Genomic DNA, 127,402 nt, shown 5'->3' on the forward strand with positions numbered 1-127,402 from the left:
TTTTATTGCATTTTAGGTTTTGGGGTACATGTGAAGAACATGCAAGATTGTTGCATAGGTACACACGTGGCAGTGTGATTTGCTGTCTTCCTCCCCATCACCTACATCTGGCATCTCTCCCCATGCTGTCTCTCCCCAACTCCCCACCCCCCACTGTCCCTTCCCTGTTTCCCCCCAACTGACCCCAGTGTGTAGTGCTCCCTTCCCTGTGTCCATGTGTTCTCATTGTTCAACACCTGCCTATGAGTGAGAACATGCGGTGTTTGATCTTCTGCTCTTCTGTCAGGGAAACTGACATTTATTGAGTGCCCACATACTCTGTGTTTTTACATAAACTATTGGACCCGAGAAGCCTCCAAGATTAGAATTATCGAGCCCATTTTACAGAGGAGGAAATTAAGATTCAGGGATTTTAAGCAGCTGGTTGTCCATTCACACAGAGATTGTGAAAGCAGTGGAAGTAAGAGTCAACCCAGGACCCTGGACTCTAGACAGGGGCCCTCATGCCAATTCCACTTCCCCCTGTACAGCAACCACTCAGGGGTCTTGCCTTCCCTTGGATTTTAGCCTGTGAGTCTGGAGAAACCCTGGGCTATGTTTTCTTTATTGGCCAAAAAGAGGAGCTATTCTTAATTAACCAGTCTATATCTCTGATCAACTCCAGGGAACAGTGTCACATGGCTGGCAAAAGAAGGATGTCTCATAGCCCCTGTCCTTCCTGCCCGCATCCATACCCAGACAACTGAGCCATGACAGATAGACAAGGGTCCATTGGGCCAATAAAGGCATTTGGAAAAGAAGCTTACACGCTTTCCTTAGTAACCCGTTGCTATGTTTAATAACCCATCCTGGCTGAGAATGCTTCCCTACTTCTAGGCTAAGCCCCAGTCCATCAGGCTGAGCCCATTCCTTTTGGTTTGTTCCTCAGTGGAGTTGGTGAACAGCTGGTCCTCAGGCTCCGTAATAATCTTCCAGAGGAAGCCCATAAGCATGCATTCACCTTGGAGATTGAAGGCTTCTCTTGTTTTCTGTACAAGAGGACTTTACTGCCAGATGACCTAGAGACACAGAACAGCTCTTAGACCAGAAAAGGCCTGTAGCATCTGTGAGCTGTCGCTGATTTCTTTGCAGAATGGGCTCTGATTTTGTGGATAGCATGAGAAGGAACAATAAGACATACAGAATCATTATGTTTAGAACGGAAAGGATTTTCAAACACAGTCTGACTGAACCATATCATTTTATAGCTGAAACTCATCCTACAGTGCCCACACTTACTTAACTTGCATGGATGGGAAGGTGGAGTCTACAGTCCCTACAGAACTCTCTCCACCTGAGGATTTCCTTCTGGGTGTGCTATAGGCCATAACTATGAAGCAGAGGTGAGGATTATTTTATTTTCTTCACTGGATCTTTGCACCCAGGCTGGGAGATCCTTACGCCTATTGCAGAGTAATATTTAAAATCAGGGAAACTAAACATGTAATCTTTTTAAGAAAAGCACTGTGGATGTGTAGCTAGGGTATAAATTGACATTCCCTCAAACACCAATCACTTCCCATCTGTCATAACCAGGCAAGGTCAACCCATTTCACAGATGGAGAGACTGAAGCACCCTGGCTGTCCTAAAGGCAGCCACCATACGTGGTTTTCCTCTGGCTGTGGCTGTGGGTTATGGCAGCTATTGCAGGCTGGTCAGAAACCCGAAAACCTCCTGCCATCTCTCCACATGCTTTTCCTGCTGGGAAAGAACACCCAGATGGAGGCTGCCTTTCCTCCCACGAGGGTGCTACGGCCGGTGCTGAGCGGCCAAGGCTTTGTAAACTGAAGGACTTCCGTGTTGGCAAAACTGCTCGCGCTCAGCAGACGAGCCTATAAATCTTGCTGAAAACAAATGCTTTAACTAGAGGAGGAAAGTTTAAAAAGCCCTGTGGGCATATTCTAATCACTGCTCACTAATATCAGCTGGCTCAGATTTAGACTGTGGTTGTTCCCAGTGGAGGGGGTCTGGGTAGGCACCATGTAAAATGCCGCTAGCTGTAATTAACTCTGACCTCCACAGTCTGCCTGCTCACTCACTCTTAATATTAGCTTTGACTCCCAAAATGAGAGTTCACTGTTTGTTGTTAGGATGTGTTCTTTAAAATCCTTCTTCAGCAGTCCTTCGTCAGCTCCTACCCTAACCTCAAACACACATGGAGCCGAGGTAATCAGACAGTATCAAATGAAATCAACAATTATGTAGATTTTGCAGGCATGGAAAATTCCACCTGTCTCAATACGGTTGATAATCCATACATTTATAGCTCACGCTTTACAATGTGCCAAGTGCTTTCATATACTTGTTTCTCATGACAGCCCTGTCAGATGGGCAGGGCTGACATTATAGTCATCTCACAGATGAGAAAAAGCACAGGTCAGGTAGGAGATGTGGCCTGTTTGGCATCCCCTGTGCAATTGGTGTCCGAGCCCTGGGTTCACAATTATGTCTTTTGACCTCAACACTGTTGCTTAAATATCTGATTCAGAGTGGACCATAGAGATAGATCTCAATGATGAAGGTTAAGGTGAGGGGGAATGAGTTTGTATCTTTACCTCCTGCCAGTCCAGGCCATGAGTATTCAGTAATTTCTTTCTTCTGCCTCCTGGCAACAAAGAGATACAGTAAGCATTGGCTTGTGATATATGGTGTATTTTGGACAATGAGAATAGTGAGGACAACCCACCAAACGTGTTAAAAACTAAATGTTTGTGTTTGTGTGTATTTTATTGGTTAGAAGGTCATACATTTGAAAGATGTTTTGAGAACCTGCTGTGTGCCAGGCTCTGTTTTAGCCATTCAGACATGGTTTCTCTGCTCATGAAGTTACATTGGAATTGGAGGAAACAACCAGGAATAAACAAGCAAATGAGAAAAGCAGTGCTGTGAAGGGTATGCAGTAAAGTGAGCAGGTAGGTACGTTAAATTTTGTGGTCAAGGAAGACCCTTTTGAGCTGAGTGCTGAATATCAGGAGCCATTCATGTGGGGGATGAAGATGAGTTGGGGGAGGAAGAGGTGGAAGAGAAAAAAGAGGGGGAGGAGGAAGGGGTTCCAGGCAGGACATATGGCCAGTGAAAAGCTTTATGTTGAAAATGAGCTTGACATATAGTCATGTATTACTTAATGACTGGGATTCATTTTGAGAGATGCATTGTTAGGAGATTTTGTCATATGAACATCACAGACTGTACCTAAGCAAACCTAGATGGTATAGTCTACTACACATTTAGGCTGTATGGTAGAACCTATTGCTTCTAGGTTACAAACGTGAACAGCATGTGACTGTGCTGAATAGTGTAGGCAGTTGTAATACCATGGTAAGCATTTGTGTATCTAAGCATATCTAAACATAGACACACTGCAGTAAAAATATGGTATTATAACTTTATGGGTCCACCGCTGTCTAGGCAGTCTGTCATTGACTGAAGTCTTTATCCAGCATGTGACTGTAGTTGAGGCACAGAAAGAAATCGATGTGCTGGAGCTGAATGAAAGAGGGGAGAGTGGTGTGACTTGGGACTGGAGACGGTGGCGAGGATCAAACTAAAGTGTGTTTTGTAAGTCAGAGTAGAGGTTTGGGCCTTTCTTCTGAATCCATCAGGAGACCACTGGAAGGCTTTACACGGAGGACTGATGTCTGATTTACATTTTAAAAAGATGATTCTGCCTGCCTTTTGCCAGTTTAGGAAGGCAAGGGATGGAGGTAGCAGTGGAGCCAGTGAGAAGGGCAGGAGCTCCGTACATGATTTGGAGGCCTTACAGGACTGGTTGAAGACTTAGAAGTGGGGTGAGGGATAGACAGGAGCCAAAGGTGACTCCTAGGTAGATGGAAACCCTACTAACTGCCATGCGAACGAGTGGAAGAATGGCTGGAGGGCATAGCAAAGGGTTCTGCATGGCCACGTGAAGCCTATGTATGTGCTGTACAGTCGGTCTCTGTATCTGCGGGTTCCAGAGTCACAGGTTCTGCATCCGTAGATTCAACCACCGGGGACTGAAAATATTTTTTAAAATAACAATAAAGTAAAAATAATACAAGTTAAAAAACAATACAGTGTAACAACTATTTACATAACATTTATGTTGTGTTAGGTAACATAAGTAACCTAGAGAAGATTTAAAGTATACGGAAGGGTGTGCGTAGGTTACATGCACAAAGTACATTTCATATCAGGGACTTGAGCACCTGAGAATTTTTGGTATCCAAGGGGCTTCTGGAGCCAATTCCTTGAGCGTGCTGAGGGATGATGAATGTATATCCAGGTGGCAATGTCAAACAGGCAATACGAGAGCATGAGTTTGGAGTTTAGAAGAGTGACTAGAGGTAGAGATTTGGAATTTATCAGTCTATAGGTAGCATTGAAAATCATGAGGCTGAATGGGTGACCTGGGCAGAGTGTGTGGAGAAGGAAGAAACAGAAGCCTGGGGCCCACAGGGCAGTGCCTAGCAGAAAGCAGAGTGGCAAGACGGTGGTCTGAGGGCCGGCATGTGCCAATGTGTTTTCTTCTCCCCATTGTCTGAGGTATCTGTGCTCCTAACTGCAGTTAGCCATTTCACAACTGAGGGACATTGATCACAAGAGAGCTAGATGAGAAATTGATTTATCAGTGAAAAATCATTGCCATCTCTGGGGGAAAAAATCATATGGATAATCTAAAAGTCAGCAGAATTGCTGGTCAGTCAACAGGTAACTTGCTGAACATTTGCTACTGGTTAGCAATATGCTAAGCAATATAGCTTCATTTTGAAAGGACAGTGCATTTTGGTTTCACACACACACACACGCACATGTGCGTGCCTGCATGCACACACACACACAATATTGCCTGTGTGTACAGTTGGCTAAGTGGGCAGTCTTAAGCAAACAGTTGCTGTTTACACATAAATGTACACATTGATCTCCTGCATACAGTTGCAGCCATCATTCATAAACCCTGCTTTCCTATCTGCCTGTGGTCAGCCTGAACCCTTGCCTCCAATGCAAGTTCCCTTATCTTCACCTCTAGAAATCTTGGAGTCTCTTCAGTCTCCTGGGGTTGGACCTGGACTTGTGTGCTAAATTCCATGCTCACTGTGTTTCCTGGCCTCCATGTTTGCAGTGAGCACCACTTTAAATCTGCCAGATCTGAACTGAAGAACATTTAGGTCACAGGTCCAAGTAGACTTTGCTTCTAATCCTGATGGAAGCCCTGGTCTGTGCTTTAGGGTTCAGTATGCTTGCCCAGCTGACACTTTTCAGTGGAGACTAGGGTTTAAGGTGGCCACATGTAGGAAATTCAAGAATGAAAGAGTCCTGGAAATTTTTCAGGAAGCTTAATGTCTTGCATTTCTGCTTCTTTTTTCCCAGAGGCACGAAAAGTGCCTTCTACTCCTTTTCCTATTCACTCCTGAGTGAGAAGAATTGTTACTCTCATTTTATGGGGGTGAATGTTCATAACAGAGAAACTTGCTTGAGGTCACAGAGTTAGCAAGGAGTTTCAGTGGTACTCCAGCCACCAGCCTACTTCTCCATGTTCTGGGGTAGGGTGGTACCACCTTCTGCAGAAAATGAGTTGATCTCAATAAATTTCTAAATAGTGTATCCATCAGGATCATAATCAGGTCTCTAGACCTTAAGTTTCTGCCCCCAATGGACTGTTACAAAGGACCCATCCAATGCACAAATCCTGGGGAATTTGAGTAAGGGATCACTGGGATACCATGCGGCGGGGGTGGGGTGGTGAAAAAGAGTGACAGCTGCATTGAGTAATAAGAATATTCAGTACTATTTGTGTTTGGCCCCAGATATATAAGTCTGCTTCCACAACTTTTGCCACTTCTATCTACTCCTATACATTATGCAATAGAAAACCAGACTAAACCACAAACGCACGCCTACTAGTTTATCAAGCTGGCTTTCTGTATGGGTGCATGAATACCAATATCACTCATGATAACTATTGTTTAAAAAATAACAGTGATGGTCACAAAGCCAAAAAAGATTTCCTCAAGTTGAATTTTTGGGACTGTAGAAAAACAGCCTAATACAGCATTGAATAAGTATGAGAAGTGTCACAATGGTGAAACGTGGAAGTGAATCCCTGAAAGTTCCCCTTCATCTTTAAGAAGTTAGTCCTCAGCCCACTGAAGAGGGCTGGCTTCAGATGATGGCTCATCAGGGTGGGGTGCTTTGGGGTGGGAGACAGTTGTTTTTAAGGGTTAGGATCAAATTTAAAAGCACCACCATTTACCTTGGTTGCTAAGCCCCCCTGAGCCCGAGGTGAGGAATTCTGATTGGCAGAATCTGTAGGAATTTAGACAAGGGGAACAGCACGGAAAAACGGGAAGCTTAGGATGGGGACCCTGGCTGCAAAGCAAGTCAGTGCTTCAATAAGCCCGAATCTGCTGAGAATACATTTTACGAACATGCAGCTAAGTTGGCTGCCTTTGTTTGGGGGTTTGTTAAGCATTATCTAAAGAATGCCATGGTTCAGCCTGCTCGGTGTGAAGCCTAATTCTTCCCCTTTCTGGAGCCACGGCCTGGTGTGTTCAATTTTTCTCTCTCCATAGGGCTGCAGGCTCTCTGGTACTCCAGCCAAAAAAACACTCATATTTTAGCAAGCTTAGTCCCAGTCTGGTTGCCAGGCAGTAAAACGAGCACTTGCCCGCCCCAGGGAGAGGGGGACCATGAGATGGAAAAGGGTCATGTAAACGACTCACTCAAGCCCTCCCCACAAAATCCCCACTTGAGAATCTTTGGAGCAGTTGATATGTTTATTGATGTGGAGAGCCACTGCCACGTAAGCCCAAATGGTGGTCATTTGTTGGAACTAATAATACAAATTATTTTTATTATTATCAAGTCACTAATAGCAGGGCAAGTTTGCCCTATATGCCATTTCTGCAGCGCCAGATATACTCAAACGAATAATGTTGTTCTGGACAGGCAGCATCAGCCCCTGTTAACTGAAGGGGAAACTGAGGCATAAGGAAGCCGAGCTTCCCAGACAGAGAGGACAGAGGAGCCAAGCACCAGCACCAGCCTTCTCTCTCAAGGGCAGATGGGATTGTAGATGGAATTAATGCCTGTTTCTCTCTTGGATCTTCTCGCAAGTTCCTGTGTGGTAGAAAAGGCTGTAAGAGGGAAAATTAACACAATGAATTTCAGCCCTGGAAATACCCATGAGCGTTATTACAAAGAGGGTGCTGAGCTGGGCACTCTGGTGCTTCTTCCAAGGTCACTGGAGCAGGAAACAAACCTGGGGCCTGTGCTTGCTGACCGCAGTGGCGGTTATTGGGGACAAGGCCTCTTCCCACTGGATGAAGTCTCCACCAGCTTATTTCTCACAACCACAGGAGTCTCTGCAAAGGATAATAGATTTCAGCTTTTATTGGGCAGGTTTTGTAAGTTTGCAACCCAAAGTGAAAAGGTTCCTAATTCTGTTCTGGAACTCATTGATGAGGGAAGATGTATTGAATGCTCACAGGATATATACAGCTGGTGGTAAAAGTTCAACTTTTGGACTCCTCAAAAATTCCAGAAAATGTCCCCATGAACAGAGAGAAGCCTACCTTCTTTGATGCAGAATAGCTTTTACGTGGTGCCCTCCTGGGCTGAGGTTCCCTCCGGGTGTTGTGTAACAAGTCTCACCTTCATCCCCATCCCCTGGCCTCTCTGAGGTCCTACCCTCTACCTCCTCTCAGCCTTCCGGGACCTCAGCAGCACTGGGTGCAGGGTTAATGCCTCAATTCCACTCTGTCAACCTCTTTGAGTGGCTTCCTGGCAGATGAGTTTTCTCTAGGTGAGAACCAGGTTTTGTTGTGCTGTGCCTGAGACCTTGCAGTGCCCTGGCGGAGAGGGTGTACTGAATTTCAGTCTTGCCACCTCCTATGCAACTGCCACTCAAACTAGGAGGTAGGCCAGAAGCAGGTGGTTGTAGGCTGTCCCCAGAATTTATGGAGCAAGTGAGGTTCAGAAAGACTGCAGGTGAAGAGGTAGGATGGGACAGAGAAGAAAGAGAGAAGAGAGAATGCAGGAGGCAGGCAGGAAATAAAAAAAAAACCTGTGGCAGCAAAAATCCAGTGTTTGATTAGGAACTTGGCAGCATGTACTCAGTGCCAAGCAGTGAGAGAATGTGAGAAGGAGATACTCCAAAAGAAAGAGGAAAGCTGTCAAAAAAGGAGCTCAGATTCTGGAAACTCTTCATTTTTTCCCTGGAGTAGCCGCTGAGCTATGGGAGTACGTGCCAGGCACAGCTCTTGATTTTCAGTGTACAAAGATGAGTAAGTCATAGCCATGCGCTAGGTATTGATAGCAAGATGTCTTTGTGGCAGTTAGAGTCTGTGAGGTCATGGACCCGTCTGAATATGAAGTCAACTGGGATGGGACGTCAAGGTGGTTATGAGCAGGAGCTCTGGAGTCAAGTGGCCTGAGTTTGAATTCTGGCTCTACCACTTATTAGCTTTGTGACCTTGGGCAAGTTATTTAGTCTCTTGGTACCTCCATTTCCTCATCATTAAAACAGTTTATATCTCCTAACCAAGGATTAAATTAGCTGATATGTGTTAACCCTTTAGGGTAGCAACTAGCACACAGTATTAGCTGTTACAACTATAGTTATTCTCAGAAGTTCACATAAGAACACATAAAGCCATGCAATTTCTGGGGTTCCATAGACTCCCATGATGCTCAACCATAGACTCCCTGGATAAGAACTCCACTTTATTTTTTCATTTATGTTACCCAGAAAAATGGAAGAAGCTTGATCCTTTTTGCACCAAGTGACACCAGATCCCCACCTTCCCTTCTCTGCTGTTTTAGCAGCAGGCATTTTAGGTGCTGTGTGGAGCTGTAGGGGTTGAGGCTGGTGTACACTCAACAGAAGGATCACAGTGCTGACTGTGGCCAGCGCTGACAGAGCAGGGGATTCCAGGAATCTGAAGCCCAGAGAGGGCTGGTAGAACAAAGGCGGACTGGGGTTTCCTGGCAGTCAGGTGCTTTGCACCATTCATATGGCGCAGTGACAACCCAGGATAAATCTGTCTCTGACACTAACATACCTTTGCCCATGGAGAGAGGGAATGTGGAAGACCCAGCGAGTGACATTGGAATACTCTGTGGCCCCTGAACAGTCTCCCGGCTTCCTGCACAGTCCTGGAATGCCCCTTCCCAAGGCGAGGATTTGGCAGAGATGTCTTCTGAAAGCTGGCGCTCCTAGTAGTGAGCCCTGGCGGAGAGTGGGGAGGTGGGCCGATGCCAAGACAACTTCATTGAGTGGACGTGCCACCCACAGAGCCTTTCTGACCCTCACCTCCTGTGGCCAGAGTCTTCCTACTCCCCTCGCCCTGCATTTGCAGGTCCACCAGCCCAGTAAACTTGCTATACCCTCCTTATGTGCACCTGTCACCGACAAACCCATGCAAATCCCTTTCTCGGACACTCACCATTCCCGTGGCAAACAGTCAAATGGAAGGCCCCAGAGCTGGTGCACTCTCGCACCCTGCATGCGGCATCTACCGCGCTGTTGTTCCCTCTGTTCAAGCTGCTAATAATTATTGACATAATCGTGGCATGCCTTGCATTTGGCTGATGATGGACTTTAAACCCCAAATCTTGGGCTTAGGTGAGTTCCTCCCTTTACCTCTCTGTATCTCTTTCCTGTTCAAAGCCCCGTTTCCCCTACTGTAAGTTCGAGTTATCCGCAATAATGATAACAATATCCAGTTACAAGTATGGAGTTCCTGTGTACCTCATAAAGTATGTTCACATGCATTACCTTACTAATGTTATCCTCCTTAACTTCCTGAGTGTGTACTTTCTCCCCCCAACTACTCTCTTCAGAGCTGAGTTTGTTTCTTCCAAGAAAGAATACCATCAGCTACACTTTTTTAATTTTTATTTTTGCTTTTCTTTGCAAATGCTGCATAGTGTAGTATAGCACTGTCCAAGGTGACTTTAGTGGCCCAGTCAGGACAGGGTGATTATAACCTCAATCTTTGAGTCTTGTGGTCACCCTGGCTTGAAGCATATGGTTGTGGGGCCACTAGCTGTTCATCCTCCTGAGACTGGAAATGAGAATTGCTATCAATCGTCAGGGTTGCATGTGCTGATTCTTTCTGGGTCCTGCAGATACATGTTTGTGCCTGGGCTTTGCCAAAGACAGAAAGGGTGAGGGTGGAGAGGCTGCGGACTCAGCTGGAATCTTTTTATGTTTAAAGAGCTGTTCATCCTCAAGGGTCTGTTTTGAAAATCCCAGCAGGCTCTTGGTATCGGACAAGGAGGGGCTTGTCTCAGTGTTCAAGACCTCTCTATCAATCAATCGATTGATTGATCAGCCGGAAAGGGCAGAGAGGCTTTGCCAAAATATGCAGTGATCCAGGAGTTGAAGTTGGCAAGGAGAATCAGAAAATGTATACTCAGGACTGCAGCCAGGGATGATGCACTCTGAAGGGACACACTTGATTTTTCCTCTCTTCATAGCACCTCGGGCTTCTCCCCATCTTCCTCCTGCCAGCCTCTCTGGTGTGTGCGTCCCATCACTCACTCTCCAGCTTCCCTTTGTGAAACCTCAGCGACATTCCCAAACACAGTTGTGGCCGTCTCCTTGCCTAGCCCCAGTCTGCTCTCATTCTTCGAGTTGGCTGGTGTTCAGGCTCACAGGGAGGAAGACACACACACACACGCACGCACGCACGCACGCACGCACGCACGCACGCACGCACGCACCATAAAAGTTCTAGAAACCAGAGGCATGAGAGCACAGTCCTCCCAGTTGTCTTTCCTGTGTGCTGCACGTTTTCCTCCCTATCCTTTTTCCTGCCCTTGCATCTGCCTCCTCCCTTCCACCAGCCCCCTTCCAATCCCAAGAGTGTTTGGTGCAGCAGCTCTTCTTCCCTGGAGAAGGATTACTTCATGTTTAATAAATGGATTTGCCATAGAAAGGAAGGAAGGGGGTTTTGCCGATGAGCAGGATGTGATGAGGAGCAAAAGAGTGTAGTTGAGGGGACGTAGTAGGATTATATGGGAAGGAAAGGCGTATGAATTTTGGGAGATGACTAGAAGTTACCTGGAAGTACATAAGCCTCTGTCACCCCAGTCAGATTTAGTGTGACAATATTTGGCGTTTTTATGGAGGTGTTTCCCACAAATACTAATGAGCTGCTGCAGTGGGCTCTCTAACAAAGCCCAGACTGCTGCTTATTGGGGAGTGTTATTCGCACTTGCTAATGAGTAACTGCCATTAATGTATTAATCAGCGAAGTCAAACAAGTGACTTGAGGGACCCAGAAGCAAATTACTTGCCTGATAGAGGCTCCAGCCTAGGACTCGGGGCTGTTGGGAGCTGTGAAGTTGGGAAGAGTTGAGTTCTGTGCACTTCAGGGGCAATTTCAGATGTGTCTGGCCGTGTTTGATCAATGGGAAGCCTCATTTATTGGAAACCATAGGGTTCCTTCCATCATTAACTCCAGAGTTCCTATGATCCTGTATTTAAATTAAAAATTGAAATAAGACCAAAAAAATAAAAAAACTTCACTCTGGCAAAATGAAATCATGCTAAAACACATATTTCCTCAAACAGTTAAGAAAATAGTAATTACTGCCAGTTATTGAGCACCTACTGTGTGTTAGTCACTGGGCTTTACACATATTATTGTGTTTAATCCTCCCAAGTACCTTATGAGGTGTTATTTCCATTTTACAGATGGGGAAACTGAGGATCAGAGAGGTGAAGTAGCTCAGTGTTGCCTGTGAATGGATTCCTACCAGTGTTTCACCTCTAGGGGAATTTCATGTTTTAACTTCATGGTGCGTTACATCCGTGACCTCCATGGCAACAATGCCATAAAGTTTCAAGGGACATAGCAGCCCTGAGGCTGTGGATGGAGACTGCGTCCCACAGCTCTTTATGAGGGTGGTGACCATCCATCAGTCCTGCTGCCACTTTGGATTTCTGCAGTAAATACTCACCCCTGGAGGCCAGTGCTGGGAAGGTGGATTAGCCAAGGGCTGTTTCGTCATTCCTGAGTGCTCAGAATCAGCAATAAGTCCTGGCTTCTATGCCCAAAAACTGAAACCCCAAATTAGTTCAATTCAGTCCAATCTAAATCAATCTGACCAACATTTATTAAGTACCTACTGTATGCTAAGCACTATACTATGTTCTGGGGGTACAAAAATAAATGTGTTCCTCTAGAGACACAATGCAGTGAGGGTGGCAGATATAAACTAATATTTATAAATATTGTAACATAAATCAGAGAAGACGTGTAAAATATTCCTTGAGCACAAAGATGAAGTGCAAATACATATATGTGCAGAGGTGTTGGCAATGGGTGGCGGTGGCCAAAGAAAGCCATAATTGGACCTGAAAGATGGAGAAAGAGAAAAAGTCATTCCAGAAACCCAGGGAAGCATGCACTACCCAGGACCTACAGATACATAAGAGTCAAGCTAGGATGAGACTATATGTTCACCTAACTTCTGCGTATCCCACTAATCTGTAAAGTGGTGATGATAATTGTGTTTGACTCAAAGGATGGCTATGAGGAATGAATGATGCAGTCTGCAGCTTGAGGAACGTCTTGGGCATGTAAGGGTTGGTGAGCGTGTTGATGGCCACATTGCTTGTCTTCACTGGGCACTACTTGTGGCAGTTCACCATGGTTCTGTATGCCCTCCCAAGGGTGCCTGATTTGTAGTTGGCCTTCGTTAAATGTCCTCTTACACCTTCATCTTGAACTGTCACTTAAATCTTGTATTGTTGCTTATTTTTTTTTTCATGTAAATGCTTTGCACCACCAGCTAGATGTTAGATTTATCTTGGTAAGGACAATATATGTTTTTGTGATACCTATAGCATGGGGGAACTTGATACAGTGGATGCTTCATAAATATTTGTTTATTACAAATAAGATAGTATATAATAAAGTGCTGAAATGTGTTTGGTGGGGGGCAAGATTCATGTCTAAGTAGACAAAACAAGGTAAGTGCTCAATATACAGGAGCCCAGATGGGAAGGTGAGGTCTCAGTGGACAGGCTCCAAGGGGTTCCTAATTGGTTCACCTGACTTTTTTGACACATTGTTTTCTCCTTTGCGTTGCCTGTATGAATTGGCTGTGTGAATGGGCTTTGTATGGATGCACACTGAGTGTCTTGGGACTTGCTGTGAGGAGGTGCCTACTGATGGATATTGGGTTTCTTGAGAAGATGGCCAAGTGAGCTACCTTCTGCAGACCACACATGCTAGCCCCTTCTTCAAAGGGCTTGGGTAATGAGTCCCAAGTCATGATAGGTCATTCAGTGACTACGCTGGCATCAGATATTCCTTCTTCAAGTGGTTGCTCAGAAAGAGTTCTCTGTCAGCCAGACACACACATCTGGACTTGCCCAAAGAGCAGTTGAAGGAATGGCTCTAGAGACATCCTCAGTAGTGCTCTTACCTGAGCCAGGAGAGCACTTGGAGCTCCTCCCAGTTCATGTCTCCAGCTGGGTTGGTGCAAATTCAAACCAATAATGCTTCTGCTGGGACAGATGAGAATGTAGAGGCAATGCACAGGCTCCTACTTCCCTTTCATGCTACCAGGGATGTGCTTATTAATGCCTCTCTGTGGTCCATGGAAGAACGTTCATGGAGATCTAAGTCCTTCCTTCCTCCCAACTATCTATGTTGTTTGGGGATTTCTCCAGGCTGTGCATTCTAAGCTGAGGGCCTTGTTAGCCCCGGTTTTACCCTCACTAAACCACACCATCAATAACTATCACTCGCAGACCTCATGCTGACCCTTAGCAAACCAGCCTGTCTACTCTGGGTACCCTGGAGCTACTGGGTTTCTCTGTGCCTTTTATTTCAGTGCTTGCCAGGCAATGAAATACAGCCAACTGACTTCAGTTCATCCTCTTCCTTCCACCCTTTCCTGACAGCATCTCTCCCTGCCTCCATAGCCCTGGCCCTTTCAAATCTCCACTACGGTTGTCATTCTGTGTTGACAGAGGGGTGCACATGCTTAGGCCTAGAATATGCACTTGTTTGGACCCAGTGGAGGTGGAAACAGACTGAAGGGAAGGCAGGGAAGGGAGCAGTGAGTGTCTCTTCCACCACTTGGTTGCCACCTTTGCTTTGCCCTGCTGGTTTCAATGAGTGAATGAGGGTGGTTGATGCTTCAGCCACCAGTGTAACCAGATCTCTGTGGGCTCTTGAAAAATGGAGCTCTCTTCAGCAGCAAATGTTTGCAATTAACTTTAACATATGGTGGAATTTGTTTTTGTGTGTGTAAAGCATGATAGGCAGTGAGAATCTGGCAGGGAATGCATCCAGCTTGTCACGCCCTGGGCCTAGCTGGTAGGAGGGATCTTTCTTCTCAGTTTGGAGCACCGAGCCTCTTGGTGGGCAGTGTGATCCTAGATGAGTTAGCTGGGGCCCTGAGCCCTTCCTCTGGCTTGGCACATCCTTCTCCTGCCAGGTGTTTCTACCTACCCAGCAGCAAGGGAAGAGTGTGGCTCTTTTCCTTTTATGACAGGATCAGCAGCCTCTGGCCTTGGCGACTCTTGCTTCTCAGTCTTGGCCACTGCCCAAGACCTGTGCTCTTGATCCACTGCACCCTCTACCACAGGGATGTCCTGCAGGATCCATGTGCTTTGATTAGCTATGAGATTGGAATCACAGATCAGCTCTGCGGCCAAATCCCAGGTGAACTATATGAGTTTAGTAGGTTTGGGACTGCAACTAACACAAAACTAAATGAACAGAGGCTTAAACCAATAGGAGAACTATTTTTACTGAACCTGAAGTCTTGGGGGTATGTGATACTGTGTTGGTTTGGCAGTTCAACAATGTCATCAGGGATCCGGCCTCTCTCTAAATTCCTGCCTTCTATTTTTTGGATGTTGGTATCATTGTCCAGCTTGCCACCTAATACCTGCATGATGGCTTCTCTTCTTCATAGAACAGGGTCCAAAGTGTCAAGGAAAGGGCTAGGACCAGGGGGTTCTTCATTATATGCTTCTTACCTTCAGAGGAAAAAAGTCTTTCTTAGTAGACTTAAACTTACTTCTCTTTGGCCATAACTGGGCCGCATGTCTACCCCAAGGCTAGTACTGGCAAAGGGGAAAGAGATGGCTTGGCTTGGCTAGAATAAATAAGGACTCATCACTGGGGTGGGAAATGTTGTTGCCTAACGAGGTCAGGGTTCTCTTTGCAGACTAGAAAGTGGTGATTGGGAGGGAAATGGCTGTTGGGAAGGCAGCCAGCAGTGTCTGCTGTGGTGAGCCACCACTGTTGGAAGAGGAAATTGTCACTGGATGCTTGAAACCATCAGAAAACGAGAAGTCATTGCTGAGAAATGAAAGGCATTGAGATTTGGGATCCCAATAGTCCATACTTTTCCAGGACTCTTTCTCGTCTGTCCCGTGTGCTGGCCCTAACAGAGTATTCTTCTCAGAGTGTTCTTAAGTTATCCCTCTGCTCAAAAGTGTGTTAAGACTCCCCATTTCCTGTAAAATAGAGACTGAAGTCAGCATTCAAGGCCCTCCTCCACCACACTCAAACCAACCTCACATCCGGCAGGAAATAAGAAATTTCTAAAACATCCTGATACTCCCCTGTGCAAAAGCGGTATCAGTCAAGCTGGTCCATTTTCTAACTGACACACCTTGAGAGGCTTTTGGCCCCTACACCCTTTGCTCACTCTAGAGTTTCCACTTGATTTGTCTGAATATATAACTTGGGCCTGCTCAGGTTCTTATTATTTAAGACCCTCATTTAAGTTATCATTTCCCTGGAGAATACGTCCTTGATTGCCCCCACAGGAAGTTTCCTGAGTGTCCGAATTTCTATAGCCCTTGTTTTCAGTGTACCCACATGAGACACAGAATTGGAAAGACATAGATGATCTTATGGGGGGTATGAGTCTTGAGATGACTCTTGAGGTCTGGGAAGGATTTAGGTGGTGGAGAAGACAGAGCCATGCCAGATAGCTGGGGGATGAGACAGTCTATAAGAATGCACCTAAATCTTCACTTTCCTACTTTTGCCTCCCTTTCAGACACCTTAGTACTGTCTCTCCAGGAGCATATAAACTTGGCTCATGGCTACCATGTTGGATAGCACAGATAGAGGACATTTGTTTTCTTTTTCAAAATAATAATTATTTTTAAAAAAGTTTTCAGGTCCATGTACAGCATGTATAGGTTTGTTACATAGGTAAATGTGTGACATGGTGGTTTGCTGCGCCTATCAACCCATCACCCAGGTATTAAGCCTAGAATTCATTAGCTCTTTTCCCTAATGCTCTCCCCACTGACATTCCCCCAACAGGCCCCAGTAAGTATTGTTCCCTTCCCTGTGTCCATGTATTCTCATTGTTCAGCTCCCACATAAAAGTAAGAACATGTGGTGTTTGGTTTTCTGTTCCTGCATCAGTTTACTGAGAATAATGGCTTCCAGCTTCACCCATGTCCCTGCAAAGAACATGATCTCTTTCCTTTTTATGGCTGCATTGTATTTCATTGTGTATATGTACCACATTTTCTTTATCAAATCTATCATTGATGGGCATTTGGGTTGATTCCATGTCTTTGCTATTGTGAATAATGCTGCAGTGAACATACGCATGCATGTCTCTTCATAACAGAATGATTTATATTTTGGGGGGTATGTACCCAGTCATGGGATTGCTGGGTCAAATGGTATTTCCGGTTCTAAATCTTTGAGGAATTGCCACATTGTCTTCCACCATGGTTGAACTAAGATATTTTCATCATTACGAGAAGTTCTATTGAACAGGATTGATCTAAAGGGTTACCAGGGGAGGAGTCTAGTGTGGCTGAAATTCTGGTATCTTTTGGTGCAGGGGCAGTTCCTGAATTTATTCTATTAGTTTGCTGAACTCTGATCTGCAATGTCTATTATGAGGATGGAAATGCAGGTTCTATGCAAACAAACCTTAGGGAAGCTGATTCTTAGCAGGTTACTCTAAGCAGCCCTGCTCTCTGTACTGGGAGAGAGAACACCCTCTGGAGGCAGTCTCCAAATTGAGAGTCTAAACTTGTTATCTCACCCTCTTTTGTCCCAGAGCCTCCAAGGGACTGAAATGTGCTTGGTGAGATGACGGGAGTAAGTGATGAAACAGGAAAACCATCTCTGGGTAGCTCTTGGCAAGCATTTGGAAGCTTAGCCAGGGATGAAGTAATGAGTCTAGACTCTAGAAGAGGCCACATGCCCGGGGTGTTGGAGATTTACCTCTGTCCTGTTCCTTGGCTTTGGGTCCAGTGCATAGAAAGTATAGCTCCGCTTTTGAGGATTTTTATGTTCCCTGTCATATGGTCTTTGCAATGGTTTTCAGCAATTTTCATAACAACTTGAAGCACATCTAGACAGCTAAAACCTGATTATCTGGATAACCGTGTACTATTTTACAAACAGATTTTAGAGATATCTCCTCATTTGCTGCTGATGACTGGTGCATGGGTGTCACTAAGCCCATTTTACAGTTGAAGAAATTCAGGCTCAGAGAGATTAATTACCTTGACTAAGGTCACACAGCTAAGTGGTAAAGTGGGGCCTCAAATCCAGACCTTTCAGTGCTCTTTATGTTATACCATAGCTGTCCTCAAATACTAGAAAAAATTATGGATTTTTTTACAAAATTATCCTTATCAGCAAACATTCTGTAATTACTTCCATTAAAACAATCTTTTGGCCCTAGATCCTTCTCTGTCTATGACTCAATTTCTCTGTGTTCTTTAGTAAAACTCTTTGAAAGAGATGTTCCTCTGTGTCATTTTAAACATACCTCCACCTTACTTCCTATGTATACATATTGGAATTAGATGTGGCAATATTTGCTAGCAATCTTGGTAACAACATCTCTCAAGGCCATTTCTAAGGCCTCAACATCATGCATGTGGTTTGAGGTGCAGGGCTTAGTTTATCCAGTCAAGTTGCTCACTCCTGAGCCATCTGCTTCACCATTCATGCTCTTAGCTTTAACACTACCCCCAAAACATCATGAGAAGGGTAAATATGCGGCATAGCAAAATTATTTGGTATATTATACAGTCAAATATGAGTGCTTTGGTTTCTGCAATATTTTGGCTTAGACTTGGCTTCCCTCATTACTGGATCAAATAATCCAGAGTGGTCCAGACTTACGCTCCTTCCAATATGAGTTTCTGAGAATTCTGCCTAGAGCATCTAGGAGGCTTTACTTGCTCTAAGTTAAGGCCGACACTCACTCCACACATGCCCTAGTTCCCCTCTGATCTCTCTCATTTACTTGTGGAATATCACTCCAGTACTCATCCGCCCCTTCCCTCCTATATCCTGAAGATTTCTCTAGTACAAAATTATCCTTATCAGCAAACATTCTGTAATTAATCCCATTAAAACAATCGTTTGGCCCTAGATCCCTCTCTGTCTGTCACTCAATTTCTCTGTGTTCTTTAGTAAAACTCTTTGAAACAGATGTTCCTCTGTGTCACCATGTCCTCTCATTCCACGAGGCTTTCTCCCTAGCCACATTTCCCTCACTGACTTCCCCAGTACTGAGTTCCCTGGTCAGTTCCCAGTCATCATCTTATTTGACCTGTCAGCAGCCTTCGGTGGGTTTTGTTACTCCTGTTCCCTTGAAATACTCACTTCAATTGGTTTCCACTTTACTTTCCTGTTTTTTCTCCTGTCTCTCTGGTCACCTCTCCTCAGACTCTGTCATCTCTTACCTGGAGTATTTCAGTAGCCTTCTCACTGGCTTTCTTCCTTCTGTTCTTAATCTCCCCACAAGTATCTCTTAACACAACAGTGATAGTGATTCCATTAAAACTTTATCCCAGGTATAGGATGAAGTTTCAAAAGAATTGAAAACAGGCATTCAGATAACTACATGTGCACACATATTCATAGCAGCACTATTCACAAAAAAATGTGGAAATAGACAAATGTGCACGAATGGATGATTGGATAAACAAAATGTGGTCTATCATATAATGGAACATTATTTAGCCATAAAAAATGGAGTACTGACACATGCTACTGAACACATGTACCTCGATATAGGCTACTGAATGCAATTAACCTAGAAAACATGCTAAGTGAAAGAAGATAGACACAAAAGGCCACATATTATATGATTATATGTGTATAAAATATCCAGATCGGGTATCAGTAGAGACAGAACTCAGATTGGTTGTGGCCCACATTTGAGGACAGGGAAAATGGGGGGAACTGCTCAATCAGAAAAGGGTTTAATTTGTAAATGATGAAAATGTTTCGGGACTAGATAGAAGTGGTAGTTGCACTACACTGTGAATGTACTGAATGTCACAGAATTGTTCCCTTTGAAATATATGAATTTTACCTCAATAAAGGAAGGAAGGGAGAGAAGGGAAGGAAAGGAAGGGGGGGGAGGGAGGAAGGAGGGAGGAAGGAAGGGGAAAGAAAGAAAAAAGGGAGAAAGAAGGAAAGAAGGGAAGGAAGGAAGGAAAGAAAGAAAGAAAGGGAGGGAGAAAATTAGTTTATCCAGCATGTTGCTTCTTTGCAGAATGCCCTGCTCTGGCTTCCAGAGGAAAAGTTGAAGTCCTCCCTGTGATCCACAAGGTCCCTCTGACCTATCCAGCCTTTCCCTTGTGAATTCTCTAATCTCAGCTCTTACCTCTGTTTCCTTTGCCACATCTTCGCCCCAGCCACACTGGGCTCTATTTCTCCAAAATGCTGGTCCTGCTTCTACCTCAGGGCCTCTGCTCCTGCTGTTTTCTCTGCCTAGAATGCTCTTCCCACAGATACTGCTCATTCCTGATCAGCTCCTTCAGATCTTTGCTGTAACATCAGTTAAAATTTTCATCCAGTGAAAATTATAACTCCCCCTGACCTGACACTTCTCATCCTCCTCTACTCCTTCATTTTCATCCATTGCATTCACCTGACATTTAGTTGGTACCTATTTGTTTTCAATTAACTGTAAACTCCAAGGTCAAGGATTTTCCCCTGGTGTGTTGACTGTTATATTCCTAGAACTCGGAGTAGTGCCTCAGTATTAGCAGGTAGAATTGTAGGCACTCAATAAATGCTTGTTGTATGTATGAATACAACCCCCTCCCTAAATAATCTATTATTTAGGTTTTCTAATTACCTTTTCACTGTTTGCTAACTATAAGAATCCTTGTGTCCCTTTGTGGGAGGTGCTATGAAAGTCATATTTCTCCCAGTCATGCCTGTAAATTAGTTGGTCATGACCTTCAAGTTGTTTTCTGGTTGGTGAAGCTGTGTTGCAGGTTTTGTCTACCCCTTTTCTCTTGGCCCATGTCATGACTGCAGTTTGGGAAAAATATTTTTCTTCATGGAGGTAAGGCGCCGATCTGTTCTTGGAGGGATTCAGCCCATGACTGAAGTCTAGATAGCTGCACATTTCAATGACAAGAGCAATGATTGGTTTTCTTCTAGTGTAGCTCTTGTTGGTACAGTGCAATGGAGGTTGATGCCAGTGTGTGGCTCCCTCTTCACAGTGGAAACGTGCAGGGCTCAGAGAGGCACTTGCATTTGAGTGCCAGAGAAGTCTGTTCTTCCTGGATGACTGGGGCAGTGTCTACAAGCCTTTTGAGAGAGGACTCCACAAGAGCTCCTCTGCCCCCTCCTTTGCTCCCTGCCCTTGTGCCTGGCTGTAGGTAATCTACCAGTCGCTGAATGAGACAGGCAGTTGTTTCTCTTGGAACCAACAAAAGGAGCCTTTGGCCTTATCTTTTGACTTGGAAGAACAGGCCTGTGACTTCCTAATTGTTTTTGGAATTATAACTTGGAAGCTGAACGTCCAAGTTTGGAAAGGGTGGACTCCTGGCACTCCTTTTCCTTTTTCATTTCAAGACAGGATCTTGCTCTGTCTCCCAAGCTGAAGTGCAGTGTCTCGAACATGGCTCACTGCAGCCTCGACTTCCTGGGCTCAAGTCATCCTCCCACCTCAGCCTCTTGAGTAGCCGGGACCACAGGCACCCACGACCACACCTAGCTGATTTTCAAATTTTTTTTTATTGAGATGAGGTCTCCCCAAGTTGCCCAAGCTGGTCTCAAACTCTTGGGCTTAAGTGATCCTCCTGCTTCAGCCTCCTAAAGTGCTGGGATTATAGGTATGATCCACTGCACTAGGCTTCTTTTTCCTATATCAACACTCCCTTTGGTTTCACCTTAGTAGATCTGAGAGTGCACTGCCCCAGCAAAATGCAGACATCCCTCAAAGAGACATCCCTCTCTTCAAGACTTCCTCTGGTTGAGGACACCGTAACTTGTCATTATTTATTCCCATGGTTGGGAAGGGTTGTTATAAAAAATTCCTCTCCAAACTTCTGGCTGTAGCATGCTGTGTGGATCCCCAGTCTAAGGCAGCGTGTGTGTGTGTGTGTGTGCGCGCGCGCGTGTGCACATGTGTGCATGTGTGTGAGCATATGCATGCTTTATGCATATCTGTACACGTAACTTGCCACTGTGATTTTAAACCAAGAATCCTGTTTCACAGAGATTTTTGTGGTTCTTTATCTCCTCATGTCTGTCCCTCTTCTTTAATCTTCTGAATGGAGCTGGGTATGGGGAGAAGAGCCATATGAAAGGCATCCAAGATGAAAATTATATTGCAGACTTGCACATGAGTGCTGTGGTTGAAGTGGGGGCGGGGGCTGTGTGCTGGCTGCCATCATTCTTCCTGGTTTTTCCGTTTTCACCCAGTCCCTCCTTGCTTGTTTCAGTGTAAGTCACAAAGTTGATGCTCCCCTGGGTTAGACTCATCCTGGATTGTTGATCTCAGTCTGGGTTTTCTTTCAAGTATTGAAGGGCAAACTCTTGCCTTTCCTTTCTAGGTAAAATATTTCGGTATAATTGACAACCATCTTCATTCAGCACTACCATATCAAGAGCCTGTGTTGATGACGGTGGTAGTATTACCTTGTAGTCACATAGAGATTTTAATTTGCAAAATGCCATCTTACCATTTGATAAGGACAATCCCGAGAGCTAAGTTAGGCAGTGATATAATGGCAGACTTGATTTAAATCCTGGCATCTCCAACTACTAGCTGTGTAAAATTGAGCAAATTACTTAAACCTTCGTAAGTCTTTGTTTTCTTATCTGGAAAATGGGAGTGAGTTTTGGGCAGATGGGGGACATGATCTGATTTAGTTAGTAGGATAACCCTGAGTGCTATGCTGAAGATCAGTGTGGCAGGTGACAAGAGGAAGCAGGTGGTCCATTGAGGAGGTTGTGGTGGTAACCCAGAGAAGCTATGGTGCAGGCAGGACTGTAGTGGGAGCAGTGAGATGATGAGAAATGACTATCCTGGCTATTCTTTGAAGGTGGAGCAGAAATTGCTTACTGGAAGATTGGATATGAGATGTGGAGGATAAAGAAATCAAGAATGAGTCCATGATGTTTGTCTTGAGCAACAGGAAAGATGTAGTTGTCATCCACCAATGGAAAGGGAGAGGTTGTGGTTGGAGCAGATTGGAGCCAGGATGAGGTGGGTGGGAAAAGATCATGAATTCTATTTTGGTTTTGTGAAGTTTGAGATTGTGATTAGAAATCCAAGTGAAGATGTTGAGTAGGTAGTTGGGTATACAAGTTAGATTTTAAAAAGCAAGCTGGGGTAGAGATAGAAATGTCAAAATCATTTAGCAGATGCATGATATTTAGAGTAATGGGATTGGATAAGATCACTAAGGGGAGTGAGTATAGATAAGGAAGAGAGCTAAACATTTCATGGTCAGGGAGATGAGGAGAAACTGGTAAAGAACAAAGCAGGAGTGGCTGGTGAGGTGAGAGAAAACCAGGAGTTAGCAGTCCTGAAAGCCAAATGATTGATGATGTCCAAGGCTGCTGATGGGCTTAGTACGATGATGACTAAACACTATGGAGGTTATTAGTGACCTTCACAAGACAGTTTTGTTAGAAAGGGTAAGATAAGTACCTGATTGGATTGGTCTAAAATGAGAGGAACTGGAGGTAGTAAATAGAAGTAATTAAAATTTTTTTTTCTACAAAGGCCATCAGATAAATGAAAAGGTACCTGGTAGAGAAAATGAAATCAAGAGAGGGGTTTTTTTTTTCCAAAGTGGGAGAAGCAAGAAAAAAATTGTAAAACATATTTGTAAAGAGAGAGAGAATATATGATATAGTTTTTGAGTAAGCACGAAGTGATAAAGTTTAGCACCTAAGTAAGCATGAAGGGATAAAGTTTAGCACCTAGGTAGGAGTGTAGGACATCCAAGACATCAGATGGGAAGCGGGTATCTCTTTTGCAAGTCAGTATGAAGAGCCTTAAGTAGGATTGCATTTGGCATCATATAACTCTGTCTTGACTAATTTTAATCAAAGCTCGCTTTGATTTTTCTCACTAAGAGGGAGTCAAGAAGTAGGAAGTCCAAGGAATGTATAACTGCTCAAGAAAGTTTTCAAGAATTTAGCTACCTGTTAAGAATGCAGAGAAGGAAGAAATAATTCTCACTGAATTTGACTACTCTAGGGACCTCATAGGTACCATCATACTGTGTTTGTTTTTTGCAACTGTCTTATTTCACTTATTGTAATCTCCTTATTATGTTGCAGTGTATGTTAGAATTTTCTTCCTTTTTCAGGCTGAATGATATTCCATTGTAGGCATATATCACATTTTGTATATCTGTTTATCTGTAAATGACACCTGAGCTGCTTTCACCTCTTGACTATTTTGAATAATGCTGCTATGAACTTGGGCATACAAACATCTCCTTGAGTCCTTGTTTTAAATCATTTTGGCTATATGTGCATAAGTAGATTGCTAGATCACATGGTAATTCTATTTTTAATTTTTTTGGGGAACTACCATACAGTATTCCACAGCACTGCACCATTTTACATTTGCACTAACAATGCACGTGAGTTCCAGTTTCTCTACACCCAACACCTGCTATTTTCTTACCTCTTTGAGAGTAGCTATGGTAAGGGGTGTGGTGCCTTCCAGTTTTCAGTGCGTAGAAGGAGAGTTGAAAAGGAAGGAGGGGGAGAGAGTTGAAGAATTAAAAAGGGTTAAATAATTGAAGGATGCAAGTATTTTTAAAAATAAAAAACAAGAACTGTGTCACTTCCACTGGATCAGACTTTATCGGAACTTCCATGGCATTCTCAAGACACCCGAAGTCTAACATGGAAGGAAGGCAGCACAGCACAGTCCTATGGCAAAGAGGCTGCTTTGGGGATTCAGGGGCCTGAGCATCTGTGTACGGGCTCCATTACTGCTGGATTTTGGAGTGTGTATAATGTGCTGCATCCTGCTGTTTACCAATTTTGCCCTCTGTATAATGAGTGTTAATTGAATAAGATCATAGAATCTGAACCCCTTCTCAATTATTTCAGAGCTGAGATGTTTATACAAGAGTTCCTGTGCTTTGAGATCCTTGAACTAAAGGCATTCTGGAAATTCAAATAATCCAGAGATATTTTCCACCCATCAGTTAGAAAGGGAAAGCCCCATAGCAGCTCCCTGTAGTTTATATGCCACAGGGAGATTTTTACTCAGATTGTCAGTGGATGCTTTTCTTTTCTTGTTTGTCTGCCCTGCAAGCCTGGGTAACCCTTGAGAACAAGACTCGTGTAAGGAGGAGGAAGATCATCATAGCTGTCAGTGTTTTGAACATTGTTATATGCTAGGCAGTGCACCAGATGATTTAGGAACATAATCATTGGCTTTCAGAATACATTTAGTTCCTAATAAATTGCTGCTGGAAACAGTTGATTATATGAGGAGCTCTTCAGTTGTGACAATATAGCTTTTTTCCCCCCTTTTTTGGACATATAGCACAATGGTAATAATGAGTGAAAAGTGATGTTGACCAAAGCAAATAGGATTCATGGAAGGCTTGGTGTGGCCCCCTGCTGGGATCCCAGAATCTTTCCCATCAAAACACCGTCAATAATACCTTTGTCTTTCCTATTACACACACACACACACACACACACACACACACACACACAGCCCAGAAAACATACATTCTTTGCAAGCATATACATTGTATTGGCCACGTGCCATCCAGCCAAGCCAAAAATTGTGGAACAATAGGAATCTGTGCCCAGAATATCAGCTAAAAATACCTCATTTCTCCTGCTCTGTTGTTTGCTGGGTGTATTTAAGAGTATCCCAGGAGGCTAATAAGGATGAAGGGAAAGGAAAACTGACATTTTCAAAGGAAACCAAACCTTTAACTCCCTAAAAGGAAAACATATATTTTCCATATGTCTGTTTTATGTTTCTTGCTATTTTTGCATGTCTGTGTGACAATATGGAAAGTCTATAAGTTGTGCCACCTTGGCTTAAGTTATTGAAATCCACACTTTCACCACACAGTCTTTTGCTTTAGGGCTTGACTCATAGATACTTTTCAGCTTTCAACAAAGTAGAAGAGGGGGAGGAAAAGAAAGCTTCCAAATAGGAGAGACTCACTGTCCCACACACAGTACAGTCGTTCAGCTTGTCTGACATTGTCCACTTCTTTATTTGTTCAGAACACTGCTTAAGACCTGGAGGAGTACGTTTCATCTCTCATTGAGCCATGTTAGAATCTCTTTAGTTTCTTGATCATTGACGAAGTCCCAAGCTCTGTCTGGCCTTCTCGGCAGTCATAGCTTTCTTTGTGGTCTGGGGTAGACCATAGCTCCTTTATTGGTCTTGGTTTCTTTCCATATGTAATAAGAGGAAAGAGGTTGATCTCTTGGTTGATAGGAGGTCAGACAGCTAGGAAAGTAAGGCAAGAATAGGTATGTCTCAATACATGTCCACACAGTAGTCAGCAGCCTCCATAAGAAGTGGTTAACTGAGAACCGAAATGATGTGGGGAAAGAGTCTGTTCCAAATATTTGCCAGATAATGTCAGCATTAACCAAATAGCAACTGTTGGCTCTGGTTGGCTAAACACGGAGCTGACAATTTCCTGAACATATGCTGGGTGTTAGGCAATGAATTTGTGTGTGGGTCAACATTCATGGCTGATGTCAATATTGACCTTGGGTTAGGGTAGACCATAGCCATAGCTGCTTGAATGAGATGTGCCCTCAGTTTCCTCTTAAGTGTTTAGCCTTTCATATTTGTTTGTTCGTGCCTTCTCCCATAATACATGAAAGGCTGGTTGAAATTTGATTTGATTTGTTATAATAATGAAAGAGCTTTAAGATACATATAAAGTTCTATTTTTGACTCAGTTGGCTGTCTTGAAATAAATTATCTTATATAAATATTTACATGGGCAGATATGGTAAACTGATTTTATAAAAGGGAGTTAATAGCTACTACTTATTGAGAGCCGCTAGTATGTGTCAGATACTTAAAATACACTACCTTACTTAATCTCCAAAATATCTCATAAGGTAGTTATGATCTCATTGTTAAAGAGAAAGAAGCCGAGGCTCCAAGAGAATCTGTAACTTGCTCAAGTTCTTAAAGATAGAACCAAGGTTTGAATCCGGGTTTTACCAGATTTCAAAAGCTGTGCTCTTCCCACAATGTCTTGCTGATTCTGGAATGGACACTTTGTGAGAATAAGAAAAGCACTTAAAAAAAAAATAGCGTACCATTTCAAGGTAGAAGCCACCCATTGCCAGCAACATTTGTGATAGATGAAGAACCATGTGCATTACCCTGCCCTTCTTGGTGAGGCCGGTGCCTCCTGGAGCCATGCAGACATCATACTTAGCAGTTCTCGCTCCCACTTGTTCATCCCATTGTATGGTCCTCCTTACAGCTCCCCAGGAACTGCAGGCAGACAGAGACCCTGATTGGCTCTGCCAGCCACTTATTGTTTCCCATTTTCTCACCACTGCAGAGTCTTGGGACTGTCTCCTATAGAAGATCCTGCCACTCTATTGTCCCTGCAGACTTTCCCACCGCCCCAGGACCACGTGCTCAGTTGCTTATTGTGGTGTTGTTGGCTCAGCCTCAAGGACAGAGACCTTGAGCCAGCTGACAAGGTTGCTTGTGTCACTACTTCTAAGGCCACAAGCCATGCTTTTGGTTCTCAATACTTTGAATACTCTTCTCTCACCATCTCTCCTTCAGTTTAGCCACATGGTCTCCCAGACTCCCAGCAGCAGATTTTCCGGCAGACAGTTTTGGCTTATGGCCAATCCCTGTCTCTGCCTGGATGACCTCAGTTACCAAGTCAACATGGCCCTGAATGAATGCTGCTATGCTGCCCCCTGGTGGAGAGGTGGAAACTGAATGAGACACAGATTCCTGCCTTGTTAAAGCGCTGCCCCAAACCCTCTCTTACTTCTAAACCAGGGGGTTCACGTATCTCATCAAAAGATGTTTCAGTGGGGCCCGTAGAAAAGACAGCTGATCTGTAGTAGCCTACTGCCCAAAGCTACAGATGGCTGTGATTTCTTATTTTGGTGGGGCAAACACAGTACACTACAGTTGGCTCAAACTGGAATCGGGGTTTTTCATGGATTTGCTTTGCCCTACATTCTTCTACTCGTTTCTCTGTGGTGTGGAGGCTTTGAGAAGCTCTTTTTGGGGTCTGCAGGACTTTGGGATGAAGTTAATGAAGATCTTAACCTCTCTCTGGGTGGACTTCCTCAGATCTTTCTGGGTCCAACTCTGTCCCCATTAGGCTACATTTCTGCCTATACTTTGAAAAGAATGACCTGACTTACTAGGCTCCCCAGTGAATGGGGTTCCAGCAAGAATTGTCTTGTTTCCCAGTATCTTTGGATTCACAGTAGACTCTTGGCTGGTGGTGTTGGGTCAGTGTCCCCACACACTATTTGCCTTAACTTGAACCCATAGAGGGTAGGCCTGTTTCAGAAATCCCTTCAGGTATTTTGAGCTGAGTAGCCTAAAGGAATCAACTTGGTTTTTAACTCCTGCCTTTCACCTACCTGCATGTCTGCAGTGTAGTCTCAGCACCTTCTACAAAACCATGGGCCTGTCTCAAGACCCTCTCATGAGTTGAGGCTGCCATATTAGATGCTTGATCTTTCTAGGTGTTTCTCCTATGAAGACAGTGCTAGAGAGCATGTGGGAGAGAGATACAAAACAGGACCCATGAGTCTGCCAACTCAGAGTGACTCTCTCCTACGGGGGTGAAGCATCACGAGCCAAGCAGAGCCGAAATATGGTCAGATTCTCTTTGAGTCATAAAATAGTTCTGTTTGCCCCTATCCCACAAATTTAGTTACATAATGGGTAAAAACGATATCACACTTCCTAGCACTGAGTGGGTATTCAATAAAGATTAATTCTCTTTTTCCTGCCCTCCATAAGCCTCCTTCCTTTGCAGAAATATGATTTTTGGAGCTGAAACTCTAACAATGAAGACCCCAATGTTCAGAATGGTGGGGTGACTCTCCTAAGATTGCACAACAGGCATTGAAATCCAGGAGTCCCTAGGGTATCTCTTTGTGTTGTCATCTTGCTACCGTAATGCCTGCAGTACAGGGGTAGGCTGTTGCATCCCAAAGTTCTGTGCCTCTTTGTTGATTGCCATAGGCTTGCCTCCTAGTAGTTTCTCAGGCATCAAGCCTTCATATCTGCATTAGAAACATTCTTGTCTCCTTGGTTACAGAGGAGGCTTCTCAACCCCTGTAATAAAAGCTTGAAATATAAAAATGGGAGGAAGAAATTACCCAGCCTGTTTGGTTTCCAACCTGCCTTAGGAGCAAAATGTTTTCTTCTGATGCTACTCTTCTATTCATAGAATAGAGATCATGTCTTTTGGCTTTAGCTGTTTTATATTTATATATATTTGAATGAAATGATTCTGGAAAAGAGTTTGTTCAGGAATTACCATAGCAAGGCAGTGTCATATTAAAACACTATCTGTAGACCTGAATTTAGGTGTGAACAGAGTGGGTTTCTCTAGTTGTAAGTGTATGGAGACCTTGGAAACAGTGACATCCTTCTGCCTTTAAGTTCTTGACAACACTGATCTAGGGCAATACTTTTCCATTAACAAATGGAAGATGAGATAACCAAGGCTCAGGGAAATGTGGTGGCTTTTCTGAGGCCCCTTGAAAAAGGCAGAAATATGGAGCCCAGGTTTCTCATTCTAAGCCTGGTGTTCTTTCCCCAGCACCTCATCTAGGGCGGGATGGCTGAGTTTTGTTGCAAGAAATACTGCTTCAGTTCGATGATCTTGGCCCATGGTGGAAAGAAGGCGAGAGGCCCATGGCTTGGTGTAATGAGCATGCTCTGCCTGCACCGCCAGCAGTGCGTCTCCATGGTCCATCTCCTGGCTCAGCACTATGCTCTGGGGTGCGGTTGTGCCATGTCAAAGCAGGGAGGAGGCAGTGGAAGGGCTCATGCTGCAGAGAAAGTGTTCTCTTAGAATGGAGCTCACAAAATTCTTCTTTTCTTTTTTTTTTCAAGATGAAGTTTTGCTCTTGTTGCCCAGGCTGGAGTGCAATGGCACTATCTCAGCTCACTGCACCCTCCGCTCCTGGATTCAAGTGATTCTCCTGCCTCAGACTCCCGAGTAGCTGGAATTATAGGCACGTACCACCATACCCGGCTGATTTTGTATTTTTAGTAGAGTCGGAGTTTCTCCATGTTGGTCAGGCTGGTCTCAAACTTTTGACCTCAGGTGATCTGCCTGCCTCAGCCTCCCAAAGTGCTGGGATTACAGGCATGAGCCGTTGTACCCTGTCAGCATTTACAAAATTCTTAAGTACCAAGAACCATGTTTGGGACAAAAAAGAAAAATCCACAAGGGTCAAAAGATAAAGGCACAAAACATTGTGCTACACCTTATAGGTCACAAGGCACTCCACATACATTTAATCCTCACCAGTCCAGAAAGGCACACAGCATTATTAACTTTTACATCAAAGCACATGATGAAGCGGTGTGCTCCCAGTCATACTGTCTGGAGGTGGCAGAGCCTGAGAACGCAGGCACTTTCACCAAAACTGAAAGTTATGCATCTTACAGCTTGCAGCTGTACAAGAAGAGATGTAAGCAAGGCAGTGAATAGCATTTCAGCCAACCTCTACTTTCCTGCTTGGCAGAGTGAGTGGAAAAGGGAAAGTGAGAAGAGGTGCAGGGAGAGAGAGGAAAAGAAGAGAAAAGGTAAAGCAAAAGATTCTGTGACCCTTAGCCTAAGCCAAGTGCATGGGTCTCTCCTTTGTGCTATTCCCAGCTATTTCTCTTTGCATATCCCAAACACATCCTACTGAGGTCATTTGTTCAGAGCCTGCTGCCTGCCAGAGAATGTGAACTTACCTAAGGAGAGGGGCAGCCTTATTTATCACGGCATCCCCAGAGCCTTCCCTACAGCGAGTGATCAACAGAGGAAGAACAGCACTGAGTGGTTAGTCTCTGCAACAAGTGCTGCACTGGATGCTTTTGCAGGAGGTGGATACTATGATTCCCATTTTACAGGTGAGGGAATTAAATGCAAAGAGGAGATAAGGAATCATTTGAAGAGCTTTCAGGGATAGGAGAATTTATAACATCAAGGAAAGTTGGGTGGTGTTATGTATGCCTTGATGAGCTGGACATCTCTGGAAGCCTTGTCCAGCTTGCCTGGGCACAGCCAGGCTGCCAGGCTCTGAACCCAGAGTTGAGGTCTCATTAGCATTCAGAGGGGGAAGTAACCATGGGGGATGCCATCCAGAGCATTAGGAAGAGACAGGCTGTGTTTTAATTATGACCTGGACTTTCGAACAAATCCTTTTCTCTGCTTGTCTGAGCCTTAGAGAAAACAACTTGTGGGAGGTGTACAGTCGGCAGCTGGGTCCACAGTGGTACCCGTACAGCTGTGTACACATCTGGCACACAGGTGGTGGACCACATGCACCTTTTCTCCTTGAGTTGCTCTGGGGTTAGTGAAAGTAACAGGAGTCAAGGTAGTAAGGTGAAGTTGATCTGGTTTGGACCCAGAGAGGGAGAGAGAAAAGAAACAGGAGAGAAGAAAAAAGCAGGACTGCCACGCTCTTCCTGGTCTGTAATCCCCAGTGACCATGACCATTTCAGGATTTGAGCCCAGACAACTCCGGCCACTTCCTCTAGCCTCTCCTGAGTCAACATGGTGGGCTTTCTTTGTTGAGCTCACTCCAACCCTCCCTTCTCCAACTTGGGGGATATTTTTGGAGAGGGGGATGAAATTAAGAAGGCAAGAAAAAGAGGAGGAGATTAGCAGGGTGGAAGCTAGACAAGCACAGATGCTACCACCTGCTGTTGCAGTTTCTCAAGTGCTTGTTGACTCCCTGGGAGCATTTGCCTTGAGTCTGTTTAACAGTTCATTCCAGGGGAAGGGGAGGAGAAGGAGGGCTTGGGGACAAAGGGCCTTTGACGGGCTCCTGGAAAAGCATTGATTAGTTTGCTCAGGTTGGCAAACAGCAACCGGGGACTTGGGGCCCAGGGATGAACTGGGTGGATTTTCTGCCCAATGACAGCATACAGCATAGGGGGAGGGAGTCAAGGCAAATAGTCAAATGACTGGTGTGTCAGAGGTTTAGACATAGAGAGAAAAACCACACTGGGCAGCTGGAGGAAGGGAGAGGGCAGGGGAAGGGCAGTTGGAACCTGGAGTTCTGCTTTTCAGGTTCTGCCATACCTGCTAGTGATAAACGAGCCATTCCACCCTCTTGGACTTCCCCCAATTTCACTTTCTTTCTGAAGCTGAGAGGCAGAGGAGAAGCATATCGAGATAGGTTATTCTGAGGTGCTTCTGAAAGCCAAGGGCAGGGAGGACTGCTGTTGTGCTTCAAGGCCTGTGTTGAAAGTAAGACAGCACGTGCACTTCCAATCCTGCAGCCTGGGCTCTGTCCCAGGAGGCTGCTTCCTCATGGATTCATGGGAGGTGGGTTCATCATCCTTTCCAAGCCTTGCCTTCCTTCACTCAAAGAAGTCAAATGGCCCTGTTTTTCTGTGTCAACCTCCTTGGGAACTTTTCCTTAGCTTCGCCTTCATTCCACCCTCAAAACTCTTCTCTTCTTCTAGGAAGCTTCCAAGATAAAGCACAGTACACATGTATTGACTTAGACTCATAAACCAGCACAATTTTAGAGTTGGAAGGTGATTAAATATTATGATTATATATACTATAGCTTTGTGCCATTCTATTTTATATTCCTGGGACATTGCTTTGTATTGTTCTTATATTCTGTTTCCTAAAGGTAAATCCCTAATGGTAGATACAATTTATCTATTCATTTATGTATTTATTTACTATCTCTCCCACAAGCAGGTGAGCTACCTGAGGTCAAAGATTTGTCTGTCTTGTATCCCCTTATGCCTACAGCAATGCCTACCACATAACAGACACTCAGCATATACTTGTTTACGTACATGAATGCCATTGGGATGAAAGTTTCTTTTCTTCCCCTCCCTATAAAGACACAGAGTGTGGTATATTGCAGGATGCGTAGTGGATGCTTCTGAATAAATGAAAGAATGAATGAAAAGAATAAATGATTGAATGAGTGCATGAATGAGATTTTGAGTGAATGGATTGGCAACCTGTAGGCTGTCGTGGTAGTTGGCCTGTCTATAGGAAAATACTCTTCAGTTGTTCATATTTTCTTAGCTTCTGCCAAGGTGGGGCTCATTAGCAGAGCAAGGTGGTCTCGGTTCCCTGGATAGACTCTGAGTCAGCTCATATCTAGCTTTATGAAGAGGAGAGTGATGTGGAGCTTTATCTGCTTTCTCTAGCCATTCTATGCCCCCTTGGCATTCTCTCCTGTATGCCATCTGACCCTTCCATATCTACTGACTGCTCTGGCATGTGGGGACAAACAGAGTATTTTTAAAGTATTTTCTGCTCTATTTTGCTACTACTTTAGAAAAGAAAAAAAAAAAAAACTCTTTACTTTGGAAATAGTATAATGAATGCTATAGTGAATGAATCCCAGAGATAATCTTAGGATATATTGTGTCTGTGCTTATGCCAAAGTTTTGACTTACACAATTATGTTATCATCAAGCAATTTTAAAAAGAATAAAAGAAACAGAGGGATCTGCTTTAAATTTTAGTTTTTTCATAGGTTATCCTGAATGGTTATTTCTCTGGAGTGACAAGGAAGAGAAGAGACATCTTTATTGGGTATCTATTATGTGTCAGCTCCTTTGCTAGGCTGTTTATATATATTATGTTATTTCAGAAAGAGGGTGAACAAATTAGATCCATGAGTCAAATAAAATCAACTTTTATTGAGTACCCACCATGTGTGAGAGTATATAAATATTCCACAGGCCTTGTTCTTGAAATAGGAGCTGTTGACAAGATAAGTTATAAACATGGGAAAAGTAAAATGATAAGGCAAGAGTAAGATAATATTTTGAGCCAGCAATTGCAAGCAATGATCGTAGGATTTTTGTAGCTGGAAGAGATTGGCCTAACATCTTAACAGCAGACAGAGAAACGGAGGTATGAAGGCACAGGCTAAAGAACCTGCCCAAGATTTGGCATGGTTATCTGTAGAGCTGGCAGCAGAGCCCAGGCCTCCAGTGCCCACTACTTTTTGTATTGTAGTTTTGAGACATCTACAGATGACTGTGGAATGACCCACAGAGGTAGTTCCTGGTATCATCATTCAAAGGAGGGGCAGTCACTTCAGGCTGGGGGATGCAGATCAGGGCAAGATTAAGGAAAAGGTGGGACTGCTATATCCTGAAGGGTGGTTTGGGTTCAGATAAATTAAACAGGAAAGGAAGGCTTTCCAGGATGGGGAGATGGCATAGACAGGCCCAGAGGTAGGAAATGAGCAATGTGGTATACTGGAGTCTTGGTTTTATCAATACCTGCCAGCTCTGACCACCAGGACCCTGGGAGCCATGCCCCATGCTTTCCTATCTCCCAGCTGTGGGTTCTGCCCCTTCTTTCTGACTTACCTCTGCTGTATGAGTCCTGACCCTGATCATTTCTTGGCTGCCCATTCATCTGACTACCTCTGTTTCCATTCTACTCTTCAAACAGCTGAGAGTTCCTTTTCAGAATGTGGATATTACCATGTTAAAAAACCATTCAAGCCTGGCACAGTGGCTCATGCCTGTAATCCTAGCACTTTGGGAGGCCGAGGTGGGCAGATCAGTTGAGGTCAGCAGTTCAAGACAAGCTTGGCCAACATGGTGAAACTCTGTCTCTACTAACAATACAAAAATTAGCCAGGCATGGTGGTGTGCGCCTGCAACCCAAGCTACTCTGGGATCCCAGCTTCTCCTGCCTCTGGAGGCTGAGGCAGGAGAATTGCTTGAACCCAAGAGGCAGAGATTGGAGTGAGCTGAGATCACGCCACTGCACTCCAGCTTGGGTGACAAAGCGAGGTTCTGTTTCAAAAAAAAAAAAAAATTCAGAACTTGGATATTATCATGTTAAAAAAAACATTCAATCCTGGCACAGTGGCTCATGCCTATAATCCTAGCACTTGGGAGGCTGAGGTGGGCCAATTAGTTGAGGTTAGGAGTTCAAGACCAGCTTGGCCAACATGGTGAAACCCCGTCAGAAGGGGCCAGAACCCACAGCTGGGAGAAAGGAAAGTCTGGGGCATGGCTTCCAGGATCCTGGTGGTCAGAGCTGGCAGGTAATAATGATGCCAATTACTTGCCTGTCCAGCCCCTTAGTGTGTGATTGGGTCATGACTTAACCTCAACTGCCACCTTTCTGGAGGTACCTGCCTCCAACTTGGTGGAGTGCAGCTTACAACCTGAGCATCCATGCCTGTTTATGGCTCCAGGCCTTCACACAGGCTGTTTCCTCCCCTTGGAATGTCGCTCCTCCCACCCCTTTGTGCCTGCCAGCCTTCCTTCCTTCCGGTCTTTTGTTCGATTGAGATTTATTAAATACATAATAAATGCACCCCCCACGCACTCCCTGCAGGTCAGTTGTTTCTCCCTCTACTCCCACAGCCCTCCACTTTAGTTAGTTGGATATGTCTGTCTATTCCATTAGCCTGAACTCAATTCTGAGAGGGATTTTCCTTTATTCATCTTCACACCACTAGCACTTACTACTTTTGGCTTGGTGTATATAATAGATACTCCAACTGTTTTGTTGAAAATAAGTGAAAGAAGAGTTAAGTTTTGAGAGATAGGTTGAATCTATTGAATATCAGGCTGAGAAGATGGGATGCAGTTTCTCAGAAACTAGATGACACATCTAAGATCTTACACACCTCAAGAGCTTGTTAAGCATTCACATTCTGGGGCACATCCTTTTACACACTGATAAGAGTGGGCCTGGACATTTCTGTTACTGTTATTGTTGATTTCAATAATTTAAATAATATGCTCCCCCAGGAATTCTGAACAGCCTGCCTGGGGCCAGTCTGTAGACCAGCCTTTGAAAGCATTGTGTCATGAGCCACAGCAAATACATTCTGGGCACTAACTCAGATACTCTTCTTTTTTTAATTTTTTATTTTTTAAGTTGTGGGGTACATGTGCAGGATGTGTAGGTTTATTGCATAGGTACATGTGTGCCATGATGATTTGCTGCACAATCAGCCCATCACCTAGGTATTAAGTCTAGGTATGCATTAGTTATTTTCCCTAATGCTCTCCCTCCCCACACCCCAGCCCCTGTCAGGACCCAGAGTGTGTTGTTCCCTTCCCTGTGTCCATGTGTTCTCATTGTTCAGCTCCCACTTATAAGTGAGAACATGAGGTGTTTGGTTTTCTGTTCCTGCATTAGTTTGCTGAGGATAATGGTTTCTAGCTCCATCCACGTCCCTGAAAAGGACATGATCTTGTTCCTTTTTATGGCTGCATGGTATTCCATGGTGTATATGTACCAGATTTTCTTTATCCAGTCAGACACCCTTCTTAGGCCTTTGAGTGACTCAACTGAATGCTTCGATCTCCTTAGGGAATAGATAACCTGAATTTAAAGTACATTCCCATTTAACGTACATTCCATTTCGAATACATTCGTATTCAACTTCTTAAAGTTCCTTTTGCTGTTGACTTCAGGGGAGACCCAGGACCAAGCCAGATTTCACTCATGGTGCATGTACTTCCTTTCTCCCTGCTGCCAGGCTGTTTGCTGTCAAATGTGGGGGCTGCTTTGAGGCCATCGCACCCAATGAGTTTGTTATGCGGGCCCAGAAGAGCGTATACCACCTGAGCTGCTTCTGCTGCTGTGTCTGCGAGCGACAGCTTCAGAAGGGTGACGAGTTTGTCCTGAAGGAGGGGCAGCTGCTCTGCAAAGGGGACTACGAGAAGGAGCGGGAGCTGCTCAGCCTGGTGAGCCCAGCAGCCTCAGACTCAGGTGAGTGCCAGGTGGTGGGCAGGGCTGCGGCGGGGTGGGTAGCATGGAGTGGGGTGGCTGTTTGCATTGTTTCCTCCCTAGAGGGCCAGCCTCCAGGGCAGCCTAGCTCCATGGCAAGGCAGTTCTGTGTATTCCAGGAACTTTCTTTGTAAGCTTGGAGTAATCTCTTATCAGTCAGTGATTACCATGACGATTGTGCATAACAAATTACCTTCAAATTCCATGGCATGCAACCATAAACACTTCACACATACATACACAAGTGTCTGGATTAACTGAAGTTAAGTGGACTTTGCTTCAGGCTTCCAGTTAGCTGGAGTTTGCTGATCTCAGCTGAGCTTAGTTCTAGGCTGTAGACAAGGTTTAGGTATGCTCTGTGCCATTCATTCCAGGATCCAGGTTTGAGGAGCAGCAGCTGCAGGGCATGATCCTCTGACAGTGGTAAAAATGCAACAAGGCATACCCAACTATAGAGCACATTTCAAGCTTCTGCACGTAACACGTCTGCTAATATTCCATTGGCCAAAGCAAATGGCAATATCAAATTCAAAGTCAAGAAGAGGAGAAATACACTCCCTGCACCACAAAACATGCCCAGGTATAGATACATATGCTATTAAAGAGAATGATGGATTGGAACCGATCATTCAGTCTCCCACAGTCTCCGAACTACCCTAAGCTTTTGCTTCCTCGTTTGTCAAGTGGGAAAGGTGGACTCTATCTCAGGCTTGGCAGGTCACGTAAAGAAAGGAACTAGATTGTGCTTTCTCCTCATCCCCTACTCGACCCTCCGTCTTATTGCCTTGAGGGTGGGCAAAAGAAAGGAGACAGGAGAGGTTCAGAGATTTTTACAGAGCAGGTTTCACAAGGCTAGAGAAACTACATTAAATTATCACTGACTACATTAAACATGGAATGCCTTTCTGGAGTGTTGGTCCCCACTGCTCAGCATTCATCTTACCCATAGGAATCTGTGAGATCCAGTTAGGTAACATCTATGTGACTTTACCATTTCTTGCCATTACCAATTCCAGTCCATTTCCAAGCCCCCTCTAACCTCACTCTGTCCATTTCTTCCACCTCTTTGGGAGTTTCTGATCACTCCCACCCTTCCCTCCAGCCTTACAAGGCCCCAGCACCTGTCAGTGTGTCTCACCCACTCTCAAATCTTAAAAGTCTATTCCTTCTCTGCCTCTTTCCCTCTCCCTTTTGTCCTGCTAGCTTATCCTTTAAACTTCCCTCTAAAGGCAACTTCATGGGGAAGATCTCTTAATCCCTCATGCTGGGTGAGCTTACCCTTAACTTCTCCTCCTGGGATATTTATGCTACGTCATTGTAGTTACATGTTCGGTTGTTTCTTATTCTTTTCAGAATGCTAAACTCTGTGAAGGACAGTGTGTGTCTTATTTACCACTATATGCCAGACCTAGCACAGGCCTGTGACACTGAGAGTACTTGACAAACTCTTTGTTAAGAGTGAATAAACACGTGAGAAAAAAGCAGCATGTCATGGTGCTTAACTGCAAAAGCTTTGGAGACAGACAGGTGGGGTGCCTTAGCCAGGTTGTATGACTATATTTCTGTGACTCTGGGCAAATTTTGGAACCTTTCTAAGCCTCAGTCTCCACCGCTATAAAATGGTGATGGTCATGCCTCCTAATAGGTTTATTGATGGAGAATGAGAGAGAGTGCATATAAAAAGCCTGGTGTTCAACAAATGCTGGCGCGTCACATCCGCCAGCCAGTGTTTGCGTCTTCGTAGCAGCCATGTTCTGCCCCCTTTATGTCCAGGTTGGTTCTTGCCTGACCTTGCTTGCAGCCTTGGGAAAGCTGGCGTCAGGAAAGCCCCAACTCCTACTGGTCTTACTGGCCTGACACTTTCCTGGATCGATTTCAATTTGAGGGAAATTTCTCCTTGTCAGGAACACTGGCACTGACATATTGAGTATCTTTCGGGGGTAGTGGGCCCAGTCTAAAGGGTATACCATTTGGTATAAAAAGGTCAACTTACCCTGTCATTTTCCTCCAGGCTTCTTGCTGTGCCAGCCTTCTTAGGCTTCCTCCTCAGAATACTGTAGAATTTTGAATTTCCCAAGGGCTTAGCTGTTATGGTGGTCAGAATACCACCATGACCATAGAAAGATGTATATGCCCAGAGGGATATACCATTCTTTGTCACATGAAAATAAATGCTGTGGTCTAGCCTTTCTTGATAAACATTCATTTGGGGGCTTTACCACTAAGTTATCCAGTTGGCACGGTGTGAAAGGTTTACAGATTTTACTTCACTACAAAATCAGTAAGAGGCATTAGTGGGTTGGCTCCACGCCCTTGCCCCTCACAAGAAAAAAAAGGCAATAGAAAAAGCTGCATCTAAGCAACATTACAGATTAATAGAATTATAATGCTCAGTGCTAGGGAACTGCAACAGGTTCACTTTTCTGATCACATTTTCAGCAATATGTTCAGTGATGGGAATTTCTCTTTGAGGCTGATATTGACATACTGGAGTTTTCCAGTTTATTTATTCATGTATTCATTCAGTAGACATATCTTGAGTGCTTGTATCATGCTAGGCACAGAGCCACAACATGAATGACAAGAATGATGTGGGGATGGGGAGGTCTCCAAACCATATCAAATGAAGAAATCGTGTGTTTAGGATAGAGAAGTCAAGACCGAATGAGGAGACATAGTTGTTGCCTTCAAATGGTTAGATCAGACCTATATTTTTTTCCAGTTTCAGAGAACAGAATTAGAATTTATTCATTTAATTATTCAACAAAATTATTGAGTGTTTACACTACAGATAGAAGGTACAGGGACATAAGTTTTTATTTAACACAGGAAATGCTAGAATGTCATTACAATTATTAGATCTAACGAAGAGTAAAACTACTCAAGAGACAGCACTCCCCATTCATTGAGAGTAATATAGATGAGGTGAGAGGGAAGGATCGTTCTAGAAGACCTCTGTTATCCCTTTCAGCTCTAAAAATCTATAATTATTTTTGTAGTTTTAAATGAAGTGACATTAAAGTCCCAACCAGAATCAAATATCTCATCTGGACTACTCATATTGCCAATTATATGAATACTGCCTGTCTCATATCATACATTTTTGTGTGTGTCAAAGCTTGCCTCTTTACTGAGAGGACAAACTTCTAGAGAGCAGGGTTGTAGCTTTTAGTTCCTTTGTTCCCTTAATGAAGCTTAGCATGATGCCAAGAGAAGAGTAAGTGATTAACACGTACCTAATGAGTTAAATCTTCATGGAATGAAGTCTACATCATTGTTAACAGAAAGCAAACAACTGTAGCATCTGCCCCAGTACAAATACAGTTCCTCCTCTGGTTTCTGTCTTGAGCACCTTACATATATATTGTAGATGTTTGGTAAGTATTTGTTGAGTGAATGATTGACTGTTCTAGTATCTTAAACAGTTTTATCAATGACTTAGATGAAGACACAGAAAGCAGGTTTACTTGGTTTGCAGATGACACAAACCTGGCACCTGGCAGGGAAGGCTGGTGTGGCAGCTGATAATCTCAATGTTCAAAAAGATTTTGGCAAGCTAGCAGAACAGCACAATCTAACCATCGTCTTCCAAAATTCAGTTATAATAGCATGAAATGGTGCCTGTTTTGAGGGAATTCTACGTCGGGTTGTTGTTGATGATAAAGCCAATAGGAGCCAAGAAGACATATGCTACGTTAATAGAACTACAGTGTCCCTAATGTGTAATTATAGTTCCAGTAGTTTTCTTTTTGTAGTGGTCAGAGCACATTTAGAATATGTGGGCTAATTTAAATGATGCATTTTAGGAGGTCATTGACTAACTAGAGAGTATCTTGAGGAGAGTGATCAGCTTGTTAAATCATAAATAATTAAAGAGACCCAGTATATTGAATAAAAATAAGGCCAAGGAACATATGAGAGTCACACCCGAGGTTGCAGACAAATGTACTGGGGAAGAAATGACAGGTTTTGGTTCAACATAGGGTAAAACTGTGTCTGACAAAGGGTCAGACTGGATTGCCTTCATGGGAAATCAGCTGCTTATCCCTTAACATTTTAATTACAGTTGGTGGAAGACTGCATCAGCGACCTCTAGAGTGGCTTACGTCTGGGATTCTAGAGGGAGGAAGGAGAGAAGGGGACAGGGGTTGAAAAACTAACTCTTGGGTACTGTGCTTATTACTTGGGTGATCATATCACTTGTACCCCAAACTCAGCATCATGCAATACACCCATGTAAAAAACCTGCACATGTATGCCCTGCATCTAAAATAGAAGTTGAAGTTATTGTTTTAAAAAGGATCTATGGTTCTGTGATGCTGACTGATCTTACACAAAGCATGTGACACGTTCATATCTACATGGGACACCAAATTCAGGATACCTGCAACTGCTGTGTGCTCTTTTCTGTTGTGGCCCAGTCTTTCTGTCCTGGTCCCTGCTTTTCCAGTGGCCTTGAAACAGACTCCCACTGGGCAACCTGGATGCCCACGGTCTCCCAGAGAGACCCTACAACATTCACAAACTTCTAGAGAAGTCTCTAGAAGTGCTCTTCTTCTTCACCAGAGAATCACAGGCTCTTGAAATTGGTAGGCACTTGAGAGTTTATCCAGTCCAAGCTCCAATCAGATGCTCATCTTGCCTCTACTTATTTCCTACCATGGGGAGCTAAAGAGATAGACAGTGGAAATAAATACCAAACTGCTTTTTCTCATCTCTACTCTCCACTCCACAAAACACTTCTGACACCAGCTGTGTAGGGGTTTTCCCTGCATACCAAGCAATTCTCCAGGGTATACAACCTGGGTGTCTTCTAATTCAATTTAATTCTGACACTGTCTACCTAGAGGTAACATCAGATCCCACAGGTTAAGGGCTTGATCCCACAAGACTGCCAGCCCCCACCCCACTTAAGAGGCCAATCAGTCACAGTAGTAGGTTGTCAGCTGTATTTCTAACTCACTGGGTATAAATTGGGGATCCTAGGGTCATCTATATTTCTAACTCACTGGGTATAAATCATAGGATCCCTAATTCATACCCAGTGAGTTAGAAATATAGCTAAGTTTCTATATTTCTAATCCAGTGAGTTAGAAATAAAGTTAAGTTTCACTTAATTTTCTAGACAAGCTTACACTTTACTTACATTTACTCATTTACCACAAAGGATATTTTAAAGGCTACAGATGAACAGACAGGTGAAGAAATTCATAGGGCAAGGTATGGGGGAAGGGATGCAGAGCTTCCATGCTCTCTCCAGATGCACCACCCTCCAGGAACTTCCACATGTTCAGCTATCCAGAAGTTCCCTAACCTTGTTCTTCTGAGTTTTTGTGGAGGCTTTATTACTTAGGCAATGATTGATTACATCATTACCCATTGGTAGTCAGCTTAAACTTCGGCCCCTCTCTCCTCCCCAGAGGTGAAGGATTAGGGGTTAGGGGTTGGGGCTGAAAGTCCCAGCCCTCTAATCATGCCTTGGTCTTTCCAGTGATCAGCCTCCATCTTGAAAGTACCTAGGGGCTCCCAGCCACCGACATCTCATCAGCCTACAAAAGATACTCTTCTCACTATGCAGTGTTCAAGGATTTTAGTAGCCTTTTGCCAAGAAACTGGATGAAGACCAAATACATATTTCACAACATCACAGGAGCCCTTGACTTCAATTCTGAGGGTAAAATGGTCAGAATTGTTACACTGAATTCCAACATCGGTCTCCGTATGTAAACTCAAACCATGGTCTTGGCTGTGCTTTCGGGAAATTCACAAAGTAAGTGTTTCCTCTGCATGGGGCAGCCCTTCAAGTTCAAGACCGAAATGCTCCCTAAGAGCTAAGCTGTTTTCTAAGTCTTATCCTTTCCTTTCTAGTTCTTCCTCATTCTTCCAACTAGCCCTCATTAGAGACTTTGTTTTCTACCTATGAAAATACTGCGATCTTTTTCAAAGGTACAACCAAGCAGGCGATACAGTTTTCCATATGTGGTTTGAACCAGCGCAGTGTTGTTATTGCCTGTAGTAGATATTATGTTCTGTTGATGTAGCCCATGATTTCATTAGCTTTTTCGACCTGCGGGTGGAGGCAGGGGCTTGGGCCCTGGCTGTGGATAAGCCTGGCTTCTGGCTGGTCCATGTGGTGTTTCTTATCTACCCCTCTTATCTTTATATTTTCTTTTAAAATCAGAAATCACCTGAGAGTGTCCTGTGAAGCAGTTTTTAAAAACTTTTAAAAATAAGACGTCTTTTAAATTTTGAAGTGATATTTTAGATCTGCAAGAGTTGCAAAACAGGACAGAAGTTCCCATATACCCTTCATTCAGCTTCCTGTAATGCTAACATTTTACGTAACCATGGCACACTTATCAAAGTTGAGAAATTAACATTGCTATAACACTCTTAACTGTAGACATTATTCTATTTCATGAAATTTTTTTTCATTAATGTCTTTATCCATTCCAGGATCAAATCCAGTATATCATGCTGCAGGTAGTTTTATGTTAAATTGCCTTCCTTTTTTCTTCATTTTGGAATCACTGAAGAATGTTGAGTCAGAATTTCATTTTTGCTCCTGTCTCAAACAGTATCTTTATTTCTTTTTAGTGTCTTTTACCATGGGATCAAAATGGTTTTTTTTTGGCTTGTTTATTTATCATTTAAAATTTTTCTTCCTGAAGACCAGTTTGCATTTTAGATTATGCCTGGGATTTATTCCTTGGCTAAGGCAGGGCTCTTTTAGGTGCTCTGCTTTTGTAGAGGGATTTTCCCAGGGGAAGCCTGGTTGTGAAGTCTCTGTCATGAGGGCCCCTTTCTGCAAAGAATGTTTTATGCTTTGGATTAATGCAGCAGTTGCGTGGCCTCTGTTTATTGGGCAGTCTGTGCTGCACTGTGAGGCTTATGCTGCTTCTCTCCTTGTGTTCTGCATTCATCTGGCCCTAGCATAGTGCCTGGCATGCAATAGACACTCAGTAAATGTTTGTTTATTGTGTGAAAAAATTCACTTTGTCCGGTTCATATTGGCCTCTGATGTCCTTGGCAAAGAAGCATCATCTTCCAGTGTAACTTTTCTTCTCACCGAAGCCAGAGAGAAGATTCCTCACATCTGCTTGAGTCTGTGAATCCTTCTTCCTCCCAGTTTTCTGTGGGACACAGGATGTTTCTGCTTTGGAAGATCCAAATGTCTCACTTACCACTCTCATTGTGTAATATGTCTCTTTCTCCTCTTCTGGGTCTTGCTCCCTACTGCTGGTATTTAGACATTTGTCTTAATTTCCTTCTACAACCTTGGAACTGTTTTTTTTTTTTTTTCCAATTCATTACAAAAGTATTTCATCCACCTTGTCTTGGAAATCTTCTTCTTTTTCAATAAACTAGACTAGAGAAGCAGCAGTTATCTCACAAATTCTGGAAAATGCCTGACTCTTCCCTGGGATTATCCTTGTCAGTTCATGGTCCTGAATTTTACAATGAAAGATAGAAAAGGTCAGCAGGAGTTAGGAAGAAGTCTCATTCTCCATATTGTCGTGCATGGGATCTAAAGCTAGACAGGTCTTTGATATTTTTCCCTACACCCATAAGCAGTGTGACTTTGGGCTAGCCACTTTTCCTCTCCAGAACTCTATTTCCTAATTGGTAAATAGGGAGTTACAATACAACCTTTGTGGGTTGCTCTAGAACAAAAGGAGGTAATGAAAATCAAAAGCTTCAAACTTGATCAATGCCCAGTAAATGGCAGTTACCATTATTATCTCCTAGTATGGGAGCTAGCGTACTTATGGATGGCTCATGGATCATAAGCTTTTTTCACCAAAGATCCATCATTTCTCAAGTATCTCCTCTTCTGTCTTTGCTCTTTGGTTTTAGGCACTTATGGATAGCATACCTGGGGCATCTCAGGGTGGTACAGATAGGGTCTGTCATTTTGGGTGTCTAGGGTGCATAAAGTAAAGATGGGCTGATTCATACCCTGTGTGTCCCAGAGGCACTCCCTGGCTTCTGAACATCCTAGCTAGTGTTGCATCCTGGAAAGTCAATACAGAAGACTAGGGGAGAAACAGTCTCGAAGTTGCTTCTGAGATTTAATAGGAATTTCAAGCAAGAATGGGAAGGATTTATCAAACGTAGCTACCTTTTTTTTTAATAAACCAGAAAACTGATAAATACAGTGGTCATTATTTGGGCTCTTTTAAATGCCCAAGTGCCTCCTTATTCCTAAACATTACATTTCCGGGCATATAGTTATCCTGGGGGTGGAGCTCTCTGTGCCTTTTGGTCTGAGGGTGATGGTATGTCTCTCATCTTTGAATGAGTTGCTTTTGGAACGGATTAGACTTTTCTCTTACAACTGGAGTCTTTGAGTCCAGAAAGGACATTGAACCTGACAGTTAACGAATGCAGCGTACAGCTGAGCCAGAGTTACTCTGTTCCTAAGTAGGCCCACTAGCATTACTCTGTTACACACCATAATCTATTTATGTCCTTCCAGGCGGCCACCTGACCAACATTTAATTCAACAAATATTTCTTGCAGACACCCACACCGTGTCAGACTCTGTGTTAAATGCTATGTTTTAGTTGCAGTAAAAGAAAGGCAGAGGAATAGTGAATGCTGAGGAGCACATTTGAGAAAAACACCTCAAAGCCAACATCGTAATGTCAGGGGAACAGGGACCAGCTTTGTGATATAAAGGAACTGGCAGATGGAAAAAGGGACATAGCCTGGAGAGCAATCTAGCCATTCTTTCCTTTAAGAAGCAGAAGCGTGAGTCACTTTAAAAATAATAATAAAAAACTTGACTAGGTATTTAAAAGTACTCTGCTAAGCATATTTGTGAAGAAAAATATTTAAATAATATTTTATATTTTCCTCCAGACCCATGTTTTCAAAAGACTCTATGGGGCACTTTTCAGAAAATCTTAACTACAGCTAAGTAAAAAATATGTTTTTTATCATGAGCTAGTATACACATTTATTCATGTATATATAAGCTTCAACACTTAGACTGACTTGCTGCTTGCCCTATGTGCTGGTATTTTCTATTCCATTTATTTTTAAATTCTATTTTTAGCCTACTGTAGTAATTTCATAACCTACTCATGGGTCATAACCAGAAGTTTGAAAAATACTGCTTCAAAGCCCAATTACCTGCAAACCTATCCCCAGGTTTTGGAATTGATATAAATTCCTTAATTGTCAGCCAATAAGTATGTCTTAATGATATTTACTGTGCCAGGTGCTGTGAATAAGACAAAAGGCACAAATGATACCATCTCTGGCCCCAAAGACTTGGTGCAGTATCCTGAGTACAGTAAACATGTAATAACTGCTATCTATTTTTATTCTTGTTAGTCTTATTAAGGAGACATCAAGAGTACACATATTTATATTATGATTAGTACAAAGATCTTCATGGACATTTTCTGATTTATTAATCTGGCATCTCTGGATGATAGGCAAGAAGCACTGAGAACTGCCCGAGCCATCCAGGTTGTTTTCAAAATCAACAGATTTGTCTCTTACACAGTATCACTGCCATAAAATTCCCTACCAGAATTGTTTGTTGCTCTTAGTCTGAGGCTCAGCATTTTTTCTTTCCTGTGGCGAACTTTTGTCTTCTAGTGTATTTATTTTGTCTTCATAAAGTAGATGGAGAAATAAAGACACAGGATACTCGAGTCAGGGATAAGCCAGAATAAGAACTTAATTCTACCAATTACCAAGTCAGGACACTTGATACTGACACAGAAGGGTTCAGTTCTTGCTATAATTATGAGTTGGGTAAAGTTTATCTTTGGTGCTTAAAAAGTTACAGGCAATATACAGGTTCAGACAATGCATTGTCCTTTTTCCATTGACTATACTTTATTTTTGAAAATGTGTTCACACAATAATTTTGAATAAAATGAATAATAAAAACCATAATTTAATATTAGTGCAGTTGCTTCATAGCATATTTAATCAGTAATAGTGTGCCATCTGTGTGCATTCATTTCTCCTGCTTCACCTCTGTAAAAAATAAAAGTGGCCAAATGGGCAGTTGTTCATTGCGATTTTTGCATGATGATGATGATAATGGTGTCAACAATTATTGAACTCTTAGTCTGCACAAAGCATTACCTTAAATTACACATTTTACATGAATTAACTAATTTTACATGACTTACTCTGCACACCAAGTTGATGAGGAAGGCAATGCTATTATTCTCATTCTACAGATAAGGAAGATGAACAAGGAAAAGTTAGCAATTTGCTTACGGTCCCACAGCTAACAATGGAAAGAACCAGAATTCACTTCTAGTCTAATGCCAGCACCCTGCATCATTAAACACTATGCTGTGTTGCCTGCTTGCTTAAAATGTGCGTGTATATGAAAACGAACCTTATGTTTTTTTCTCATGTTTCACTGACAGCAGTTTCTGGCTGGCTATGGCAGTGTTCCAGGTACTCAGTAGGACTTAGTACCTGAGAGACCCCAAATGAAGGACCTTTTCACATATAATTAAAGCAATGAAAACAAGGTGGTTTGAACAGAGTTTACACTCCCTTTCAAAATCAGCCACAAGTTCACCTTGATTTTTAACTTCCAGTTCCTCCTTAATCATTAATCACTAACGCTATACTTCTCATGGGTACCTCTTCTAAGGCAATAGGAGGCTTTGAAGGATCTAAAGACAATGTGCTATGTAAATGAAGAAGTGATTATTTTTTTTTTTTTTGAGACAGAGTCTCGCTCTGTCTCCCAGGCTGGAGTGCAATAGCATGATCTCGGCTCACTGCAACTTCTGCGTCCTGGGTTCAAGTGATTCTCCTGCTTCAGTCTCCCGAGTAGCTGGAATTATAGGCGCCCACCACCATACCCAGCTAATTTTTGTATTTTTAGTAGAGACAGGGTTTTACCATGTTAGTCAGGCTGGTCTCAAACTCTTGACCTCAGGTGATTCACCTGCCCTTGCCTCCCAAAGTGCTGGGATTACAGATGTGAGTCGCCATGCCCGGCTGTGAATGAGGAATTACTTTAAAAGTTCATGTAAGGTACTGTTACTGGATTTTTGTCTTGTTTTATGTTTATAATTTTTTGACAAACTTCTGGTTCTTCTGCTTCTGTGGGTTATTTGATAGTAACAGGAAAAATCAGTTGACTTTTTGTCCAGATGAGAGGTATCAGCTGTGCAGCCCCCATCAATCAAATGAATAAAAGCACAACAGTGAAGTACATTGATACATATCAAAACTTCTAACATGCTTCTTCTGCAAGCTGACTTGTAATGTCCTACCATCTTTTACAGTTATACTCTTAGGAGAAATCAAGTCAATTTTGTTTTTCCAGTGGCAATGATGATAATGTGCCTCTATCCACCTTTACATTGGGTCCTCTTTGGGTATAATGATGGTGCAGTATGACTAGTGAATTTTAGGAATGCAGTCTCTGGACATGCAGAGTCAACCCATGACTTCAGTCTTTCATTATCTGAGCTAAATGACCAGGGACTCACTTTCTATTGTGAAATAAGGATTGGGGAGGAGGTGCAGGGAAGGCAGTTTTTCTTGCACTGACGTTCCAGCTAAGCCTACCAACTAGATTTCCAACCAAGAGGTTTCAAGATGGATCTGAAGATGCTTTAGACAGTACTGAGCAGATGGAAGAATCACCTTTAATATTTCCCAGTGCCCTGGTTTCTGTGACCAAGGAAAACCCTCAAAGTCCAGTTCACTAAGGATTGGTAGCAAACTAGGTACTCTGGTATTTGGTGCTGTAAAATTATATTGAAAACTGGGTAGTTTTAGAACAATCTGGATTCTTAGTGGTCCAAGTCCAGGTTTGCATGGAGGCATGGTTGGGCTTTGTTTGTTTGCTTGTTTTTGTGATTCTGATCAGGAATTTGCATATTGTGTGTGCATGGGTGTGTTAGGTGGGATCAGTAAACCCAGATGGTGTTCAAGATAGAGTGTCCAAGCATTCCATCTTAGGAATCAGTGAGGGTGGGAAAGCAGTGACTGAACCAACTCAGCATCTGTTCCATCCATAGGAATTTGCTGAGCATTTACATGGGGCAAGGATTATTAGGCTTGGGGTGTGGAACACGTAGAAGTATATGAAGTTTGACTAGAGAGCAAATATTTTTGAGTACAGAGTATGTAGCAGTCCTGTTGTAGCTGCTGGGGTGATATTTCTGCTCTCACACAGGTTACATCCTAGTAGAAGGAAATCATTAATAACTAAATACATGGATACACAACATTACATTCTTGAATGAGGGTTACCCTTCAAAGTATTTACCCTGTAAGACTTACTTGTTCTACTTATATATTAAAAAATACTTTAAACTCCTGTGGAATGGACTTTTGGGATTTAATGGTCAGGGGTGCGGCCTGGGATTTTTTTTTAAGCTTCCTAAGTGAGTTAAGGTGCAGCAGGATTGAGAGCCGTTGCTCCAGGAGTAGGTGAGGCTCAGAGGGATGGAGCTGAGGCACCTCAATCAGCCATTCTTTCAGCTGGAGAGCTTTGGTGCGGAGCCTTGGAGACTCGAGTTAAAAGAGAAGGCAGTATTTTCCTTAGAGTGAGCAGATGTAGCTAGGGTTGTGAGAGACAGCAGCTAACACAAATCCATGTGTAAGAATAAACAATGAATATTTTCGTGCAAGTGTGTCCCATGCAATACAACAATTATTGTTTATTGGAAATGCTAATTTAACGATGTGCCGTGTATTTGACCCAGCAGCTCTAGATATGGTGAGAATCTGGCAGGATTAGGGGAGAGAGAACCCACAGTGTGGTGATCGGTGCTGGAGCCTGCAAGCCTGTACGATAGATAACTTGTTTGACTGATCGATGATAGGGAAAAAGAAATGTAATTCTGTCCCAAGACAGCCGTGTTCCCAGCGACCTCTGTGCGCGGGCTTGGCCCCAACCCAGCACAGGGAGGCTTCCCTCTCCCCGGCCTTAGCGAAAGGGCGGCGGGTGGGAATCTCCCGTTACCTTGGCAACTCCCTCCTGCCGTCTGCTCACAACAGTTTGAATTACACCCCTGCCAGGCAGTCACCAGTCCGATTTCTTTGCTTTCTAGCTCTCGTTTTCCCTCTCAGGGCTCAGGATGGAGGCGGCGTCCGTGCCAGTCTAGTCCGGCGCGAAGCTTCCAGGGCCGGGCTGCGGGACCCTCCGCGGAGCGCAAGGTGCCTGACGCCCGCAGCCCCCGCGCGCATTCGGCCCTCTCTTCAAAGGCCCCTTAGAAATGCAAGAGGCCGGCCGCAGAAACACACATGGACGGCAGTTTTATGAGAAAATGCAGATAAAGAGCCCGGCGGTAGGGCCATATGTTCCCCATAATCTCCAAAGCCGTCACTTCAATTAGAGCCTCCCCTGAGTTCTAATGCCCAATCCTGAGTAAACAAGCCGCTCTGAAAGAAGAACTCGGTTTCCAATTAAAAGTGTACTAACATTTCTCCTTCCCTTAATTCCCGCGGAGCAAAGCCCCGCGCGGGCGGAGGCGAGGCCGGGTCGCGGCGAGGTCGTCCCGGGTCCGCGCCTCCCCGCGCCGCCGCGCGTTCCCAGGTGACGTCAGGCGGGCCCGGGATTAGGGCCCACCCTGCGCTCCCCGCGCCGCGCCGCAGAGTTAATTAAAAGTAATGCCACGGTAAATCCAACGGCTCTCCGCTGGCGGAGCCGCGCCTTCGGGCCAGCCTGCGAGAGGGGGCTTTCCGAGGCAGGTGCTGGGGATTTATTTGTGTGTGAGTGTGTGAGTGTGTGTGTGTGTGTGTCCGCGTGAACCCACGTGTGCGCGCTTGTGCTAACAGGGAGAGTCCCCTGGATATTTTGGACACTGACATTGCCTTCCCTCTTTCGCTAATGCCTCCAGCCCTAATACAGGCACTAGGGAAGAAACGCACAGGCAGCGGCGCCACGGGAACCCTGCTTTCCTGGGGCTCCCGGGCCCTCTGAGCTGACTCCTGGTTTGGTCTTAGCTCCCGGGTCTTCTGGGCACTGTGCTACAGAGACCATGGACTGCATCGCCCCGCCCCCCTCCCCCGCGCGCTCTCCCTGTATCTCCTTCACGCCCCAACCTTGAGAAATCTAAGGGCATAAATGAATGGCGGCCAGATGCGAAGTGATTTAAATATCAGGAAAGCAACCGAACACCTCCTGGCATTCTTTAGGAGCTCTTTAGAGTGCTGAATCTGAACATTGCAGGCCCTTCGACCTCCACATTATGGCATTCAAAAAACTTGGTTTCTATGGATGTTTGCTGTTCAACAGGACTGGTTGAAAGTTGCCTGGTTTCAGATGGGAGAGTGATTGTTAGATTAACTTTCTGGCCTACTCTCTATACCATGAAAGAATCAAAGAATTGAAGCCATTATCTGAAAAATTCCAGAAACATCAATAAGCAGAAAATCCTCACTAGATCATTCAAATGCAAATGGTTTTCCTTCTTTCATGAATTATCTACCCAAGTAATTACTTTAGTTTTTAGTTTGGCCTTGGCGGTGAAGACCTCAGAGAATTAGTCTCACTAAGTCCATGGCTGTTTGTTTATTCCTTACTTTCTGATTGATGTTAACTAAATTAAATTGAGGCCAGTTCAGCAAACATTTTGAAAGCCTGTCTATATCTGTCAGACTCTGGGTTAGATACTGGTGATCAAGAGGAAGGGAAACCACCTTTCTGTTCCAGACCCTCAGGTTCCTCAGGGGATTAGAAACTCCTATAACAAAATAATTATAATAATATATAATATACGTTAATGCTATATTAGAGATATAGAGTGCTATGGGATAATAGAGACTGGAGCAATCATTCCTCTTGGGGCATGTATATGTGTATTAGGGCAAAGGACTTGGTACTATTTGGAAAAGGCTTCACAATGGATATGAAATGTAACTAGGACTTGGCAGAGTAGTTAATTTGCAGGCGATGAAATGAAGATGAGTATGTTGTTAGAAAGCACAGCTTAGCCTGTACTGAGTTGCGCAGTAGGGTTGTATCCAGGCATGAGAGGAAGGGCTGGATTGAAGTGTTCCTCTGGAGCACTGAGATCCTGGTGTGAGTGAGCAGTACGATTAATGCCAAAATGTGAAGGGTTTAGTACGTCTTATTTGAATGTACTCTGTGGTTGTGGGAAGTCAGAAGTTTGTAAACAGGATTGTGACATTATTCAATGTTTTTTTCAAAAGAGAAGTAGGGAGGATGGATTGGAGTTGGGGTAACATTGCAGGCAGGGAAAGTGGGCGGGGGGCTATTGCAGTGTTCCAAGTGAGAGATGAAGGTTTGAACCAAGGCAAACCTTAGAGAGGAGTTTCAGAGAATTTATTTGTTCATTTATGCCTTCAATACTTAGTGAATCCCTACTAATGTGTCAGGCATCATTCTAAGTGCTGTGGACACAGCAATGAAGAAAACAGGCAAAGCACCTGCTCATCAGGAGGCTTAACTTCTAGAACTTAAATGACCATGAAATACAGGAAGAGTGGTTGAAGTTGAGCATGACTGAGATTTCTAAATTTTATGAATAGTGTGGGTAAAAGCAGAGATAGAATGTTCAGAAAAGAACCAGGCATCTAGATAATAATTCAGGTGACTGTAGACGTTTAATGGGCAGTTGTACACATGGATCTGGGGCTTAAGGGGGAGGTCAGATGTGAATTTGGAAATCACATAAAAGCTGAGGGTTTAAAACTAGGTAGTAGTGTTTTTTTGTTTTGTTTTGTTTTGTTTTGTTTTGAGATGGTTTCACTCTGTCATCCAGGCTAGAGTGCAGTGGCACAAGCAGTACTCTCTGCAGCCTCAGCCTTCTGCGCTTGAGTGATCCTCCCGCCTCAGACCCCTGAATAACTGGGACCACAGGTGTGTGCCACCATGTCTGGCTAATTTTTAAATTTTTTGTAGATACTAGATCTCCCTGGGTTGCCCAGGCTGGTCTTGAACTCCTAGGCTCAAGGAATCGACCCACTTTAGCCTTCCATAGTGCATGAGCCACTGTGTCCAAACAAAACTTGGTAGTTTTAAACCAGTATCTCCACTGATGCAATTGTCTGAGTCTTTGTGGCTATGGGAAAACAAACTTGTGAGGCTTGGATGGGACAATATATACAGTGTTTATGGTGGGGACTGTCAGGCACAAAGTAGGATGCAATAAAGGGTGTTCATTATTATAGGTAAGTATTGGGAGTTCTGCTGGTCCTTTCAACATCCTATTCCTACACCACCTAAGGAGAGTGAAGAAATCCAAGAAGTGGAGACGCTCCAGGGACATCTTCTTGACTCACCAAAGTGCCCTTTTCATATGGTTGGGAAGCCACATGTTAGGCTGCTTGACAGTGATGCAAGGAGCCACAGCTAGCTTTTCCTAATCTAACAGCTGGGGTGTGACCAGAGGGAATTTTGGTTCTTGAAGGAGGGAAAAAGGACTCCAGACACGATCTCTGCAAAGTGGAATGTGCCAAAGTGAATGTGACATTCATTCTACCACTTTTCCCAAGAATTGGTTTGGATCTGTGTGTATGAGGTAGTCAGTTTATATTGAATTGTGTTTATTTTCTTCTTAAATGACCAGTTACAACATGGGAAGCTCCTCATCTTTGTAGAAGTGTGTGCTTTCCTGAAAGCAGATCAGACAATGATGCCAGAATCCTCCTCCTCTGAAAAAAAAACATGAGAATGTTCACCTTCCTCTACTCCCCGCTTTGCCTACTGTCTCATGGCTCTCCAGGATGCTGTAAGCCTACTCCATATTATATGCAAAGGAGACCCACTGAGCCCTGGTTTTCCCTTCAAGAGGCTGGTAAAACCATGAACTGGCATTTTCTGGTGCTTTTGCAAAGTTTGAGGAAAGGAATGGAAAATGCCTCATTCTCTTTGATGAACTCTGGGTCTCTAAGCCCAGGCACAGTAACTTCCAAAGGGAAGGGCTCAGGACAGGGACGCAGATCTTCAAAGTGGCAAGGTTCCCCTGAGCTACTCCATACCCTGATCTGGGGCCCTTTGCTGCTCCAGCATAGGAATGTATCCCCAGCCTTCGCTACTCTGTGGGCCTTGAGACTGGTTTCACAGAGCTAATCCCCAACCCGGTACTTCACTTTCTTTGACCTTGGGTATATCCAAGGACCATGACACGTGGGACAGCAGAAAGAGGGTTTTCCCTTTCTTGTCTGGCAGAATGCCCTCAGGAGTGCCTTTCCGGGTACACAAAACACACTGGTTTCAGTTCCTGTGTGCTCTCAATGCATTTGGATAGCCTGCGTATGTGAATTCCCAGTAATACCAGATTTGTAATCATTAAGTTCGAAAAAGTTGAGATAAACTTGTCTGTGAGTGTCTTAAATGTTAGATACTCAAATTATAAGCTTTAGAATTTATTTTCACAACAGGTAAAAACAAAAGTCTGTTAAATCAGTTTAAGTAGGGAAGAAAGGATTAGTCAGATAAAATAACAACTGTAATTTTACACTAAACACAGGTTTATGGGAACCCAATTAACTAGAGTTCTCAATTAAGCAGCATATATTATTTAAAAGTCTGTTTTAGTATGAGTAAAGAATTAATCAGAAAATAGAGTTGGGTGCAGTGGCTCCCACTGCAATCCAGCTCTTTGGGCGGCCGAGGCTGGAAGATCACTTGAAGCCAGGAGTTCCAGTCCAGCCTGGGCAACAAAGTGAGACCCTGTCTCTGCAAAAAATAAAGCAAAATGAGCCCGACATGGTGGTTCATGCAGGTTAATTGGTCTTAGCTACTCAGGAGGCTGAGGCCGGAGGATGGTTGGGCCTAGGAGTTCAAGGCTTCTATGAGCTATGATGATGCCACTGCACTCCAGCCTGGGTGATAGAGTTGTGACCCTGTCTCCAAAAACAAAAATAATAAAAAGAAACTAAGCCAGTTTCTAAGATTTATTTTAAACAACACCCTTGAAGGAAGTATTTTCCAGAGTTAGTCCTAATCAGCCCAATGTCTTATATTACATGTGCAGTTGTATAAAGCAATTGCTTTGTTAAGACAGCGCTTCTCATGACTCATCGAAAGATTGAGAACCGTCACCAAACAAACAAACAACAAATTAATTATTTCTACAAGCTCTAGGTAGTGAACCAGGATGGTGGAATAATTTACTTTAGGAAATGTTTTATCAACAAATGTTCAGAGTGTTAGTGCTCTACCCTCTGAGTTGAGTGCGTGGGGTTAATGATCACACCTCATTCCTGGGCAGTGGGTAAGTGTTCTCCAGTCTGCTCAGCAAGACCCCGAATTGGAACTGCTGGGTACTTTCTCCTCTCGCCACCTGTGAGAGACACTTGGGATGGGGAAGGAGCACTGGATCTGAGCCAAGGGACTTGGATCCCAGGCGTATGATCTTGGATAAGCTCCTTGCCCTATCTGTGACTCAGTTTCCTATCTGAGGAAATGTGAATGTGAATTGTTGGTCTAGATGCTCTCCAGGTTTCTTTATTCTCAGATGCTGTGCTGTTTCCAAGTATGTTGCAGCAAGGGACAGCTGGAGGGTAAGTCACACATCCACATTCATATAGCGATTTGTGAGCTTGTGGCAGGGCAGTGCCCAGAGGTAAAGTTATTGTCTAATATCTAGTGCTGTTCCTGCCACCAAGAAAAAGGAAACTTGAGAAGTTCATAGGAGGCTATTAAGACACAGATTAGCATCTAGATAGCAAGCTGGGGGGTTTCCTTGGGCATTGCCTAAGCGCCAACTCCTGGAGCTATTCCATGTTAAATCACTATAATGAAATTAAATTAGAAAGAAATTATTATGGAAACAGAACATAAACGGAGAGATTTTTTGTTCACCATCATAAGCATCTTCTCAGAAGATTTCTATTTTTGTCTGCTCAGGCTGCAATAACAAAGTACCATAAAGTGGGTGGCCTATAAACAACAGAAATTTATTTCTCAGAGTTCTTGTCCCTGGAAGTTTGAGGCCAGGGTCCAAACATCATTGGGTTCTGGAGAGAGCCCTCTTCTGGCTTACAGATTGCTGACTTTTCCTTGTATTCTCAAGTGGCGAAAAGAGAATGAGAATGCTCTCTGGGGTTCCTCTAAACGGCCACTGAAAGCATTCACAAGGGTTCCCCTATTATGACCTAATTACCTCCAAAGGCCTAACACTTTAAAACAATCACATTAGAGCTTAGGATTTCAACATATGAATTTTGGGGGACACAAACTTTCACTCCATGACAGTCTTGGTCTGCATTTCCCAATGTGAGCATTACTGGCATTTTTGGTGAGGCAAGTTGCTACACTGCATCCAGCATCCCCCTCCACTAACAACCTTTAGAAAAAAGAGCCTTCATGCATTTGCAGATATCCCTGAGAAACGAAAAACTCCTGATTGAGAACCAGTGTTTAATCCAGTGATCATAACCAGACAGAAGATTTGTTAATATTTTCTTCTTTAATTTGTAAACATAGACGATTGTGTTGAAAGGAATCTAAGACATCATTTATCACAACTCCCTCATTTCATAGCTGAGAAAGTTGAGGTTAAGTGTCTTGTTCAAGACAATGTTATAGTAGCTGGTAAAAGCAGGTTTAGTATCAGGCTTCCTCCCACCCACTGCAGGGCTCTTGTACTGCCTCATTTGGTGTCATAAACATGGCCAAAGAGATAGCTGGTAACATGTGCAGGAGTTGTGACTAATAATAGAAATGACAGGGGGCCATCTATAGCTTCCATTAATAATGCTCTCCCCGAGGTCCTGAACCTTGGGGTTTTTTAGATGAACAGTTTCTTAAACAGTTTATCTGGTTAAGAGGACTTGGTACCTTAAGCAGAGCTGATGCTGTATTTCATGTTCTAAGACACTTTTTGGGGGGGTTGTGTTTTAATATATTCAAAATTGAAATCTAACTCACGATTGATGTGGTGAGAAAGCATTGTATCAAAATTTAGGTGGCCACATTTTTTTTCCTTTCTTAGTGGTCCATATTTTATAAATTAAAGGTAGCTGATATTTGATAAAATCTGATAGATCACTTTCAGGACAGGCTGCAGAGATCATTTCTATTTTAACTATTCCTAGAGGTGGAGAAAGCTGTCTCTTTAATTGTTTGGTCTATATATGACACAGCAGTACAGATAGTGGACACAAATTGAAGAGAGTCTCTACAAGCAAGATGATAAGGTAACCAGTTCCTCTCTTTGGTCTCTGGTGTAAGTTTCCTTGAAAGTCCTTTCTGGCCTCTGGTTTTTGCCTGTGGCCTCTTGGATCTGGCCATGGTGCTGACTGCTCATCAAACTTTAGTACTAATTTCCAATGACTTCTGGACCTAAAGTCTAAATCCTGAGGTGAATGTTTGCCATGTCTCATTACCTAACTGCTACTCTGGGGTAAGCCTTAGAAAGCTAGGTCCAAGGAAGACAACAAAGGAAGTGAGAAGATGATTTGAGCTAAGTTTTCAACATGGCTAGTGAAATCAGGTGTATGGCAGTGCTTACCTGGCAAGTGAAGGGAGGATTGCCCAACCTGTCAAATCCCTTGTCACCCTGAAGAACTAAACCATCCAGGGACCAGCCTGGGGAGAAGAAACAACAGTTGACTTTTAAAACAGAGAGAGTTTAATACAGAGAACTGATTAAATGGCTGCTGAGGTTGTTGAGATGCCAACAGACTGGGTGAGACAATCTACAAATTAACACAAAAGAACACTGCTACTACTTGCAAGCTGAGGGACAGAGCGAGGAAATTATGTAACTGCCGCATGCATCTGGTGGAAGCCAGAGCGGCAGTGGGCCTGTCAGGTGTGGGTTGGCGCCATGGAGGAGCTGCACGCAGGTGCTATCTGAACTGTAGTATCGTTCTCTTTAAAATAACATCCATCACTACTGGCTTCTCCAACACAGTCACTGTTTTTAATCTATGCTTATCACTTTTCACTGTTTAAATTTTATTTAGATTCTAAAATGACTTAGATCATGCTTTACTTCCTTGATATATCTTCTCCAAATAAAGGCAAGTTCCACAAGAGTAAGAGGGCCTGTTTGTTTTATTCACTACTGTATTCCCAGAACCTAGAACGGCAGTCACTACATTGTGTGGAGTAAGCAAATGTTTGCTGAATGCGTGAATGAAGGAATTCTGTTAAATGATATTGTAATTTTCTGCTTGTATGACTATCTCCCTAGCATGTGAATAAAGCTTTCTTTTTCCCTTTCCTTCTTTTTGTTTTAAAAAAAACAACCAAACCCCAAGACTTTTTGGTCATTGTTCATGTTAATAAGACCCTTTTGGATAGGGTATATGATATTACTTAGTTGTGATGAAAAATATTAATGATTTGAATTCCTTGAATGCATACTATGGTGCCCAGTACAGAAAGGTGAAATTTGGGGAAAATAAGTAATATTTTTCCCAAAGAGCTGGCACTGAATTCCAGATCTCTTTGACTCAAAGCTCTAGACCTCTCTTAATCATTTTCCTCTGTTAGCTCTCTGTTGTATGTATGTGTGTATGTATGTATTATTGAGACAGGGTCTTACTCTGTTGCCCAGGCTGGAGTGCAGTGGCTCAGTCTCAGCTCACTGCAGCCTCCCCTTCCTGGGTTGAAGTGATTCTCCTACCTCAGCCACCCAAGTAGCTGAGATTACAGGCATGCACCAACTTACCCAGCTAATTTTTGTATTTTTTTAGTAGAGATGGGGTTTTGCCATGTTGCCTAGGTTGGTCTTAAACACCTGAGCTCAAGCAATCCACCCGCCTCAGCCTCCCAAAGTGCTGGGATTACAGGTGTGAACCACTGTGCCTGTTTTAAAAACTGAAACACAAGGCCCTTCTTTGTCAGCGCTCCTAACCCCTCCTTCACTGTCCATGCTCCTGTCTACTCTCTTGTGCTAGAATATTTTTGCTTTGTCCTTTATTTTAAATATATTTAAATTTAAAGCCGTTCTCTTTCTGCAGGCCTCCTTGAGGAAGCCTGCCCTGATCCCCTGTGACCATATTAGATACCTCTCTGTTGTATTCCCTCAGCATCTCCTACGTTACCAAAACACTTCTTAGCCTGTCTTGTAAAGGCCTGTTAATCTGTCATCTCCTCCACTAGACTGTGATGAAGGCAGGTACTCTGCCTTGTTTAGAGATATACGTTAAGCACTTTACACAGTAAATATGTTTAGATGAATACATGATGATGGAAGTATGGGGAATTCTCTGCATACTAAAAAATATTTATCCCTGAAGGTAAAGCGTCTATGAAACTAAGAACTTCTTCATTGGGAAAATAAAATTCAACCTTACAGAAGTTTGGTCTATGTAGAGCTTCTCGGATGCATATCCATTATATAGAGTGAGGTATTCAATACAAAAAGAAGCGATATTAACTTAGAGCCTGGCAGCAAGGTTAAGCTCAGCACCTCTTTAACCAGCTGCTGTCATAGCCCTTCAGCCACCTATGATTCCCAAAGTTCAGCTGTACCCACAATGGCAAGTTTTCCCTCCTCTGACATGCTTCCCAATAATCTCTTGCTCTAGCTCTCACTGGCACTGGTGGAGGTGAAACAGCTGACTGTGAGGGAGGACTCATTGAAAGACATGATCTGGGACACTGAGCTAAGCACATACATTGGATGACATTTGTGCTTTGTGAGAGGTGCGTGACTTTGAATTCATCGGTCTTCCAAACAGAAAGGCTGTTCAGCACTTTGCCTCAGTCCTGGAAATAGAGGGAATGGAGAGATGGAAGAGGGCACCTTGAGCATGAAGGTAAAGGAGAGATGAAACATGATGCAGATTCCTTTCAGGGGCTTGCTGCCTGCTTACCCACTTGGCTGTCCACCATTCTGGTGCTTAACAGCCATCGTACTGATAGAGAGGAGACAGACCTGGCACTGTGCTTGGTGGCATAATTTCCAATGATGCACAAAAGCCATCCCTGTGCCTGCCCATCTTAGGTTACTTTATACTCGTCCTCACCTTTTCCTCCAGTCATACCATTATTTTTAAAGATGAAAAGATGGCTGTAAAAAAAAACCAGTTTCCATTGTTCCATAATTATCAAAACTAGCAGCAATCATTCTGAAGAGTGGGTTGAAATAGTTGAAAAGGCACGAAGATTCCGTTGACTGAAAGTAAGAATGTGATATGATTGCTCCCACCTCTTCAGAAGTTCTTACCCAAACTCCCTGTGCATACCTGCAGGAGTGGTTGTATACGGCTGGGGAAAGAGAGGGAGAAACACTCTAGATCCGTGATTCCAAAGGTGTGGTCCCTGGACAAGCAGCAGCAGCAGCATCACCTGAAACTGGGAAATGGTTAGAAAGTCATGGATCCCATCCCAGACTCACTGAATCAGCAACTCATGTTTTCACCAGCCCCCCATGTGATTCGGGGGCATGATCATTTTGAAAACCACTGCCTCAGAGTCCAGACTATAATTACAGTGGTCTTAGGTTCAAGCCTAACAGGGTTCAAGTCTAACCCCTATTTCAACAGTAAGCTCTATCTTTTACAAGTAATGGCAGTATTGGAAAGAAAAGTTTTTAATGTTAGAAATTCAAGGCTAACTAATTACACAACGTGTTGGTACTGTCAGCAACGATCTCATCAACATTGAGATCATCTTGAGACACTCAATTTCACCTAAGGGTAATCACCATAAAAAATTTCCAAATGGTTGTAGTGTAGTTCACTACATACAATTATAATCGGTTTATATCAATCTAGGGCAAGCTTTTCTTGCAAAAAATATTTATGCTTTCCTCAATCTTGTGTTCTCACCCATGATGAAGCATGGCCATGGGAAGGTCTGTTCAAGATCCCTCAGTTGGGAAGGGCAGCCCAGCCTGCCAGGGCTGAGGGCCTCCTGATCCAGTGCTTCCCTCCTTCCCCCAAGCTGTCCTTGAAGACTATGTGCTGCAGTCACATGAGGACTGGCTGGATGACAAATTGCTGGTTGTATGTGCTCCACAGTGCTGTCCAGGTGCCCTATTTCCATTTTATTTTCTTCAGTCTCCCTCCTCCTCTCTATCCCTAATTAGCATAATTTGGGGTTTCTTTTTTTTCATGATGTGCTCTCCTGTCTTCCTATCAAAACATAACTGGATGCATACGAATGAGAAGGTGGACCATTGGTAGCATGAATATCAGTGTGAAAGAGATTCAGATTGTAGTTCAAGAGAAATAAATTTCATCCCAGGTGAACTCTAACTATGGAGGTAGCTAATAGTTTCTATAGTCACTGGAAGTTGCTGGTTGGCATTGGTGAATTGATTAGTTAAAAAACAGAAAGGCAGAACTCTACAGTGCATTTGTTTGTTCAATGCATTGCCAGGGTGACCTTTGGCTTATTTCTGTTCATTCTGTATGAACTGAAACACAAGCTATTCAACAGCTAATTATTAATCTCCTGAGTACTCAGTATGTTATTGTGTTGTGGAGGATACAAAGATGATTTAGACTTGATCTCTGTTTTCTGGAAACTTATTCTAATTATATAGTAGATACTGAAAATTATAATGCTGATGAAAATTAGCTGGTATTTGTTAATTTCTTACCATTAACCAAGTACCATAAACACTGTACTCCATTTAATTCCTGTGACTGTCTTGTTCAGTAGGTGCTTTCAACAATCCCATTTTATAGATGGGGATACCTAGACTTAATACAGAGGGAATTTTTGCTGTATTAGTCTGTTCTTGCACTGCTATAAAGACATACCGGAGACTGTGAAATTTATAAAGAAAAGATCTTTAGTTGGCTCACGGTTCCAGAGACTGTACAAGAATCATGGAAGCATCTTCTTGGCTTCTGGGGAGGCCTCAGGAAACTTGCCATCATGGAAGAAGGCGAATGGGGATCCAGGCATCTTACATGGTGGAGCAGGAGCAAGAGAAAGAGGAGGGTGGTGCCACACATATTTAAACAAACTGATCTCACAAGAACTCACTATGATCATGACAACACCAAGGGGGATGGTGTAAAGCCATGAGAAACTGGCCCACCTTCAACACTGGGGATTATGATTCAACAAGAGATTTGGGTGGGGACACAGATCCAAGCCATATCATTGGCCAAGACCACTAGCTAGTAAATGACAGAGCAAAATGTTTGAATCCAAAGCACCCTCTTAATCACCCTGTTATACTGCCTCCAGAAGTAGGTCAAAACAGAATCTTTATATTGACGTAGTGCACTGGTTTTTTAGAAAGTTCGTACTTAGAGCTTATGTTACTGTTTCCACTAGAATGGTTGGAGAATGATGTAAGACAACATACAAAATTTTCTTCTCGTATGAATATGCTTGAGTAACTAAAGTATTTGAGATAGAGAAACGCGTGCTCTGGGTATTTGGAAAGGGAAGAAATTACCATGGACAGGAGCTGAGGGAGCCTGCAGGGAGCAGATAGATTTGGACCTCCCTGTTAGCACGGAATTATGACCTTAAGAAGCCTTTCTCACTCCCCCAGTCATTCTTTATCCCATTGCTCTGTTTTATTTCCTGTTTTCCTTTATTCACCATCTTCTCCCATTAGAGGCAGGAAGGCAGAGACTCTCTTGATCTTGTCCATTCATCCTCATTCTGGATCTAGAAGAGTGGCTACACGTAGTAGGCACACTGAAGCTGGAGTTGTTGAATGATGGAATTTTCCATATGAGGAGTTTCAATTTCTTAGCCAGTGGGGATATGTAGTAAGTTCATGGACAGCCAAGAGTCATAATAAAAATATTTAAAATATCTTACACTTTATTACCTTTTCCAAAGCGCATTTATCTACTGTGTCTGTACCGTGTTCCTAACAATCTGATCAGGGTAGATTGACAGTTCTTTATTCCTTTGATTTTGCAAATAGAAAAGTAGGCCTTGGAAATGTTCAGTCATTTTTTTTTCTTGAAGTGTATAATTTAATAGTGTTTAGAGTATTTGGAGTTGTACAATCATCACAGTCAATTTTAGAGCATTTTTCATCACCCCCCTCGTCCCGCCCACCAAAAGAAACTCTGTATTGATTAGCAGTGAATCTCAAACCTCCTCCGAGTCCTAGGCAAGGCTAGGTCATTTGCCTTAGGTCACACAGCTGGTGAGTTGTGGAGGTAAGAACAAAGGCTAGGTATCTGATCCCGTTTTCCCTGATCTTTCGGATAGCCTGTCAGTGGTTTACGGAATGGACTGGAGTGTGAAGTCATAGACCCGGCTGGGTATAAGCCTTGGTTTTCCTCTCCAAACCAGCAGAGGGCCTGATCAGGAGCCACGGTGTCCAGGAACCACCGTGTCTAGGAACCACGGTGTCTCAGCCAAGCGCTCAAGCAGTCTGATCAGCTGTGGTCATCCAGGCAACCTCTCTGTGTGTTGAAGACCACAGTAAATTTGACCAACAAGGACTCACTTTTGGGATGAGAACATTTTGAGTGTTAGTCAACTTACCCCACCTTCCTAGCCACCTACAGGATTGTTGTCTTCGTCCTTTTCAATTTGGAGAGATAACCCTTTGTCTTCCATCCTTTGCCTAGAAACAACTTTAATTTTCTCAGATAATTTATCCTTCAAAGGACTAGTAGTTAGTGTAGCAAAATTGGGCTACTCCAAAGAGAGATGTTATTTGATCCACTTAAGTTACTTCCTAAATTAGGACAAACACACTCAAACCTTATTATATGAACCTAATACAATGTCATGCATATAATACTCCAAGCCTAGCGAACCATAGGGCAGCTGGATTAATGAGCTTTTATCTAGACTGAGCTCTGAGCCCCAAACATCTGAATCAACTTGTTATGAGCTCTACAGTCTCCTTCTTGGAGGCTGGCCAGATAAAAACAAAACAAGCTATGGTTTCAGTTAGTGTATTTACCCGGGCTTGATTTGAATACAGTGATGTTGGTGGGGTTTTTCAGTTGCCAGTATTTGCACTGTCTGACAAATCTATGTGTAGGTACCTGCAGTATACACCCGTGCTTATCAGTTTGGACTACATATGGCCATGTTTTTATTAGACAGGAGAGATAAAGAGATGGGAAAACTGAGAGAGGGAATGATGGAGAGAAAGAGAGAGAGAGGAGTGAGTGTGTGTGTGTGTCTGTGTGTAGAGGGGAGACAGAGCTAAGGTAGGTGTTAGCTTAAGATCTATTCAAATGTGAAAAGGCCTGAAACTGATGCAAATCAACAGTCATTCTACCAATCAGTCCCAATACTGTCCTGTTTCCCTGAATACCTCCCAAGCACAAGGTCTCCCTTCATGAGCACCAGCCAGCTGAGGAAAGCAAAGGGAGAGGCATCCAGGCCGTGGCGGGCTGCCAGCACTCAGAGTGGAGACACACAGCTCCCCTTTGGGGCCTGCCTGGACGTCTGAGCTGGAATGTCCTGCCTCTGACCTGCCCGGCCCCTCCCCCTGCCTGGCACAGAAACCCCCATCTGCAGTGGACATCTTTGAACAAAGGTGTCTTTCTTGGGACCCTTTACCTACGGCCTGACTCTGGTGTGCAGCTTGGTTTCTGTCTGCTCTGCTCCCGGAATACTTAGTGCACCGTGCTTGGAGATTTTCCCTGCATTCGCCCTGGTGGGGATTGCAGTTGCAGGGCAGGATAGTTGGGGGGAGTGGAGGGGAGACGGGTGGGTCTGGGGAGATATGGGGATTTAAAATAAGCTCTGCCTCTTTTGGACTGAAAAGAATAGCTTTTCCAGCAGGAGCTCAGGGTCAACCTTTCACCCCCTCCAAAAAGCTTTCCCTTTCTTTCCTCACTCTTTAATAACAATAATGCTGCCTGCAGCTAGACAGCACCTGATATTTTGCAAGCTCCAGGTATCCTTGGATCTTTACAACAACCCATGAGGCAAGTCAAGCAGGCAGAGAGATATAGGGGTTGAAGAAAGAGCATCCCAGCTGTGTGTGCTTGGGCAAAAGATCACCTTCCTTTCTTCTTGGGCCTCAGTTTGCTCATCTGTGAAAAACCAATAACAAGGTATTTCCTGCCTCGTGAGCTTGTGGTAGAAACAGTGAAACAATACAATTATAAAGTGATGCCATGTCAAGTATTAGGTAAACATAAGGATTTTAAAATTCATCTCATAGGCAAAGAAATTGCATCTCAGAGACGTGAGGAATCTTATCCAAGGGTACACAGCTTAGTAGCAAAATTAGGACTAGGATCCAGGTCTCCTATTTTACAGTCAAAGTTACTTTCCACCACTCCACATGCCTTCGCATAGAAAGAGTAATATGTCAGTGGTTATTAGTAATTAATGGGAGACAAAGTATTTGATTTTCCACACACTTGACCCAGGGCATGTACGGGTGACTGTTATTTGCTTACTATGTCTGATATGCTGGATAAATCGCCTGTTTCTTTCCTCTCTTCAGGGGTTCTCTGGGCCTGGTCTTGGAAGGAGACGAGCCCTGCATGAAACCTGACCCTGCCACCTATGCCCTGTGTCTGTTGGGACAGATCCCTGAACCTCTTTGAGGCCATGTTTATTCCTCGGTTAGGTGGATTGTTCCAATAAGACCTTCCATGCCATGAAAGGCTGCCTGAGGCCCCAAAGGGCCCACACTCGTCTCTGTACACACCTTCTCCCTTTCTTTCCCGTCCTTTGTAACACCTGCATCCTCCTTTTGGGCTTTCTAAATCCTCTCCTTCCTTACCTGTAAGTCTCCTTCATTCATTAACTTCTCTGGCTCATTGATACTCCTCTTTTCTAAATGCTCACACTTTTTTTTTTTCAGTTTTTACTATGCCTGAAAAACTTAACCACATACACTTTTATATATTTTATTATCTTTCATATGCCAACTCACTCTAACTCAACTTTATGTTTTTTAAGAGCAAGGGGTTCTTCTTTTTTATCCCCTCACAGTGCTCCACCGTGCTGAATGTGTAGTGGAATGCCAGGAATGTTCATATTTGAGGAGCCTCCCTTCCAGGTCAATGTCTTGCCTCCATGCCATTAAGTATTCTGTGCCCTTGGCATAAAGTGCCCTCTCTCTCCTTTTCTCCCTAGCAACTCCTGGTCACCATTTGTGTCATTCACTTTCAGCTCAGGTGACACCTGCGCTGTAAACCCTCCCCTAGTCCCCTCTCTTAACTCCTCTGCACAGTTATTATGTTGGTGCTGGGTCTTTCTCCTCTGTTAAGCACAGATCTCTGTGAGAGCAGAGGCCGAATCTTCATCATCCCTGGATCCTAGGATTGTCCTTGTGCAGTGCCCCACACATGAGCCCATAATAAATGCTTATTAAATGTAAAAGTAAATGAACAAGTTCCAAGTCAGATCTTTTACCAGAAACTGTTTTTGGTCTGAGTTGACACTTCCTTGAAGAACTATGTGTCAGATAGTTTTAAAACAGTAGCTACATGGACTTTGCTTTTCTAGAGAACTGCACTTTTTGCCTCAGATTTTAAATGCTGTTTTGAGTTCATTGCATTGAAAGTTAACCACTGCTATTCTCAGGGAGAATGGAACTCTAGTCCTGTAGTGCAGGGCAATGACTGAAATAGCTTCCTATATATCCTGTCTTCATAAATTCCTCCCTACTTTCTTTCCCTCCTCCCTCCACTCAAAACAAATCCCAGACCCTTCCTCTACTCCCCTTGTCTAAAAGACATTTATGAGGCTCATCACTGGGGAAGCATCTGAGGCCCGTTCCTGCCTCTCCCTTCCCTAGCATGAAGGTTTCTCATCCCCTCCCTCACCTTCACCTCCTGGGCCAAGCTCAGATATCTCTTGCCCTGTTTATGGGCTGTTGGGATTTTTCCAACAACCTGAAATGAATCTCCGAGGCCCCACAGGTAGTGCAGCTCCGTCTCCAAGCCATAAACCATGGCTGGGTCTTTCATCTGCCATTGCTTATGTCATAAATGAGTGGGAGGAACAGCGAGGGGGGAACAACAGCCCTGAACCATTCCAGATTTTTTTTTTTTTTTTTTTACAAGAAAGGGGAAAGAAAGGCCCTGAGAAACATGTTCAAACTTTGTGCCAAGCAAATTCATTTCACTCTGGTAGGCTGTGTGTGGAGACTTAATCTCTGGACTTCCCCACTAGGAGTCAGATTTATGCTGCGTTTGTGTCTAAATGGCCTCCAGGGATGCTGACATTTGTTGTTGGAAAGCAGCGAGTGGTGTTCCTTTCATCTCCGCTGAGGGGTGTCAGCTTAAATTATGAGAGATCGCTCCGGCCTGCATCTGGGAGTGGGAGTCTCTGGCAAGGGAGAGGGGCTGCCTCTCCCTGCACTTCACTGCTCTGCTGTTTAAAGGTTTTTCTTCATCTTCTGTTCTCCAGTACTCCTCTTGGTTCTGGGGGAAATCTCCTGGCTCTTTTAGAAATTTCCTTTCTCATGAACAAATCGATCAATGTAAATTTTAGGCACTGCGTATTTTCATGGAGAAGCTGAGATCTGAGTCAGGCAGGTCTGCCGCTGCTGAAACCGAAAACAAAGACCTCAGGGAGCGCCCCAGGAGCAGCTTGGAAACTCCTGGGAGAGTCAGAGGGTACCACTATGCCCGTAATACATGCAACACAGTAGGTGGAAGCTGGGTGATGGTTAGCAAGGGTCCGGATTCCTGTTGGTGGCTGGGTTGTGGCGTCTGTCTGTACTTTGAGAGGCACCAAAAAGTTCCTCTATTCTTCCATCATCAATCTACCTGGCTTAGATGTGCCAGGATGCCCAAAATTCCACATTGGTGACTGTTGAGTGGCAGCATTTCTTATTAAATGCATATATGTTGTTGGCTGTGGGAGAGAACACGTCAAACCATGCTAACCATGAGCAGTGCTTCCTGCCTCCAGAGGCAGAGCCTGGACGAATGGGATGCAGGATGTGTAAGTTTTGTTGGAGAACAGGAGGCCGGAGAGGTCTAGGGCAGGGGTCAGCAAACTATGGCATGCAGGCCAAATCTGGCCTGATGCCTGTTTTTGAAATATAGTTTTATTGGAACACAGCCGTGCCCATTCATATTGTCTGTGGTTGCTTCTGTGCTACAATTGCAGAACTGAGTAGTTGCAACAGAAACGGAGGCATGCAAAGGCTACAATATTAACTCTCCGGCATTTTACGGGAAATGTCTGTAGGCTCCTGCTCTAGAGCATGAAGTGCTTCTTAGAAAGCAAAATGGAAGATGCAAAGAGACAGTGAGTGAGAAGAGCATGAGATATTGAATAGCAGGAAGGAGGACTCAAAGAAAGAAAATATACCACAAAAGCAACAGAAACACTCCAGAGACAAACTACTGCTACTGCTGCTACCGTTGACCCTGAGCAACATGGGTTTGAACTGTGCAGGTCCACTTATTTGCGGAGTTTTTTCAACCAGTTAATCTAATGCTTTTCTCTATGGCCTTTTAAACCATAATATTTTCTACCACTTGGCAGTAAGTAGAGTTTCAGACATAGTGTCTAGGTCTAGTCTTGAAAAATGACGTCTAAGAAATAATACTAATTATCAACACTCATTGAGAACTTACATGTCAAGGTTCATTGGCATTTAGGGCACTCAGTGCTGCATTAGTATAAACTCATTTAATCCTCAGCAACCCTAATGAAGTAGATTCTCTCATATCACTATTTTGCAGAAGAGTACATTGAGTCTTAGAGAGTTAAGTAACTCGCTTGTATTGATCCGTTTTCACACTGCTATAAAGACATACCTGAGACTGAGTAATTTATAAAGAAAAAAGGTTTAATTGATTCACAGTTCTACATGACTCGGGAGGCCTCAGGAAACTTTCAATCATGGCAGAAAGTGAAAGGGAAGAAGGCAGGTCTTACCATGGCGAAGCAAGAGAGAGAGAGCGTGAAAGAAGCCACACACTTTTAAACCATCTGATCTTGTGAGAACTCACTCACTGTCACAAGAACAGCATAGGGGAAACCGCCCCCATGATCCAATCAGGATCCCTCCTTCAACATGTGGGGATTTCAATTCTGGGGACCCAGAGCAAAACCGTATCACTGCCCAAGGCCATACAGCTGGTAAATGTGGAGCCAGGATAGCATGCTGTGATAAAGCCCGGAAGTGTAATGGTGGACTTTCTGCTGCCTGGCTCTGGGTTTTAGAAATATTTTTCTTAGCCTCTTCCTGGAAGCTTTCAAATCAATACCATACAGCTTATTACTCTCATACGTAAAGCCATCCTGGAAATGTGGACCCGGAGGCCGTGCTATGGAATAACATACAGCGACAGGAACTGGCTTTCGGGGACTCACGACATTGTCTTTCGCTTCTTTTAGGCAAAAGTGATGATGAAGAAAGTCTTTGCAAGTCAGCCCATGGGGCAGGGAAAGGAACTGCTGAGGAAGGCAAGGACCATAAGCGCCCCAAACGTCCCAGAACCATCTTGACAACTCAACAGAGGCGAGCATTCAAGGCCTCATTTGAAGTATCCTCCAAGCCCTGCAGGAAGGTACAGGAGGGAGCAGGGAGGAAAAGGAGCTGGGCCCCGCTTCTCTGTGTGCACTCAGACCCCTCTGGGATCTCAGTGGGCATTGGGGGTCAGAGTGGTGAGGAAGGCTGTTCAGACAGAGCCTGCACAGGTGGCTCAAGCCCTGTTGGAGACTCCAGAGATCACTAAGCTGTGGCCAGGAGGTTGTAGACCCTCCTTAAGCTTTCATGCATGCACACCAACTCCAAATGGCCCCTGGCTCACACCTTTCATTTCATGAAGAGCAGAGGGAGCAGTGACAATGATAGGTGCCCATTGTGGTGTAGACCCAGACGCTGGAAAACGAAGAGTATAAAAATACAGTGGCTTGCAGTATGTACTCTTTTTTGCATCTGGCTTTTTCCACTTGGTGTGGTGATTTGGGGATTCATTCATTCCTTTTTCAGCTTTCTGCTGTATAGGTGTTGGTTTGTCCATGCACCTGTTGATGGCTGTTTGGGTTTTTGGGACTATTTCAAATAGGACTGCTATGAACAGTCATGTAAAAAAATACGGTGGTTTAATGAAACAGGAGTCTATTCTCTTCTGTCACAGTCCAGAGGTGAGCAAGGCAAGACTGGCAGGTGGCTCTGTTATCCATCTCCTGGGTCCAAGTGGCTGCTCCCATTGTCACCATGTTTCCAGCCACCAGGGTAGGGCAAGAGGAAATGGAGGGCAAGCAGCCTACTTTGTAAGGTGTATCCAGGGGTTGCTCAAATCTTTTCTATTCATATGTGTTAGCCAAAATTTAGTCCTGTGGCCACATTTCCTATAGGGGAAGTTAGAAAATGAGTCTATCTAGGTGACCAAGCTAAAACTTTATGATTCAGTTTTTCATAGGAGGAAGAGAGAATAGATATTCGGGACAATTAGCAGTCTCTGCCATAAATAGCAGTATCCAATTTATTAAGTACTTGTCATTTATTGACTGCCTATCATATGCCGAGTACTATCTTTTACACAGTAAAGAGAAAATAGAGTATTCTTTATTGAAATTCATAAAGGAAATATATTTTGAAAAAAGTATTATTTTTCCTGCATCTTTTTCTGTATTAGTCAGCTTTGTGATAGATAAAAAACAAAACAAACAAACCAAAAAACCCAAAACAAGCAAAGTCATTGTGGCTCCCAAGAAATATGTGTTTTCTTCTCTTTGGCTGTGCATTGGCTGTGGCACAGCAGGGTGCAGGTTCCAGCTCTCTCCACCTGTCATTTGAGGGTCCAGGCTGAAAGAGTAGCCCCCTCCTGAGCATGTTGTTCTCATGAGGACAGCAGGAGGCAAGAGGTCAAGTCAAAGTGGGAAGCCCATCGAAAACCTCTTGCTGGATATCAGACACATCACATCCCATGGGCCAAAGCAAGGCTTGGGCTTAGCCCAGCCTAGGTGCAGTGGTGAAGCACACACCCACCACAGAGCAGGGGTGGGAAGAAGGGGTATTTGTTGAGCAATAGGCCAGCCTTTCACAACTTCTGAACTTTGGAAACATTCAGCTGCAGACTCTTCCTTTTCCTGCCCTTGCCGGTCCTTACGCTCCAAGAGAGGTACTGGTAGAAAATGAAATGCCCCCAAATCGGGCTTGTACCAGGACAAATTATGATCTTCTTTATTCAATTCTGTGTATACTAAACTCCCAGCCTGTGTATGCCCTTGTGTTGGGTGCTTGTCCCCAGGCAGCTTCCAGGTAACCAACAAGAAGGAGATTCATGTACACATTATTATGATAGCAGAGAGGAGGCTCTGAGGACTGTAACAGAGGGGCAGCCGGGAACCAAGTGAAGGGAAAGGTCACTTCGGTCTGAGCAATCAGGCAAGGCTTTGAGGAACAGGTGGCTTTTGAGCTGGGCCTCTGAGGAATGGATAGGGTTTCAGCAGGTGAAGGTGGGCCCCTGCGTACACTCCTATTTTAGTTGGCTTAGCAGAAGGATGTGCTGTAAAAACCTGCACTAATCATTCCCCTTCTAAGCCTTGCCCCAAGTGGCATGATAAAGGGGAAGCATTTCTCAAGGCCTCCATTTGCTCTACTCACACGTTTATTCCAGAAACTCTTTCAATCCAAAATCTAATCAAGAGAGGGCAGTGTTTCTCAGGCCCCCTCCGAAAATCTGTGCTTTTTGCCCCTTCTCTTCTGACACCTTGCCAGCCCCTCACTGTGTGCCTGTCTGGTGGGCAGATGTTGAAATGCACCCCTTTGTTATCTGGATTCCAGTCGTCCTGTCTCCGCCACAGCCCTGTCACACGTGCCCACCTCAGAGCTGTCTACCTGGCTCTGCTGAGTTTCAGATGACTCTTGCCTCATTCTCTTTGGGCAGGGCTCACTTGGGGTAGCAATGAATGTGGATATTTGTGAAACACCCTAAATTACCCAGAGATATGAGGGACAAAACAAAAAATTTAGGTCAATGAATTTAGGCAAGAGAGGAGAGCAAAAGAGAGCCATTTGTTTTTGTAAAGTGATTTTCACTCTCAGATCTCCTTGAGTAGGTTGATGCATATGCATGGCTTATAGCTAAAGCTCAACAGACTAATGTCTAAACTACTTGAAGCCTCATTTCCAGAGCAAGAGAAATCCAGAAGCCCGTCTTGAGAATGCATACATGAATTAATAATTATTCTTTTTTTTCTTTACCTGGTGAAGGACTCTGCCTAAAGGGAAGCAATGTTCTTGTGTTTGTGTTTACGCTCAACATTAACAACTATCCAACTCCTAGTGCAGATACAATCTTTTGGCCTCCTCATCTATTATATAGGAAGTGTTCTACCTTCTACCTTGAGACACCAATGTGTCTATAATTCTCATGTTCAATTTTTCCAAGGTGAGAGAGACTCTGGCTGCAGAGACAGGGCTGAGTGTCCGTGTTGTCCAAGTGTGGTTCCAGAACCAGAGAGCGAAGGTAACCTGCTTCTTCCTTTTATCTTCCCTGTGTTGCTGGTTTCCTGAAATAATCATAGTAGGACGTTGTTCTTGCTGCCAGGTTTTCTCACCTTTGCTCATTAGAGTAGTTCTCTTGATTCAGAAATTCTGTTATCCATAATTATTTTGGCCACAGCAGCCCTGCAGTAGGGGAGAGAGAAGGCATTCATTTTAGTGAAATGGCTTTCATATTCCTAGGGCCATGACTGTGAATTTGGCCAGCCACGTGTATGAATAAATGCCTTTCTTTGTCTTTTGGTAAAAGCATGTTCTTTAATTTATATTTATTTAATGCAAATACCAGAGTTATTTTAGAAGTAGCATGCATATGGCTGGTCCAAGACAACATTATGACACAGTAGAATGAGTACCTTTTCTCACTTCTACCGGGTCCAACCCTCACTAATACAGGCCCAAGCTGTCGTACTGTCCTCTGGATCCGACCATGCTCTATATTCCCCCATCATGGTTTTAGTTTTAGACCTTTAACTCATTCATCTTCATACCTCTAAAAATACATATGTCCTATGCTGTTTCTCAAGAGCCCTGATCTTCAGTGGATGAAGAAAAAAAAAAAAAACCTCTATATTTCCTCTGCTCTTACACTACAGCAATCAGCACAGAATGCTTCTGTGACAAAATATATGGTGATATTCTCTATACGCCAAGCAAGCAATCAATTGTGCATTGGATACCAACTGGGTGTCTTCCAATTCTGGAAATAGTGTCAGAGTTCACAGGTTGAGAGTTCAGTCCCACAAGACTGCCCTCCTCTTCAGATGCCAATTGCAAGATCCAGGTTGTTTTTTTTACCTGTGCTTCTGATCAACTGGCTGTAAACTGGGATTCCCATGACCCACTCCTTGGGTTTAATTAATCTGCTAGAGCAGCTCACAGAACTCAGGAAAATACTTACTTATATTTACTGCTTTTTATAAAGGATATTACAATGGATACAAATGAAGTGATGCATATGGTAAGAAATGGAAGAAGGGTGTGAAGCTTTCATGCTTTTCTGTGCACACCAGCCTCCAGGAACCTCCATGTATTCAGCTGTCTGGAAGCTCTCTGATCCCCATCCCTTTGGGGTTTTATGGAGGCTTCATTATGTAGGCATGATTAATTAAATTGACCACTGATGGTCAACTTAACTTTCAGCTCATCCCTTTTCCAAAGAGGTTTAGGGGTGGGGCTGAACGTTCCAACCATCTAATCATACCTATGGTCTTTCTAGTGATCAGCCTCCATCCTGAAGCTACCTAGGGGCTGACAGCTGTCAGTCAACCATTAACATTAAAAAAGACATCACTTTGGAGAGAACAAAAATTTTAGGAATTGTATGCCAAAAAAAACAGGGGCAACAAAAAAACATATACTTTACAGTATCACAGGTTATCTCATGATTTGTTCCTGATTGGTTAAGGTAGCATTTCCCTAACTGATGTCCTCAGAACAGGGCTGTTGATGTGTTATTCCACCAGAGAAAGACTCCATGGTGCAATATGTTGCAGAGCCCCTATAGCCTGTAGATTCATAAAGCACAGGGGCACATTTAAAGCTCTGAGAGATCTTGCAATATAATTTTTTTTTTTACAGAAATCTAGTGTTTCCTACACACAGACACATACATACAATCAAAGTATATGTCAACATCTCATGGAACCCTAATGTTCTATGGAACACAGTTTGAGAAACATTGGGTTAAAATATTCCTTCAGGGAAGCTTGCGTGTTAGTGGGGTGCTTTGGAAGAGGCATGAATCTCTAGGTAGGCTCATCTCAAACTTAAGGGCCAGCAGACAGGGAGGGGGAAAGGAATGGCCTCTTGGCTCACCCCAAATCACACCCTGTCAGTATCCTCTTGTTCCATATGTCTAGGCTGGGCTGTAGACTTCACAGTCACACACTTATTACCTAATGTAAAACTGTCACAACACAAGCAGCAAGTTTTATTTGCTGAGGGAAAATCCCTGTTCCTGCTAAGACAAGCTGCACCCCTGCTTCCCAGCCAGCTGTCTTTATACTGCTGCAGAGTAGAAGAGCTCTCAGCAATGCTTGTTGCACACGGGGTTGGCCACTGTGGCTCCTTTACTAAGTAAAAACTAGAGCTTTGCAAGCAAGCCCTCTCCCTGGGAAGGCATTGCTTCCAGGATCCCCCTTACTGTGTGAACATGCTGCAGTTCACCTGACCTCTAATCCTATGGTCCTCTCCTTATCAGATGAAGAAGCTGGCCAGGCGACAGCAGCAGCAGCAGCAAGATCAGCAGAACACCCAGAGGCTGAGCTCTGGTAAGCTGGTGCTTCCTCCCAGGCAGTTCTGGCTGGAATCCAGGCTGTTCCTACCAGGGGCCTCCCACTCCCCAGCTCTTTGAATGACATATCTGGACTCAGTGAAGCCCAGACCACACCCGTGGGAGAGATAAGGCCTTCAAGGAAAGACTGAGCCATGAGGAACTTGTGAGAGGGTTGAGGGTGCCTGAGCTGCAGGCTTAGAACTGCTGATTGGGGATGGCACTAACCTTGTCCACAGTGTCTGTGCCTGATCCCACCACAGTGTCTGGGGGAATGTGTCAGGACTACTTGCAAAGTCACAGATACGTTCAGTTTCTTATCTTGCTTAGTTCTCCTTCCAGCCTAATTGATTTAATAGAAGACACCTTGGTGACTTGCCTCTTTCCAAAATAATGTAAAGTAGTAAAAATAATGATAGTAAAATAATAGTGCCCTCCTTTGTTGAGCACTTTTGTAGATCGGTGTTCTCACACATGCTGACTTGACTTTTACAACACTCACTCCTGGAGGTGAGTGAAGAAGTTGTTATTATCCCCATCTCACAGATGAGCAAAGAGAGGCTCTGTGAGACTGAATGTGGCCCTAGACCAGTAAGGGATGGGGCTGGGCCTAGAGCTCTAACTGTGTTCCACAGGCCTGCTGCCTCTTCTTTTCTACCCAGAAGTACTTTATAACAAATCAGGGTGATATGAGGACTAGGGAGGATGGTAAAGAGGGACAGATTGTGGGATACTTCATGGAAGTTAAAAGAAAAACAAAAACAAGAATTACTATATTAAAACAAGGTCATTCTTAAAGGATATACACCTGCTCCCCAACTCAGCTATCTAGAATGCCTTGAATGGTCTGTATCTTAGAGCAGGGCTTCTTACATTTCAATGTGCATGTAAATCACCTGGGATTTTGATAGAGTGCAGATTCTGATTCATAAAGGTCTGGGTGGGCCCAAGATTCTGCCTTTTTAACAAGCTCCTGGGTGGTGCCATTGCTGCTGGTCTGTGGACTGACACTTTGAAGTCCGTGGAATGTGATCCTAGTTCTCAGGCCGCTCCACAGGGCCTCTTCTCTTCATATGGACCCTGCTTTGTGCTTGACACTGGGTCTATGCTTAATCTAGAATGTGACTTTTGCAGCAAGAGTTCCCTTAGTATCTTACCTTCTAGACTAAACAGTATGTTAACAACAAGGTCTATGTTTAGGGAGAGAAGAAACAAAGCAGGGCACGGGTGCAGGAAAGGGTAGAGCAGCCAGCAGGTGAGATCTGAATTCTGCTCTCAGCTCCACCATCAGTCTTTTTATGTGGGACCAACTTTTCCTTGTGCCTCAGGCTGTGTGCATCCCTAGGGTAGTGCCATAATGCCTGTGGGTCCTATCTCACAGGTCCCCTGGGCATTTCAAAGGGAGAAGAATGCATCAAAGCATTATGAGAACACAAACTCATATTGCTTTGGACTTCGTTTAAATAATTCTAAAGGCAGCTCCAAAGGTAGACTTTAGAAAGCGGAGGCTGGTGGGAAATATGGCCTCTGTTCTTCCCGTGTTCAGAGAACCTCAGCAAGATGTGGAGGCAGGAACTGAATCCCGCTTTCCTGATAAAATTCTATCTACAAGCATAGTAATTATAATTTCAAAACACACACCCAGTCCTATGGAATCTTCCTATCAGCCCCATGAGGTCAACTGGGTCAGTGTCACAACTCCCACTTGACTGATGGGCTCATAGTGGGTTGTCGTAGAAAGATCCTTAGATTCATCTATTCTAGTGACTGCCAAACATGTGGCTAACATCAAAACCTTTTGCTGAAATGATATGTTTCAAGGATGTGCTCAAAGTTCAACATCCCAACCCCTACCCTATTCCTATCTTCCAAGGTGATTCCTGATGGCCTCTGGTAGGACAAAGACTGGAAGTCCTGATGTCACCTCATCCCATTTTATTTTATAAACAAGCAAATCAGGTCTCAGGGAAGTCACATGCCAGGCTGCACATTAAGGATGATCTGGCTTCTTCTTTGTTCCACAGCTCAGACAAATGGTGGTGGGAGTGCTGGGATGGAAGGAATCATGAACCCCTACACGGCTCTGCCCACCCCACAGCAGCTCCTGGCCATCGAGCAGAGTGTCTACAGCTCAGATCCCTTCCGACAGGGTCTCACCCCACCCCAGATGCCTGGGGACCACATGCACCCTTATGGTAAGAGGGACTCAACCCCCCCCACCCGGGCCCTCTCACAACTTGTGTGGGTTTCTCACTCCCTCCTAAACACATCTACACAGTTCCCACACGCTCACTGAAGCTTCAAAGCAGAATAATGTGCCCTACAAGATACTGCTAGAGTCACCTAACCAATGGCTACAGGACAGAGACCTACATGCATGTATGTTCATTAGTGACACTTCAATTTATCTTGTTTTCAAAGCTTCTTGTTTGTTAAACAGGAGGTTGTGTCTCCTTATAGACTTGCTTGTTGTGATAGAATTCCACACTCTTGTGCTTCATGCCAGATATCAGCAGTATCAGTGCTACAGAAGGGCTTCATTAGGCAAACATTTACCTAAAGAAGAAAAAGATATAAAAAGCACAGAAAACAAATTTCCTAACTGGACCATCCTACTATGGATACTAATAGATGCTCTAATATAACTTGTGAAACATAAACTGACTTTTAAGGTGAAAAGTATCTCCCTTATACCCACCCCACCCCACCCAAAATAGCATTGATTTAAATGCTGTGTATGTGTATAGCTGAGACTCTCCCACTTACCCAGCTGCGTGCTTAAGCTAGTGGACAACAACCAGGGGCCTGAGGACCCAGGGCAGGGCCTGGGTGAGTTCTGGAGTGAAGGCTCAAGTTCAACCTCAGCCAAGTATAGGCCACCACATTTTTATACAGAGATGGTTAGTGGTGTATGTCATGCATTGGTCTATACTGTGTAATCTCATAGATTACACTGATAGTTAAAAAATAATTTTATGCAGCAAGCCTTTAAAACATTAGTATCAGAGATTCATGCCACAGTGCATAGATTTTGTCAAACAACTTTTTTGCCTTCATTAAAAAAAATTCTGTTGTTAAAATCACCCCTACCTTCCTATATCACACATTCAGCAAACATTTATTAAGATTTGGCCCTTGACAAGCCCTTCATTGGTCCACCCCGTTCGTTGGATATTCAGTGATATTTACCCTCTTGGCTTCCTTAGAAGGCATGGGTCACATCTGTACCATTCTTCACTTCGCAGCTGTGGGAAAACAGGGTAAACATATTTTTTGCAAATTCTTTTCAGAGTCTCAGGGGTTGTGTTACATAAAGTATCCCTGTGATTGAGTCCTTTAATAAAATGAATATTTAAAGCCCCATGACAAGTTGTGTAAACTCCAGTTTTCACCTCTCCCATTTACTTGGTGCGGAGGCAGAAAATTCCTTGCCTCCAGGTCCTGGTTGCAGTGATTCCTCAGCTGTTCCACTATTGTGCCCTACTGGCTTCCCTATCAAAGGTATAAATTAGTTGGAGGTAGGCACCTAACTTTCCTTTTCTTTGTGTTACAAATTTTGGGTAACAGCAGATAGTTAGTATGCTCCTGGTGTTTGAAAGAACAGATGTTATCACAGGAGTTTTCATTAGCCTCACTGGAAGAGCTTTTTTGTTTTTTGCTTGTTGGTTTTAGCATCCTTCCTTCAAGCATCATTTTTGAGGCCTAAGTCCTGTAGGAGCTCTGCCCTGTCTCTCCAGCCTCTGGTGACATGTCCTGCCTAGCCTCCACACTCCCTGTCTAGACACTGTGACATCTGCTTATGCCTCACTCAGTTTAGCACTTTGTCGTATCCCGGTTTAGATTGTTTTTACTTGTCGCACTTTGAACACGAGCCCCCTAAAGAGAACATAGACTTTTCATAGAAAGCGTCACCTGGGGCACGTTGTCAGGCAACACTTGTTGAATTCAGCTGAATATCCCAGCACTGAAATGAATCACTTCTTCCAGACCCTCATGCCAGTGTTTCGTCTCCATTTCAGGTGCCGAGCCCCTTTTCCATGACCTGGATAGCGACGACACCTCCCTCAGTAACCTGGGTGACTGTTTCCTAGCAACCTCAGAAGCTGGGCCTCTGCAGTCCAGAGTGGGAAACCCCATTGACCACCTGTACTCCATGCAGAATTCTTACTTCACCTCTTGAGTCTTCCCCTAGAGTTCTGTGACTAGGCTCCCATATGGAACAACCATATTCTGTGAGGGGTCACTGGCTTTAGGACAGGGAGGCCAGGGAAGAGGTGGGTTGGGGAGGGAGTTTTGTTGGGGATGCTGTTGTATAATGATATGGTGTAGCTCAGCATTTCCAAAGACTGAATACATTATGGATTGCATAGTTTAATGTTTCTAATAAGAGTCTTAGCGTTAGATATGAAGATGTGTTTATCATTAAGGACAGGGACTTTTAATATAGATATTCTCATGCAAACTAGATACTTAGGGACTCCTAACAACTTCCCACCATGTTGGGGAAGCTTTTGTCAAGAGGTGCATATGTCTATCCATCTACACATCCATAGACAGAAGGACAGATAGATAGATGTGTGTGTGAGTGTGTAACCTTTCATATTTTACCCTCAAAGTTTATTCCTAATTATAACAGACACCAACTGTACAGCAAAAGTAACTTTATTTTCAGTGTGAACTATATTTAAGGAAATGTTTGATGCACTTAAGTTATAAAATGAGATAATTTACTTTTATAAACTTTATTTTTAGTTTGATGAGACTTGTTGGCAGGGCAGAGAGGGCTGCTCCACCTAGCCCCATAGCTTTGAGTGCTTGGGTTCACTCTGTTTTCAGAGTGTCTTTCAGGTCTGGAAAGCAATTCTGTATGGCTGACAGTGTTCTCTCTTGCATTCTTGCTCTCTTTCGGGTTGAATCATTAGGCTGGGGTGGGACAGAATAATCCCTGATCATGTTCTGAGAAAATGTAAAGCCCAGACTCCGGGGCTTTCATTTACATTCTGACAAGTGGTTGTTGGGCACCGCTAGGAAGGTTGGTTCAGCTCTTGAGTTTTAGCATCTGCAAGTGTGGATGAGGTTAACAGTATGTACCTACCTCAGTGGGAAATACCAAGGCTTAATTCATCCCCAGGATGCATGAGCAGGGCTGAGAATCATATCTGATATTTGTTTAAGATACAACCAGGCCACTCACTTGGCAAAGGAGGGTACGTAGGGTTGCAGAGCTGGAGGGCTCCTGAACTCCTGAGGGCGGTTCTGCCTGCTCAAGTCCCTCTGCAAAGGCTGTGCTGGAGGAGACACCAGCTCAGAGCAGCACAGAGGGATGCCAGAGTCCTGGAGTGGGAAGGAGGCGAAGGCTTAGGGGACAGAGGAGGGCCTGGTGGTGTTCTAGAGCAGGGGTGGGCAAACTCCTGCCTGCAGGCCTGCTTTCTATGGCTTGCCAGCCAAGGATGGTTTTTACATTTTTTTGAGGTCATTTTAAAAAAAGAGAAGAAGAATATATAACAGGCTGTCTGTGGCCTGGAAAGCCTGAAATATTTGCTATCTGTATTGTCTGGCTCTTGAAAGGAAAAGTTTGGGGCCCTTTGCTTTAGAGGTTCTGTTTCTAAATCACCTCATGGAGCTCACAGAGGCAGAAGGGCCTGGTGGAAACCCTTGGCTCTTCCTTCCAGCTCACTTTTCTGATTCTCGGCACAGAAGACCCAGCAGCCATTGTGCATGGGGACAGTTCCACACCCTGGTCTCCAGTTATGGTGCTAGGATGGGATCCTTCTGTGCTAGGAAGCCTCCTGGGAACCCAGAATGAGTTGGTGGGGAAGACAGAGGGTTACTGCGGACCCATCTGAGAGGGGCCAGGACAGGCTTGGCCTCACTGTTGGGATGTCATTGGAGACTTGAACACAGAGACACATCCCTATCACTCTGGCAAGGCCAGAGGGAACATGTCCCCTTATGGTACAGTCTACATTGTGTGATTTTTGTGCTCTTGTTTATAATTTATGCAAACCACCAAGAAACCCAAACCAGTCTGGTGAGTGAAAATTATGCAGATGCTGTATGACCCCACAGGTTTCTGTGGAAAAGACCAGCTGGAGAATGTAGCAGATACTATGTGAGTGAAAATGAATAGAGATCCTTATTCCACTCCTTAATGGCATACCAAGATGAAATTAAAAACCTCTTACAAATGTGCTGTTGTTTTTTCAGGGGTGGCGTGGTGGGCAGGGAACCAGGGGGACGTGGGAGTTTTGTCTACAAAGCCGTGGGGATGAGCTTATGGCGAAGCTTTGAATGACTGGAAAGGGTGACTACAGCAAAACGTAAGGAAAAAAGGGTCTTCAATTTCTTGCCAAGATGGACAAAGACGCCAGTCTTTACAAAACACCCCACAGAGGGCGGCAGTGGGAGCTTTCCACCACCACCATGAAGTTCCCTCAGGGCAGAGCAGTTTGCGATATGTGATGAGGAAACATTTGCTTGGACATCAGAACAGAGTGACAAGGCAGGAGAAGGATTTCTCATGCAGGACCGAAGGCCGATGCCTAGCCAGCATGGGAGAGCCAGGAAGCAGACAGTGGCTCCCTGACAGAGTCTCGCAAAGTTCTCAACAATTTTAAATGTGATATATGGTGGGCAGTTAGGACTATGGAGAAAAGAAGTCAGGAAGCAATGTGGATGTAAGATCAGGAGACATACTCACAGGGTAGTAGTAAATTTTGTCTGTTTTCTTTTCCATTTGCAATTGTTCAGATCCTGCAAACCCCACGTCTGGCTCACCCACCATATGTTAGAAGCTGGCTCTTCCTCTTGCTGAGGGGCTGGAACGAGAGAGATGTTCATTATAAGGCCAGGCTGGCAAGAGGAGCCCACTGAGGAGGCCTTATCTCAAACCGGCCTCCGCTGGGCTGGTCTTAGTTCCCAACTCCGTCTTCCAGGGAGTTAGGAGCATAGGCACCAGCCCTTTACCCCTCCTGTTTGCTTAATTGGCAACTACCTAGCCTTCAGGATCAGCATACTTGGCCTTCTCAAGCCTACAAGGCTGGGTTAGGTGCCTGTACGGACGACTTGGGCTAATGCTACCTGCTGCAACAAATAAGCCCCCAAATATTATAGTAGCTCAAACACAATAGAAATTAGTATTTTACTCACATAAAATACCCGGGAGGGAGTTTGGGTTAGAAGCACACCTCTCTTCCATGCACAAGGAAGGCTCTGCTCCTGGCTTCTAGGCTTTCACTGTGGATTGGTTGTCTTCATTCTTCTTTTCCCCTTCCCATTGGAAGTGCATGAGTCTAGATTGCAGTTCCAGCTCCTGGACTTGCTATGTGGTCTTGGGCAGGCTCCTTCACTCTGCTGAATTGATTCCTCACGGATGGTACTTGTTGCTACCTCATGGGGGTTGTGAGCACAGGTGAGATAATACATGCGAAGCACTTAGCTCCGCCCTGGGAGTATGGTAAAGGCCAGAGGAGTGTTAGCTGCTGCGCCACGGGCCAGACCTGCTCTTGGGGTTTGGTCATTGATGAAAGGTTGCTGGGAGTCTCACACCCTATTTGAAGAAAAAGAAGAACACATCCTGGTTCACCTGAGCTCAGAAGGCATCACTTTCTCACCATCACTTCCTCAAATCTCAGTGTGTGTCTTACAGAGCCTGAGCCAGAATTATGAAGGAGTGGTTTCTGTTTGTTTTAAAGCATGCAGAGAAAATTCCATTTATGAAGACACATTCAGAATTCTGACCCCCAAAGAGGAGTGGTCAGGTCATAGGAAATTCCTCCAGCCACCTATTGTCACCTGCTTTTCATGACCTGCATGAGAGGGAGGGCCTTAGGGCTAGGCTCAGAGTGGAGAGCCTGGATCCACAGGTTGAGCCTTCACATCTCAAAGGACCTGTGCCTAGGCTGTCTCTGAGGAAAATTGAGTTGACCTAAAATGAATCAAAAATGGGAAGAAAATGAAGTTAATCTGTCAGTTCAAAACTCAAACACAAAATAAATTTGAACTGAATTGCGAATGAAAACAAAGTTTATCTCACTCTTTTCTTTCTCCCTCTAAATCAATTTAAACTAGGATAAAACCTATTAATATGATTTAATGAAAATAAAACTACCATCAAGAATTACAACTGAATCATAACTAACTTGACACACTGTTTCCCTGGATCCCTTCATTTACCATGTTTCAACATTATGTTCAGTGACAAGGTGAGAGCTACCTTTAGCCCTCAAAAGAAGGCCTTGAGATTTTTTTATGCTAAAAGTATATGCCTTCTACACATGGATGATGAGGAGATTACCTGGCTTGGAAGTTCCCTAGATGTAAACTTTTCATAAGATATTGAGCCTTCACTTTTTCATCTATAAAATGAGGCCAATGACACTTGCCTGTCTTACAAGTTGTTGTGTACATCAAAAAACAAAACACAACTAAAAATGAATTAGGACAGAGATCTGTAGACTTTGAAGTGCCATAGAGATGGAAGGGCTTGCTATTACTTTGTCCCAGGAGGCACATACAGATCAGCCATGTGGGGAGCATAACGCCTGCATAAGCAATTCTTCCTTTTGCCCATGGCAAGGGAGGGGTGCCCCAAATCATAGTGCGAATGACTTATTTCCTCTTCCAGCAGCTGTGGGCGACTGCTGCCACCACCTTATGGGCCTTCTCCCCACCAGGGGAGGGTTCTGGGAAAGAGCCTAGCATGATCCAGCCCCTCGTGGATGGTGTATTGGCTAATCTGCCACTTTTAACCTCTTTCCTGCCACTCCATATTCCTGGGAAGGGAAAGATGGAGCCTGTCCCTGATTTGTGGTTGGAATGACCTACTCTAGATACTTGTGCAGCTGACTAATTGTTCTGGCCCTTTTAGAACATTATTCATTCATGCATTCACTTGTCATCCATCCAACAAGTATTTACTAAGCATCTAGAATATGTCAGTCTCTGGGATATGTAACAGAAACACAGAAGTGAGCAGAAAGACATTGGCCCTACCTTCATTGAGTTTACAACTTATGGAAGAAAGGGCCATTAATCAAAAACTCAAATTTAACTTGCACTGTATTAAGAGCCACGAAGGAGAAGACACAGAGCTACAAGAAAGTAGAATGGAGGGAGGTTTGACCTAGTCAGGAAGGTCAGGAAAAATTTCTCTGAGCACGTGGTGACAGAGCTGAGACTTTATTTCTCTCTCCTGGTGCCCTCCCTCCATCAGGGAGTAATTCTGTTTCTCCTTTCTGTAAGATCTTGTTCTAATTGCCATTGGTAGAAAGAATCTGATAAACTGATGTGCTCCAAGGTATTCACTGATAAGGTCTAAAGAAACCACTTGTACTGTCTTAGTGAAAAATGTCTTCAGAATCAAAGGAATGGGCCACTGTCACTCAATCAACACATGTTTATTAAGCCCTGTAGTGGACATTTGCTGCTTTCTGACCACCCAGCATCCATTCACCTTACTTCTGATAACATCACTCTGATTTCCTTTGGGGACTTGTCCTTCCTCCATTGTGAGTAGGTAGACCTTGTGGGACTATGAATCAAGGTGATCTGATCTGCTGTAACCACAGAGTGGGAGCATATACTCAAAGCTTGGCCAACCAGTCTTGCCCAGAACATGAATCTCATGGAATGGTACAACATTGGAAACTTGGAGCTAGGTCATTTCTGGCAATGCACCTGACAAGCTGGTCAAACAGTTCTTGCTGCCTGGGCCCCAGAGCTGCCCTGCACCGTGTTTCCAAGATTGGTCTGGACTGCAGACACACTTTGATTCTGTGAGCAATCTGCTCGGCTATTCCAATAAAGACTGTTTTTTGCTCAAGTTAGCCAGAGCTATTGGTTTCTATTGCTTTCAGTAAAACAAAACAAAACAAAAACTCGGACAGAAGCTACAAACATATGTTTTGCATGGTGTTTGCCTTGTGCCAAGGGTGTGTGTGTGCGTCTGTGTATTCCTTAACATAGTCCTTTGGATTAGGTTAAACAGGCTTTTCTGTATTTTATACATGAGAAATCTGAAGCTCAGAGAAGTTAAGTTCCTTGCCCAGGGTTACAGACCTGGTTAGGATCAGAGCTGAGTTTCTGGTTCACTTCTCTTGGCTCATGGTCTTATGCTAATTCCCCCAGCCCTGACTTCTAAGCAGTGAGGTAAATAGAAGTTTTAGGAGCATATGTGTGCCTAGACACTCCGAACGGTGCAAAGAAGTCATGATAGTTTTCCTGCCTCCAAGGAGCTCACAATCTAGTTGAAGGTGAAAGACATGCATGTGAGCTAAACATATATGTCTATAGATGCCAAGAGTCAGATGACTAGTGTAGATAATGTGAGCTGTGGGAGTTCAGAAAAGAGAGAGGTTTTGGGGACAAAGAAGGGAAGAGGAGGCTTTTCCAAGAAGGTGGGGCTTGAACTGAACCTTCAAAGGTGGGTAGAATTTAGATAGGTAGAGAGGGGGAGGGAAGGCATTCCAAACAAAAGGACCAGCATAGGTAAAAGTATGGAGGAAAGGTTCCAAGGAATATTTATGTGTGAGTATATAGACACCGTTCTGGTTGGAGTGGTGGGTTGACAAATGGTGGAATTTGAGTCACTGAGCGATGCTGATGATGAAGGTGTTGATGACAGAAGCATGTTACCAGTGATTATCTAATACAGATAAAAGGTACCATATTTCAAGGTACAGCTGAGGCTACTAGTCATTCCTCATAATCTATTCTCCTCTAAAATAAGACCCTCCATTTTTAGCGGACAGAAGCAAAAGTGTCATATAGCATCTTTTAGGTACCTTCCTGAAAAAACAGCTGGCAAGTGTTCTTTTCCTCTTCTGTGTCACTTCTATCTTCCTGGCTGGAATGCAAATGTGATGGCTGGAGCTGGAGAAACTATGTTAGGCCATGAGCTGGTCCCCTGAATGGAGGCCACAAGTGGTGAAATGACATAAAAAGAAGCCTGGATTCCTGAGAACTTCTGGGAGCCAAGCTGCCATTCCAGTCCTGCACTATCTACAATTTGATTTATATATACAGTCTGCCTTTCATAGCCATGGGTTCCACATTCATGGGTTAAAATAACCACAGATTAAAAATATTTAGAAAAAAAATTCATCTGTACTGAGCATGTACAGGCTTTTTTTCTTGTTCTTGTTCCTTAAACAGTACAGTATAACAACTGTACTGTGTAGTTGTAAATGCTACAACTATCTGTGTAGCATTTACATTGTGTTAGGTATTACCAGTAATTTAGAGATGATTTAAAGTATACAAGAGGATGTGCACAGGTTATAACCAAATATAAAGGAATCGAGGATATGTGGATTTTGGTAACCTCAGAGAGTCCTGGAACCAGTCTTCTACAGACAGTAACTTTTTAAGTTACTGTCATTTATGTTTCTTTGACGCATAGCCAAACCGAATCCTAAATGATACACAAAGACAAACCCAGTTTAGAAGAACTCTAAGCACATTTTGTTTCCCTATGCTACTAAGTTAAATACTGAAGAGTTCAGGCAATATATTCTTGGATAATGGGAATTAACTGAGGCAAGACAGATAGAGGATGGAATAATTAATTGTCTCTTGACTTTGGAATACATAGATGATCTAAAAAGCACAGACCTTACAGCTGGGTTCTCTTGTCCCTTAAAGAAAGAGAGATCAGGTGGTTTGTTTTCTTGCCCACTCCATCTCAACAAGCTTCTCTGTCTTCCTATTTGGGCATCGACAATCCAAGGTGGAATTTCATTAAATTACCAAGCCTCCTGAAGGAGAATGAACAGGCAATTCTAGACACTGTTTCCTACAGCCTCAGTTCTAGCTACCAGTGCAACTTTAGAAATCACAATATTCATATACACAGATGTATACATATGTTTTATGCACATATGTTTGCCTATACATATGTATACACACAAACACATATTTACAAGGCGGTTTGGCCAGAAGTCACAATTCCATGGCTAGCCAGTTATTTTCCCTTAACTCTGGCTCTACGTTATAATTTGAACAAAGGCTGATAATGGTTGTATGTGTGTGTTGGGGATCCAGGAGAGATGGGAGTTAAGGAGACTCAAATGTTCCTTTCATCTTCTATACTAAGAAGAATGCCCTTTCCAACCATCTGATATAATTTGGAGGAGAAAGCAGAAAAGAGACTATTACTCTAAGTAAGTTTGCTCCTATTCTGAAGTAGGAACAAGAACTTAGAGACACCAAAATCACCCCACGTTCCTCATTCCACCTTGAACAAACAGACACGCCTGAGGAGAGGACCAATTGGATCGTATCAAGAGAGGATTAAGGCATTTGGGAAACCAAGTGGATTGAATTTGTTGCAAGTCATACATCATGCCAATAACCAGCTGTGTACTGACTTTAGAGAGGAGGCTTCACTATTCTGAGCTCATGACTCTGTGTGAGTTCCACTAGAGAAACACTCCTGGCCTTTCTCCTCACACATAACTGGCCTCTCTTCATGGGAAGAGGATGAAGTATCTGATGGATGGTTGGGGAAAAGAAGTGAAGCATGCCTAGCTCACTCCTGTGGGAGCTGTGGGTAATTGGTGTCTTTCTGTGACATGGACTCAGAGTATGGGTGTTCTTGGTTCATCCATGTGGAAGGTTACGGAGGCAGAAACACAGTTGAGGTAGTGTTTCATCCAAAGGGATTGCATTAGGAATCCTGACTGTGGCCACAGATGTAAGCTTCATCCCTTAGATATACAATTAAAGATGATTTTTTAAAAATCTCAATTTGGCCAGTTATTTTGAGTATTTGCCAGTTAGTTGCAATCCTGGGAAGAAATGACAACATTTATGTATTTTTTTTCTAAAATTTCCTCAAATGAGTACTCATTAGGCATACCATAAAAAGTTCTGCACTTGTATGGCCTGTTTTTATTCATTCATCCACTCAATATTTAAGACAAACTTTTAAAGAACTGTCTCTGTGACAGTCACTGTGAGTATGAATTTTAGTTTGAAAACTCAGCTTTTTAAAAAATAATTATTTTCTGTATGGCAACTTAGTGTCTAGTTTTATCAAGGTTGAGTTTCCCTCTCGAACCTCATGGCCACTTATAGTCTTGGGTCTTGGGTAAGGCCAAGGTGGCAGAGGAGTTAGAGGAAGGGACCCATCAGCTGCTGGCTCTCTGCCATCACCTTGAGGTACCTTTCACCTTAGTCAATGCCATCGATGCCTTTCTGCATAACTGCTATGGTCCTGCGGCAAACCTGGGTATGCTATGAAGGACTTTCTCTTGGGTCTTCTGACAGCCTTAGCAGGAAGCCTGAGTAGGTTCTCATCCTTTCTCCTTCTTCCTCTAATTAAGCCAGGAATCTCTTTTTTAACTGGGGAAATGCTTTTCTACATTATATTTCTTATTAAAACATCTTTCTATATCCCGATCCTCACTCTTTTGTCTTTGTTTAATTCTCCTATGGTAAAATAATATTTTAGAGGTATACATTTCCCTGTCACCCTAGGTTTTGGAGATTATCTTACATAGTATCACTCTAGCTGGGGAGAAGATATTTGTAAATGGATTGTTATAATTGGGCTTTTAATGAAAGCATATGCAGAATTCCAAAGAGGCACAGTGGGGACGGGGGTTAGGAATAACATCATGGTGGAGGTGACATTTAACCTGGGCCTGTAAAGATGAGAATGCCAGGAATGCAGGGCGGAGAAGGGCAGTCCACAAAGAGGAAATAATTAGAGCATGAGCAAAACACACTGCTTATGGGGAAGACAGCCACTGTGGCTGGAACACTGGAGGCATGGGGAAGAGGGGTTGAGAAATGACAGGCACGAGGCTATGAAATTAGGGCTGCATTGATTGGGAAAGATGTCAGATGCCTCCCTAACAGATTGGACTTCACCCACTGGGCATCAGAAATTATTCAATTCAACAAACCTTCATTGGGCATCTGCCAGAAGTAGACACTACTATGAGATGAGATAAAGACAAAGATACAGCTTCTACCCTTAGAAAACTTAAAGGTTGGTATGTAGATAGGGCACATTATTAAGTATTTACAGCATATTTATTTAACAAAATATATAAGACTATATAAGACAAATAAATATACTTGGTTACTACAAGCTCCAGCAGTCAGATATTTGCAACAGCTAGGGTTCAAACCTACAAAGTCACTCCTAAGTCCCTTCTCCACTGTGCGTCTTTGGATTACATTTTTTGGATTAAAATTTTCACCTTTCATCAGACCTTGGCCAATGGATAAACCAACACAACTTAGAAATGGCTTCAGTTATTTCTTTTCTCATGACATTGAGATGGGAAACCAGCATGGGAAGAGTGCATACTTAAGGTATAATCCCGCCACGCAATGCCACTCATTCTTCCCCTCTCCAATTGTTGTTTCTTTATCAGTGAATGTGGATAAAGATGCCCGCTAGTCAGATTGGCATGAGGAATAGAAGTGCATGACGAATATTATAGTCACTCTGGATGCAAAGCAGTGCCCTGGTGGAGAGCAATGGGAATGGGGATAAAAGGGCACTCATTTCAGGAATGATTCAGTGGCAAAAGTCATAGGACTTGATCACTCATCAGACAAGGGAAGAAGAGAGGGGGAGAGCTAATGACATTTTAAGCCTGAGTAACTGAGAACATGGCAGTGCCCAATACTTCTAGCTATTTTGGAATACACAGTACATAGCTGTTAACTGTAGCCACCTTGCTCTGTCATCAGACCCTGGAACTTCTTCCTTCTAACTAACAGGGTATGTTTGTATTCATTAACCAACCTCTCATCATTTCCCTACACACGCACATTCAATGCATGTTACAAAATACCACACATACCCCATAAGAATGTGCAAATATTATATGTCAATAAAAAATTAAAAAAATAAAAGACCATGGCAGAAAAACATAGCTATTAGCTATGTAAAATGTGGAGCTAGCACTTTGGGTTCCAATCCTGGTTCTGTTCCTTAAACATAAATTTGGACAAGTTGCTAAATCTTTCTAAGCCTCATTTTCTTCATAGTAAATAATAAATGTTAACTTATCCATGCCTTGCCCTTGTATAACAGAAAAATAATTAGGGAATACTGAGTACTTCCTGCCCCATCCTGTACTCCTTTGACAAATACAAACACAACATGAAAGTGGATTTTAACCAGCCCTGTGGGATGTCAGGCATGTGCCTGGGATTTAACCTGGTGAGGGGAGCTCCCCAGAGCAGGCTCTAAGGAGGCTGCTCCATGCCTGCCATTATTCCAGAGCTGCTAATGAGACTCTGGAAAAGCAGGGGACTGGGGAGACTCAGAGATGAGGGGTCTTCTTTGTGAAGAGGTTTGCAGGGAGAATGAAAGTCTGCTCAGGTGCTGGAGGGTGAGGAAGGGAGAAAGGATGGATTGGGATTGACCTTCCTGGAAGAATTGCAACACTCCATCAACAACCCCTCCTTTGTCCTCAGATGTTGCCTGATAACCAGCCTGAGATTTACCTGGAGATTGCCTTTTAGGTGAGGAGTTCCACGTGATGTTATCGGGAGAGGGAAAGAGCTTGCTCTGAGTGATCTTGTGTTAATTACCTTGCTTTGCAAAAACAGGCAGAGGACCCGCGGCTGGGAGTTAAATGGTGGAGTTTTTGGCCAAGTGAACAGGAGAATAGGGAAGAGGGGTGGCTAACCTGAGTGTCAGACGGTGAGTTGAGGCTGAATCCGCAGTGTCCAAAAGGAATATGACATCAGACAACTATGTAATTTATAATTTTCCAATAGTCATGTGAAAAGGATAAAAAGAAATGGATATTAATTGTAATAATATGTTTTATTAAACCCAACATATCCCTTAAACTATTTTTCAACATGTCCAGCTAGCCACATTTCAAGTGCTCATTAGCCACATGTAGGTGGTGGCTACTATGTTAGTTAGTTACACATTTAGACAATTTGGGACACAGAATTTCTTTCTTTCTTTTTTTTTTTTTTTTTTTTTTTTGAGATGGAGTTTCGCTCTTGTTGCCCAGGCTGCAGTGCAATGGCACAATTTCGGCTCACTGCAAACTCTGCCTCCCAGGTTCAAGCAATTCTCCTACCTCAGCCTCCCAAGTAGCTAGGATTACAGGCATGTGCTACCACACCCACCTAATTTTTGTATTTTTAGTAGCGATGGGGTTTCACCTTGTTGGTCAGGCTTGTCTTGAACTCCTGACCTCAGGTGATCCATCCACCTCTGTCTGCCAAAGTGCTGGGATTACAGGCATGAGCCACTGCACCCACCCTGGGACACAGAATTTCAAATACTGGGTCAGTGGGCAAAAGGAAGTTCTTGTAGTTTTAGCTTCAAATATCTGAATAGATGGCTTAATTGCAAGTAAAATTTATTAGCATTTAACTGCCTTTTACTGGCCAAGTATACCACAAATTGAATTCTTTTTCTTGCATCCTCTCTCTTTTCTTCTTTTTATCTCCTTTTACTCTGCTACCCGCCGGCAAGAAAATGCTAAAAGAATGAGAGAACAAGTACTTGGTCAAGTTTGTGCATCATTATTAAAAAAGAATCATGGCAAAGAGTTTTGGAATATGGGTAAATCTGACCACTAGCCTGCATAAAATATTTCCTACATTTCACTACCTATAGTATCTGTCTACATTCTTTGAATTCACTGGATAATTGCGTTTGCTTTGTCCTATTTAGGCCCCAGGATTAGGACTAAATTTAGATGCAACTGACGGCTCTATGTGAACTCACTCTGGATGTTCTTAACCATGGAAGGCAGGTGAGGGGCAAACATAAAGGTGACTAGTTATTTCCTGCTAGACTGTAGTTTCTTAAAATTTATTTGCATCCGAAACCATGTTCTCTGTTACATTAAAATACATCAGAACCCCTTACCTAGATCTTGGTTTCTAATACTATTGTCTAATGTAAAAGGAACTGGGACTCCTGAGAGAAATGGCTGATCTTGTGGGAATGGAGCCTGAAATATACAAGATGAGCGTGGAGCATCTTATAGTGCCAGAAAGTAAGGAGGTTCTAAACACCACCCCCACAACTCACAACAATGTGGGTCTATCAAAGGCAGGGACAGGAATCAACTGGAAGAGCTGCCAGTGGCCAAAGCTCAAACGACTTAAGCAATACAGTTAATAAGGCGGTATTGAATTAGAGCTTAAAGTATAAAATATCCATAAACCCACATTGATATAAATGAATGATTATATTAATAAATAGGAGAGAGATGAGGTAAATTTTCTGTGTGAATTCCAAATAATTTATATGCATACTGTGCCCTCAAGTAGGCAGAGCTTAACTTCCCATTCCTTAAATGTGAGCTGTTGTAGTGACTGCCTTCCAAAGAGTTCACCACAAAAAAGAGAGGAAAAAGTAACTTCACAGTGGGAAAACCCAACAGACACTAGCTCAGCCAGGTGATTGAGGCCAGTATCAGCAATCATAGATAGTATGTAGCTTTGATATGATGTGATGAAAATGATACTTTACCTATATGGTCTTCCTCCCCAATATCATAACCCCAGTCTAATCATGAGAAAAAAATCAGAAAAATCCCAGGTAAGGGACATTCTGCAAAATACTTGACCAGTACCCCTTAAAACTGTCAAGGTGATCAAAACAAGGAAAGTCTGAGAAATTGTGAAACAAAGAGGACCCTTTGATATAAAGATTAGATGTAAGGTCTATCCTGGAAGAGGTCCTGGAACAGAAAGAGGAAATTAGCTACAAACTAAGGACATCTGAATAAAATATGAATTTTAGGTAACAATAATGTATCAACATTGATTCATTAATTGTAACAAATATATCATACTAATAAAACACATTAATAGAGGAAACTGGGTGTTGGTTATGTGGGGACAGTTTGTACTATCTTCACAAAGTTTTCTCTACATCTAAAACTGTCCTAAAAAACTAAGATTTATTTTTTAAAACCCACTGGTCAATCTTGCACTTGTGTCTCTTAATCCATGCTTGATTTTTGTAACATTGTTCGTTGGTCTTTTGGAAATACTGTTCACAGTTAGGCAGATCTTCCCAGTCGTGGCACATTGGTTACATCATATTTTTTTTTTTTAAATCTGTTAATGTCACCCTTGAGCTCACCAGAAAAGTCTTTCAGTATTGGAGAGCTATCATACTCACAGGCAAATACAAATTTTCCAAAATTCTAATTTTCTTTTGAATGCTCAAATTTTATCACTGACAACAAAAATGGTCAGTTTTTTTTCTTGAAATCACAGGTTCGCTTTGCTCATTTTTGAGAAAATGTCTACTAAATATGTAAGTCTGCATGATCACAGTTTGTCAGTAATTTTTTTTTCACATAAAAAGGGTGTTCCATGAAAAATGCAGCAAGTTCAGCTCTGTCCACTCAAGCAATCACACAAGTGCGTTGAACACAATGGACACACTTCTGTGCTTTGTGCATGCTGCCCATGTCACACACCAACTATTAAAAACCCCTGATGAATCTACTCATCCTTAAGGGGTGCGATTTAATAAAATAATGTTTTTAGTGATTCATCTATTGCATTGTTAAGTAAAAAATGATTTTTTTTTTAAACGGGAATGTGTGAAAGTGAAGAATGCAAGGACACGAGGTACAGTTTGGTGTTACTGCCTTAAATCGTGCTTAAACCTCCAGAAGTTTGCCAATTGCTGCTCTGAAGACTGTTAAGCAGAGCTGTGATGTGATACGTTCTTTGCCAGATGCCTCCGGCAGCAATGGGGAGGATTGACTGGAGGAGGACAGAACAGAGGCAGAAGGATGGGTTGCCGTATTCCACAGAAGAGATGGTGAGCTCTGCTGCTACCTGCCCTGGGCTTGCTGCCTGGCTAGGTCAGATCTGCCAGCCCAAGGGTGGTGCCTGCCTGTGTGCCACATGGATTCCTCTGTTAGGGGTCACATGGGTCAGTATAAGGCAAGACATGGGTTCCTGCCCTATGAGCCTCTAGCCACATGCCTGGTCCTTGTCCTTGGACAGCATGCTAACAGGGCCTTCATGAGTTAGTTAGTGCAGGAGGAGGCTCCACTAGCCTTCTCTAGGCCCTGCTTCGAAGCCCTGCCCTGCATCCAAAGTAACAGTGTTTTTTCTCCATCCTCCACTGTGAGAGAGTTAGTGGCTAAAGCTGTTCCTTTTTCATGTGCACCCTGCAGCCACAATGAACGTTCCGAAGGCAGATTTTATAAGGCCGCTGCCAGCTTTAAACAGACAAGGCTTCTCTTTTCCCATTTCCTCCATTTCCCTTTGCACTCCAAGTCCCAGTCCCTAGACTACCGCTTCCTCCAGCCTGCCAGCCTCTCTCCTGCCTCTAGGCGTTTGCATAGATTCTTCGCCCTTCACCCCTCCCCTACCTTCCTATGTGCACACACACCCCACACACCCCTGACTAATTTACTCATCCTTTATGTCTCAGATTAGATATTACTTCCTCCAAGAGGTCTGCTGAGCCCCCTTCCATCTCTGAGGCCTCTGCCCTTCTCAGAGGCTTCCAGGGCTCCCACTGGGCTATATCCTAGGCTATAGGTGTGGGGCAGTGGTCGGGGGGAGGTTGGCAGGCTGGGCTGTCTAGTTCACTTTTGTATGCCCAGCTCCCAGCCAGCACCAAGCACTTACAAGCACTAATATCTGCCAGTTTTAGAGCGTTTGGCCCGTCTATTCTGGTGCTGCTGTGGTCTTGGCTTTTTAACATGCCCTGTGGACTCAAGTTAGAAACCTAATCACAGAAACAGATTGCTATTCTCAACGGGCAGAAGAGAGGAATGGTTAGGACAATGGGTTCTAGAGTCAGGTACCATGAATTCATAAGACTAACTCCATACCTCATTATCTGTGTGAAACTCCTTTTGCCTCAGTCAACAGAATTAAAGGATGCCATGCATGTAAAGCACCTGACACATACGATCATACAATAATATGGGGCTCTTATTATTTTATCATTGCTGTCTCTCACCACTCTCTCTCTGTGATGCTTCAGTTTGGTCAGTACTGACTACCCTCCAAATGGCTCTAAATCCCACACTCCTGGGGACTTTTCGCCACCACTGTTGTTGCTGCTGCTGCCACTCACTCTGCAACCTGAGTCTCATTGACCTAGAAGCCTTTCAGCACTGCTCCAGCTCCTCTCCCTTTGGGTGTGAAGCATATGCCCTGGCCTGAGACAGGTTCTAGGTGGTAGAGGGAAGGATATTGGCACTGGAACTCCCAGCAGTGGCTCTGCCCAGGAGTTGATGGCAGGTAGACCCATTGGTGGCAAGTGGGCTTCTCCTGCAGGTGTGGCTGTGGAAGGGCTGCCCCAATTCTTCTGACCTGGGCTCTGATACGTGACTGGAAAGACTTGAGACAGGGGCATGGCTCTTCAGTCCCTGTGTCCTAGTGGTTCTCTTGCTTGCTGGCTGCAGCTAGGCTCAGATTGAACAACATTCCTAAACCTCCAACCTTTTAGACTGGGAGTGGGGAGGGGGGTACTGATGAGAAGGTGGGGAGCAAGGGGAGGGGAGATATGAGTGAGCGAGTGGCACAGGGGAAGACCTTTCTCCTAAGGTGAAGAATGGATTTGGATTCCAGCCCACCCTCTAGCCCCTGGGGCCCTCTCAATTTCTTGACCTCTCAGTTTCATTCCTGACCTGGCTGTGCCCCCTGAGATAAGCAGGTCATCTTCACCCCATCACAGCCTTCATTCACACCCATTCAGCAACACAGGACCTGTGCTGCTCCAGTGAGGCAGGTGAAGCTTATTGTCAACACCCTTTCTGTATCCTTATCTCTGATTGCAGGAGAAAGACTGCCTGCCGTTTGAGGGGTTTCAGGCAATGGCCAGTAGGAGGGGGAGAGGTTTACAGCCCCAGGGGCCTCTGGAGGCCAATGATCCAGAAACTTGTTTACAAGGAGGTCTAAGACCTTGGAGCCAAAACATTTAAGGAAGAAATTTACGTAAAACTTTAACAGGTGACAAATCATTTTCCAAGCATTGCTGCACTTGAACCTCACTGCCACACTGCTATAGGGCACGGTCCCCTTTAGACCCTAAGAAAACAGATTTCCAGCACTTAAGTGACTTGCTCAAGGTTACAATGCTTGGAGGCTTGACTCACTCTCAGGACTTGCAATTCTGCAGACTATGTAATAGGAATTTAAAGTCTTCAAATATGTAAATACTGTGGATGCGACCCTCCCTCCCTCCCTCCCTCCCTCCTTCCTTCCTTCCTTCCTTCGTTCCTTCCTTCCTTCCTTCCCTCCTTCCCTCCCTCTCTCCCTCCTTCCTTCCTTCTTTCCTTCCTTCCCTCCTTCCTTCCCTCCCTCCTTCCTTCCTTCCCTCCCTCCTTCCTTCCTTCCTTCCCTTCTTCCTTCCTTCCTTCCTTCCCTCCTTCCCTCCTTCCTTCCTTCCTGTTAAGTGCCAGGCATTGTAGATTCTGAAGATATAATAGGCAGAAAGGCAACATCCCTGTAGTGGCGTTTACCTTGCAGAAGTTCTTTGTATTGGAGCAAACCACCAGAGAATTTCTTTTTTTCTTTTTTTTTTTTTTTTTGAGACGGAGTTTCACTCATGTTACCCAGGCTGGAGTGCAATGGCGCGATCTCGGCTCACCGCAACCTCCGCCTCCTGGGTTCAGGCAATTCTCCTGCCTCAGCCTCCTGAGTAGCTGGGATTACAGTCATGCACCACCATGCCCAGTTAATTTTTTGTATTTTTAGTAGAGACAGGGTTTCACCATGTTGACCAGGATGGTCTCGATCTCTTGACCTCGTGATCCACCCGCCTCGGCCTCCCAAAGTGCTGGGATTACAGGCTTGAGCCACCGCGCCCGGCCCCACCAGAGAATTTCTTTTGTCAATTTTAGTTCCTCATGCATCTGCAACTGTGTACACAGAACTATCTCCATGTAGTAACCTCCTTGTGACCTAAATTAGTTGAGGGCAGTAGGCTTTAAATTAAGCACAAGCCATGTTATCACATTTAGAACTTACTTTAAAAATTAAAAGTAATTCAGCATAGGCAGCATGATACTATACTGTATGTATATACTTTGTGTATGTGTTCTTCTAAGACTTCTTTTCATTCAGCATTTATTTTCCTGAGATTCATCCTTATAGTCATATCTAGCTGTAGTTTATTCATTTCCACTGCTGAAGAGTTTTGCACTATAAAAATAGACTGTAATATTTTTATTCATTCTATTGATGAACATTTAGCTTGTTTCTGATTCAGGGCTATGTTCATGAAGCAAGGCTGCCATGAACATTTTTGTATGTTTCCTGGTGCACATATTCAAGAGCATTTTGCAGACTGTGGATGATGGGTCACTTCCTGATCACCATTTTAAAAAATGGATTTAAATACAGTTGAATGTATTGGAACGTGCCTCACATAGCAAGAGTACATATTTTAAAAGGGTGAGAATTGTTTTCTGAAACTTTTGTTAGCGTTATCTACAGACCTATGAACACAGCCGTATTCACGTGTGCATGCGCACACCCCCCCACCCCTCACTCTTCACATCACATACGTTTCAGGGCTGTGGCTGCAATGTGAACAGTCCCTCCTACAGTTGCATGGTGTGCTGGTACTGCATGTCGCAGTGAGTGTGTGTATGAATGTACACATGTGCTGGGTCCTAATGTACAATGTGTTTTTTAAATTTTTTTACTGCAGGTGAAGCCCAAAGACTTTGAAACCCTTAAGTATATGCAAATGAAATTGCAAAGTCATAGGAAACATGTATTTTCAGCTTTACTAATGTGAAACTATTTTCCAATGTGGCTATACATGTTATATTAGTCCACTTTCACGCTGCTGATAAAGACATATCCGAGACTGGGGAATTTACAAAAGAAGGAGGTTTAACTGGACTCACAGTTCCACGTGGCTGGGGAGGCCTCACAATCATGATGGAAGGCAAGGTAGAGCAAGTCACATCTGATGTGGATGGTGGCAGGCAAACAGAGCTTGTGCAGGAAAACTCCCTCTTGTAATACTGTCAGCTTTCATGAGACTTACTCACTATTACAAGAACACACGGGAAAGACCACCCCCATAATGATCTCCCATCAGGTCCCTCCCACAACATGTGGGAATTATGGGAGCTATAAGATGATATTTGGGTGGGGACACAGAGCCAAACCATATCATACTGCCCCTGGACCCTTCCAAATTTTATATCTTTACATTTCAAAACCAATCATGCCTTCCCAACAGTCCCCCAAGGTCTCAACTCATTTCGGCATTAACCCAAAAGTTCAAGTCCAAAGCCTTATCTGAGACAAGGGAAGTCCATTCCACCTATAAGCCTATAAAATCAAAAGTAGATCACTTGCATTCCCAGATACAGTGGGGGTACAGGCATTGGGTAAATAAAGCAGTTCCAAATGGGAGAAATTGGCCAAAACAAAAGGCCCCATGCAAGTACAAAATCCAGCAGGGCAGTCAAATCTTAAAGTTCCCAAATGATCTCCTTTGACTCTATGTCTCATGTCTGGATCATGCTGATGCAGGAGGTGGGTTCCCATGGTCTTGGGCAGCTCTGCCCCTGTGGCTTTGCAAGGTACAGCCTCCCTCCCAGCTGCTTTCACTGGCTGGCATTAAGTGTCTGACCTTTTCCAGGTGCATGGTTCAAGCTGTCAGTGGATCTACGCTTCTAGGGTCTGGAGGATGATGGCCCTCTTCTCACAACCCCACTAAGTGGTACCCCAGTAGGGACTCTGTGAGGAGGCTCTGACCCTACATTTCCCTTCCACCACACCCTAGCAGAGGTTCTCCATGAGGCCTTGCTTCTGTAGCAAACTTTTGCCTGGGCATCCAGGCATTTCCATACACCCTCTGAAATCTAGGCAGAGGTTCCCACACCTCCATTCTTGACTTCTGTGCACCTGCAGGCTCAACACCATGTGGAAGCCACCAAGGCTTGGGGCTTCCACTCACTGAAGAAACATCCCAAGCTGCACCCTGGCCCCTTTGAGTCATGGCTGGAGTGGCTGGGACATGGGGTACCAAATCCATAGGCTGTACACAGCACAGGGACCCTGAGCTCAGCCCATGAAACCATTTTTTCTTCTTTGGCCTCTGGGCCTGTGATGGGACTGGCTGCCATGAAGACCTCTGACATGCCCTGGATGAACATTTGGCTCCTTGTCACTTATGCAAATTTCTGCAACCAGCTTGAATTTCTCCTACGAAAATGGGATATTTTTTTCTATTGTATAGTCAGGCTGCAAATTTTCAAAACTTTTATGCTGTTTCCCTTTTAAAACTGAATGCCTTTAACAGTACACAGGTCACCTCTTAAATGCTTTGCTGCTTAGAAGTTTTTTCCACCAGATACTCTAAATCATCTCTCTCAACTTCAAAGTTCCACAAATCTCTAGGGCAGGGGGAAAATGGGTCACCTTTGCTCCAGTTCCCAACAAGTTCCTCATCTCCATCTGAGACCACCTCAGCCTGGACCTTATTGTTCATATGGCTATCAGCATTTTTGTCAAAGCCATTCAACAAGTCTCTAGAAAGTTCCAAACTTTCCCACATTTTCCAGTCTTCTTCTGAGCCCTCCAAACTGTTCCATCCTCTGTTTATTACCCAGTTCCATAATTGCTTCCACATTTTGGGATATCTTTTCAGCAATGCCCCATTCAATTATTGATACCAATTTACTGCATTTGTCCATTTTCACACTGCGGATAATGACATACCCAAGACTGGGCAATTTACCAAAGAAAGAGGTTTAATTGGACTTACAGTTCCACATGGTTGGGGAGGCCTCACAATCCTGATGGAAGGCAAGGAGGAGCAAGTCACATCTCATGTGGATGGCGGCAAGCAAAAAGAGCTTGTGCAGGGAAACTCCTCCATATAATGCCATCAGATCTCATCAGACTCATTCACTATTACAGGAACACATGGGCAAGATCTGACCCCCATAATTCAATCATCTCCAACCAGATCCCTTCCACAGCATGTGGGAATTATGGGAGCTATAAGATGAGATTTGGGTGGGGACATAGAGCCAAACCATATCATATGTCATTTACATTTACATTTTACAATTTATATTTGTCTTATTCAGCATGCTATTTTTATTTGCAATTGGCTAGTAGTGAAAGCATTTCTTGTTGTGATTTTAATTTTCATCTCTCTGATTGCAATATGTGTAAGCATAATTTTCGTATGTATGTCAGCCATTCATATTTCTTCTGTGAAGTGCCTGGGCAAGTTTTTGATTCATTTTTCTATTATTTTGTATTGATATGTAGAGTACAGTAGCTATTCTGGATATAATCCTTCGTCTACACATATTGCAAGCATCTTTTCTTCCTTTGTGCTTTTCACTTTCTTAATTCTATTAATGAACAGAAGATTTCTTAATTTTAATATAAATGTATATTTTTATGGTTGACATTTTTTGCAATTGTTTAAGTAATTTTTTACTACCTGGAGTTTATAAAAGTAGATTTTCCTTCATATTTAAATCTATAATCCATTTGGAATTATTTTTTACTTCTACAAGTTCTACTTAGTTTATTTTTCAATTTTTGTTCTTGGGTTTTCAGGTTTCTGTTACTAAAATCTTATTACTCATTTCTAATTCTCATATAATTCTAATTTGTAATGTATTTGCAAGTTTTGTTTTTCTACCTGCTGTTCTTGCAGGATTTCGCTCATGGTGCAAGCTTTCATGTTAATTTAATACTTTTTAACTAAAAGCTCTTTCTTGTTTGGCATCTTATCCTTGAAAACTCAGTGCCTAGGATGGAGGTGGGTTTCTTTGGAGAGGATTTGCATTTGCTTGTGCCAGCTTGGGACTATTTTGAGTTGTGGGCTTGAGGTTTTTTGAACCATCCAAATGGTATGAACACCTTCTTGAGCTTTGATGTTTAGTGGAGACAATTCCATCCACCTCCATGCAAATACAGAGTTTGATACAATTGACTTTGTTTCATGTCGAATATGTGGTTCTCTGGGATCCTCACTCTATGCAGATGGCTTCTGTTAGAATACCTAACTTATAACTGTTTCTCAATTCCTGAAAGCTGAGAAAATTGATGCTCAGGTTCACAAAACCGGCTTGGTCTTCACTTACCATTCTGGGCTCACTCCTTCACTTAGATATTGTTCTGACTTTTCTTTACATTTTTACCAGCTCATGGATATATTTAGGAGGATTGAAAAGTTTGTCCAGCATTTTGAATTGTAGTTGATGGGAGGGTTAGTTCAGGGAAGTAATCCACCATACTGCTGGAAATGAAAGCCATTAAAAATTTTCAATTATATTTCATTTCTAGAAATTCTATTTCACTCTTTTTCAAGTTTTCTTGGTAATTATGATAGTCTCTGCCTCCTTACTCACGTTTTTATTTTCCGCTTTTCTTTAAACGGATTTAGCATACTTATTTTATAACCTGTGACTGATAATTCTAGCACTGAAGGCTTAACAGATTTGATTGATCTGTTATTGTTTCTACTGGCTTTCACTCATGGTACCTTGTTTTCTTGTACTATATTGAGACTTGTTTAAAAGAACAACTTAGAATATATCTGTAATTATTTTATGCCTGGGTTGAAGACGGTACCTTCAGAGAGGATATGAATAATCTTCTGCTGACTGATAGGGTATGCTACCAACGTGGAATCATTTTATAACTAAATTTTTGACTTAAGCCTTTTCAGACAAGTCTGATAATAATAAATTTGGACTTCAGACCCTTTTGATGACTGGTTAACAGTTAAGAGTTTTTAGGGGATAATTTTTCCTTTACTCAACTTCCAGATTTGAAATCATTACTATTTTTCCTCTTCTTAGGTGGGGGGATTTCCAATTCACTCTTCACTGAGGATGTAACCCTTTGGGGTTCCAGTTTTATTTAGGGTCTTCTATGAGTCTCCCCAATGTACACACTTTCTAGTCTTGTTCCTGCTTTCCCTGTCCTGGGCAATATGAAATCTAAAACTCACAATTACCTGGCTTAGGCAAATGCTCTCAGACAGAATACCAGCTTCAGGGCTTTGCTTGTCTCTCTTCCCATTTACCCCTCAGGTTTTGACTTCTGGGACATCCTTATTTTCCTGAATGTTCTTGAAAGCATCTCAAGATATTGTTTTAAAAGCTATCTACCATTTTCTTTTTTATTATTTTCAAGGAGGTTGTCTGAGTTACCTAGCATACCACACTGTAAAAAATGGATGTGTTCTAACCACTATTAATAAGAGTTGTCAGTATGTCCAGAGTCCCAATAAAAGAAGGAGCCCCAAGGTCCTCACAGGGAAAATCTGGGTGATGAGACATGCACTTAATCCTACTGTTATGTCACCTGGAGTCCCCTGTGGGATTTCCTATCTGACTGGAAGATATATACCAATATCTTGGGATCTTCTGGCTATTGGAAGGACACATGCCCCCCTCTCACTTCTCTACACTGTCAGTGTGCATGGTACTATGGCTAGAATGGTGAAGCTAGAAAATTTGCTTTTATTTTACTCATGTCCAGGGATTCCCTCTGTAAAGACCATTCATTCAGAGAAAAACGAACAAGTGTTTAATTTCACAATTGGAGTATTACAGAAATAAGTCTTTAATTAGATATTCTCTTACATTCCCATAAGTATAGATAGTCCCATTTGCCATATCATGTCCTTGACTCTCCCCTGACCCATTCATCTCATACACATACGGACACACACACACACACACACACACACACACACACCACACACCACACACCACACACATACCCTCTCCAAAGGAAATCAATAGCGTTTGGGACTTAGGGTCAAAAGAAGGATTGGCAAAATCTATGAATGCACTGAGTAGCATATTACCACATAAGTGGTCACGCCACTTCATCTAGAAATCAGGCACTCTGACTCCTACTTCCAAAGCTGCACATGGAATTCAGTGGAAAATGAATGTGCACTGTATGAGAGCTACTATACTTGGTGCTGGGAGGAAACAAGGAGAATCGTCTGCTCATCTCATAGACTGGTTGGGAAGTTAAACACAGGCATAATATTTCTCTACAAAACAGATTTAAACAAGTATATAAAAGTACTATTCAAGCAAGTTTCTATGAGAAGGCACAGAAAGGAAATTAATTTCAATCAAGAAGATGGCATTTTAGCTGGATATTTAATGATGAACTTTTAACAAGCATAGGTTGAGGAAGTGAATTCTAGGCAGAGGGAACAAACAGATTGGAAAAATGCAGGGAGAGCTACAGAGGTGAGTGGGCCTTTCAGATCGGGTGGCGTAATGTGCTGTGATGTGGTGGGAGATGAATGGGATCAGTAGCCAGACCAGCATTGATTTTGGCAAATGAAGCAATTTCAGGCTTGGCTCCTCACCTGTGAAATGGAAATAACAATATTGTTTATAGTGTTGTTGTGGGTATTCAGGGAGATTCACACAGTAAGAAGGACACTTCCAAAGTATAAACATCATCTACAGTGTAACTTCTACTTTTGAGAAAAGAGGAAAACAAGACCCAGAGAGGCTGGGACTTGCCCAAAGCCACATGATCGGTTAAAGGCAAGACTTTTTTCACTGTATTTTTACTAAGTCATGCATACCCACACTGGTTCCTTCTTCAGAGAAGTTGTGTATTCTTTTATTGACTTGCACAGGGACTGCTACACGTATACCAACTGCTCAAACACGTTGACCAACAGGTGAGTAATCGGCTGGTGTTCGGCCCAGCTAACTGGATTACAGGCAGCATTGCAGAGTTCTTCTTCACTGCCTTTTCTCTTTACTCCTGTTGTGAATTTCTTTTGACTAAGAGAAACTTGACTGGGTTCTTGTATTCACTGTTAGAGCTAAGTGAAATAATGACTTTCTCTAGAAAAACCATACAATATCCAAGGAAAAGTGATATGGTCAGGCTTTGTGTCTCCAGCCAAATCTCATCTTGAATGACAATTTCAGTAATCCCCGTAATCCCCAAGGATCGAGGGGGAGACCAGGTGAAGGTAATTGAATCATCAGGGAGGCTCGCTCATGCTGTTCTTAAGATAGTGAGTTCTCGTGAGATCTGGTGGTTTTATAAGGGGCTCTTCCCCCTTTGCCTGGCAATTCTCCTTCCTGCCGCCTTGCAAAGAAGGTGCTTTGCTTCTCCTTTGCCTTCTGCCATGATTTTAAGTTTCCTGAGGCCTCAACAGCCATGCAGAACTGTGAGTCAATTAAACCTCTTTCCTTTATAAGTTTCCCAGTCTTGGGCAGTTCTTTATAACAGTGTGAAAACGAACTAATACAAGAAGGTTTGCTTTGAAGCATGGCATGAGATGCTTATTTAGAAGGACGTGAGAGCAGAGTATCCCATTTTAGCAGGCAGATAGAAAAGTGACAACAGGAACAGGAAATGAGATCACAAACTTAGTGACTTTTGTCATTGCTGTCAAAGGAAACCACAAACTTAGTGGCTTAAAATATTTGTTCTGTTACAGTTCTAGAAGTCAGAAGTCTGAAATGAATCTTTTAGAGCTAAAATTAAGGTGTCAACAGGGATGGTTCCTTCCAGAGGCTCCAGGGGAGAGCCTGCTCCCTACCTCATTCCACCTTCTGGAGGCTGCTGGCATTCCTTGGGCTTCCTTGGCTTATCACATCACTTCAGTCCCTCACTTTCATTGTCACCGCTTCTACTTCTGTGGCTAAATCTCCTTTTGCTCCTTCCTATGAGAACACTCGTGATTGCCTTTAGGATCCACCTGGATGATACAGGATAATCTTCCTATCTCAAGATCCTTAACTTAATCAAAGTCCCTTTTGCCAGATGCGATAACATTCACAGGTTCCAGGCATTAGGACAGGAGTATCTTTGGGACCATTATTAAATCCGTCACCACAGTGTGGTGTTCCCTGCTGAGCACAGGTGTGTATCTTCAAATCTCTCTTTTGCACAGTATCCGCGCTTATCATCTCATTGTATCCCCTTAATGACTCAAGCGATGCTTAGAGAGGTTAAGTGGGTTTGCTTGTTGTCATACAATTAAGTTCAGGACCCATCCTTTTACACTATAGAAAGCAAACAAGTTTACAGCCAGGGACCTCTTCCCCCACCAGAACCATGATATGAGATCCTCAGTGCTCAAATATTGCTGGTGCTCAGAACTAAGGAAAGTGACAGGTTTTTAGGTCTTAGCTCTTTTGGCAGAGTTTTTAAAGAAAACATCAGGAGATCCTTAGTTCTAACAACAGGAAAGATAATGATTTTTCATAAAGACATCAATGTCTGACCTTTGACTTGTTACATGCCCATGGTCCTAGGTTCAGTACAGCTGCAGAATTAGAATATGATTTGCTTAGGAAACCAAGTTTCTGAAGGTTGTGTTTCTCAAAGAAGAAAAATTACTAATTTCTAAAAGTTGGCTAGCTGAAATTTATGTGATTTAGGCACAAGACAATGGGCCCCTTTCCTCAGTTTTATGTTGCTCTTGCCATTAAGTAATCATTCTAAAGTAGCTTAGACAGGAAACTGAGACAAATTATACATAGTATTTGGTCTATGCCTGCATCCTATTCAAGACAAATGATTGGTTACAATGCCAAAAGTTTGGTTACAAGTATTCATAAACAAACGTTTTAGATCAGTTAGTGCATTTTTAGGCTGAACTGACTGATATCAATATAGCCCCAGTCAGTTTAATCAATAAGAAACAAACAAACAAGAAAATGTCAAACTGATTCATAGGAACTCAGTGAAAAGTCCATCAAGCATCTGGTTATCAAGCACTGAAGTACTGTGATTTTCTTTCTCACTTTCAATGATTGATTGGGCATCATGTCCATCCAATTCTGATAAGGCTCTATTCATTAGTGTTTCACTGCATTCCCAATTCACCACATATTTTCACAATCTTTTGTTTTTTTTTATCTAAACATGACAGTATCAAACCATGAGTTAGTTCGTTGATTGGATCAAGAGTACAGGCTATGAAATCAGCCCTAGCTGGCTCTAAATCAGGTTTAGCTATAGTGTTCCTGGGCTGTGTGGCCTTTAGGAAGTTACTTTCTGTCCCTGGTTCTCAGATTTCTTATATGTGAAATGGGTAGTAATAAAAATACAATACCTACCACAGAGTAGTGAGTCATGCATATAGATCGCTTAGAATAGGGTAAGGAACACAAAAAGCACTCTCCAAGAAAGTGAGTTATTAAACTTTAAATGTGTACCCTTTTGAAGCAGTGAAGAAAATGAATAACCCATAAAATGCAATTCAAAATTAACAGGTAATTCTTAGATTTAGATTCATAAGGTCATAGATTTCCGATAATAATTGATAATGTAACTATTTCCCTCTTTCTAATGGTATTGGTGCCTCAGTTCTCAGCACATGGTTACCAGTATACCCCAAAAAAGACACTTCTTATATTCACTGAAACAATATCTATATCCAGCTTAATCTAATCCACAAAACTTTGGAAGTTTATCTCTTGCACACTATGGTGAGAGTGATGCATGTTATTCCAACTTTATCAAACAGGGCTGGGTTGGGGAACTGAAAAATCTGAGGATCAGAAACGACCTACTATATTTAGCCTTTCACCTGGAAAGGCTTCTAAGACTTTCCCATTTCAGCAACCTCTGTTCCTAGCAGGTAATTGGTCTTCAAGGTCTCTGTTGTTCTCGTTTATGTCTACAAGGAAACAACACATCAGTTAGTACATGTCTTACGGTGGGTTCCCCAGAAAGCAGAACTGAGATGAGAAGGTTTCCAGGGAGCAAGAGTGAGACAGAACAGAGCACGGGAAGAGTGAGCTGGCTCCCAGCACTAGTGGCTGCTGGAGCTCACCAGACTGGCTGAGAAGCCCCATGAAATGCATCTTAAGACCATCCACAGGGTGGTAAAGCAGAAGTATCTTCCCACCACTCCTGTCTACCAGTGCTCAGAATCTTGCCCCATGGGGGCGTTAATTCCCTTGCACTTCAGGGTTGTGCAGCTGAGGGCTCAGAAACAGGTTATGTTTCTGTCCCAAGCCACAATGTCAACAGGGAAATCCCAGAGGTAAGGGACAAGTAATGAGGGTCTGAGGTGTGGGACTGTCAGTCACACTGATGTGAAGCTGTCAACTACCTCCTGCAGCCATTAGGCCAAGAGGATCTGAAGAGGTGTGAAAGGAGTGTCCAGTAGAGCACACCAAAAAACACCAGTAAATGGTTTTACTGTACCCAGTACACAACACAAGGTTTAAATGTTTTCATTTCAACCAGTTGTTTTGACACTGTATAATGGGGCTTTGAGAAATGGTATGTAACTAAACGTTGATAAATTTGTATCTTTTCATTAGTGGGCTCGGAATGGAAACTAACCCAAACTCATTCAGGCAGTTCTTGCCTCCATTGTCCAGTTAAAGCATCTGTTCCTTGAGTAGCTACACCCAGTTCAGTACCAGCTGATAAGAACTTGGTTTCAAGCTGGGTTCATATTAGCATTCTTCTTTTCTGATGGGGCCCTGATCCCCACCTTCCCATTCCAGTATACTGTGCCCTGGGCCTCTGGGTCGCACTTGATGGACAGTTGTGAGTGTCCCATCCTCCACCCCATCTGGTATGTTGCTGGGACCCATCCAAACCCCTCCCATGTAGATCACACTCTGCTCTCATGACACAGTACTATGCCGGCATCTCATGATGGAGAATGATGTGCCCAGCATGACCCTCTGTTCCAGGTGCTCACACACATGACATTCCTCCCCACCTCTGTGTCACTCTACTTTTCAAATGTGCATTTGAAAAGCTCTTGCCACACTCTATTTCATGATGCTGTTCTGCACTGACCCAGTCACACAACGATCCTTCCTTTTCTCAGAATTCTAACAACATTTGATCTGTGTTAAGTCTTCATATACTTTACCTGAGGAATCATTAGTCCCCGTGGCATGCTGGCAAACCTGCCTCCTCATTTAAAAAACAAAAACCTGAGTTGTAGCATTTGTCACTTTCCACGAGGTAAATACTCCTACCTGTCTCAAGCTGCCAACAGTCTAATATCCAGTTTGTAAAATTCTTGAATATTTAACAATGGGCTCTCTGCAGAGAACAGTACTTATTTATTCCCCTGATAGAGTTGATCACTCCATTAGTTTTTGTCTTGCTTTTGCTGTTGTTTTTTAGTAGAGATGGGGATTCATCATGTTAGCCAGGCTGGTATTGAACTCCCGACCTCAAGTGATCTGCCTGCCTCGACTTCCCAAAATACTGGGATTACAGGCGCGAGCCACTGCACCTGGCCAACTCTTTTAAAACCACCAATGTTAGTTATTGCACTTGGTAAACAGTACTATGGGCATTTGATTACTGGTGTAGTTCCCTGCTGAAGGGCAGAGCTTAAGTAAGAGCACAGGCTCTGGAACCAAACGGCATAGGTTTATAATCCTGATCCCGGCATTTGCTGGCTATATGATCTTGCTTAAGTTCCTGTTTTCTAATCCATAAGATGAAGATATTAGTGTTCTATTGCTGTGTAACAAATCACCTCAAGCTTAGCAGCTTCAAACAATACCCACTTATTACCTCCTACTTCTGCACGTCAGAAGCCTGGGCATGGTATGACTGGGTTCTCTGCTCAGGGTCTCACAAGGCTGCAATCACAGTGTCAGCCAGGGTGTGTTCTCACCTGGAGGCATTACTAAGGAACAACCGGCATCCAGGATCATTCAGGTTGTTGGCAGAGTCTGAGTCCTTGAGGCTGTAGGGCTGAGGTCCTTGCCTGCCTGCTGGCTGCTGGCCAGGAGTTGCTCTCAGCTCCTTGACACTGCTCACCATCCCTCACTGTGTGGTCCCCTCCATCTTCAAAGCCAGCCATGGAGAGTCTCTTCCCATCAAATCTCTCTCATGCTGAGAGTCTTTTCAGGAAAAGCCCTGTCCCTTTTAGGGTCTTATATAAATAGGTCAGGCTCACCTAAGATAATCTCCCTTTCTTAAGGCCAGCTGTTTAGGGACCTTGATTATATCTGCAAAATCCCTTTTCCCAGTGAACATAACATAACCACAGGGTGACATCTCATCAAATTCACTGGCTTCATCTACATTCAACAGACAGACGTTATAAAAGGTGAAAGTCATTGAGGCTCACCTTGTAGGAGTCATTCTGCCTCCTACAATACAGCTAATCAAAGGGTTGTGATTACATATAAAAAGCATTCAGACTAGTTCTCTGCACATAGTAAATGCTCAGTAAACATTAGCCAAATGGGAGCCAAATAAGAATTTTTTTTTTTCCAGAAGAGGACTTTTGGATTATTTATCTTGGCTCCGGGGTCAAATACCACTGGGAGCTCAATAGATGTTTGTGAAGTGAATGAATAAATCTTTCTTATACAAACAGATAACATAAGATTTCACCAATACAAGCAAGTTTGAAGGTCACAGGGCAACATCTAGATTTTAAGACTTGCAAACTGAGGCCAGTTTGGTGGTGACATTGCCAAGACACCTACTAGGGATGAAGGGCCTTAGATGACAAACCTCATGATTTTCTAATGGATTTCACTGCATCCACTGCACTGAAGACACTGACCATGAATTATCTTTTCAGTCATTTTATCCAGCAAGACTCAGCTGCTCAGGAAAAGGGCAATGGTTTCTACTGCAGTGTCTCCTAATAGCATCTGCCTTAGCACTAGGCAAACAAAGGATGAGTGGACTGAGTTATACTAACTTGTGACATTATGGGAATGATTTGACTACACGACCAATTTTGATGCCAAAGACAAATTCTACCTCCCTGTTTACCAGCAAGATCCCTGGTGTGATCATTTACAGAGAAGCAGACATTTTTAGAAGTAGACAGCCTTTTAGACACATTCTAGTACCTGATTTCCCAGGTCGTATATTTGCACAACGTCAGGTCCAGAGATATTAGTTATAATAAGAATTCCTAAAGAATATTAGTCACTCATCTCTTTCTTTTAGCACAATATGCTTCCCTAATTAACTGTATTTCACAACCTTTTTCATCATTTAATATATTACATATTTGAATTTTTTGTTTTGCTTGTGTGATGTCTCCCCCAGTTAGATGTAAATTCCTTGCAGGAAGAGATTTCTAGGTTTTGTTCCCTGCCGAATCCTGACTCCTGAAACAGTGCCTGGTACAGAGTGGTGCTCAATAAATACTTTTTGAATGGGAAAGTGAAAGGGGCATTGGGAAAGCAATATCGAGAGAAATTAAGCTTGATTCTTGACTTTTGAACGGCTCAGAGCCTTTATGATGAGTATGTGTCAAGATGCTCCAGGGGGATGCGGTGTAACTGCAGCATTTGCTGTCAGTGAGCACATCAAGGAACATGGCTCTGCAGCCTGAGAAACACTCATATTTTTTTTATATTATCGTTTCAATGAGGAAACTGAAGCCTGGGGAGGGCACGTGATTCACCCAGGGTTCCACAGCTCATTCTTTGGGCTGGAACCTCCAATCTGCTGATATCAGACCACTATTCTTTCAGCTACACATTTTCTGAAGCATCATTAAATTCATTTCTCTGTCAGATAATAGCTAATGTTTTAAATGGCTAGCTTGGTCCAAAAATCTTTTATCAGGTGGAAGCATGAAACTTGATAGAACAGTTCCTAACTATAAGGAAGCACAAAAGATACCTAAATGGACATATAGATCAAATCTCAGGATTAAAAAATAATGCCATTAGTCAGCTACATTTCTTCCCTATAATGGGATTTAATTATGATTATACTCACGTGAAGGTGTATTTTCAGGAATTAAAAAAAAACCATATCAGGCATCTAAGCTCAATGATGAATTTGAAAATAAGAGAAAATGTAATGAACACAGGAAGGAAGAGCGGTGAACTTTCTGTCTCTCTTTGTCTCTGTCTCACACATACACGCACAGGCAGACACACACACACACACACACACACACACACACACGCATTTATTTTACTCTGTGCCTGCGGATTATAGGACTCTTGTGAGTGCTTTGTTAGGCAGTGAGAACTGTTTGGAGAAGGTTTAAGGGCAGTTGAGAGAGAGCTGGACCTGGAAGTTTCCTTCTGTCTCTACCACTAACTAGCTATGAACATACAGGCAAGCCATTTCCTCAGGTCTCGATGGCCAGTGAAGAGAGACCTTCTTACTACTATAAATGGTGAGTAAATGCTGAGCATTCCTGTCCTGTGTTTGAATAGTCAGTTTAGGTCCTAAGCTTAACCTGTAGGGCAATAGATCTCAAACCTTAGAGTATGTAGGAATCACCCGGAGTGCTTGGCAAACATTTGGATTCCAGGCTATGTTCCCAGAGATCCCATTTAGGAGCACTGAGACAGGCCCAGGAATCTGCAGTTTTACCTACACGCCTAGAGATTCTGATGCAGCTAAACTAAATATCACACTTTTGGAAGCAATGCTCTCAAGTTGCAGGATTTCCATTCAACTTTGACAAATTGATCAGAAACACCATGTGTATTTCCAAGATCATGCTACCATGTTGCAGACTCACCGCAACTTAATTGAGAACACTATTATTAGGAAAGGATTAAAGCCAGGAAAAATCAAAGAGGACAACAAATAAGATTGGCCTGTGAGAGATATTAATGATCTCCAGTCCACAGAGCTGAGCAATGCCCATGGGGCTCACTGGATGCTCCTGTCAGGCCCAGTTGGAGATAGAAAGGAAAGGAGTAAAGGGTTAGTGGAATCCAAACACACTGGTGAAACATTTAATCTTCACAGCTTCCTGCTGGCTTGGTACAGTTTATTCCCCATTTTCCAAAGGAGAAAAACAAGACTAGTGACTTATCCAAAATCACACAGCTCCTAAACATTAGAAGTAAGATTTAAAGCCAGACCTTTGTGGCTTTGAAAAAACTTTGTGCTGCCTATCATGTACCACACTGCATCTATATTAAAGAATGCCTGTGAACATACATATGAACGCTCTTGCAGGCTTGGGATTGATGGAATGAAAAGAGAAACAGGAGAAATTGAATGAAAGAAGAGAAATAATGGAAGGAGAAAGGTAGAAAATGCAGAGAAAGAAAAAATAAAGAAGGATCCATGGGGAAGAATAACAGGATTGCTGAGATTTAAGATGGATATCGATTGAGGCAGGGCCAAAATCACTTAGAAAAAGTGAGAAGGAGATGACATTGATTTTGGGACTTGAAATTCTCTTCAGATTACTCTTAACTCCACGACTCAGATAAGAAATACTGAGGCTAGGAGAGAATTCTGTAAACTGATATGCAGTGAAAATGGCTGACATGGTCCAAAGCACAGGCTGCCAGGTATGTTTGCATTCTAATAGGAAAAAAAAATACTAAGCTGAAGGAATGCATGTGTAATTGTGGAATTTCAGACCACAATGGACAATTAGGAGTGGGTAAAGTAGCCCTCCTATTGCACCTTAAAAAAAAAAAAATCTTGCTGGGTGCAATGGCTCATGCCTGTAATCCCAGCAGTCTGGGAGACCAAGGCTGGTGGATTGCTTGAGGTCAGGAGTTCAAGAACAGCCTGACCAACATGGTGAAAACCCATCTCTACTAAAAATACAGAAATTAGCTGAGTGTGGTGGCACATGCCTGTAATCCCAGCTACTTGAGAGGCTGAGGCAGGAGAATCATTTGAACCTGAGAGGCGGAGGTGGAGGCTGCAGTGAGATTGCACCACTGCACTCCAGCCTGGGTGACAGAGCAAGACTCTGTCTCAAAACAAAAAAACAAAACAAAACAAAAATCCCAAGATCTAAGAAACTTCCAGCTTTGGTTGTACTTTTTACCGAGGAGAATGGGACATTATCTAGTCACGGGTTAGACACTTTTCCATAGAACAGGTTGATTTGTGGGCTATATTCTGAAACTTGGAGATATATTCTGAGGTTGAAAGAAGGCTGACCTCAGGCTATTGTCTTTTAATTAATGACCTATTTTTCCCCTTCACTTCTATTCCTGTGCCCCTGTGCAGAAGGACTTCCTGTGCAGTCATCCTTCCTGATCCGAGTAGTCCCGGGGCTAGCCACTGAGTGAACACCACACCTCTTACAGTCACCTGTGACTCCTTTATATGGCTGGTCACCTGGCTGCCAGGGAGACCTGTGTTATCAGGGAAGCCTCCCTGACCTGTACAAGTTTTCTTCATTCAGTCCGGCAACCTCTGCAAGCCCTTTGAGGTCTGGGGTCAATGACTTCAGCAAATGGTCTTCATGCTTCTTGAAGAGGTGTCCTCAGGCAGGGAGCCTTTCACCCTTTGTCATCTGATAGGAGAAAGTTTGTCTCTCTCTTGAGCCAGCCAACTGCCCTTAGATCAATCCCAGAGGCTTCCTACCTTTATGCTGCCTTTTCTAGATACCACCACGGGATTGGAGAGTTGACCTTCTTTCTATTTTCAACTAATGTATTAATTGTCAAATAGTTATTGAACACTAGTGTTTGCCAGTCAGAGTGCTAAGTACTGTGGGTCCAGAAGGAGCCCACATGCTATTGGGGGAGAGAGATGCGTGAACAGGCAATTAGAATCCAGTGTGTTAAGTGCAGTGATAAGAGGAAGAGCAGGAGGCAGTGCAGACACATGGCAGTGGGGGCAGGGCACCTTGTATAGACTAGGGCGTCAGACATAACTTCCTGGAGGAAGTGTCAGCTGAGCTGTGTCCTGCAGTACTATCAGCCAAAGGAGGAGTGTTGGGATATGAGTCTTCCAGACAGAAGGACCAGCAAGTGAAAAGACTCAGAGGCCACAGGAAGGTTGCATGGTGGAGAAATTCCACGTATCTTGGCAATTAGAATGGAAGGGGTTGTGTTGGTGAATGGGGTAGGCGTGTTGAGAGATGAGGCAAGATGGGAGAAGCAGGCAGGGCCAGACCGCAAAGCACTTCATAAGCATTGTTAAAAATACAAAAGTGTATTAGGCAGTTAATTCACAAAAATGCATTTTTTTCTGAATCGTCTGATGTTTGTTGTACTTGCCAGCTTTTATAATTTTATAATGCCTTTTTCTTTCATTCTAAGTAAATATTTACTTTTCTATCACATCTGTACTATAATTTTGTCTTTCTTTTAAAAAACCCCTTCACTCTACCTCCTCAAAAGTTAATAAACTTAATCTCAGACAACCAGGGTCTGCTCTGGCCACGTGCACTGTGCAGAAGAACTGGGTTATTGTAGTCTGCTGAGGTTAAAGAGGGTTTGGCTGGGGAGGTATGATTTGAGCTGGGCTTTAATGAAGGATGAAATTCTCTAAGTGTCCTAATCAGCTATGTCCCATGGAATTTTAGCCATGAGAAAGTTTTGTAGAAGCCTACCTGGATCCTACACAGCAAGAAGGGGATCCAAACAGCCATAAGGGCTAAACTCAGCCTTAGGAGATGGTGGGAGAGTTTCTGTTCAGGTGTAATGTGATGGGAACACGGAGGCTCTTCTCACAGAGGACTTGGAACTGCCAGCCTATAATCCTTGCCAATAGGAGGATCTGTTCTAACACCAGTGGGAAAGGTGGCCTAAAGGCTCATCTGAAATGAAACCAAACCCAAACCATCAGTCAGTCTACCTTCCCTTTTCACAGGCTCTCCCAGGACCCGGCTGCAAAGCTCCCTCCTTTGGGAAGCTGTCCCTGCCCCACCTACCACCAACACCACAGGTGGAACGGTTAGTGCTGACCTTCTTGTTTCACCAAACATCTTTTAGTGGACTCATTCTGTTTTAATATAAGAACTTCTAAAATTTACTTGTTTTCTCCATTTTTCTGTAGACAATAAACTTTTTTTTTTTTTTTGGAATGGAGTCTCGCTCTGTTGCCCTGGCTGGAAGCAGTGGCACGATCTCAGCTCACTGCAAGCTCCACCTCCCAGTTCAAGCAATTCTCCTGCCTCAGCCTCCTGAGTAGCTGGGACTACAGGCCTGTGTCACCATGCCTGGCTGCTTTTTGTATTTTTTTAGTAGAGTCGGGGTTTCACAATGTTGGGCAGACTGGTCTCAAACTTCTGACCTCAAGTGATCTGCCTGCCTCTGTCTCCCGAAATGCTGGGATTACAGGTGTGAGCCACTACACCCTGCCCAGAGAATAAACTTCTTTAAGGGTAGGGCTGGGTCTTATTCAGATTTTTACCCAATATTTAGCATAGAACCTGTTGATAGCAGATGTTAAGTAGATGTTGGTGGTTGGTAGAAAGGAAGAAAGAAAGGAAGGAAGCAAGGAGGGAAGGAAGAAATTGAAATTACCTGGGTAGCTATTTACTTCAATATTATCCATAATGCTAAAAAATTAGGAACAGCCCACATACTCAATAATAGAAAAAAAGGTTAACTACATTATGGCCTCTCCACTGAGAGGAATATTTTACAAGTAAAAATATATAATTATAAAGCTTACGAAAAGACACGGAAATATTAAAATACAGGAAACTATTCATACCTTGTGATAAAATGGAATAAAGGAATATCTGCCCTAGGATTTTTTACTAAAGAATATTGTTATTTAATCAAATAACAAGTAAGCAAAGTTGTAGAAGAGCATATAAAAATAGTCATGCATGATTCCCCCCACCCCCATCTATTTCTTGCTGTTACTTCTTCAAGGAAAGTAACAGTTATGACAAGAGGAACGGTGAGCTGGTTAGGATGCTCAGCTGACCTCTCACAGAGTTAGGCTAGTTCCCACGCTTACCAGGTGGCCTCTAGGCTTGACAAAGCAAGTCTGCCTTAGCCACAGTGTGGGAACTATCTTCCTCAGAATGCGCCCGGCAAGAGTAGAGTGTAAGAAAACCAGAGAGTATATGAAAACTCCTCAGTTAGTGAAGTGATTCTCCATACTTGCCAAGTGCAAAGTGCCCTGTGAAACGTTTACACAACACACTAACTTGAGCCCAGACCCCTGAGGCTCTGATGTGGTAAGTGCTAGAAGAGATCTGATAGATCTGATAATCTGAGATTCCAAAACACTCAACCAGTAATTCTGATGCACATCAAATATTGAGTACCAGTGGTTTTGTGGGTGGTACACGGTGAGAGATTTGCGGCACGTGGCGTTTGCTGCCAGATGATCTCTGGCTTTGGATCTTGGCTTTTCCTTTATCAACTGAAAAATCCAGGGCAGGTTATTAAACTTCTTTGGGCTTTATGTTAGATTTTTATGGAACTATCTCATTTATTTGGCCATTAGGCTCTTTAAAAGAAATAATGATTATAAAATCATCAATAGAGCACACAATATATGTTCAATAATTATTTGTTAGTATTACTTAATATCTCTGCAACTCAGCTTTCCCATCTTTTCATATGGGTTTAAGAGGGTCAGTAAGGTTGTTGGAAGACTTAAATACTACAGCATAGGTAAAGCCCCTCGCACTTGCCAAAGCCCCTCCTTTCCATTCCTTCTTCCCCAGTGTAATGTGCCTTCACTACTTATTCAGACTTTGAGCGGGCCTCCTCTTCCTCTCCGAAGTGCATGGAAGGTAACTGGGGGAGCACTCTGCCTCCTGCCTACTCAGTGTGATCAGGGGGTGCCACAAAACACCTCTTGCCTCCAATTATGTCCTTCATTAGCCTGTTTTTTCTTCCCAGCCTAAACTTTTCAACAGTAAGTCACTAGTTCAGCAAATATTTACTGAGCTCTATGTACCAGGCCATTTGCATTCTTACATCTACTCATGAGAGAGATGCTTTGCTATTGTCACTTTGTTGATAAGGTCTCTGAGGTTTAGAGGGGCAACATGACATGCCCCAAATCACACAGCTGGTGAGTGTGACAAGCGAGGACTGACAGGGGCTGTCTGTTCTCCCCGGCTGAACTCTTCACCAGTCTGCGTCCTGCTTTACTTTACTCCAGGTCAAACTGAGTTTTCTGATGGCTGCTTCTTCAGGGCCTCCCTACCAGACCTTGCCTAAGAAGGGGCACAATCCATGTGGGCCATCAGTGGAGTTGCAGTTGGGAGATTGGAAACCTCAGAGAGCAGATTCTCTTGCTTTTGTGCAGCGCTATTCTTTCTAGATGTGGCCTTGCTCATGAAACATGGGTGTGGTTTAGTATCATTAAAAGGGCTATGGTATTAAACGTCTGGCTTTGAATACCCTTGTTGATTTATTTGCTGATTTTCTTCTGATTTGGGCCAAATTCTACACTGTACATTGTTAAGACCTTAAGATGTGTATTCACCTGTGTGACAGGGCTACTGAGATGTATTCTAATAATTTGGAGGTGGTAGAAGGCACAGAAAATCCATTTAATACTAAAACTACTATATTTGAGCATCTACCATGTGCTAATTTATCTGCATTTACTGTCTGTAATCATCACATCAACACTAGCAAGTAGGCGCGTTGTCTGCATTTTACAGATGAGAACACTGAAGATCAGAGATGTCAAGAGACCTGCCCAAAGGCACACAGCAGGTTTGTGGTAGGGTGCAAATATATATCCAGGGTAATATGGTTCCCAAATCTGCAGTTTCTCCTATAAAAGACACTATTTCCCTCTACGATGACTAGATCTTTTCTAGTCTATACCAAGTTTCCAATCAAGTTTTATGGTTTGTTGCTTATCATGTATGATCGTGCACTCAGTGTTCCGATGGACCCCAAAATCTGAAGCCGGGAAGAACCACATCGCCCTTTCCACTCAATGTCAACTCTAGGGCTGATCCACATCCTATACAAGCCTATGCAGAGTTTTGGAGATGGAAGTCAGGAAAGAAAATGCTCTGATGACTGCAATGTTAATAAGGAATGGGCCTAAATATGATGTGTCCTGCACAAAGGCCACTCTGTCCTCGTTCGGCAGCATGGGAGTCCTGTTTCAGCTCCGGGCCCGGCCACCCTGGCTCAGCCGCTGTCTTGCCGTGTGGAGCAGGCAGCCCTGCCTGATAACATCACTCCGGCATAGTGGCGCTTTGTGCACATTCAGGGCTCTGGTTACCTGGGGCAGGCAGGACGCAGGCTCTGGTGCCGGAGGCCGGGAGGGAGGCAATGACTGAGGGAAAACAAGCATGAAAGGGGAGTGTTTTGGAAACCCCAAAGGAAGCTTTCTTTCACCCTGTATCCTCAAGGTGCTTCCCAAGGAGGCTGCTTGATCATTGCCATCAAATTTGGCAAAGAAAAGGAATTCAGGCAAGACGTTTTAACCGTCAGCTGCTTGGGATCTGTGTGTGTTCCTACACCTAGTTGGACGCGTGCCAGCCGGCTAGTTCAGGCACTTCTTCCCAGTCCCCGGAGCATTCCGTGTGTGACAAATCACGGGTAAACTGTCTTCCCAACCAGGTTTGAGTTGCCTGCGACTTCTTCATCTGAAGCCAACAGCCATGAGTTTGCCTTGGAGCACAAGTCAGACAGTTCTTCAGGCTTGCGCTTTAGAGAAATGCAACCAGAGAAAGCTTTTCATCTATCTTTTTGCTCAGCCCAGAGCCTTCTCTGCAGAAGCTGTGTTGGACTGGCTGCTCCCTGGGGGAGACCTGGAGCCCTTTCCGGGAAGGAGTCTGATTCTCTGAGCCGTGGGCTAGAACCCGCAGTGACATAAAACCACAAGAACATGAAGGCCAGGGTGCAGTCTCTGGGGTTGGCCATCATCACCCCGCAAATGCCCTGTTGCTGGTCCTGCCTACTCCTCTTTGCCGCATTCACCCCAGTGCCCACATTCTCCTGTCTCCCATAGTGTTCTGATGTGGCCCCTCTGCCACATCAATGTCCCCCGGGGTCTGTTCTTCACTCTCCCCCTGTCCAACATTTCCTCCTGCTCCTGTTCCCTTCCCTGTAAAACATGGTGGGGTGGGGGGCTGCGGGGACAAGGCTCCAGAGCTTTGAGGTCCAGGGAAGCAGCAGAGGCTAATATAATAGACAAATTCTAAGGTGTTGCATTAGTTTCTCGGGGCTGCCGTAACACGTTACCACACTCTCAGTATCTTCAACAGAAATGTAACTCTCACAAGTGTGGAAGGCAGCAGTCCGACATGGAGATGTTGGCAGGGGCTGAGACTCTGAAGGTTCGAGGGGAGGATTTTTTCTTGCCTCTTCCAGCTTCTGGTGGCTCCAGGCACTCCCTGGGTTGCGCTTGCATCCCTCCAATCTCTGCCTCCAGCTTCACACGACCTTCGCTCTGTGTGTGTATTTTCCTGTTTTCTCCCTTACAAGAGCACTTGTCAGACATTCACAGGTTTTGGGGATAGGACGTGGACGTCTTTTGAGAGGAGCTGTGATTCAACCCACTACAAGGTTAAAGGCAGATAACATTCTAATGTGTTATCATCAACATACCATGTTTGCATTTTAAAAAATGGAATAGAACTTCAGTTTTACTTTAAAAGAGTGATACGTCATGGACATTTTGGACATTCCTCTAAGCAGCCTGTGCATTTTGGAGCATGATTTTTCTACTTGTTATTTATTTCCTTCCAGTCACACCAAGTACTCTGCCTGCTAAGTCTACTCAGGGAGACAAGCTTCAGGTTTGCCTGACGGTAAATGAATGTGGTCTCAGGACCAAAATTGGAGTAACCAGTGGAACGTCTTCTGAGTTGCTGCAAAAGGGTTGTTGTCCTCCAAGGAGCTGGAAGGGAAGAGTGAAGCTGTTTCCAAGGCTCTCTTCATGAGACACTTGCTGGAACAAAGAGGGCTCATTTGAAGCTGGGCTCTGGGAAAATCCCTGCCCACAGACTGGTGGCTACATTCCAGCTGATTCTGGAAGAGGTAAGGAAAAAAACAAGTTATCCCCTTCCCCTGATTCTCAGTGCTTGGCTTTTGCACAACAGAGCTGGCCAAGCCCTCATGCTGCTAATATTTCTAAAGGAGGTAGGATTCTGGGACACCTCTTGTCTTTTTTAAAATGTGTAGAGTGGAGTTCAGAAACTCAGAGAATGTGCTTGTTCTTCCCACTTCCTGGAATGCTTTTCTCCAAAGTATCCACATAGCTCAAGTAGACTTATATTAGGGCTGCCTTTCCTGACGACTCTGTTGATAGCACCCCCTTTATTGCTCCTGATCCCCTTCCTGACTTCACTTTTCCTTTTAGTGCTCTGCCTCCTACCTTTCACATGGGGCTTTGTTTGGATCGTTCATTGACACATTTCCCAACATCTTTGGCACCTAATAGAGCTTGGTAAATATTTTTGACTAAGTAAATGAATGGTGGACTAGGAAGAGATTCGTAAGACCATCTTATTTGACCTAGCCACCTGCCCCCAGGTAGGCAAAGTTTTATTATCATCCTTATTTTACTTTAGAAGCAGGTGACACTTGAGGTGGAATGATTGAGGCCACAGAATTTTAGGAGGCGAACAAAGGAAGCTTGCATCTCATGATCTTTAGCTCAGGGACCTTTTTACTATTGGATGGTTGCATCTATTTCTCTTTGGTGTAGGTATAGAGTTGAACCAAACACCACATCTTCATTATCAAGTGGTTTTCTACCAGGGGTGAGATAAGGAAGGCTGGAGGGGTAGCAGACAATTGTGTATGAATGTGTCTGTCAGTCAAGAATGGCTGTCCAGCTAAACACAGTGCACTGAGAATAATTTTCAAATACCTTGAGTTGAAACATGTTATGACAGTAATAATGGCAGCTGATTGTGTATGTCTGTGTATGTGTACACATGCAAAGTGGGGGATCACTTATGAATATGTCAGGAAACTGGGTAGAAAACAGAGTAGGCAAATGTTTTCATAGTAAGCTAGTAGTTTTCTAGAATCGTCTCTATCCTTATCTTTGCAACGATCACATTTTTTTTTCAGGCAGCTTTATTCCCCCAGGCTCTTTGGAAATTAAGATTTCATTTTTCCTCTCACTCCCCCTGGCCGGCCCAGCCCTCATGCCCACTGACCCTTACCAGGCAAGATGACCTGGGGGAGGCAGCGATCATGCTGTCTTACCTCATCATAGCTGCCCACGAGCAGATGCGTGTTTATTTCCTAATTCAAGAATCATTCTTTATGTGAAAGTGCTTCTTAGTTGGGCTTCAGAGACTAAAGATTTTAAAAAGTTTAAGAAGAGCCTGTGCAAATGATTAAAGGCTTGGATAAGTGCCCTAGAAGAAAACGGAAAAGATTGGTGCTCTTTGCCCCGAGGGAAAGGGGAGCTGAGAAGAGGTCATTCAGCCAGGCTGCAGAGGCATGCCGAGGATGTGAAGAAGCGTTGCTTAGGTGGGTGAGGTGGAAATAGCTTTGAACCAGCTGTTAGGTCTATTCCAACCATGCGACTTACTGAAGTCCACTAACGTCCTCGATACTTGGTTTCCTTATTTTTAAGGTCTCTAAGCACTCCTCAGGTCAATTTTCCTGAAATTCTAGACATCCCCTTCTCTCTTAAAAATAAAAGCAGGCAAGAAATGTTCTAATTTTTGTTAATTCTTCTGTGTCCATAGACAAATTGTGACATTTGCAGTGTTTGCACAGATTGGAGTTAAAGTATGGTGTGGTGTCATGTGGGCCCTCATATCAGGCTGATTCAGGTGGAAATCTTGGATGTCCTTGGCTCCTGTGATACTCCCACCTCAGATCCCTGAGTAGCTGGGAGTACAGGCACGCACCACCGTGCCTGGCTGAATTGCATTTTTAACCGAAGTAGTCTAGATACACCTTATTGAGAAGATGGCTTTTGAGCAAAGATTTAAAAGAGGTGAAGGATTTAGACCTGTGGTTGTCTGAGCATTCCAGGCAGAGGAAATAACCATTGGCAGCAATGAAGAACATGGTACAATAACTGGCTTCTGGATATATCTGAAGTCAAAACCAGCAGAATCTCCTGTAAGACTGGATGGGGAAAGAAGGAGAGGAGTCATGGAAGACTCCAGAGTTTTGGCTTCAGTAACTGGAAGGATGAAGAGATTAATTAAAATGGGGGAAGGATGAGGGTGAAGTGGGTTTGGGGGGAATATTGGTGGTCAGTTTTGATAGTTTTGTTAAATTTGAAACGTCCATTGAGTGTCCAGCTACAGATGTTATGTAACCAGTTGTATATACAAATCTGCTGCACAGGAGCACAGCTTGGGTGATAGATCCGGACCAGGGAGTTAGCAACATAAACAGTGGTATTTAAAGCAATGAGCCTGTGTGAGATCACCAGAGGAGAGAATGCAGGTAGAGGACCAAGGACCAAATCTTGGGGGCCCTTCAATGTTGAGAATGAGGAGAGGAGGAAGAAACAGAAAAGGGGATTGAGAAAGAGGAGCCAGTGAGGTGGAAGGGAAGCCAGGAGAGTATTGTGTTCTGGAAGGTCAGAATAAAAATACTTAAAGGAGGAGGGTGGGATCTACTCTCTTGAATGCTGCTGATAAATCAAATAATATGAGGACTGAGGACGTATTCCATGAATACAACTCTAGTGAGTGCCGAAGTTGAAAGAGCCTCCAATAGTTTCTCTGATTCTTATTGTAGTCAATGACTTATAACCCATTACTGTCGGTATTAATTGTAATGTTCAAATGATGACAGATTTGGCTATGAGGAGCTTCTTCCAGCTGGCCCCTGTGTCCTTTTCACAAGCCCATGTTGTCCTGGGAGGACCAATTTATTTTCTGATGAACATGTCAGATTTTTCTCTATGTACTCCACAGAATATTCCTTGACAGATAGCTTTGTATCTTAGGTCACTCTGCAAACTTGCTCGTATTTCAGAACATATACTATTTTAATTTTCTGCCATGCATGTTTTTATTAGTGCTGCCTACTTTATTCCCTTGCAATGAGGATGTGTATATTCTTTTCTCAAAACAGAAGTTACTTTATTGTTTGTTTCTGATTATCATGCTTACTGACGGTATGTCAAACAACATAGGATAAATAAAATTATAAAAGTTACATAAAAGCCCATCAGGTTGAAACAATCCAATAATAACATTTGGTTAAACACCTTTTCAGACACTTATTTCTTTTTAGATTACATATAACTATGCATTTGTGTATGTGTACATGCATACATTTCCTAAATGAGTTCATAATCATACCAACAGCTGTTCTGTAATCGATGGCTCCTCCAGTCAATAACATAGAACATATACTTCAGTGTATGTTCAAACAGAATATAGCCAGCTTTGCAAGCAGAAAGATAGTGGTAGTTGTTTCCTAACATGAGGGCCACATTTTCTCATTTTATTTGTCTGATAAATATTTTTATCAGTGCATCTACTTTGTGCCATGTTATCTGACACCTCTCTCTGGTTTCATATTGGGTATGAGTGTTTGGGTAGTCTTTACTGCTATTTGTTAGCATCCGTGTTATCCTCTCCTTGGGTGTGGTCACAGGACTTGCTTTGCTTAATGAAATGTGAGCATGTGTCACTCCCAGGAAAAAGCCTTGGGGCCAGTGCAAGACTTGCCACATCCTTTCCTCCCTGCTGTGGGACGCTGGAAGCAATGCGGATGTGGAACTTCTACCAGCCTGGCTCCCTGAGTGGCTACACATACACCAAGTCCTTTGCCAAGCTCATTGAGTAAGAAGTACACTTTTGTTACATGAAGCCACTGGGATTTTGTGACTGATTGTTCTTGCAGCATAGCCTCTCCTATGCTGACTCAACAGCTATTAATGTGCTTAATTGTGTCTACCCCATAAGAGACTTTCTCTCAAGCCTTGCTGAGTGGCAGATCTATTGCATTTACAATGTGTGACCAATCTACCAGGCTAATAATCGTATGGGTATGAATTGGCAAGTTACCCTAAACCCAGAACATGGTGAGGAAGAAGGCTGCAGGTTAATCACTATTTATCAAAACGCGCGATGAAGAACACCCGCGTCAGAATCATCTGGGGTACTTATTTACAATTGCAAGTGTCTAGGCCCCACCAATACTATGGATTTAACAGATCTGTGGTGTGTATTTCTAAAAAACTCTCCAGATGATGTTTTACAAATTCCAAAGCCACTGATGTGAGATGTAAGATTAAAAACATCGACTTACCATTTTTTGGACTGTTAAAAGGAGTTCATCAGTGCTGACTGAATATTGCTGACATGTCAGAGTTTATACTGGACCCTGCAAATACAAAGCCAAAGTAAAGTTCCTGCCCTCAAGAAGCTCATAGACTATTTTGTGGGAGACAGATGTATAAATAAGTAATTTCAACCCATTGTTGGGATAGAAGCCTCTATAAGATACAGGGTGGGCGCAAAGCACAAGTGGTCACTTTGCATATAGAAAGGCATTGAGGTTAAGCTGACATGGACGGGGATGTTTTGAAAGCCAGTACAGTGAACAAGAGCCTGATAGGATGGCTGATGAGAAGGAAATCTGTGGCAGGCTTTGAAAAGAAAGTTACACAGTCACTGGGCAGTGTACTTTCAGCGGTGAAGACAGTGACTGAAATCAAACACCTCATCATCAGAAATTCATCTTTAGAGGTGGCAAGAAAGAAATGCGCTTGGCTGGATGGGGGTGTTTTGGGCAAGATGGAAGAGAGGGGTTGGCTCCAAGTGATGAAGTTTGACTTGGACATCTGTCTTTCCTCTCAGGGTCAGCTTGCCCTCTCATTCCACCTCCCCCTGGTATCCCTGGTGTTCTCTAGAGGGAAGACCTGGTGAGCTAAAATACATGGATATATGCATATCCCGGCAGCAGCATTTGCAGAGAAGTCTCCTACTTGAAAATAACTAAAACTCTAATAGATAATAGGTCCAGGCAAGACTAGAAGTTAAGTATTGTTGATTGATTTACAAAGGAAAACCCAGGCCTAAGGAGGAGCAACTACTGACAATAATCTTCTGAGGGTGGGATGTGGCCCTTTGCTCTCAGGTTAAATGTCTCATAAGCTGGGATGCTTCCCTTGAAATTGGCTTGAAGGGCGATCGGGAAACATTGGCCTGCTGAGGCTCTGTGGCTGGCACTTAGGGAAAGTGCTCGCCTTTTCCCAGAGCCTTTTTATCTGCCCTCTCTGAGACTGAGCAGCTGTCACAGGCTCTTTGAGCAGACATTGCACTCCCAGGGCAGCAAGTGGAACTAAATACATGATTCTGGGTTTCCTTAGCTTCTTCATGATAAACCCATCCAGACCAGGGTGAATGGAAAGCCAAGGTCCCAAAGCCACATCAGCTAAGAAATTGTGTGCCTGACCGTGGAGGGTTACCCTGCACAGGAGTGGTCTGTGGGAGTCATGAAGGCAGCAATGTTGGAACGACAGTTAGTGGAAGCGTAAGTGGACTTTGTATAGGCTTGTCAAGCAGAGTGTCTAGCACATAGTGGATGCTTGATGTGTCCTTTTGTCCCTTTGTCTAATGGCAGAATAAAGACCACTGTGTGGAAAGAAGACATAGGCCCAATGTAAGGATGGATTTTCTAATAATTATAGTTGTTTAAATATGGTGTAAGCTGTCTTAAGAGAATGCACTCATCTACATAGTCAACAATCATTATTGGAACACCATCTAAGTGTCAGGCATTATAGTAAGAGTTGAGGTGACAAAGATAATAATATGTGGCTCTCTTTCTTGAAATGCTCAGAGACCAATGAGAGAGACGGATATGAGTGAAAAAGATAAATTTCAATACAATGTGTTCTGATGGAGTGAGGGCAAAGTGCTGAGGGATCACAAATTATGGAGTAACCGATCTCCCTGGCTGAGTTGGGAGAAGCTTCACAGAGCAGATGACATTTGATCAGGGTCTTGAAGGATGAGTAGGAGTCTGCTATTCAGCAGTGTGGAGTTCCTTATCACTGGAAGTGTTCAGGCAGAGACTGGATGGCCACCTGTCAAAGGTACTGCAGCAGGTCTGCTGGGGAGGTGGAAAACTGGTCAGTTAGGTGACCTCTAAGGCCCTTGCAAATCCAAGAACCTATAAAAGAGCCACAGTAGTGGGACATTCTTGTACCCGCCTATATGTTACCATCCATCAACACATTATTCCCAGTTCTCTGCCTCATGGGGCATGAGAGGGCTGCTGTGAACCTAAAGAGGTTTCAGTTGGAATGAGGAGGGGGAGAATTTATCTTTTCTTAGCCATAAGGGTGAGTATCTCTTTATACTTCTCAGCTGAGTGTACTAAAGTGGGGAGGTATGAAGGACTTAAGAAAACACGGAGAGTTGGGGATGGAAGAGAGAGCTCTGTTCCTCTCCATACTTGGCGGAGTCAAGGGTGGGGTTTTCTTTATATGCAGGTGGGCTCGTATTGCTCCCGTCTGTACAGAACAGCTGAAGCTGCCTCCTTTGCTGTAGCCCTGCTTGCCTGAGCCAAGACAGCCATCTGAGGCTTTCCGTCTGCCATCCAGCACTGACTGTACCTTCTGCCAAGAAAACAATGAGGACAAAGGAGAAATATCTAAACAGAAAAGTGCACCCAGCTTCTCTCAGTCAGCGCAGCTGAGTTTCTAGGCTGGAGAATGCTTGAATTGTTCACATTCTTGACTCTGCTGGGGTGAGCACAGGTGCACTCAGGTGAAGCCACCGTCCTTTTTCTTCACCTGCAGAGCTGAGAGGCCCCACTGACAGGCAGGCAGACAGACCTGCTATTGTCACCCTGCATGGGGTGGTATATCAAATGCATCTTAAGAAGGGCTTGAGGCTCTTGGGTCTCCTAAGTACAGACTTATGGGGAAGAAATGGAGAAATCTTAAAAGTGTAAGCTTTTCCTCTGAGGAAAAATAACATTTAGGCAACTGAGTCCGGCCACTTTCTTGGTGACTTCTCATGGTCAGTCAAATGCAGACATAAATCACTTTATTTCCAGCCTCCAAAATACAAACCTTGGCTTTCACACTCGTTAAACTCTGGAACTAGTTAGCACATCAAGTTTCTTCTGGGATGTCTGTCAAGAAGGATTAGCAGCCAGTTGATGGATGTGGGTTCAGGCTGCAGTGAACTTGTAATATCCACTCCGCTCTGGAGAGCCGGCTCTGCGCCCCCTGCTGACCCCTACGGGCTCCTCTGAGTCAGGAAGAAATGTAACCTGATCCCATTGACTTCTGCGGTGTGTACAGATTGTGCCTTTTCTGTAAGCCAGTAATAATTATAATATTAATTATTATAAGGAAATATACATGCATCTGCTTATTTTTGCCAAAACAATCACAGGAAGGGCAAACCAAAAAGTAGTGACACCGGTTATCTACAGGGCATGGTGGGAATGGATTGCAAGGAATTGGGGTGGGGGAAGAGGGATACATCTTTAAAAATACCTTTTTGTACAATCTTAACTTTTGGAAGCATGTTCATGTTTTACTATACAAAAAAGTTAAATCAATAAAAATTGTGAAATAAAAATAAAACTGAATATAAACAGTTGAATTTATTTGCATTTCATGTGAAAAACAGTCATGCTGAAGGAGGAAATAAAACTAATCAAAGTAACTTTTGAACACAGTATTTCACTATATGCCTCCAATCCAAAGAGAAAAAGAACAATAAACAAATATTGAATGCTACGTAGTAGTTTGTTTTTCATAATGGTATAGGTGAGCAATTCTGAAACTACTCTGCGTGTGTTCAAGCACTGGGCAAACGAATAAGCACGTTGTGGGTGGGAGCCAGGTTTTTCACTGTCAGAGAAGGGAAGTCTGAATATGGAAAGGCGAAGGGCTAGAATAAACTAGTAACATTGGTTTGAATGGAAGTACCAGTACAAATTCATGTTTTCTTTATTTGCATATTAGGTTTAATATGTATGCTTAGCGTGATATGTATGTATTATGCTTAAATATGTATGAGCTGTCATGGGTAAATGAGTTTATATATTCATCAGTCATTATTGGGAAATGTTTTAAAGTGATATCTGTTCATGGAGAGGTCCTAGAAACAATGATATCCCCAGCATGCCTGTAGGCTCAGATCTTGACTTCTAAAACCATTCTGCAGAAAAAGAACTTGACAAGAATCTTTCAGAGAAATGGAGAATTACAGGGCAGAGAAGGTACAAGATGAGCCTGGACCAGCTTTTTGTGCCAGAAAGCATGGAAGTGCTTAATGAAGAAACGATGGAAGTGTATCGAAATGATGGGGGATCCAGACTGAAGTTTGCCCACTAGCCAAATCTGAGATGTTTGAGAATCCAAGCAAACACAGTAACAGTAATGGATTAAAACTTACTGAGCGAAAGAAGAATCCATGAGTCTGTGGTGGTATAACTAAATAAATGAATGAATGCATAGATAAATAGGGCCTAAGGAACAATTCCATTTTATGATTCTGACTTTACAAAGTAGAAGAAAGGATGAAGTCAACAAATTATAATTTGTGACCATTAGACTAATAATTCACTCAGCCAAGAATCACCAGTGAATACTAAAATTAGTGGGTGTGAGCTTTATGAAGGACAGAATATTTACATCATGTTAAAGAATCTCCCCACAAATATTAACTACAAAGGGGGGAAATAGTAATTATTTTGCAGTGGAGAAACATGGTGAACATCACCTTATCCAAGTGGTCAGAGCTGCCTGTGCCCGTATTAAGACAACCCAATGCCATGGCTCTGCTGTGACGCACTGAGAAGGGCATAGCATTGTTTCTGTGGCATTTCTGTCCTAGTTCCACAATCTGAATTTTGTCATGAGAAAACACCGGATAATCCCCAGATAAGAAACATTCTACGATACAACTGTATTTACTCCTCAGAAACACCCAAATCATGAAGGACAAAGAAAGGCTGAGAAACTGTTTCAGGTGAAAGGAGACTTAAAAAGTCATGATAATAAATGCATCATTGTGGACTGGATCCTGGAATGGAAAAAAGCAAAAGATAGTTTGAGATAATGGGCAAAATTTGAATATGGACCATGGGTTAAATTATAGC

General features: G+C 43.4%; 1 protein-coding gene across 1 annotated transcript; it reads left to right on the forward strand.

Moving 5' to 3' along the window:
• The first annotated feature begins 34,443 nt into the window (after window positions 1–34,443).
• LMX1A (LIM homeobox transcription factor 1 alpha) lies at window positions 34,444–79,971 on the forward strand. The gene is made up of 7 exons (XM_032291122.1): window positions 34,444–34,539; window positions 35,927–36,224; window positions 68,389–68,561; window positions 71,394–71,471; window positions 73,710–73,779; window positions 75,806–75,976; window positions 77,801–79,971. The coding sequence occupies exons 1-7, from the start codon at window positions 34,444–34,446 to the stop codon at window positions 77,959–77,961; spliced, it is 1,047 nt and encodes a 348-aa protein (XP_032147013.1). The 3' UTR covers window positions 77,962–79,971.
• The last annotated feature ends 47,431 nt before the right edge of the window (window positions 79,972–127,402 follow it).

Source organism: Sapajus apella, unplaced genomic scaffold, assembly GCF_009761245.1.
Source record: "Sapajus apella isolate SASKATOON/1434 unplaced genomic scaffold, GSC_monkey_1.0 scaffold25, whole genome shotgun sequence".
NCBI lineage: Eukaryota > Metazoa > Chordata > Mammalia > Primates > Cebidae > Sapajus > Sapajus apella.

Coding starts and splice junctions, on each gene's coding strand:
- LMX1A (XM_032291122.1), top strand. CDS start 34,444: ATGGTGAAACCCCGTCAGAAGGGGCCAGAACCCACAGCTGGGAGAAAG. Junction 68,562..71,393: donor CCTCCAAGCCCTGCAGGAAG/GTACAGGAGGGA, acceptor AATTTTTCCAAG/GTGAGAGAGACTCTGGCTGC. Junction 75,977..77,800: donor GGACCACATGCACCCTTATG/GTAAGAGGGACT, acceptor TCTCCATTTCAG/GTGCCGAGCCCCTTTTCCAT.